This window comes from Neodiprion virginianus, chromosome 2 (genome assembly GCF_021901495.1).
Source record: "Neodiprion virginianus isolate iyNeoVirg1 chromosome 2, iyNeoVirg1.1, whole genome shotgun sequence".
Taxonomy (NCBI): domain Eukaryota; kingdom Metazoa; phylum Arthropoda; class Insecta; order Hymenoptera; family Diprionidae; genus Neodiprion; species Neodiprion virginianus.
The window spans coordinates 5,952,809-6,057,461 of record NC_060878.1 but is presented as its reverse complement, the minus strand read 5'-3'; the positions used below and the strand labels follow the sequence as shown (position 1 = coordinate 6,057,461).

The following is a 104,653-nucleotide window of genomic DNA, read 5'->3' as shown; positions in this document are numbered from 1 at the left end:
AAATTACATCTGTTACTTCAATCTGCATTTCGCCATCCGTATTCCGAACCGATACTACTTTCAATTATAAAACGTTGTTAACTTAACGAGCGAACGAAAGTACATCGGTACGTGGTTAAATCATGGCTAAAATTATTTACAACGTAATTCCAGTTTGAGTAAAAATTTAACAGTTGCTTTGTAAAGATACGGATTTGTCTGTAAAAATAAGGAAAAAAACTTGGATGAATTAGAAACAGCGACTGTTCGCTGTCACGTCATTCAGGCTTGTGGGTGTAATTTTTCAACTTTTAAAAATCCTTGCAAGGAAAGCTGAAATTGTTAACAATTACGGCTGAAAAAAGTCAACACTTGTACCGTGCAGTGACTATTTCCGTCAAGGTGCGTTAGCTCAAAATATACGTTATTGTGTATCGCAAGTTGATATTGAACGTGAAATACGTCGATAAATTATTTGTTGCTGCCGACTGTATTCACGTACGCATCAAGCATTTGTATTTCAATGTATAAAAACCCTCCGCACTCTACGCCCACTTTCGATTTCTATTTCGATACGGCGCCGTCGTCGCCGCGAACCTGACATTCCAATTTTTTAACCTAAAGCCAAAGATTTCTACACGCGGCGGTTCATTTTTTTTTTTACGCCTTCGCTGTACTGTATAAAAAATAAAGTGCCGTTGGTGAAAATAAAAAAAAAAAAAAAAAATAAATAAAAGTTTGCGGAAGCATCGAAACCTTCCATTTTTTGTAGACTTTTTTTTATTATAATAAATTTTATTTTTTCATAATTTTATCAGGACACGATCGCACATCGAGTATTTATTGCATTGTCATACCTGTTAAATACCAAGATTCTTCGATAGTGCAAATACAGAGATTTATAAACAAAAAACTTGCAATTAGATATCGATAATTTGTTTCGAATCGTTTCGAAGAAATTCAGAATCTGATAGATTCGTTCTGTTTTTGTACTCGACGATGGCTCATTTTATTTAGAAAACTATTTTCAACGAGGTTACCGAAATATATGATATTTACATTTTTTTTTTTTCTTTCCACTGCGATAAATTTTGATAAACTGTGCAATGTTGTAAAATTAAATATTATACTTACCGATGTCAATATGATATAGAAGAAAGTACTTTTCAGTAAATTTATAGAAAAATGGTCTTATGCATAAAACGTACAATCGAAGAGTGAAATCGATCAATTCTACTAGATTTCAAACAATTTTGAAGCGATTTGAAATCAAGCATCGTTACGTAAACATTTGATGATAATTTTGGTATTTAATACATATCTTTGTATAATGTTTCAAGCGAGCTTTGTAGCTTTTAAATGACAGTATCTTTATGAATACTCAATGCGCGACTACCTCGTAATTAAATTATTAAAGAGAGCGGATTTCTGGCTAATCTATCCTTCCTAATTTTGTTGACTTCCCGTTTCTGTTTTCAGATAAGAAAGGAAGTTGTTGTAACTACCCCGTAAATGAGAAGTTTCATTGATTTTGGTCTCAATCGATGCGGCTCTTACAATCTTAGAACTGATTAGATTTTGCCTTTGATTGGTTCGGTGAATTTTCAGTTATTTAAATAAGAAAATTTCAAAAATCAAGTAAGAATGATGATATCTTGAGAACGGATGAATGGATTTTAATGAAAATTTATGTCGTGAGGTTTTTGGGTCGCTAATCACGAATCTAATGTCAGATTGTAAAATCCAAAATGGCGATCCAATATCGTGGGGAAAAATCTAAAAATATTCCGATTTCGGCGGAAATTGGTAGGCGGAGGTTTTTTGGGTCATCGATAACGAATCCAAGGTCAGACTTCCAAAATTTGTAACGACGAATCCATTACAGTTGTTTAATATTAAAAAAAAATCATAATATTTTCACGTAATACGGTATCCTAGGTCTTTAAAATCGTTAATCACTGATCCGAATTTCATTCGAGGGCTGGCTCACGGCCATTCCAAAGCCGCATCATCTTTTTTTGTATCCAATAAAAAATCAACTACCCGATCACGCTGGTTCAGAGATGTAATTCGGCAGCTTCCAGCCGTCCAGACGTGAAACAACAAGGCGTCGATTAGTCGAGGAAATAAAGCAATGGACTGTCGATTTTTTGAGCAGTAAGACGGATTTAAATGCGGTTTTTTGCATTCGCTTCGTAAGAGCGCCTACAAACTTTGTGAACTAAATTGATTAATTAATTTTTTGAAAATGCATTATGGCATTAATAATATGCATTTTGCAAGTGCACTTCCAAGAGACACTAAATAAAAAATTTGCTACTCGGGGGTTTTTGGGGTCGCTGAACACGAATATCGCCACGGCAACCGTCTCCGAGGTACCTGGTGCCCAGGGTGGACAGTATCAACGTCTTCTCCTAGAGTTTTGGCGAAAATTGTGATCGAATTTGTGATTGAATTAAGAACAATATACTTTAATTGAGGTAAAAATGATAATACTCAAGATAATTCCAGAAAAAGACGTTGAAACGTTCACCCTGGGCACCACGTACCTCGGAGACGGTTGCCGTATCGATATTCGTGTTCAGTGACCCCAAAAACCCCCGAGCAACGAGTTTCGACAAATTCGATCACAATTTTCGCCAAAACTCTAGGAGAAGACGTTGATACTGTCCACCCTGGGCACCAGGTACCTCGGAGACGGTTGCCGTGGCGATATTCGTGTTCAGCGACCCCAAAAACCCCCGAGTAGCAAATTTTTTATTTATTGTCTCTTGGAAGTGCACTTGCAAAATGCATATTATTAATGCCATAATGCATTTTCAAAAAATTAATTAATCAATTTAGTTCACAAAGTTTGTAGGCGCTCTTACGAAGCGAATGGAAAAAACCGCATTAAAATCCGTCTTACTGCTCAAAAAATCGACAGTTGGGCCGTTTTTAGTGCTTTATTTCCTCGACTAGATCGTCCTACGGGACAACAATACAGCCAAGCGGTGTGAACGAGACGTCGCGTCGCACCTTCGAATGCGTAACACGAGGAAAGTTTGGCTCTCGGCGAGTAACATCATTGGAGAAGATTTGCAAACGGCGGATCGTCTGTCCGATCGTGAATTGTAAATACGGAAAGTCAATATGGCACCGTACGACGGAAGGCCACGTTCAACGTCGACCGTAACGAGTTGCACGGATCATCTGTCATTCCTTCGTTCGACGCGAAACCCGTGGGTGTGCAATAATATCGCGATTTCGTGACTCTCGCCGAGTGACGATACAACAACCTACGTTGTACAGAGTGATTTTCTAATAGCGGACATCGCACATTCACACCTCGACATCCAATCACCCACGACTCTCTGGAATTACATTAAATCGAAACAGAGGTAAGTGAGTCGATCCATTTTCAAACTTTCTTACACTGAGAAAAATTTCATTTGTTACGGTAACTGGAGGAATTCAGTAAAACTGGTATCGTTGAACAAAACTGTTTGAATATTGTTGGAATTTCTCTCAGTGTAATTGTCACAAATATTTTTATACATATAATTTATTTCACGTCGCATACAATGCAGTGCAAAAAAGTGTTTAATACAATAACAATAATAATAATAATTATTGTAATCCGAATTAAAATTCCGATTACCTTTTCGGAGATGAAATTCACCCCATAAGGGAAGAAATTATGCTGTTTATTCATTGTATCGTGCAATAAAGGTTCAATTTCTTCAATTTCGAGTCAGTGTTGAGCGATTTTATTGTGTAGACACCGTCGTGTTTTGACAACAACGCACGTATGATAACTCGATGCCTTGTACACTTACGCGTACACAAATGGCTTGGCAAATGTACTCGGCTGTGTGAAAAAGCTACGTATAATCGGACGAAGAAAGAGATGGTCATGCGCGATGTTTACGTACGGGGAAAATTTTGTGAGGGCATTTTTTTTTAAAAAAGCTTTAAAACTTCTCTCCTAGTTCTCAGGTCTGTTGTAATTCGGATCGAGTAACAGCGCGGTGAAAAAGAAAAAAGAACCGTTGAATTGTCTTTCGGAAGACTCTTGGAAGTGTCTACTTTTTTTTTTTTTATTTTTTGAAAAATACAGCGCGCGATCGAGCTTCTAAATGTTTGAAATAAAAGTATCGACTTTTTTCCGGAACCCTGTAGATTTTCAACACGCGATCTGTTACGTTGAGAATCTTGTTTTTTTTTCAAACGTCTCGAAAACCTCTAGTTTCACAGAAATCTAATTTCACGCGTGTCTGTATCATGTCAATATTAAAATCGTGACAAGGTAATGAAGAAAATTTTAATTTTTTTTTATTACTCAGAGTGCCAATAACTTCACAGACGTGCATGGAATAATTATTCACTAGGAAAAATTTCCACCCTGGAATTATAAATACAAGTGTAGATGTATGTACAGTTACGTTGTATAGCTAGATGATGGAAAAATCCAGTTTTCTTCCCCCCGGTCGAGGGGGTGGAGGAGGGTGGAAAATATTTCCACAAACGTGTCGCGTAGATGCAAATTAAGCCGTTTGTTTTTATTTATACGCACAGCCTGTTATTACTCGGCAGCGAATGCAGCCTTTCGCGTTGTGGGCGTCACGTGATATTGCATTATTGTTCAGTCCATCGTGTACGTACGGTAAATGAACATCATATTCCTGGCAACTATAAATTAAGAGACCATAAACGCGTGTCAATTGTTATTTTATACCTATCTCTCTCCCCTCGACGTAATATCCGCCGTTTCTGTAATAATCTTTCGGCGATACAAGCGTATCTACGTGACATATTTTTATCAACACTGCATAAATATATAACGCGCCTATCTCCGTCTACAAGGTATGCGAAGAAAAGTGAATAAATAAATATAATATAAACAGTACTCGAGGTGGATATTTGAATACCTATTACGCGGCATTCCAAACGCCGTTTCAACCGAGGACAAATTTTATTAATGTCTACAATAATGGTCGCAACGTTTTTGCGACTATTGTGCACATAATCGTTAAAGGCACAATTGGGTTCTTTTGTCACGTTAAAATCTCGACAATCGCAATTTCAGCAATTATATTCCTCGCCCAATTACATCACTCAATAATACGTATCATCAGCGTTTCCGTTTCCTTTCCCACATATTCTCCAAATTCAAATTTAAAAAAAAGAAAGTACTCGTATCACTCAATGTTCCGAAATTCATTCGGGTATCTCCGTTTTACCCAATTTCAAATCACACACCTCTTTTATCGTCAGATAAAAGCATCACATATTCTTCGTACAAGGGAATGATGACGCATAGTCTGCCCGAAGCCCGGATCGCCTTTGGCGAATATTTTTTTGTTGCTTCAAGAATGTCGAATGGGTACGAAATTGTTCACCAGGTCCAGGATACGCGACGATGACGTACGGCATCAGCTAGACCCAAGAGAGAAGGTCTCGTGTCCGATGATTCAAGGCCCCTTGCGGGTGTTCGCTGTTCCTTGCCGAGGAACTAACTTATTATAAGGCGAGAGACCGCGGTTCTTACAACTTTTCTATCACGGAGGTCGAATCTCGGCAATAGAGAACGTATTCACATGCCTCTGTAATATAGGTGTTATACGTTTTGCTGGTCCGCATAAATCGCACGATCAGAACTTACAAGCGATTCTGTTCAATGCTGTTGGACGTCCTGAATTGCCGAGGCACAACGATTGCGTCATCATTCGGTGGCGTCGATTCTTTTGAGTAATCGATTAATTAAACTTGGGAGAGAAGAGAGAAAAAAAAAAAAGAAACAAAATTGAAATTACAAAATTGATATCCAAAGATATCCAAAATACAGTGTTCAGGATGAAATTTTTCTACAACTTTCACGAACAATGCAAAAAAGTGTTCGATGATGTTATAAAATGAAATTGCGAAAACTGGACCATTTCAGCGATAGCGGCGAATTTTGTTTCTCATTAAACGTAAAGTAGAAATGCTAATCATTTCCTTCGTTTACGGTTCTATATTTATACCGCGTTAGGCGAGCTCTCCAAATTTCACCGGGTTATATGTACTTTTCAAAACTTGAAGTTTCAATTCGAACTGTCAATTTCTCAAATTACTATCTGTTGTGTAGAGCAATTAGCAATTAACGCGCATAGTCATCGTCGGGTGATGTTAATCATGCTAGATCCAGACTCGACTTTAGCTTGGAGAGAAACAATATTTCATTCTACTCCGATAATCGTCATATTATATAAAAAATCGTGCCTGCGTCTTTAGGATTGCATCGTTGGACTGAAAACGACTACCAACTGATTTGTTATTGCTGTTCTCTTTCGCCTCTTTGTTATTGATTCTGCACGTGTGGGTGGCTCGATACACAGAGTCGAGATAGTCTCACGTGTTGCAACTATGAAATAATTAAACCAATTAACGGCTCGTATTTGCTGACACGTGTGTATAATAAAGTAGGTGCAAATTTTCGCTGTTATATCATCGACATCGAATACGCACACACACACAAGTGGTTGAAGGTGAATTTTGATTTATTAAAAATTGTGCGGCGTTGTGAGTTTTGGAAAAAACGCGATTACTTCCAACTCGACGATGTATCGAAAAGTTAACTCGAGCCGAAGTGAAGCAGACAATTAGTAAAAGGTTACGCAACGAGATGTTCGTAGTATCTACGTCTGGATGCCGATGTTGTAACAATTGCTTTTGTAACTCGTCACGACTATCAGAAATTCTTCGCAGAGAAGCGCGATATTGATCTCTCAAATGTACACAAATGTACGCGACAATGTTAACTGACATTTTTTACAACCATTTTACGTAATTCGCTTCGTTCCTCATTTCCGATACACGGTTTACGTCTGTTTCATCATTTAGTCGGTACGGATCTAGATAAATCTTTATATTCGAGTACCGTCGAGTTTTCAGGCTGATAAATGTTTCGTGTAGAAATTACTTATCGGTATCGTTGTTGCATCGAATCGAGAGGAAATCGTTGAGGCCATTTTTTTACTGCACCGGAGAGAGAACGAACCGTACGAAATTAATGAAATTGATTAATTATCCAGTCGCAATATCCGCGTGAAGTGAATGTATAAATTATACTAGGACAAATTTCAATTCTGAACGCAGAGAGGGAAAAAATAAATAAAAAATAAAAAAATAACCAATTGCTTGTTGGGAAACATTTGTTCGATACCGATCTTGAGAGTAATGAGAATACGATAAGCTTCTCGATAAGTACTACGAAACAGGTGCCGGATGAAGTCTGCGTGTTTAGTGATTTGAGAGCCGATTTGCCGCAGGTTAAAAGTAACTCAAGTTGCCAAATCCTTTTCTCACGGGATCGTTGAACGTATTATCATACCGGCCTCTGGTGAATTATAATTATACTCCTTTCGCTTCGATCGCTGAATAAAGTTATCGATATTAACGCAAAGAATTTATCGTTAAACTGGTTTTATCGTTTGATTGTATTAGAATTATGCAGACTGTGAAACCAATTTTTGCAAAGATCCTTATAATCCTGGCGGAATGCAAAAATTTGACGTTAATTTTAATCTGGTACACCTTGAATTCGAGGTAAAAGCTAAGGTCTTGGAAGAATGGTGTTTGGAAGCACGGTGTGGAAGGTCATCGGAGAATGAAATTCAAATCATACGTTTACTCATCGTGTTGGGTTATTTCTGTCAAGAATAATCTTTCCTTCTAAGAAAGGATCCTCGGCAATTTTTAGAACAACGATTGATTGGCGAGGAAATTCTGATTTAGAGTTGCATGCTCGATGTTCCGACCGAAAGAAGAAGCTGAATTGCTTCAGAGAATCTCTCGAGGATACTGTTTCAAAACATCCGTCAACTATCGAGTCGATATCAAATTTCAGACTCGTCGAACAGCCAAGTCGCAAATCATCGTCCCACACTTCGAAACGTCCTTGAAGACTGAGGTACTGTTAAGCAATTGTTGGAATGACGTTAAAGCGACGCCTCGCAGTGATTACGCGAAACGTAGATTGTGGACGTCACCTGGGTCCCATGTGTAATGGAGCGAACCGGTAAAAAAAAATGAAAATAGTCAAGGACCGAGCGGTAACCGAAACTAAAAATTTAGTCAAAGTTACAAGAATTCTTCAACGGCTCGGAGGTTTCCGGAAGGATCTCACTTGGGTGGTCAAGTCTTCGCGACTCGCTTGACGGTGGAAAGAGTCCAACACGGTCATCGAAGGGTTATCACGTGGGTTCCAATCGAAACTGTCATGGCTAAAGAGCATTGGCCGAGGCAGGATGGAACAATGGGCGAGAAAAGGAAAGGCCAAGAGGCAATGAGGCAAATCGAGTTCCATACGCGCGTTCACTTCGCACACGCGTACGTACCTAGATCTACACTTATCCACTTGGCAAGCTTTATCGTGCTGCAGGGAACGACTGACTACCTACTTCAGGAACGTAATGGTTGAACGTTTCATTACAATCCTCGTCCAACTGTCTCTCGTCTTTGTACTACCTATACTAATACCGTGATCTGCGATACCTACGTGTTTTTGTGTTGGTACACATGTACCTCTGGATACGTGTTAATAAATACGTCACACGTGACGCGTTCGAGGAGTTCGACCTCCTCCACTTACGGAGATTACGCTGATTTATATTCCGCATAACGCGTTGCGTGTGCAACGATTTTACGTCCTGCTACAACAATCGTCGAACTCATCTGGTGTGTTGCTGTTGTGTTTTTTTTTTTTTTATATTTTTCCATGAATCAAGGTGACGCTTTTATCTGTAATTACAAGCATGATGGTATTTATTTTTACAAGTGTTACCCAAGTTTTCATCGATCGAACTCCATCGAGAACTCGCTGATGTTGCGTTATGATAATAAGTTCTTTTAGGAGTAAATGAATCGATTGGTAAATTTGTTTGAGACTAAACGTTTTACCGAGTTAAATATTCCTATCTTGGTTGATATTTCGCGGTAGCGACGACTCGAGCTTTGGATCCAAACTTCTGGAGTACGTTTCGACAATAGTATCAGGATATTCGTATCAATCATACTTGTATCGCGAACAGACAAGCCGAGTGGGTACTACATGACACTTGGCTTTGACAGTTGGGGTATTATTTTAAAGTTCCGTCAATAAATTAATACGGGTAGAATGATGATGGCCAAATTGCCGAACCACTTGTCAAAAGCGTTCAATGCCAATGTCACGTCCGCTGGAGCCCGAGATTTAGAGGTTCGTTGGATTGCCTTGTACAGGATTAGTCCTAGGACGCGATGACTCGAGAGATAAGTGAGATAGAACGAGATGATTTACTATCATGTATGTGATTAATAATCGTTTAATCCTGACCATTAATTCGGTAATTTTGAATGTGTGTAATATGCAGACCGGGCTTTAAGCTATCTGAAGGTAGTCAAGAGCATTTTTGACAGGCGTTATGTTGATACAGCCGCTTAATGCAATCGACATTAGCCAAGAGTGCGTTTTCGGATATAGCTGATCGTGTTTCGATAGCCGAGGGGCGAGGTTGAAGGTTCGAATTTGAAAAGTTTCGAAAGCGCCTGATTCCGAATTATTTCGTGGCGAAACTTTGAAGTAAAGAAATCAAACTTTGAAGAAACAACAAAGTTTCGAATGGTTGGAAAGCCGACGGCTCAAAGTAACGAAGTGAAAGATTCCGAAAATTCAAAATTCCGATAAATAAAGTTTCGACACGGTAAAATTCCGAAAATTGATATATAATTACACAGCGTATTTTACTCGATGAATCGGTGTAAGAAATCGGAAAAACCAAGAATAGGAACGACCAGAATTCCGATCGTAAAAATATGGAAAATCCAAAACCATTCAAGACTTTGATGTTTCGTCAAAGTTTGATTTCTTTACTTTCAGTTCCGCCGCCAAGAAATTCGGAAATCAGGCACTTTCGGAACTTTTCAAATTTGGAATATCAACCCTGCCCCACATAAGTGCATGGCTCGTTTAAAACTCGGTACAATTATTATCTTGCAAAATGTCTCCTGATCAATTTTTGCCTGTATACCTAGAATACAAAAAAAAAAAAATGATATACATAAGCCGAAAATGAAACTTGCCCAATCGTTCGGTCTGAATGACTGCGTTATTAGTTGACACGTTAATTAAATAACAGATTAGCTTGCATCCATTTTTATATCATGTGGTATTAAAAAATTGACTAGCGGATTGATGACGTTGCGTTATACTCTGCGTAAATATAATCGTTATCATTACCCGATTTCATAACGATCCTGTCTCGCATGCAAGCCATTCGGTTTCCTTGTTATATATTTTTTTTTCCACTCATTTAATCGTGTCGACATGCTAAAGTCAATCAAAATTTTTTCCCTTCACGATCACCGTTTTCAATCTGTATTACAGACATATTCGATCGCTCGTTCCGATAAATTACAGTTCTCACTTGTTCCTTCACTTCGTGGTGTTCGATATTTTTCAATATTACGCATTTGAGTTTTCAGAGAAGAAAGAAAGCTGCTTCAAGCGATTTTCTTTCGCACAAAGTCGTCTACCTGAAGATTGATTTGCGAAAATAATAGGTAAGTTTTATTTCGTTAATTATCGAGAAAAAAAATCAACATCGTAAAATGCGATCGAATTAGTCCGTTAATTCTTAAACATCATTTTATTTGAATTAGTTTAATAATTACCTTCCGAATGTATAGAATAATAATTAAAACTTTGGCAATTCATGTTTGTAATTTTTTACAGTCCCGCAAGCATTGACGTTTTGATTTCTCAAGAATATTTTCACGCGTGTAATATTAAGCGCATCGAACTGGTCGACATTCTTTAAATTTTACGATCGTTATAAAATAGATAAAAAATTACCCTATCCGAATAACTTGAGACGAGTTTCTGGTTTTGTGAATTAATTATCGTCACTGACGGTTCAGGAATTTAGTTCGCAATCACGAATCATATTATTCTTACCGCTGATTGCTAAATTATTGTCACCTTTATACATCCTCAGCGTCCAGACTGGCTGATAAACAATTTATAAATTGAGGGCACGCGGCAAATAGCAAGGAGCAAAATGAGCTGGAGTACTTTCCTAACCCGTTTGACCCAGTCCCGTTTCTTAAGGTACCTAATTTAAATCTCATTCGTTTTTCGTTCACGTCGCAATTCTAAGAGCTTACAAGGCCCTTTTCTATCCGCATCTCTGTCCCAGCTTCCCTGCCTTTGTTATTTATACCCATGTTGCATTGCACGCGGTATTTCCGTACTAAATATGGGTCCGACATCCCTTCACTTGTCCGCTAAACGGTTGTGCAACATTTCTCGCCAGAAGCTGCTACAACTGGTTCAAGTTTAGCTTTTATGTCGTCATCGGCAATCCAACAGAACTAACAAAAATAATCGATTTTCGATTAAAACCATTTTTTTTTCCCCCCCCCGATTAATCGAGTATAATCGATTATTTTATCTCAGAATCGTTGTTTGTTTTTTACTCCCTAATTATGTAATTAAAATATCAATCATTATCGTTGTCTTATTTACCAAGTACGATACCTATTTGATGCAATAAGTAAAAGATAAACGAATATTTTCACCTGAAATTCAAAAATATTTTCAATGTAACTATAAATTTTCAAAATACTTTTCTGCTATTAAGACTGCGTATTGAAATTTACGAAATTTTCAAAAAAAAATAAATAATGGATTAATTTTTACCGATTCAATCGAGTCGTGTTCGATTATTTTTTTGGACTCGGATTAATCGACGCATCGATTACTTTTAGCTTATTACTAGTTTCAGCCGTAGATTTTCGATCGACGTGTCAGGTGTTTTTGTTATTTATTTAATTTCTTTCTCAAGAAGAATAGATAAATTTCCATAACTACGTGTATAAGTGTGACAACTGTCTAGCCAGAAGCAAACAAGTCAAGTAGAATTTTCCACCAACAGCTCGAGTAGCAAACATCTTGTACATATTTAGCAAATATACGGTTATCCATAATCGATTCTATGACATTACATACGTAAGTTGTAACACGTAACGTATGCTTGTCAATTTTTTTTTTCTTTCATTATTAACGTACATGTTTGACGAATGATTACAATTTCAAATGTCAATATCTCTGAACTGACCAGCCACGTTCTTATCTCACAACTTGTTCCAATATCGTTTCAAGTTTTTTTTTCTTCCTCTTTTTCTCGCTTTTTATCAATTTTTGCCGGGTAACGAGGCTTGTTAGCAACGATATTGCGCCTGTATAATTATCCTCGTGTTTAATCAGCTGCTGGAATTACCAGGCGTACGACATCAAAAAACGTGACACGCAATTTCATACGAAAATTTCGAGTTCAACCTTCGAACGGACCGGAACTGATCCAGCTGAATAAAAGAATGAAACTCACGAGCTTCAATGTCACGATTCGCAACGTTGAGTCCCCTCTTTTCTCATTTCAGAGGTCGGCCGACGAACGGCTCGAGTGCAGTTTAAGAACGAGCTTTCGGAGAGCTGAATGCACTTTGGTCACGTGTGCTTCTCCACATGAATTTGTTATTAAATTTTAGCGATCGCATTCGCGCAGCGAATTTTAAACGCACGTGACGAGCTGCGTTTGCATAATATTTAAAATTTGACGAATAAAAACCGTGATTTTTATTACGCTGGGAAGCTTTTCACCTTAAGGTCGAAAGGAATTTTACTGTAATCAAATGTTTTCTTCGCGATAAAATTACTCTCAAGATCACGTCGATTGTTATCTTCAGGTACCTACTTGTGTGATAACCGTAGCCTGTATTCATTTCGGAATTCAGTTACAACAATCTGACCGCATCTTGTAGCTTATAGATTAAAGAAGTAAAAATTTCTACATATTTTCAATTACGGCAGTAACTTCGCGCCGTTTTGTGTCAAGCTCGACTTGTGAGTTAGGTCAGTTATGGTTCTGAAGATCGAGAGTGAACTAACCATTCGGTATCTTCTCGGTTGAATACGCTTCTTCAAACTTATAAAGGCCATGAATGTGTCGTGGTTTTGGTCCTTTGATTTCGACCCAGGAAATATTACTCCAAATATAACATCGGACAACGCAAATTTTGAGTCTGGGTTCTAGATGTCAAATTTTCAGTTCCTTCACGTATCTGATAATAGAAAATATAGTTTTATTAGATAAAGTTTGCATATTTATAGTAACCAGAACAATGTTTCGAATTTTAAGAAGAATTACCCGTTTTGTCAAACATTTCTTGTAAATATCAATTAAACAAACTTCAGTTTCGCATAAAAATTTTTGAATAAAGGTAATTCGAATGCTAAACAGAAGTTTGTTCAATTATTACGTAGAACAAATGTTTGATAAAATAGGTAATCTTTCTTAAAATCCGCAATATCGTTCTAGGTTTTACAAAATCAAACTTTATCCGATAAAACTATTTTTTCTTGTATTCTTCACGTGGAGTAATAAATGAAGATTATGTTTATTATTCGATGTACAGAATCAAAATTTGTTAATTTAAATATAAATTCGACAAAAAAAAAAAAAAATTCTTTCCACCTGTATAATCAATTTTCAAGAGAAAAGGAGCGTATCATGTTCACGGTTTCGTTTTCAGCGCCTTGAAATTTAGAAAGAAGTTTAAATTCCAATATCACGGCTGACGATTTTTGGCAAGAAAATAAGTAATAAAACATTCGTAGGTGTTCTTTGTTCCTCCTTCTCCAATGGCCGTCCGGCACCTTAACTCAAGAAGTGAGCCTCAATTTGCACCAATTGCAGACACGACAGACCGCAAGACCATGAATCCTTCCAATTGTAGGCCACTTTATTTATTTAGTTACGCATCGTGTCACATTTATATGTATATATACACACACATATATATATATATATATATATATATATATATTATTATTCGCGCATGCAGATACGAGGTCCTCTTTCAAGAGAAAGAGATAAAATAATATAATCGTGAAGAAATAGTCGCCGTGAATTTCCTACAATCATTCGTGACGTCGGGGCTTCGACAAGATAGGAACAAATAATATCGAACAAGGCTAAGACATAAGTTACAGCCTGCGTAAATGCAGGTTAAAAAAAGAGCCCTGTCATTTTATAGATTAGGCATTGTTTGAAGTGTGAAAAATCTGTTTTTACCAACATTCCTGTACAGATCAACATCATCATTGTCTGGAGGTTCGATCTTTCGGGTTTTATTCCATCGACAAAACGATATCTATATCAATTCTCTTTACGACAATTTCATTATCATATCTAAAGCAAAGAAGAGTCGAATAAAAAGTGAAAAATAAAACAAAAACAGTTCGATAAGCCGATAACAATAAGTAGGGGGATTTAATTAGCTTCGGATTTTACCGACATTTTTCATATCGATCGCGACGCCTTTCATTGCCTTGGAAAATCGGAAGAACGTTTTCAAATACAGGCTTATCCGTTCTTCGGAAGAAATTTATGCAGGCCTTTCCTTTCACGTTTTACTGACTTTTTATTCAAATTTCATGAGGCGTCAAGGCGTACTCGAGGTCAGCTGGCCGGGTTATTTTCCTTACCGTTTTAGTCGAATGATGTCCTGCGCAACTTCGCAGCCTGGATATTTACTACGATTTGAAAACCGAGAAATAATTTCTATTTTATCGGGTGTTTTGGTAACAGAAATTTATTTTATTTATTGAAACCCAAATCGTATAAATGATATACGATACATGCAACGATCGGAGACCAGGTACGACAAACATTGCATTCTACTAACAAAAAGACACCGAGAAATATAACTAATAAAAAAGATATAATAATAACAGTACATAAACATTAAAGTACGATTTGTTAATGTATTCACAATTGAGTGAGTAGTGATATGCCTGTTTATATAAAGTCAATCAGATATTCTTCTTCGATGAAATTATTATGCAGAATTTTTTACTTTCTTTTTATTATCGATCGAATTAGAGTTTCAGATATTTCATCTACTCTGAATAGTAAATAAATTTATGCGTGTTCTTTTTTTTTCAACAAATTCCGCTTGACGGGAAATAATAATCGATTGGAAATCAGCTCACTACCGGCACCTTGTGCCTGATATCTGTTCTGGGAGTTGAATTTATGTCGCGTAAGAATGAACGCGTATTTCACGAAGGTCTTGAATTACGAGCTTTTCCTTGTGTTATTTAGAAATTCAACCTTTTTGCAGTTCGAACAAAAAGGAATACCAAACTTCACACAGTATATTGCAGAATTTTAATGACAACTGGACGTCCTTCTTATACAAGAGTCGAACAATTGTCATCACGTGATAGGAGCATTTAAACGAGGACTTGAATTTCCTCCGCACGTTTATAACCAATCTGCATACATTTATAAATTAAATGAACATTTTGCACTGTGAACCGTGCAGCTGAGAATTTAGAAATAGGAAGTCGAAAGACGAAAATTGCTGGAAGATCGAATCAGGAACGAAAAAACATCGTTCAAAACACTCAGTTAGTGCTGTAGGATTAATCGATCGATCAGCAATTTTGGTTAATCATTTTTCCGATTAATCGATTAATCGCACGGTCCTATGCTCGGTGTTGATTGGCGATTAAATAAATCGAAGAAGACAAAAAGTAAATAAATTCAAATACAAGTATTAACGTTCGACATTGAAACCAGGAGTCTGATTACGTTTGTCGATCACTTCGCACGTTGTAGTTGTGTTTTTGCATAAGCACAAGCCGCGCAAGGTAGAGAGTCGTAAAATTTACCGGGGAATTCGCATGTTTCGCAAAACAAGTTTTCCTTGAGGAATAGTGGAAATTTTATCTGGTCCAAGTTACGTTCACCGCGTTACAACGACACGGTGGAAAGTGATGAACCAGCGCTGCATCCGTACGTATAGACGAACATTATTGCCCAAGTAAAGCCATAGTAGGAAACGTCGAGGACGTAGGTACATATATTTAATTCCTGCAGCGTTGAGGGATCGATTTTACGACGGATTTAAAGGGAAAGATTTCAGATCGGACGAAAAAACGCACGCAATTTTAATTTTGCAACTAAACAGGAATGACCCACGCGATCCTAGCAATTTTAGCATTTGGCACATCTGCGCGGCGCCAGCGTGGGACAAGATTTGACCATCGATTCGAGCCAAGAATTTCGATATTCGCTGATTGATGATCTAGGAATGCGAGGCTTCTTGGAATATACTCCCGGAAGTCGGTTTTCCGGTTCTCCTCTTAACTGGAATTACGAACTTGATCGTTTTAAATATTGTCAATATTTTGATACTCTCGCGTGAAATTTTAAGCCCGGTTTTTTTCCATCGTGTAGCCGTTCCACGTCCCACTTCAAAGATTTCCATGTCGTAGCCTCGTCACAGTTTTTTTACAACTTCAAATGATCTTTGTTACTGCGTATAAGCCCAAAAACCCTCGAGTAACAAGTTTCGGCAAGAATCATCAAATTTTCATAGTTTCTTCGATTTTACATCCGCCGTATTGGATCCGCCATCTTGGATTTACAAGTTATCAAATGCTGACTTCAGATTCGTGATCAGCGACCCTTAAAACCCCCGGGTAATAAAATTCAGGCCAATATATTGTGTTTAAAAATCTGTGACCGAAAGGGTTCGCCTTTGAGTTGTGAAATTAATTGCCGTTCATGCTAAATCCCGAATCAAGTATCTCTAAATCTCAGATGTAAATATTTCTTAAAATCGTATAAAAACATCGTAAACTCTAATTCGTTGGTATAAAAAATGACCATTTAGATACATAAGGCAATAAAATATAGCTATATTATACGAAATAGGCAAGAGTTAGTGAAAGATTGTAAATAAACAAATTGGGGAAAGAAAACATATCGTTGTTGATGAACCGTTGCGTTGCCACTGTATCTTTTTTTTTTTTTTGCAAAATTTTTTTAGCCCACGTTTAGACAGTTGGACTAACAATTGAGTGTTATATCAATTATGAGAGGAAAACAGGCACGGAGGATGATATGAATTTTTGCCTTTCTTTTTTTGGAATGAAGGGAAAAACCATATCTCAAGGTTTAGGGACAATGACCAGCAGGTTAACTTTTTCAGTCACACGTTTTTCAAGTCAATATTTTGACCTGAGTTTTGTTATTCGGGGCTTTTTGGGGTCGCTGATCACAAATCTGAAGTCAGAAGTTGAGAACTTCTAAATCCAAGATGGCGGATCCAATATGGTGGATGTAAAATCCATGAATTATAAAAATTCGATGATTCTGGTCGAAACTTGTTAATCGGGGGGGTTTTTGAGGCTATGCGAAGTAACAAAGTTCATTTGAAGTTGTAAATAAACTGTGATAAGACTGAGGCATTATGACTAGTTGATGTGTCCAGGTGCAGATGAGTACGAAGAGGAAAAGGATACGATAAAGGTGACTCGATTCCTTCAAGGTAATCGATAAGCCTCCGATTCGGAGACTAGGAACTATTTTCTTCATCTTTTGTTCGCTATCTTTAGCAGGTATTCATACATACTACATAAGACTTACATACGTTCACCGATGACTCGGGAGTTTATTAATCACGCGGTTCATTGCGAATTTCAATATTATGAAAGTGAAAATGAAAACTGTACCTGTAAGACATCGTCATTATCATCGTCTATTGTACGCGTAGCATGAAAACAAGGCACCCACAAGATTCACGCTGTACAGATGCTGGCCCTGCTTTATATAACGAGGTATATTTAAGTCCGTGAAGAAATCTCATCAAACAACGGTTCGTTTATTCTCAAGTGGCTCAAGTAGTTTAAACAAGCTATATTTCAGACCCTTATACGCACGGTTACAGTGGAAACTTGCAATTATCATTCTGGAGGTATGTAAAGGAAACGTCAATGTCGGGGCCTTTACATTTGAATACGACACTCGTGCGTAATGTATATGCGGCAACTTTACTCCCTCACTCCTCACCTCGACGATAATTGTCCACTGAAAAAAATGACCAAATGGATTATATTAAAAAAATTTCAACAGACATATGTGGTTACTAGAAAATAATTCAAATTTTACTTTGTTTAATGATTTTCAAATCTTCTTTGCGCCATAACAAATGCGACATTTCAACACATGGTGTTTGTGATTTGATGGAAGATTTTGTGACTAATTTTGCAGTCTCGTTTCTTGCTAGTTTTGTCAGTAACATTGAAATAAAAATTCTTCACTTACTGCAGAAATTTTGAGATTGATTTATACGAAATTTTTCTTCAATATTTTTTACCGGAGAACAAAGGTTTTTGATTGTTTCTACAATTTCGCACTTGTTTTTTTTTCACTAATTGCAGGTTTGATTGTGCTGTAATCGAAATTTCTTACTTTTTCAAAAATGCCCTGATCGAATTGAACTCATTTTATTTCATTACTATTGATTGAAAATAAAGGAATCCTGTCTATAGACAAACATCTTCGGATTTCTTTATTTCACGTGATTAATGTTTCGCTGATCATTTCCTCGTAAATACGATATGAGAAGATTGACATTCCAACTCTGATATGAATCTCTGTTTTTTGTTTCAAATCCGGGTTGGTTAATTATAGAATTATAAATTAGCCCAGATTACGATTCCGCATAGATTCGAGGTTTCAGGAAGGCTGACAATAAACTTAACCTATTGTGAAATGGGAAATCTGCATATTCCAACATCACTGTAAAATGATTTTGCGAGTCTATTTCAATCGTTACAATTATCTTCTTCGCACTGAAGGCAAACCACACACATGACACAAAGAGGCGGGGTTGAAATTCCGAATTTGAATAGTTCCGAAAGCGCCAAATTCCGAATGTTTTGGTAACGAAACGATTACTCGAAGTAAGGGAATCAAACTTTTACGAAACATCAAAGTTTCGAATGGTCCGAAACAATGCCCAGTGGTATAATATTTAAGGATTTGTGGGATGTACAGTCAGGCCAAAAAGGCGTTAAACGTAAACGCGATAGAACAAAGGTTTGGAAAGTGTGCCGGAAGAAGTTGACCAATTTACACCTTGCTGAAAACAATCCTACGATAACGTAGACGAAATTGTTAAAACAGTGAATTTTAATAGCAAATACCACATTATTAACAACGACAGAGAAATCACATTATTCTACAATTTTTTTAACCGAAAAATCAATATTGTTTATCTTGTTTTTCAGTTGTACAATAGCTTTGTTTTATTCGTGCAGAAATTTTCTAATATTTGTTACACGTATCTAATTTCAAAACAATTGTTGGTCTTGACGAAAAATCTGTCTTATTTTTAAGACAACTTGAAGTATTTGAAATTTAAATCTTTGAGCTATTTTTCATTTCAAACGAACGAATTACGGTATCTATAGTAGAACAAAGTTATTTCTCTGTGACTTTGTTAATAATAATTGGTGTTCACAGTTAACATTTAGTTTTTGAACATTTTGTTCGGATTATTTTTGAAATTTATTCTACCTTCATTTGCACACTTTTTTAATCGTTGACTCGTCATATTTTTTGTTCCAGCACATCTCTTACCTGACTGTAAATTCCATATACATCAATTTTTGCAATTGTCATAAAAAGAATAAATACCACCGGCAATTCTGCAAAGCTTTTTCTTTACGGCTTAATAATTAATTCCTCGTTACGAGATTTTATCGCAACATAACCTGACCTTTTATCCTTACGTAATATCAGAACAATCCACGCGGAAATATAATAAAAACGGACGATAATTTGTGTCATGAGTTTAAATCTGAATTGCGTCCAAGTGCGCGAGCATAAATACTGGAAATTCCCCGTGAACCTTACTTTTTATTACACACGGTTTTTCTTTCTCTTTTTCCCTCTCAATCCCCGAGTCAATCAGTCGAATAACCGGAGAAAGGTGCAACTCAGGATGTTACAGAAAGGAAATGAATCAAGCATGAATCAGATTTTCATTTTCTTGAAAATGCTGAAATTTATTTTGACGCAATTTGCATTAGAAGTTACATAGTCTCAGATAAATAAATATTTGTAGCCATTGCTTATGAACTTTTAGCAAATTTCAATTCGTTCTTTACTGTACTTCCAGATTTATTATTAAATAATCAGAATGAGATGAGTAATTGTTTATATAATCAAGCAAATTGAGTTCAGTTTATAAGGACGAGTGAATTTTTTCTAACAGAGGTAATATTCACTTTGTTCAATGTATTAATTTCGTCGCAAATTGTATTCAGTTTCTCGATATCTCAAGAGTATCGAGATACATGCTCGAGTTTGAAACCCGTGTCATCTGTAAAGTACCATATTTTTAGCACTTACTGAAATTTCGAGGAGAAAAAACAAAATTGCTCTTTTGCGAGAAATTGAATTCCCGAATTCAGAGCTTGGAATATTGGACAGAAAAATTTTGTATCAAAAATTGAGTCTCGGTGAAGTTGGGGAAAATAATTGACTGAACAAAACGAGCCAAGTTAGAATGAAATCGATCGAATCTCATTGTTTTTTTCTTAATTTTAAAACACCTTGAAATGAAAAATTCACATCTAAGCTATTGCTTACAATTTTAAGATCATTTTTCGCGAGATTCAAAGGAAATTCTTTCAGCTTACGAGTAGATGATTGCTATTATTATTCAATATGCGATTATTGGGTGCGGCATTAATTAGAAAAGTACTAATTCAAGCGTATGAACTACCTCAAGTAATCCTATAAATTGAAATCGAACGAATCTATTACGTTTTTAAAAATTTTGAAACGATTTGATATCTCATTCCAGTATATTTTTTATTTCAGTGTATTCAAATAGCTCATCTTCGTAGCTTACGATCACAATAATCAGACGAACAAGTATCAATTAAAGATTATCGAAAAGTACGAATCAAAATCGAACGAATCTATTACGTTTTTAAGAATTTTGAAGCGATTTTAACCGATCGAGCATCGATATTCGAGCTTTTATTTCTCATTCCAGTATATTTTTTATTTCAATGTATTCAAACAATTTCACGAAAAAAAAAAAATGATCGAAAAGTCGAAATGTTTGGCCAATCGTTGCGTCGTTTGAAACGTGTATTTTGTAATTGTTCCAGGAATCCTGTGACATTCTTTAAATTCGTGCGACCCGCCCGCTTCCGGTAGTCAGAAGCCTGGGATCCTGTATAATGGAAATGTGTCGGTGAGGTTGACAGAGGAGTGCGCAGATCGTAGCTCTACGAATTAAATGACGGGAGGCACTAACCGTCGTCGAGACGCGGCTCTGTGCAAGGCGCTATATAAATATAATAGTTGGCACGAGAGTGGAGTCCAGTCAGCCCGCGACCACCGCACCTGCCGCACCTCGTAACGAGGCCGATCTCGTCCAATTCCGAACCGAAAGGAGTTCCCCCGACGATACGAAGATATCGGGATCGCACGATCGATCCGATTTTGCCAGGCTGATTACGTGAAACCGCCGGTTGACGATCTTACGCACGTGCTAATCGATCCACGGATCAATGATAACGAGGATATTGTTGTAATATTATTGCTACGGAAACAGTGAAAGACGAAGAGAGTCGACACGGATTTCAAAAATGACGTCTCACGACAATCTCGGATTTACTTCGAGCACGGTGAGTCGATTCATCGATCGTTTCCTTTCTTTTGTTCGTCGTTTTCTTTAAGGGGAGTTGGTGGTTTCTTTTTTATTTTTTTCATTTAACAAATTTTGTATCCTGGTCGTTTTGACTCCGATTTCGAACTTAGCTTCGACTCGTAATAGATCAATGATTTTTAATTAGTTTGTTTATTCTTGTTCGAACGAATTACTGTTACGGGTGCCTCTAAATTAACAGCGACATCTTACGGCTGGCTGTATTTTTACTTTTTTATAACGACAAAGTAAGTGGATATTTAAATAGCCGCGAATCTCTGATCAAGTTTACGGTTTGAGAATAACAATGTTTTGAATTTCCGTGAAAATTAATGCAATATTTGAAAAGACGAATTTGTGAAATTGAAAGTTGTAAATTTAGGATCAAAATCGTCTCGACAACAATATTCACGTTAATTTGTATAATAAATTTTATCGCTTTGACCGTTTTTCTCTCTTTCGTTTTAATTTGTCACTCTATCTTATCTAATTTCCCGAACACCGCATTATTTTTGTAATTAGACGATTAGCTCGAAATTTATTCGAAAGTTAATAATATGACAATACCTGTGTCAACATCACGTATTGCTGAACTTCCGTTGAGTAATGTATTAGATATATATGGTATTATAATCGTTTGTAACACGACTTGGCCATGTCAAGAGAAATACCGCAATGCGCGTGTTTTCCGTGTTTATCGATTGTTCCAGGTAAATCGATTTAACGATTTAACGATGCCACTTCTTATAATTTCCTTATAAATATGTATACATTGTTTATATGTACATTATTTCTGCGTTTTTAATGCAATTTCAGTTGTTCCGCGCGTTTGTTTCTTCGATTTACCATTTATTGGCGCACATACGTATCCGGTTTACGTTCTAAACGAAAAAAGTGTCAATCCAGAGGAGAAAAACAAATAACAAACATAGTTTTAAAATTTGTGATTAGTGACGATTATTTTGAACTGAATCAATACAATTGAAGTTTAATATGAAAGAAGAATTTGAAAATTCACGAATCTGAACTGAAAAAGTTTCGTTATTCTTGATTTTGGACCAATCGCTTTACAGAAGACTTCGAGAATCTGCAATTTCTTTGCTTATCTCTTCGATTATTAAAAATGAACTAACTCGAACTTGATTAAAAGAATGGAAAAAAAAAACAAAGGAATAATCGAAATATCCACTTCAGGCAATAATTCGTACGCAGAGACAATTCTGCGATATTCTCAAAGTCGTCGGCAACTATATTTTCCTCAATCAAATTGGCCGTTTTCCGAATATTATCCTCAATCCTCTTCGTTTTTAAAATTTAATTATTCATTCGGTGAAATTGACGTAAGAAACGTGTATCGGTGCATATTTTATCTCCTTCACCGCAGTGTGCTTATTGAAATATTTTGCACGCCGGATACTTTGCTACCTGGAAAAAAGAAAACACCGTACATCGGGAAGAATAATATTCCTTGTAGAACCGGGATCGGGAATTATGACAAACAACGATTCCGCCGTACGGCGAATCCAAGTAGTGATAGATGCCCGTATGTGTCGTCCGAAATGAGGCATCGCATGCAGTCGAACGGAACGCGAAGCCCGAAGTAGTAACGCCGATTATGAACGGACGGCCGCGTCGAAACAAGATGCAGCCACTCGGCCGGCTGACCAAATACTCGCGCTTTCTACTCACCGCCGCTCGATTTAGCGCATCGCGATCGATTCGATCGTTTACTTCGGTCTTTTTCCACTGCCGCGCGGGGAAGAAGTTCCGAATTTAACAATTAGTTTCGAAAGCGTGTGATTTTGAATTTTTTGTCGGCGAAACTTGAAGTAAAGAAATCAAACTTTGAAGAAACGAGGAAGTTTCGAATGGTCGGAAAGCCGACGGCTCAATGTTCCGAAAGTGCGAGAATGCGAAAATTTGAAAATCTGAAACATCGAAATTACGAATGATCCAAGATTTTCAGTTCCGTGAATTTCTGGCTCGGTGAAATTTCACCGCTTTGATCTTTCTTTGTTTTGGATTTTTCATATTATTTTACGTTCGGAATCCTGGTCGTTCTGATTTTTGGTTTTTTTTGTTCGATTTTTTACGCCCACTCGTCGAGTAAACTAAGCTCTGTGAGCATATTTCAACTTTCATAATTTTGCTCTATCGAAACTTCAACCCTGACCCTGACTCGCCATTTTCAAGGTTTATCCTTAGAATGATTATTATTCAATAGCCATTTTTTTCGGCCTTGAACTTGAACCTTGAGCCATTCTTTGCAACAATATATCAACCTCAAAAAATTTTTTGCATACTGTTCCACGAAACTGTATTATTCATAGTTAAAAAAATTAAAAAAAAAAGATAAAGACAGTAAAATTAACGGGACTAATTTAAAATTGTTCGTTGATATGATTGTTTGAAAAACAAGTTGATATGGTACAAACAAGTGATCAGAGTGATTATCATCATTGTTTGGTAATTACGTAATACACTTTACACTTTTAGTTGTTACGACATTGGTCGGTACGACGATAAATTCGTTACAACCAACTTACATTTGTTCTTTTTTAACCCAAACAATTCCTCGACGCTAATTGTTTCTTCTTTTCTTTTGCTAATCCTAAAACGTAACCGTATGCTTAAGTACACAAGTATAGTGCAATTATGACATACATTTAAGAAATGCAGTGCAATCATCATCATCATCATAATTAAAAAATTTCACACTTAATATAGACGAGATAAATTTTACGCGGAGTTAATTATAAATGACTTGTTTTTTCTTCTCCTTTAACGACACTAATTTGTTCCGCACTTCTATCTCCAAGATAAATGTCCGGTGAATTTATCTTGCTTTTTGATTGTACCTAGTTTCTCTTATTTCCGAATGCGGATCGTAAAATTAGGTTGTTACTGTCATTTCAATTTCTTCCTTTGTTTTTTTTTTGCGACACTTGATCGAAAGTCGGTTTGTACTATGCAACCAGCCGACACGAATATTGCGTAGAGTTATAAATCTATAACTCTATTTAGGCGCATACTTTGTTCGGGATCAACCAACCGGAGCGCTTAACGACGTTATTATACCGAGGCAGGCGCGATTGTACAGTTAATTGCGGTTCTTATGCGACGGAAGTTAACGATAAGTTTCGCTAAGGCTCTCGCCTAATGACGATCCGACGCTTGACGTAACAGGTAAATTCAACTTCACATAAACTGATATTCGACGAGCGCGAGAAACCGTGCGAATATTTTTCCGCAGATATTATGGTGTTTCGGAAAACAATAATTTCACTTCCTAAAAAGTTTGTTTAATTAGGTCAAAACAAAGATTCTGTAAAAAACATGAGCGTTCTACATTAAATGTGAAAGATCGAGCTCATTTGATTTTTCACTTTCTTTTGTTAACATTTTTTTGACTTTGCGATGAAACACGTTGCCGCACTTCAATTATTATTTATTTTCTGACTTATTTCGACCGGGGATCTTATTCTCCTAAATTAAAAGTTCGTATTAAATCCTGACTATTTCATCAGATTGAATTTACAATGAAAAAGTCGACAGATACGATTTTCAAACATCAACCGGAGACTTGGTATTAAAAGCGTCGGTCTTCTTAGTCACGTAAATTGATACTAAGATTGATGCTAGCTGTGAAAAAAAATGTTTATTCACGATTCTTCATAAATTAAAAAAAAAAAAAAAATGTGTAAAATTGAAAAGTCAACTCCGGAACCATTCTTTTTACCCAAACAGACTTTTTAGGGTGTGCCACGGTGAAAAATTGCGAATTATTTTTTTTATTCCGAAACACCCTAATGGACAGTATTTGTCAACTTGATGTTTAAGTCCAGATGAAATTGATACAGATTCTTTTTTAATCGTCTTTCGTTGAGTTTTTTTTTTTTTTCCTCGTCAAACATATTTGCATAAATTCCATGGAAAAAAAATCGTTACAGCGAACAATCAGTCTGTCAAAGCGGCAAATAAGTGTTATTTATCTAAAAAAAAAAGAAAAAAAAAATAAGAAACATTACAACGTATCTATTCTTCACGCAAGTTGGAAAATTTAATCGAGACTATTATCGTCGAGTATCAATTAAACTGGCATTAAAAAAAATGAATGTCGTAGACGATTGTAAAGGCGATGTAGACTTTCCTGCCACTACGACGCATTTTCATACAACGCGACGGGTAAAATAATTGCAGGTGGATGATAAATCGGTTTGGAATGCCTGTTACGGGTAATGATGGATTCCTGCTTTCGACACGTCAGTTTTAAACGCACGCGACTGCTGAAGAAACGCACGTGCCTGTCACGTGTTACAAAGCATCAGACGATTTCGGCTCGAAAGCCTTGCGCGTTCAATATTTACGCAACGTTTAGAACGAATCCTTAAAAATCGTTGTAATACATTTCGCGAGTCTCTCGTATTCCAGGCTAAACATTAGCGAAATATTTTCGCAACTTTGATCGTTTATGCGCGCTTCATGAATAAACAATTTCTAGGCTACGGTGATCGATTCGTTATCCGATATGGCAAATGGATTTACATATGGAGAATTCCATGCGAATCCGACCGACGTTCGATCCTCGACATTTCTGATTTTGTTTAAAAACATTTCCGCAATTCTTCCAACTCTAAAGTTGGACCCTGAATTTTTTCACAGTTTTTATTCAACTGCTCAATTAGTCTTTTATTCAAAACAATTTAAGACCGAGACAATGATGGGCCAATTTTTTTCAATTTTTTTTTTTGTGTTCAATTAAAAGATTGGTTTAACGGTCTGAAAATTTCCAAAAAATGGGGATAGACTTTGTCTATTTTTTTGGCACATTCAACTTTGTTTCGTCAATTTCATAATGAAACCGGTTTAGAAACGTTGTAAGTGAAAAATAAAAGTTTTGAGAATTTTTTGGTGTAATTTTCAGACGGTTTAACCAATGCTTTAGTTAAACAAAAACATTGAAAGGTGGAAAAAAATTGGCCCATAATGGACACGGTCTGAAATTATTTCGACTACGAAATGTAGTCTGAGAATTTTAAAATAGGTTCTTTTCAAAATCAGATTAAATATTTATAAGTAATCGAGCAGTTGAATAAAAAATCTAAAAAACAAAATTGACACCACTGTTTCAGAGTTGGGAAAATTGTAGGGAAATTTTTTGAAAAAATCGAAAAATACCGAGGGTCAGAAGTTTGTTGATTTCGCCTGGAATCTCCCATATATATGTAATATATTTGTCTCTGGGTTGTGTAGGCGAATAATTTTGCAATAATTCAATGATAATATCCATTCGCGTCGTGATTTCTAATTGACGCGGGAATTGCGCGTGCATGCGACGGTCATTTTTATTACACTTAACGCTCCGTAAGAATGATGCTAAACGAATCTGCACTGATTATGTGAGAAAAAAAACTTTGAGTTAGCACGAATTAGAACGAATTATAGTCAGTCTGGTAAGCGGCGTAATAACAGTTTAGTAAACACTGATTTAATCCATCGTGTAAAAATGTGTAATGCGACGTTATGCGAACATTGATTATATATCAGTCCTCGTTTTGCGCGACGATTGCTAAACCGACGTTCTTATCCACTCGATCGGTAGTAAAAAGAAGAAGGTAAAGAAGAAAAAAAATTGATTGAATAAATAATATACGCAGGACATATTCGTAAACGTACAAATTAACTGAATAATTCATTGACCTTCTGATTTCGCAACTGAATATAAACAACGCTTCGCTTATCGCGTTATGTCATCAATTTACTAATTTTAAGTAAGTACTTGAGTTACGAACGCTGTTGAAATATCGATTGGATTTTTCATTTTGACGAGGGTAGTTCGGTCGGAATTTAATAACGGAAATGAAATCTTGCTTTTTGTCGAATAAAATCACGTTTCTTTCTATCGTATATAAGGAAATAATTTTCAATGCGATTGTCGGGTAATAAAATTTTAGTCACGCTGAGCAGGTGATCAATGAGTTGATATGATTACAAACTGTATACAATTTCTTTTTTACTTACAATTTAGCGACGATTGTTTATCTCAACGTTTGCGACAATTCAACGACGTATAAAAGGTGAAACTGTATAATCAAAGTACGCGGTACACGAATAATAACTTTAGTTACTTTCAAATAATAACAAAGTTTATACAGTTTTGTCGATTAACCAGAGCAGTGAAAAGTTTTTATTTCGTACAATTTACTGGATAATTTTCATACAACGATAAATTATTTGATCAGTCAGTTAATTGTAATAATAATACACAAAATCTATTTTATTTCTCAGAAAGCTTAGGAAAATATTTACTCAGGGGTTGGCGAAAAAAAAAGTTCGTTAAACTTGTCTGATATTTATTTCAACTTTATATTTATAATTCATTATACAGACCAGTTTTGATTGATTACGTTGGAATTTCGTACAACGACTCCAGTTGCTTGGTTCTTGTTACTTGACAACAACTTTGTTAAATCCGAACGGGTAAAATTAAAATAAGAACTAAAAAGAGAGAAAAAAAAACAAACAAAAAAGGAAACGAGAAGAGAATTTTTCCACTGTCCCTATTATTTTTGCGACTTAACACCGCAACCATTATACGTATATATATATATATACATATATATATATATATATGTATATATATGTTAAATATGTGCGTATCTTGTTAACGGTGGGCAAATACTATTATAGACGGCGAATAAAGATAATGGTAATAACTCGTGTATAATTGAACCTAAAGAGATAGCGTTTCGGTCTCTGGAAGGCAAAAAAAGAGAAAAAACAAAAAAAAAAAAAATGCGAAAGAGAGAGAGAAACTGTAAGAAGCACCTTCGTGAAAATACATATTATTTGGCGTCAGCGTTCATGGAAAACCTTCAACTTTTACATTATGCAATAACCGTTCATGCCTTAAGAATTGCCAGGCGTGAAATCACTGATGAAAAATTGTACCGGCTCTGGCTTCTTTCCAATTCTTTTGCGGTTCGCGGCGAAACAGAAAAATGTGATGTACGTATACATGTGTGTGTATATATACATATATATATGTACACGTAATGTCAACGCACTCAAAGTTGGCGAAAATTTGTATGTATATTATATATATATATATATATTACGTTGCCTGGCGAAATTTGTAAAAATGGTTAGAAATGTATTTTATTACTATTATTATAACTCTTTTTCAATTCAGTTTATTTTATCATGGATATACTTGGTTCGTAATAAAATATCCGGTCCAGGACTTAACTAATTTTTTTTGTTTTATTATATAATTTGGCAGGCTCTCGAAATGCATTCACGCTTCTTTGAAATTTGTTATTCACATTTTGGAGATATTTTTTTTCAAGCTTTGAATAACGATCAGTTTTGAAATTTTAAGAAAATTTGAAATCGATGACAATCATTGAAAGTGTTGCACTATTTTCTTCCTACTGTACTGATTTAACCGATTTCGGGAGCGTCAATTTAGCGATTTTAACGATCGATATTGACGAATCGTTGATAAATAGTATTTTGAAAAAAAAATGAAAATTTGTGAAATGAAAAATTCGTTGTTTAATCGCGTTAGCGTTTTTCTTTCTTTTTTTTTTTCTATAATAACCGTTTGAAGTTTAAAAAAATCCTAGGATTTATCGGTACCGTTAGGCTGCGGTTAGTTAAAATTTCCCCGAAGCCGGTCGAACGAGTGAAAGAAAAGAAAATTGATATTTTACCAGAAGTTGAAAATCCTCGTTATAATTAAACGTCCAACGTTTACTTTGACGATAAATAAAGGAATCCGTAAAAATGTGAAAGCGGACGCCGGGACAGAACTTAGACGAATGAAAAAGAGGATCAGGGTCAGTTCCCTGAGATGGTCAGGGTTAGGCTTATTATCCGAGTTGTTCCACTTACAGGATGTCTCCTCGGGAACTGAAGTCTGGCGCTATCAATCTAGCGTAAACTCTAGTATGTCAAGGTGTGTTTACCGGTATTCAAGAGATACAGAAGCTAGATTTAAAGAAAAACAGGAATACGCTTACAAGACGATTGATCTCGCGATGATTAACGCGCCGCGCGTTATTTCGTGTCGTATTACACGTCGTTAATACGATATCGCCTCGAACGCGAACAAATCTTGAATTCATATTCGTTATTCATACGCGTGACATAATATGTGATGTATCAGGATCGCCATTCGAATTGATAATTGATATATAACAGATATTATGTGCTATGCGCATATCAGGCCACAAATGATGACGGATACGTATATATTAATTCTACGGCCAATAATTGTAAGCTGAAAATAATCGATGCGTCGTTTGATCGAGTCCGAAATAATAATCGTACGCTACTGGATTGAGTCGGTAAAAATTAATCGATTGATCGATCGTTTTAGTACTTTTTTTTTCAAACCGTGCTTATGGGACCAAAATTTCGTAAATTCATAACGCAGTCTTGATAGCAGAAGAGTGTTTTTTAAAATTCACAATTTCATCGAATATATTTTACAATTTCAAACGAAAACATTCATTCATCTTTCGCTTATCGTATCAAATAGCTATCATACTCAGTAAGTGAGAAGACGACAATGACCGACACATCAATCGCCTAAACTGACATTGCATCGAGTCGTTGATGGGAGTTGAAAAACAGAAACCGATCGTGATGAAAAAATAATCTAGTCGTTCGATCAACCGAGGTTGAAAAATAATGGATTTAATCGACGAATCGATTATACGTCGTCATTCTTAGATTATGTCGCGTTCGATCTGTCCGCAGGTATGTAACTAATGGATCACCGAGTGAAACCAAATGCAGAGACGTTGAAACGCATTACGCTTGTCCGATCATTGTACGCACATAAATACATGCATGAATCAAGGCGAGCGAGAGTGAGCCCTGGAGGGTAGGAAATTTCCACTCTGTCTCACGACTTGACGCGTTTCGTGTCTCTCTCTTTTCTCTTCTCTCTCTCTCTCTCTGTTCTCGGTCCGCGTGTATGCGATTTTTTTTTTTTTGTTTTTTTTTTGTTTTATTCCAATTTATTTCTACTATTTTTATTTCTCCTCCTTTTTCAGCTCGGTTGCGTTTCATTCGCGTAAACTGTTCCACGCACACACACACACACAAACACAGGTACCGGTTGGCCCATTTATCCAACGGGCAATCGTTTCGTTTTACACCGCAGGTAATGCTCACAACGCTGCATCCGCTGCTGCCGATTCTCTGGAATTTGAACCGTTTGACGAGTTTTTTTTTTTTTTTTATTGTCTAACGCGAGGTGGAATATTTTTTAAATCATGCTAATTCACAAATCAGGATTCAATCCTGGAGTGGAAATTGTTTTGATCTATTTATATAGGCTCCGGTATCGCTTTACTTGGTAGGTAATTGATATTTTACATAAAAAAAAATATGAAAACCGTTGACGAATCTGAAACGAATTCCCGACACGATATTAGGGATACGAATTTTTAGCAACAAAATTTATTTTTCAACGAAGGAACGGAAGCTGTGAGATCCTGCTCGTTTAAAAAAAACATTTGATTCAACAAAAATTGATGTATAAATTTTTTTTTTTTCATAGATTTTCTTACGAAATACGAAATAAATTCAATAACGTGTTTAAAATTCACGAATTTCGGTTAAGTTTGTGCACAAATCTTTAAAAAGGAATCAAAGATTGGCAACAACTGCAAATTTTGATCGCGAAAATTATTCTATTTTATTTCGGTTACGTAATACGGTGCTAAAAAAAAAAAAAAAAAAAAAATGTGGGAAAAATTTTGTTGTGCACGTAACGTAAACTCTCTGACGTACCACGTGGTCGATTTTCAAGTTACCTGCCGCCTTCTTAACGACAGGTTAATAATTACAGTAAATAAACCACACACGTGCCTCGTGCGTAAGCGAGCCTTGGTTGGATAATGTTTTTTGTCGTGTTGTGTGTGTATATTATTTTTTTTTTTTTCATCTTCTCCTTTTACTTTAAACTGGATACAAACTGGATTCTCGACTATGGATACGATCGTAACTGCATCGAACCCGGTCGTCTCGCGCAATTTGTATTGATCGCTAATTATCAGGCCGGTTTTAATCGGTTACAGGTTGCGAGTCGCAAGTCGGCGAAATCGACGGATCTTTTTTTGTTTTTTTTGTTTTCTTTTTTATTTTGTTTAACGAACGTCAAATCAGCTATCACCGCACGTTTTCACATCGAGTTAAAGAGCAGTTCAGGTTATAAATCGTACATCGAGAGCCAGATGGAACGATACGTTTTTTGTTTTTTCCTTTTTTTTCTTTTTTTTTTTTTTATCATCCGCTAACGATAAGATAAGTTTCGATTGTTAAAGTAGCGGCAAATATTTCGTGACTAGCGTAAACTTTCGTCGGTTTTTTGTCTAGGTGAGACCGTATTAAAGATAAAGTATAAGCCTTTAATTGTTGGTAACATCATTGATTTGAAGGCTAGACGTCGTTTAGGCGATTAAACCAATAATGTGTATCAATCGAAACGTCTAACGATTATACGCGTATCCCTAGAATCAGCAATCTGGTAGCGATTTAATAATTAATTGCCTGCAGATAGTTGCGCAGAAGTTGATTGTCGCGTTTCAAACGCAATCTGGGATGATAATCGAGAAATGAAAACGTTCGAACATTCATCTGCATATTCATATGTATGTGTGTGTATATATATATATATATATATATATATATATATATATATATATATATGTGACTGACCAGATTTTACGGGGTTTCAATAAGTTGGCGTTAACAAACAATCGCCATTCGAAATTTGGTGAGAGGAGAAAACGAGAGCTTCCAAATAGGTGTAATATATTATTTATAAACGAATTGCGGTGCATCGCGTGTTTGCATGTTTAACTATTTATGACATTCCAAAATATCGATTTGGTATTTTTCGAGATTTTCGTGTATCTCGAAAACGAAGTTATTCAATTTTTAATTTTTTTTATTCTCGCAACGTGTTTGTATTCTCTGTATGTAAAATATATTACTTAATTGACTAATATATTAATTGACTTTCTAAATTAAACCCAACTCGACTTTTGAGTTATTTCACTTACAGCTTACGCTACGTATTTAAATGTATATTTATTTATTTTATTCCCCCAGAATGCCGTATACACTCGGAAAGATTCGCCGCCGGATATGAAGGTGAAGATTACGCATTCCAAAGGAAAAGAAACCCCGACGAGGTAAGTTGACTGTATAAAAAAAGTTCCGAAAATCAACACTGAGAAAAATTTCATTTGTTACGGTAACTAGAAAAATTCAGTAAATCAGGTATCGTTAAGAAAGACTGTTTGAATATTGTTGGAATTACGAAAAACGAGGTGCGCGTAAAAATTTTGCGCTATCGTCGATCCTTTTTTGGTTATTGCAACGCAAAATCAGTTTCTGAGGTTTACTCTACTTTTTTAGTTAAACAAGGCTTAACGTCAATTTATTCTTGCACAAGCGTTAAATTTTCGCAACAGTTCCACGAAAATATAGCAACAGCGATCGTAATGAGAAAGAATAGTAACGGATACTAGAAATCTAATTTTCATTTTCTACCTAGAACTATATTTTTCGATTGTGGTAAAAAAATGAAAATAATTGTGGACTGAGCGGTAAGCGGAACTAAAAATTTCTCTCAGTGTATAACGAAATTATCGATATATTTTTAACGTTGATTATAATTCAGAACTTGAGATTTGTTTTCCTCCAAGCGAATTGATGCAAATAAATTTTTTACCATTTTCCAAAAATAGCGCACAAGTCTTGCGAAAATTTTTATATTTAAAAATTTCGAGTTCGCCGGCATTTGTGTCAAGTTTTCAGCGAAATTACTGTGTGTAATTTTTTTCTCATACGTTGAATAAAACTAGCACAAGCCTTGAAGCCCGAACACTTGAGGATACTCGAATATCTTTTACGGTGTAAATTATATATATATGTATATGATATATATGTATATTGATGTGGAACCGACCACCGTTAATTACACGTTTCTCACTTTGCAAAACAGTAATGGCCGGAACGAAATCAGCAGCGGGATATACGTCGTCGAACTTCAAGACAAGAAGAAGAAACACGCGTCGGTGGGATCAGAAACCGAAGAATATGATCCCTATTGTCACAGGGAAGTTGAGCACCCAACTACGTAAGTTGTGTTTTAAAGCGAAATTATTCAATTTAAATTAAGACATGGGAAAAGGGAAGAAGAAAAAAATCAGAATCGTAACGCCGCAATGCGTCGGGGTTATTCAACTCCGGATAAAATGCATTTGTCAATTAACATCCACAAACCAATTGAAGTAAATTAATTTTCAGAATTTTTCTCGAGTACCTTTTCAAGGATATCAACGTCAGTTTTGTTTTTGAGTTTAAAAATTCCTTCTCTCTCTCTCTCTCTCTCTCCCAATGATGCGGCAGTTCGATAAATGCGGCGATTATTGAAAAATACCTTGCACGTCGGCCAATACGATTATTATTGTCGGTTGTATTGTTGTACTTTTGGAACAGCTATGCAAATACTTGTCTCAATTGCTTTTTCTGCAAAGCAGCATTTCTTTTTCTTTTCCTTATTATTATTATCATCGAACAGTTGCTCGGATACATTATCATGTATATAGTTATGTATACTATACTTGCTTGCCATGAAAGTTATATTTTCACAGTCTGCTGTGGTATTCTGTAATTATTTACGGACATTACGGTGTAGCGTGCCAAAAACACCGAGTGAATAAATTTTCTCCCCAACTTCGAGTGTGTAAAGAGCTTTTTTCTGGTTTACCTAATTTTTTTTTTTTTTTTTGTTTCTTTCGTTGCATTCTTCTTCCTTTTAATAAAATTATATTATATTATAATTTATATGTCAAGAACAATTGGTAATTCAGAATTAATAAAAATCAAGACACAATGCATAAAGCTTAATTTATTACGGTTGAAAATTTTTTTTTAATATTTGCTATATTGTTGAACTCGCTGGCTGTTCTTACAGCGTGATTAACTGATTTTTGTGAACTAAAGAATACTGGCTTAACGAATGAGATCTTAAGACATGATGTCATAGCTTTAATTAATATCTCGGCTTTGGCGATAATGAAACACGAAACTCAGGATCAAACTCATCGTGTAATTGAGGCTTGTTTTGATTTAAAATGTTACGGCGAGATTAGGATCGGGCGAAAACATTCCAATCGTTTTATTATCATCACATTTGGCTGCTGAAAATAAGTAAAAACTCGGCACGAAGCAGGACCGATTAATTTTTCATTTTACCCAGGATTTTCTAAAATATTACTAAAATGTTTTTACCATCGATTTTTGGAAATCCGATGAACGAGGAAAATAGGACGAGTCGTTTTATACCTTTTAATTTTTGAAACAATTTTTATCTTTCTCTCACTCTTACAAATCTTCAATCAAACGTTGGAGTCGATTCATCCTTAATGACAACGAAACGAATCGTTGCGCAGAAATCTATTAATAAATGTCCGTGACACAGTTCGAACTGCCATACGAGTTGAAAAAAAAAAGCGAAATTAACCGAAAACGAAAGAAGGGAAGAATGTCAAATCATTACTATTACACATTGAATTAATAACAAATTGCAGTAACAGCGAGACGCTTCTTCATCTTCTGAAGGGCAGTCTTGGTACAGGAATCCTGGCGATGCCGATGGCCTTCAAAAATGCAGGTTACGCTGTCGGACTTGTCGGAACATTGGCCATCGGTCTTCTTTGCACCTACTGCATTCATCTCCTGGTGAAATCGGAGTACGAACTTTGTAGACGCAAGAAAGTTCCTTCTCTGACTTATCCGACCACCGCCGAAAACGCCTTTCGCGAGGGACCCTCTTGCTTCAGGTGCTTCTCCAGGAGTTCCGTGTAAGCACTTTCACCCTGATATCATTACAAACTAACAATCATTCTATCGACTATAAGATACACAGGCGTTTAATAAATTTCGGATTTCACCTGAATAGTTACGAAAAAAAAAAAAAAAAGCTGAAGTGTACGGATATCGAAGTGATTTTATCAGCGCTTACATTTTCTAAAACAGGTTTTATTTTTTTGACAAAACAGTCAATTAATCGCGACGTGGCTTTCAACGTGGAAAAAGTTGAACTTTGCTTGTATTTAAGGGGAAGTCCGTACGTAACGTTTTGACCTGGATCTGACCTTTGACCTCTCGGAATTAGGCCAGCGATTTTTTGTACGATTGTTCTCATTTCGAAAGGTGCAAAGTTTTTTTTTTTTTTTTTTTTAAAGATTTTTTTGTGGACTCGATTTGAATTTTCTACAATTTTTTTGAAACGACTTCATCGATCGATACAACTTAAAAATCTGAAAAAGTTTCGAACAATCGCAATGATTTTTCGCCTGAGATTGTTTTTCTTCTTTATTTTGCCGATAGGCAAAATTGTAACCGGTCAAATGGTTCCGGAAAATTTTTAAAATCCGGTGCGAGTTACGAAAATGTTTCAGCAACCATTCATGGCAAAATGACTCCCGCTTCTAATTTTTTTAACGTTTTTTTTTTCGGGAAAAGGTTGAAAACTATAACAAGGAAGAATTTCACCACTCCGGGTCTAGACTTAAAAATTTTGTTGACACACGATTTTTCAGAATTTTTTCCGATTTGTAGGCTCAACCAAGCAATAGAATCGTTTGAAAAAAATTTAGAAAATTCAAATCTAACGCAAAAAATGTATAACAAAAACCAAGTAACTTGCAAAGTGAGAACAATCATATAAAAAATCGAGAGGTCAAGGGTCAGGCCCAGGTCGAAATTGTACATATGAAATGCTCCATAAACAGTCGTAAGAGAAAAAGTGAGAAATGTGCTTTTAGAAATTGATTTGAAAGTCGCAGTTCGAGTTCTTGTAGAACGATAAAAATTTCAAAAATTTCATCCTTCGATGCAGTCAATTTTTTTTTATACACCTACCTACGTGGAGTTAAAAAATAGTCGACGCCTCTTTGGTGGCAGATAAATGCGAAATAGGCGAGATTCGAAGCGACTATTTCGATTCGCAGAGGGTTTAAAATAAACGTCGACGTATTCTGTATACGTAACAAACGCCGCTTGGGACGTGCAAATTTTTATTACCCATAGAGACGCACGCGTGTCTTTTCATTGTGTATCATACGTATTATTACGCGAGAAAAAATGTCGTTCAATCTCCGTCATACGTAGCAAGTATATACTATGTACGAGATATCGAGGAACAAAAAATTTTCCTCTTTCATTTTTCTCTCGGAGATCCAGTGCAGGAAACGACTGTTGTCATAATATTTGCTTGACGATGTTTGCATTATGCTTAAATACTCTCGAACGACACGTCGTATGTAACTGCGTATTATATTTCGCCTCTGTAAAGTACCTTAAGTATATAACGGCTTAGCGAAGCTTTGGGAACATCGTTTATAAAATGTATCTTTTGTATATGATACATATGTGATAACGTTTCCATCCGTTTCAACGATTCGATGGAGTCAAGTTTTCGACGAATTTTTCGTCAAGATTCCATTTCTTCTTCTTCTTTTTTTTTTTTTTTTTGCCTTCCTTCTATCCCTTGGACGTCGTTATTAGAAGAGTTTACAGTTTTACGATTCGACCGAATTATACTCGAGATATTCATCTTGGCGTTGTAAAACAAAGCCACATTGCTAAGCATTGTTCTAAAAGCGTACACGGAATTTCCTCACGTCTGATACACTGTTTGGATGATAATAATGACGATTTGAAACCACGAATTGGAATAAAAATGGAAAAAAAACTAACAAAAATAAAAAAAAAAAAAAAAAAATCGTTACCCTGATTATATTTATTCTTGTTTTCTACGATAGGCACGTAATCAACGTATTTTTGTTGATATATCAGCTGGGATGCTGCTGCGTCTATGTGGTTTTCATCGCTGAGAATATTAAATCTGTGAGTATACCTAATTATGTATATTACACCTACGGTTTCCTCTCTACATCACACTTTATACGGATGCAAGTTTATTTACGCGAATAATATTAGTCAGATTCTAAAGCAGCTCTATAAATTTGGCAATACGCCAAATAATTTATTCCTTCGGGCTTTTTTATTTTTAATATCAGGAAATTTTTACACCATTACTCGTTTTCGGCTAGTCGCTCGTTCGTATTATTTATCGGTCAAGTACGCTCTATAAATTTGGCACGGCGGAAAGAAAAAAAAAAAAAAAAAACAATCACCGCAAATGGTAAATTTCTTGAATATTACTTTATTCAATAACAAGATACATGTGGCTATTAATTAGGCTACAGCCAATGCGAATATAAGTCTTTTACAGTTCAGAGTCGTACATTTTTCCACCTGAAGTTGGGGAATCCGCGCCACCTGGTGACGAAAATTTTCAACCTCGTCGTATATAATTATAACGGTCGTTTCGCATCGTATTTTTCACTCGACGTCGAATCAACGTAACAAAATGAAAGCTCGATAGCTTGCAGAAAATTTGTCCGTGTCTTTGCGTTTGTAAAATTAAACTAAAACGATCAGCTGATTACTCGATGCGACGCCATGTTGCATCTGTTCGCTAACTCAGCAGAATTCGACGGAAAAATATCGTTACGTCCAACTGTCATTGGTGTATTTATTAGTTCATCAGGATAATTGTAAGTTGTAATTGTAAATTTCAACGTGAAATATTTACAGGCTTTGGAGGGTCACGTTATGGAAATCGACACGAGGTGGTACATGCTGATGCTGCTGCTGCCGCTGATCCTGATAAACTGGGTTAGAAATCTGAAGTACTTGGTGCCATTCTCGACCGTTGCAAACGGCATAACCTTCGCCAGCTTCGGTATAATCCTCTACTACCTGTTCAGGGAACCTTTGGATTTTGAGGGTCGAGCACCGGTTGGAGACGTTCAAAACTTTCCCCTATTTTTCGGCACGGTTTTATTCGCTCTCGAAGCGATCGGTGTGGTAAGAATTATTTTTCAATCGATAACAGTAATTGGATAAAATCAGAGTTGTCAAAAATTGATACTGAAATCGCATATAAGAGAAAACAAAAACGCTCTCCAACGGTTGATAAAAAACAATTGTACTATTTTCTTTCCCTCTCTCTCTCTCTCTCTCTCTCTTTCTCTTTTTTTCTTTTTCCTTATGTTTTTTCATTCCTTTTGTTAGTTGGTTTGTCAGTAGTCTTGAGAATTCTCTGTAGCTTTCTTGTACTTGTCCAGCATTGTCATGGACGTGATAAATTAACTAATCTAATCCAACTAATCTCTCTTGCAAAAAAAAAAAAAAAAAAAAAAAATAGATTCTTCCCCTGGAGAACGAAATGAAGACGCCAAAATCGTTCGGGAGTCCCTGCGGTGTTTTAAATGTGGGAATGATCACCGTGATATTCCTCTACCTGGGGATGGGATTCTTCGGTTACATCCGATACGCAGACCTCATCAAGGGCAGCATCACCCTCAATCTTCCCGACGAAACACCCGCCAAAGTTGCCCAGGTACTTTTGGCCCTTGCCATATACGTGACGCACGCTCTTCAGTGTTACGTAGCCGTCGACATCACGTGGAGCGATTACCTGGGTCCCGTTCTTGAAAAGAATTCCCACAGGCTATTTTGGGAATACGTTATGAGGACATGCCTCGTCGTTGTCACCTGTGAGTATATTATCCTGAATTTAATTCAAGTTTTCAATCGATTTGATTCATTTTTTTTTTGTTTTTCTATGCCAGTGAATGTTCTTTTTTTTTTTTTTTTCTCTACGACCCTTGACATTTTTGCGTCTGAAATTTTAAAAACGTTCGCTCATCTTAGCGAATCCGATAATGTGCAAAAAACTCTTTAGATATTTTAGCCTCAGAGTTATATTTTGCACGTTACCGCAACCAATCCTTTAAAAGTGCAGATGACGAAATCTTTCGTCAAATACATTCAAGCTATTCGCAATGTTTTTCACAATACCCGTGTCTAAATTTCACCATTTTTTATGCTACGTGCAAAAAATTTCCTCGCAGATTCATTGACTAAAAGAAAAAAAAAAAGCACAAACAAACAAAAAATGGATTCGTTTCAAATTTTCGAATTTTCTGTCGACCCTTTTTACGTACAGAATATCTCAATTTCAAACTGAAGAGAGAAAGGTTTTCAAAACCGAGTCATCGAACTTCTTTGAACTTTAAGTCGAATCTAGCCAATGTAACAGATCGAATTAAATTCGTGTTTTTATTTTTTTTTTTTCATTTTTTTATAGTCTAGAATTGTGTTTACAGACAAGCGAAAGAAATCCGTCGATTACAGATATGTGAGGAAATTTGCAAAAAATATTTGTCGAGGAATCGTCACAACGATTTGTTTCTTTTTTTTTTCAACAAGTTTTAAGTCAGAAAGCAATTTTTTTTTTTCGTATATCTTGCCAATGTTTGTGTTTTTTTTTTGCGCAAAGCGTCAGTGTTAAATATTCCGATGATAATATGATATATAATCGTCGACCGTTTTTTTTTATGTATTCGTAATTTTTATATATTTTTTTCTCTATTCCCAATCCGCAGTTCTCTTCGCGGTTGCAATTCCGAAACTGGAGTATTTCATATCGCTGATCGGTGCCCTCTCCTTATCGGGACTTGGCCTCGCATTTCCGGCGATAATCTACACCTGCACATTCTGGAACGTAACGAATCGCACCGAGAAGATCATAATGATAGCGAAAAATTCGGCAGTCGTCGCTTTTGGTTTTCTCGGCCTGATCGCCGGGACTTACACGAGTCTTTTGCAGATTATAAATTACTTCAAGTCCATGGATGTGTCGCCTTGAGGTATAGTTACGGTGGGAAAAGAAAATTCTCTGTTAGGAATATTTGTGAGAACGAGCTTTCGTCGAGCGTCGTCGATATTTTTTCGGAGATATTCGAAAGCTCGTCCGAATCGAGAAGTTGTCACTTTTTCATTGAGAGAGAGAGAGAGAGAGAGAGAGAAAGAGAGAATGAGAAATGAGAAAATTGAGCCTCGTGAATTTCATTATCTATCTTGACTCAACAATCGGATAGAAATATTTTATACTATCGTAAATATGAAGAGCTTTGGTTTGAAATTTTTTACAGAATTTATTTATATCAAAGTGCGCGAAAATTTTTCAACTTTCGTCTCGTTTACGTCGTTTGCGGTTGTACAGAATCGAAAAAATCTTACTGTATCATGTAAATAGATAGTATGGGTTGAAATTTTACACAGTATCGGGGATATTTCGAAATATTTCATAAAACGTACGGAAATTTGAATGTTTTAAAAATTGAGTTTGGTGTTTTGCCTGAAAACTGTATAGTATTTAACAGAAATGTCTCTTCCATTAACGGGTGATTTATTCGTTACTCGAAATCCGTGAGTAAAAAAAATTAAAAAAGGTTATCGTTGTTAGATCAAAAAAAAAAATAAAAAATAATAAATTTAACTCCTGCCAAAATAAACATCGAATTTTTGTCTCGTTTTGAATTTATGAAACGTCTTCGTTCTTTGAATTCGAGCGACGCAAAGTGATAAACGAGAATAAAAAAACAAAAACAAATACATAATATAATATATGCACACACATACATATGTTTAAATATATTAAATTATATAATAACAATGATAATAAGAACAACGAATGAAACAACATCGTCATGAACTTGTAATCATTGATGCATAACGCCGATTAGTATACGATTAAAGAAAGTGGCGGTATTATACGCATATAGAAAAGTATTAATATCAATAATCAATCACGCAAGTTCCTAATTCAAAGTTATCGCTAGCGATGATGAATTTATACCATTGAGATATACGTTGCGTATAAATGGTGTCGATATACAACCTGCGACATTTTGCAAATCACACATTCTGTGCAGAATTTAGCGCTAAAAATTCCGTGAAACTATAATATTATTATTATTATTATTATTATTATTATTGTACTACATTGAATATGCACTGAAGAAAAAAAATAGTCGAACGAAAGATAATATTTATTTCAATAATACGTAGCAGACGATACAACGATTCAAAAAAATAAAAAGTTTAAAAAAAATTTTATACCAAACGAACTTTTCTTGCCGGAAGTAGATAACCATTGAAAACAATCAAATACCTGCCAAGTTGTATTTGAATAAATATTTTCTTGGTATTCGACAATTTTTTTTCTCATTTTTTCTCTTCTTTCAATGTGCGCAAAAATTTTCCTCCCACAGCGAAAGCGATAACGTATGAATATATATATATATAGTAAAGGTTGTGATTATTTACATTAACGTGTCCGATTTAGCATATATAAATGCGATATTACATACGCACACTTTGTTGCATGCATATAACATGTTCACACCTAAAAATACACGTACATATACGATACGCATCATTTATGATATATATCAAGGTAAAAGATATTTATTTTCGATACAATATTAACAGAGTTACGAATCCTACAAGGAAAAAAAAAAAAAAAAAAAAAGAAACGACGCATCGGAAGACATTAAAACTAATCATTAACACTAAAACAAATCAGACGATTAGTTCCTGTTTAGAAATTTTTTTTTTTTTCTTCCATTCTTATCCCAAGTGGTGAAAGTAAAGTAAATTGATAGACGGCCAACGGAGAAAAAAAAAAAAACATACACATACCTGATAATATCCAATAGCATTATCATTACTCATGAAAATATGCAGAGCTTAAAAATTAATCGCAGTACGTAATTTGGTTATTTTATTTTTTTTTTTTTTGTTCTTGTCAAAATTACAGCGAGATTATTCCGAACAAAATTGAAGCAATTTTGATACATCGAGGCGAAAAGTATAACGGTTCGATTATTTTTTTTTTTACCTGGAAATATGCGTAAAATTTGCGTCTACGCTATCGGCGGTATTTCGGCATGAAATTCTTGACGGTTTCGCAAGCTCACCGTCAGGTGTCAATAGAATCGTTGAGGCGGGCATATGGATCGGGGTAAAACGGAGTTAGACGCTATTCTAGGTATTCCGGTGACAGTGCGACACGCGGTGCACCGAAAATCTCGTATCACCTGTCTAACAAATTGATTTCGCGTTATGCGGGGGTGACATTTCGTAAATTTAATACACAGCTCAAGTTTCCCGGGGTGAGTGAAGCTTTTCTTTATTTAAATTTACATTTTAGTCTCGTTTTCTTCGCTCGTTTGTTTTCTTTTTTTTTTTAAATTTTGATTTTATATTTTTTTTTTTTTTTTTTTTTACTTCACTTCAACCGTACCCCGCTTAATTAAGCTTGAATTTACTATACGCTTGTAGAGATTTTGTTAACAGCTACGCGGGTTTGTTCGATAAAATTAACGAGAGTTTTCCTAAAAATAGAGAGGGTGAAGAAATATGAAAGAACGAATTTTTCGCCGTATGATAATAAATCGATAAATAAATAATTAAAGGGCGAAAATATTGTCTGTGTCGAATTCGCGGGTCGAATAGTTATGCGATGGTGCGTTACAGTCATTTTAGTAATAAATATATATACACGCATGTTTCATCTAACAAATAAATATATGTATATATACATACATCTATACTTAGAACCATATATATATATATATGTGTACAGTTTCGATTCGAATTTTCACCAGCACGGAATTCCGCGGTGGATATTTTACAAAGAATGTTGATTTGTTTTTTTTTTCCCTCTCTCTCGCACGTGGCGAGTGAATGAAAAACAATGAAAATTTTCGAAATATTTCGACGAATATTAATATCGATATTGTGCATTCGGAAAATTTGACAGTCTGAGAAAGAAATTGAAATTGGTTAAAAATTATTTTTATAATAATGACGCGACGTTTGAAGCTCCAAAAATGAACCTAGTCCCTTACCAAGCCGCAAAGACTTGTCTACAAAACAAAAACATTAAAAAAAAAAAAAATAAGAAGGAGAAACTGTTTTTACGCATTGATTGTCTTAGCGCAAATAATTCCCGGTGCAAGTAGTTTATGTACGCTCGTATTATAACAAATAAGATATAAACTCACGTCGGTTGACCGATGTGTTTGTTATTGTTATTTTTTTCAAAAATTATTATTATTATTATTATTATTATTATTATTATTATTATTATTATTAAAATATATTGTTTGTAAAGAAATTTACTGCATCGGTATCTATGTATATATAATATTGTACAGCAAAAATTCTCAACTGGGGAAATAAAAAATTTTTATAACCGGTTACAGTTACAGAATCTACGATTTATAAACACACGATGAATAAATTTAGAATAGATGCCTAGATATTGCAGGATATATACATATATACATATACATGATACAGATACAGATGTTATATCCATATTATAGTATGTATGCATAATTAATTAAGATAGGGTGTAGGAAAACTTTCCTTTGATATTCAATCGGGGAAAACAACATCCGATAAGACTTTAGATTGTTATTATTTTTATTATACGTAAATTAGAGAATGGCAGTCTGTAAATAGTTGCAAAAAACGAAAAAAAAAAACACACGCACACAAAAAAAATAAAAATAAAAACAAGTCAACAAGTCGCCATCGTGAGAAAGGTGTCGAATGATCTATGATTGCGTGATTGAATTATTAAGTAAATTAATGTAAATAGTTCGTAACGATAACTCCGGAAAATATGTGTTGAAGAAAAAAAGAGACGAAACGATATCGAGAACAAAAAAATAATTCAAATTTGTAAGAAATAGAACGTTTATCTACCGTAATCATACAAATTACTTTAATCATTTATAATACGGATACAGAGTTCGAGCTATGTTTCTAAATTTGTTCAAATTTTGCACGACTAATTTTCCTCGTTTAATAACTCACACAAATACACACATAGAACCATGTTACATAAATTGCAATAGCTCAAATTAATTTTCAATCGATTTTGTTATTTTAAAAGTACACTACATACACACGTACACATACACTTGATTTTACCACAAGCGAAAATGTAAATAAGAGCGACGGATGTCTTTGTTATAAGAATACTTCTCGTATAGTAATAACAATGAAAATAATATTAATTATGACAGCGGAAAAAAATAAGAAAGAAAAATGACAAAAAATAAAAAGAAAATTAAAATACAGATTACGTTTCATTCATTTCAATACATCTACAAATATCTAATTAGTTACGGTGTTTTTTTTTTTTTTTTCTGTTCCAACTTAAAAATATCCTAATTTTTTCAAACGGACCAAGGCAAGTGTAAAATCGCGTGCAATCCCGCAGCGTATGAACTCCGTAGTTTCGGGTCATGCACTTTTGCAGATGACGTCATTGGGGCCGATCGATGCTCCTGCACCGGCCGCGGATTTAACCGTTGATTCAATTTTAGGTCAGTCTTTTTTTTTTTTTTTTTACTTCCATAGCTCAATTTACACCCCATACATTACGATTTGTGGAAAATATTTACAGTTTCGATTCGTTGAAAGTTTTATCGAATTCGCGATAAAATAACTTTAGCACGAATTTCCGAAAATCATAACACACACAACATTGCAGATACGAAATGTTTCGTACTGGGATATTTCTGTTTGAGTATTATTTCTTACCAGGATATTTGCGTTACAGTTGCTTTTCCCGCATTATTTTTTCGCGAGTTCAACAGACACGCAGCCTTCAATTTTAACTCCGTACGATCTGCGTACGTATACAGTATAAGATAATTTGCTTAATGAGAATATCTTGGCGTAGTAATCGTCGTTGTCAGCTTACGTATGCCATTAACGAATGAAAATCTCTAGCTCCACTAACGCTTGCTCAATAATTTGCGAAACGAATTGGCAGCATGATCGGCTACGATACACGACTACTCCTGCATTCTGCAATTGCATTAACTCGTACTGACGCAGTTATGTCAGACTCATTGTCAGTTATAACCTATGGTGCAATAATCGAACTATACTTTCCGACTCTCTATATGTTTACGAATATAACGTACTCCTGGCATTCCTCCTCAATTACTTCTACAATTGTTTCGTTTATTTTCTCGTGCCTCGATAGATCGACGAAAGTTGACGGATTGAATTCAAGACCTGAGACAGCAAGCCAACGATTATCTGTTTGTTAAAAAACCTCCCTTGCTTATTATTTGGTACGAGGGACGTGACTTGTAGCAATCGGCACTACTTCCGGTAACCGAAAAAACGCTCGTCGAAATCGGCTCGTTAATTCGTTGCAAATTTCTTGCGAACGTAGAATCGATTAAAGAATTACAACGAGCCGGTGATCAATCAGCTTTATCAACCCTAAAGCGGTGACATATTTTACTTTCTTTTTTTTTTTAATTTAAGGGTCCAACATCGTCTCGTTTTCTTAGTTTTTAAACGAGGAATCACGTGGGACAAAAATCTTTTTCCACAAGTTCGAAAAAAATTGGTGAAAAAAATTAATGCGTGTCGAGTCAAAAAAAATGACGCTGCGGGTAACTTAAATTCCAATCGAGTATTTTTTCGCCCCCATCCGGAACCGTTCTAGGGTTAAATTCGGAGCAAGCTTCGTATATCGGTGAGAAGATTTCTGAAAGGAATCGACAGCGACGACGAGGAGAATTCCTCGGAAAAATTTACTTGGAAGCGTCACTGGACCACGTGATTATAAATATAATAGAACAGTTGGTCGAGGCTGCTGCAGTGCTCAGAGATGAGATAATAAAATGTCGTGATTGCGTTGCGCCCTGTGGCTGCAGACAGTCGAGAGAAATCGCTCATCGCGGTAGCATTATATTCGCAACTTGGCATACGTGAAAAGTTTTGACAAAGCACCTTGGTTTTTCACCGAGGTGTTTGGGTTAAACGCGATTCAGGGACGCCGAGGATATTTCGATAGGTACAACACTGACGAACGGTGACCAGGTAAGTCCTTAATTTCGCATCGCGCGCGAAAATGTGTGACTCGAGTCGATCGAGTTAATTAAATGTCAAGATGAAAGAAAAAACGAAACAGAAAATCAAAAGCCCGTCGTCGCCTTGTATAATATTTACTCGTTTGTCGTTAGAAGTGTGTAAATATCGTTAGCCAAATTTGAACGTGAACAAATTGTTTTTTCCATCGTTGGTATTGAACTTTTTTTTCTTTTTTTTTTCTTTCTCATCGTCGACGAGACGGGAAAAACCTGAAATAACGACGAAGAACGAAGCTACGGAAGAGAATCTAAAAATCACATATAATTGTATATGTATACGGAATAGAAACGACGATCATTTTTTTAACGTCAATGAATTCGGTCGAAAAATGTTATTCAAATACGTTTGAAATTTATATATAATATTTTCGTGCACGTATATCCGGAAGTTTCAGACGCGATTTCCGGCTTTCGATCAAGTATCGGCCCGGCAAGTTTTCCCTGCCGTCGGTTAATGCCGTAATCGAAATTGTAATTTGAACTTCCTGGTCGCAGCTGGAGATGCGGAGGGTATGCAGCTAGAGCCCAACGATACAATTGTAACCGCCGTCGAGTTATATTTAGATCGGCACTGATTTTGCACTCTGCGAAGGAACTGCATCATGAGTTACCGCTCTCGGACCAACGGGAAACGTATAATTAAAGCTTGGAAAGTGCGAATATATTTGCGCGAGAAATAAATGAATAATAGTAAATGCAAAAATTTGTAGACATTTTATTCGGTCAATTTAAATTTCGGTTTAAAATTGTGCACGTCAAAACCGAGACTATTATGCTTGGTTTTTAACTGTGGGAATTATTTTTGGAAATTTGAATACCAATCGGTACGAGATGTTTCATAACACAGGTCTGCAAAGAAATTTTTTTTTTTTTTTTTTTCAGCTGCATGGCATGTTTTTGGTAAATATTACGTTTTCGAGTGTGTCGAATCCAAAAATCACTTCCATTACCCTCCATCACGTAAAGTATTTTTGCAAAATACAATGTGTTTGCATAAAAAAAAGTATAAGAATAATAAAAAAAAAAAAAAACAAACACCATTTCATTACAATGAATTAAACAATATTTCTTATGAAATGAAACAAACAATTTCTTGGTCAAATGTACTTAATATTCCATTTCTGCTTCTCTTTTATACTTTTCCGAACACGCTTCCGCTTTCCATTTTCTGTTTCCCTGTTTACGTTTATTCTTGAGACTGGATCTAATACCTACATATTAAATGAAAGTGCGAAATCACTTTTGCATAGGATTTTTAGAATCAATAATAGGATACCAGATCTCGAGTTAAAAGGGAGTTTCACTCTAAACGAAATTACAAACACGAGTTCAATAAAAAGTCTAACGCGATGGAATTATTTGAATATTTTTCCCGGTTTAAGTGAGTAAAACTTGTGCAGTTTTTTGGTTGCAGACCTGTGCAATCTTTGGTTTTTACAAGTTTGAGCAAGCTATTGGTATTGCGGTCGTAACGATTTCGGACACTGGATCTAAATATACGAGTGAATGCCGAAATTCCTGATTTATCGCCTCGTGCACTGACCTACAAGAGGAATTGAGATGCCCGTTGTTTCTTCGTCTCGTCCCCTGCAGAACTTTTACATAATAACAAAGTTAGGATTTTCTAGATCGGACAGAACGCGAATGTTCATGTCGTTCAAATCCATTCCACATTCCTCCGAAATTATTTAGGTAAACCAAAACCAATTCAGCTGTAATTATTTTTGAAGTGTTTCTTTTTTTTTTTTTTGATGCCTTGTGACTTTAACATGCGATTAGCGTTATTGACGCGTTATCAAAGCCAAAAATCGCGACTGGGCAAAGCTGCATATGGGTCTAAATTGAAACGAAATTACCGTGTCGAAACATCGTTTCTGACGACCGAGGTATTATAATCGTAATTCGTACACACGTTATCCTTTTATGTAACTCGCACCCACGCTCGTGAATATTGGCTCGCGAGAGTTGTTACTTGTCTTCGAGTTATCTGGGTTGAGTATTTATTGAGTAATTACCTAGCACAACCCGAGGTTTAATTTTGTTTCCCAAGTGGAACGAAGCAAAACTCAGTGTCATAAACTTTGACGGTGTGTTAAGTGAAAATCGAATACGACTCAGCCATTAAATTTATTCTTATAGTGGACGAAAATAAGGGTTGGCGAACGTAGTCGCAAGGATTTACTCCGTCTTTGATCAACTCGGTAAATGGTAGCATCGAGCGTCTTGAGGGTAGCAGAAAGCAGTTTTTTCACGTACGAAACATAAGCAAGGAATACATTATTTGTGTCGTACAGATACAGTTGACTGCATTTGACCCCAATGTACCGATTAAGCCAATCAGTTAATGTGCAGAATGCGCCAAGGCTTTAATATATGCATTGCGGATTTTGATTAGGTAATTTAAATCCGCTTCAATAACCAGCGAATCCTAATTCTTCTGATTGGCAATTGATACTTGATCGGGATGAATATTTGTTTTTGCAAATACACAGAACGCACCGAGCAAAGCATGAATGGACTCGACGTCATTGCTCGCGCTTCTGGGTTACTCGCAATCTATGCAATCGGTGACATGATTAATAAGCGCGACGTGAGCGAAGATGCAGATGCATCCTCCGCAATGCTCCGGATGCATCGCATCGTCAACTCGCGTTCCTGAAGAAGATCTATTCTGATCCAAAAAAAGCTTTGGCACTTTCGGAAGTAAAACATCGAGAAAACCACACACCACAACAAATCAAACACCTTCCGACATGACAAATTTTTCACTCTATTTATCGTACGACTTGTGCACATCGATCATTGGTCGACGACCTCGTTTCTGTTCCAGAAACGTCACCATGGAAGAAAAGAATGGGGAAACTATCAACATGCAGTTGATGGCTGGGCAGAGCTCCTTCAAGTGAGTTCTGATTTCAGAGACGGTTAAAGCTAAGCGAATTTCAAAATAGACAGACTATCGTTTCACCTTGCCACTCGGTCAAAGTGTGTCGAACACGTCGATCGTTGGGATGTGCGCGCGGATTATAATATCTTAGCAGTGATTTGTAATGGGATACACTGACGGCTCTTATATGACAACGAGTGCGTTCTCGTCCCGTTAATTTAATACCATAAGGAAAACATCGGACTAGAATCCGTTCGACCAGCGCACGTTAGACGAGGTAATAATGGTCTGTAATCATTGCAGTGGGGAAAAACAAACGCCAGATGGGAATTTCCTGAAGAGTGGAGACGGAGGATCGCCAGTATCGGATTCGGATGAATCGTATGATCCGCACAAACATCGGAACAGGCCGAATCCCACCTCGTGAGTATATCGTCATCGAGTTAAAAGCACTTTCGGAGAGAAGAATTGGGTCGAATGGGTTGTACCGCACGGTTAGTAGACCTACGTGAAAGAACTTGAACTTGATCTGGTTTCAGGAACTCCGAGACGTTGATCCATCTGCTGAAGGGCAGCCTGGGGACTGGGATTCTGGCAATGCCGAATGCCTTTTACAACAGTGGTCTGGTCACCGGTGTCATAGCAACGATTCTCATCGGTATTTTATGCACCTACTGCTTGCACGTTCTCGTAAAAGCGCAGTACAAATTGTGCAAAAGAATGAAGGTCCCCATTTTGAGTTATCCGATGAGCATGAAGTACGCTTTGGAACAAGGGCCACGATGGTGTAAAATGTTCGCACCCTCCGCGCCGTGAGTATCTGTAATTTTCTATACGTGGCAGAAAATGCTTTTTTTTTGCGTTCAAATGCGAATCAACTTGCGGATGTATAAAAATGTTAATATTCCAAAATTATTTTTGAACGTTACTCAGATTTTTTATAGATGTATAAAGTTAGGTAACAACGTCTTTCAGAGGTCTCGTCGATGGGTTTCTAATAGCATATCAACTGGGAATTTGCTGCGTCTACATCGTCTTTGTCGCGGAGAATATAAAGCAGGTAGTTTCCGGAAGCCTTGAGAGAGAAATTTTACTTTTTAACTTGTCTTCAATCCTCCGTTGAACGCAGTATGCGAAAGCTAATCATTTTTCGACGATCCGTTGCCAGGTAACCGATCAGTATTGGCCTCCAATAGATGCGAAATTGCACATGCTGATTTTGCTCGTACCACTGACATTGATAAACTACATTAGGAACTTGAAAGTGCTTGCGCCATTCTCCTCCCTGGCGAATGTCATCACTTTCGTTGGTCTATCAATGATCCTGTATTACGTTTTTGACGATCTTCCGTCCGTTAGCGAAAGGGAATTGTACGGCTCGTTGAGAAACTTTTCCCTGTACTTTGGTACCACGTTATTTGCCTTGGAAGCTGTCGGAGTGGTGAGTTATTTTATAACCTCATGACCCTAACTGAAAATCAATTGTCCACCTCGAAATAGTTCATTTACATGAAAAGAAACCTTGTACCACTTCTTCTGTCACCGATAGATCATAGCTTTGGAAAACAACATGAAGACTCCCCAGAACTTTGGTGGTTACTTTGGCGTACTGAACATCGGGATGACCGTCATCGTGATCTTGTACATTCTGGTCGGAGTTTTTGGTTATATCAAATACGGGGCGGCAGCCGAAGGGAGCATTACTTTGAATCTTCCTAAAGGGGACGTGTATGTCGATGTTTCAAATGCTACTCACTATTCGCACTTGAATCACCATAATCGACCCAATGTTTATTTCTCTTTATCTGTTTCCGCCCACAGGATGGCACAGGCCATAAAAATAATGTTCGCCATCGCGATATTCATAACTTACGCCCTCCAAGGCTACGTGCCCGTTGAGATCATCTGGAACACCTACCTGGATCGTCGTATTCCTAAGAACAAACTTTTCTGGGAGTACGTCCTGAGGACAATCGTCACCATTGCCACCTGTAAGTTGACGCTTTAGGGAGTCAGGTGAACATTTTTAACTTCCTGTTTCTTCGACGATAGCTCGAGAACCAGTTACCGGATTTCAATGATTTTGATCTCAATCGACGTGGCTTCTCCAAACTTAGAACTGATTACATTTTGGCACTGATCGGTTCGGTACGTTTTCAATTATTTAAATGACAAAGTTCCAAAAAATCAAATAAAAACGATGATAGTTGGATTTCGATGAATATTCGCACTTGTCGGTTTGTTGAATAGTTGAACGCAAATCTGAAAATATTCCGATTTTGGCAGAAATTGCTAGCCGAAGGTTTTTTGGATTACCGATAACGAATGCAAGGTCAGACATCCAAAATTTGTAATGATGAATTTATTAGGCTTCAAAATCGTTAATCACAAATCTAATTTTGTAGTTCGAAACGCGAATTGGACATAATTCTTTTTTTTCTCCATGAACTTGGAACCTGCAGCGTGAAAACAGGAAGTTCAAGGGCTGACTCATGTCCGGTCTAAAACTTCTTGTTACAATGTCACTTGGACATGAAATCATTCGACTTCGAAGCAAGCGGGAAAAACGATTCCTGCATTTCTTAATACAAAATCTTAACCGCTTTTCAGTTATACTGGCGATCGCTGTGCCGCGTCTGGGTCTCTTCATCTCGCTGTTTGGAGCCTTGTGTCTTTCGGCACTAGGACTCGCCTTTCCTGCCATAATCGAGATATGCGTTATGTGGCCCGACATGGGACCCGGCATGTCGTCCTTGATCAAGAACATCTTCCTAATATTATTCGGAATTGTGGGGCTCGTGGTTGGAACCTATGTGAGCCTTGTGGACATCGTGAATTCCTTCGCAGCGCCAGTGAACAGTACAATAATAGCAAATTCGTCAGACTTACATCAATAAGGACTGCAATATGTGCTACTAGTGAAATTAACATCAGTCGCGTTGACTATCGTGACTACGTGTAGCTGCGGTCGACTCTCGATAAATGCCCGCTTTCGGGGCTGTTGGAGAGAAAAATTCTGGCGCTCAGTGGGACGATGTCAACGAAAAGCCACTCTGTAGAATAAACATGTTTCAAGTTTCATTAGCCATTGTTCGTACGGAACCGCCATGGAGAGTATCGCGGATTTAGGCGTGTAAAAAAGCGCTTCGGAGATTCTTTATTTGTGAAAATGGCGAAAATTTCGCGTTGAAAATTTTATCATTATCAGATGTTTACATCGGCGTCGCTTTTCGAAAACGCTACGAAATTATATCGATCATTAGATGTGATATTTATACATTAGAAAGAATTAGTATGGGTTGGAAATTCTATGTCCATTAGATGTGTCGATAATAAAATGTTAAAAAATTTGCGTGACTTGAAGTGCGTTCACGTTCTACTGAGGATTCGAAAGTGATAAATTTTGAGAAAAGACTTTTACACCGCTTATATTAACGCTGTAATTTAGACCAAAGTATATACACTATAAAACTCAATGACCAAAGAAACCAAAAGGTATCTGTGTTGAAAATGTTGCGCTGGCGTTTATCACGCAATATGTAACGTAAAGGAAAGTGGCTAAGATTGCGGTGCTATGGTGAAATTTGAAGAATATGAATATGCGTGACCGAAGTTTACTTTGAACTTGACTTAGAGATGAAGTACGCACTTGCTATTTTCCGTACATCGCACGACTTTCCTTTATGGCTACTATTATATCATATGCATAATTGCATGAATAATGTATATTTTTTTCACGCTGTGCCAATATAACTTTGTTGTTTTTGAGATTGTGTTAAATATTTGCGAAAATTGTTTGTGAGCCTAGATGGCTCAACACATGAAAGTATATGTATAGTATATTAAGTAAATATAATATTCTATATAAGGTGGGATAATGGAAGCAATGTTAAAATTGAAAGTAGCTGATTGGTTTTTATCTATAATGTAGGAACATGAACAGATCAGAAACGACTTTTTTAAAATCGAGGGACTTGAATAGTCGGACTGTTGTCAATGAATTTGGATATATCGAAAATTTGCAAATTTGCTGAAAAGACAGCTTATCTGATGACTGTATGCAAAGATACGCTCTCAGTGCAATCGTAGAAGCATGTAGTTATAAAAATATTGATGGCTAAAAGTGATCACGAATGAATCCATCGTGTAGAAAAAGTATTGAAAAACTAGGATATGCACTGGTTACGGCGTGATTAATTTCGTGATTAAATGTAGACTGCCACGATAATTTTTATTGTTCCGGGTTACTCCCGCTACTGTTTATATAAGAATTCAACTTGATAATTGGGTGGCACTTTATTTTTATTCATACGATCAGTTTTCTCACAAACTGAACGTAATAAAAGCGCTTGTTCTTGAGAGTTCAGCATAGCATTAGAGTAGAGGGTGGACACAAACCCAAAGTTTTTTTCTAATAGAGTATACAAGAAAGTTGACTAGTTTTAGTACGGTATAGAGATTGTTATTACCATTATACGACTAGACAATAAGAGCTTTAATTAGGTATCAAATTTCTATTGAGAATATATCATTGGTACGAGCCGATCATGTGGTGTTGGTAAACGTGTTTTTATTCCATGTGGTATGTTGACAATTGCTGAATGATGAGTGGACAGAGAAAGCTTTGAAATTTGACTTGAAGAAATATTGTTAATAATTTTGTTATTACGACATTGGCCTTCTCTACGTATGAGACGATAAATAATTCGCATCTACAATATTGGAACAATGAAATGGTCGATGATAACGAAAAGCCGCAGAATATTGCATATATGATGACTTCGCTGCGCATTTTAGAAGTTCGTCGTTTGAGATACATCACCAAGAAGGAGGTTCTTCAGTATTGGTTGAGCACAAGTGATAATGAGATTGGAATTATATTGTTACGGAATACTGTTAAATGGTTGACAAAAATGTATTGTTAAAAGAAACGTTTGTTAAGTTTGAGTTACTCAAGCTCATAAGATGTAAGTGAGACGTGCACCAGTAATAGGACTATGTCAAGCTTTAACAAAAGTGAATGGGAAAAAATATGTACAATTGTTAGTGAATCGCTGCGACGATCATTAAAGGATTGAATTACGACTACTAAGGTCTCTGTCTGACGCACAGCTGATTCATTTGTGAAATTGAAGCACCTTGATTCCGAATGACTTCTGATGAGATGAGGGCTGATTATTTGAATGATTCAGTCTTCCGTGTTGGTCTAGTCCTGTCGACTATGCACTTTTTTCTTCCTCAAGGCTCGATGACGTCGGGAATGAGTGATGCAGACCAATGCCGAGATAAGAGGGTGGTGACTCGACAGTGACGGAATGATTGAGACAAATTCCTTTGGATTTTTGGCAAAAATTTTACGATTCTGGAAAGTGCTCGAATAAATTATTTGATGCGCTATTCCGACGTAGTTTTGCGAGCGAAATCGAATGAGCACGGTCCCAATGGGCTGCGAGCATCGGATCAAAAGTTACAGCTGAAAAACCAAAGATTCATTTCTGTACTGTCTGCACTGCTCTTCTTTCCTTCGTAAATCCGCACCCGTTCGTCCTACGACCTTTTCGCAGCGTTTTCTGCAATCCTGAGGGTCCAATTACTCCAAACAGGGCCACAGGAATCGATTCTGAGACGCAAAATTTTTTGGCCAAAAAAAAAGTAAGGCTAACCCCTTTGTATTTTTGGCAAAAATTTGACGATTCTGGAAAGTGCTCGAATAAATTGTTTGATGCGCTATTCCGACGTAGTTTTGCGAGCGAAATCGAATGGGCACGGTCCCAATGGACTGCGAGCATCGGATCAAAAGTTACAGCTGAAAAACCAAAGATTCATTTCTGTACTGTCTGCACTGCTCTTCTTTCCTTCGTAAATCCGCACCCGTTCGTCCTACGACCTTTTCGCAGCGTTTTCTGCAATCCTGAGGGTCCAATTACTCCAAACAGGGCCACACGAATCGATTCTGAGACGCAAAATTTTTTGGCCAAAAAAAAAGTAAGGCTAACCCCTTTGTATTTTTGGCAAAAATTTGACGATTCTGGAAAGTGCTCGAATAAATTATTTGATGCGCTATTCCGACGTAGTTTTGCGAGCGAAATCGAATGGGCACGGTCCCAATGGACTGCGAGCATCGGATCAAAAGTTACAGCTGAAAAACCAAAGATTCATTTCTGTACTGTCTGCACTGCTCTTCTTTCCTTCGTAAATCCGCACCCGTTCGTCCTACGACCTTTTCGCAGCGTTTTCTGCAATCCTGAGGGTCCAATTACTCCAAACAGGGCCACACGAATCGATTCTGAGACGCAAAATTTTTTGGCCAAAAAAAAAGTAAGGCTAACCCCTTTGTATTTTTGGCAAAAATTTGACGATTCTGGAAAGTGCTCGAATAAATTATTTGATGCGCTATTCCGACGTAGTTTTGCGAGCGAAATCGAATGGGCACGGTCCCAATGGACTGCGAGCATCGGATCAAAAGTTACAGCTGAAAAACCAAAGATTCATTTCTGTACTTTCTGCACTGCTCTTCTTTCCTTCGTAAATCCGCTCCCGTTCGTCCTACGACCTTTTCGCAGCGTTTTCTGCAATCCTGAGGGTCCAATTACTCCAAACAGGGCCACACGAATCGATTCTGAGACGCAAAATTTTTTGGCCAAAAAAAAAGTAAGGCTAACCCCTTTGTATTTTTGGCAAAAATTTGACGATTCTGGAAAGTGCTCGAATAAATTATTTGATGCGCTATTCCGACGTAGTTTTGCGAGCGAAATCGAATGGGCACGGTCCCAATGGACTGCGAGCATCGGATCAAAAGTTACAGCTGAAAAACCAAAGATTCATTTCTGTACTTTCTGCACTGCTCTTCTTTCCTTTGTAAATCCGCTCCCGTTCGTCGTACGACCTTTTCGCAGCGTTTTCTGCAATCCTGAGGGTCCAATTACTCCAAACAGGGCCACACGAATCGATTCTGAGACGCAAAATTTTTTAGCCAAAAAAAAAGGAAGGCTAACCCCTTTGTATTTTTGGCAAAAATTTGACGATTCTGGAAAGTGCTCGAATAAATTATTTGATGCGCTATTCCGACGTAGTTTTGCGAGCGAAATCGAATGAACACGGTCCCAATGGGCTGCGAGCATCGGATCAGAAGTTACAGCTGAAAAACCAAAGATTCATTTGTGTACTTTCTGCACTGCTCTTCTTTCCTTTGTAAATCCGCTCCCGTTCGTCCTACGACCTTTTCGCAGCGTTTTCTGCAATCCTGAGGGTCCAATTACTCCAAACAGGGCCACACGAATTGATTCTGAGACGCAAAATTTTTTAGCTAAAAAAAAAGTAAGGCTAACCCCTCTGTGTCTTTGGTAAAAATTTGACGATTCTGGAAAGTGCTCGAATAAATTATTTGATGCGCTATTCCGACGTAGTTTTGCGAGCGAAATCGAATGAACACGGTCCCAATGGGCTGCGAGCATCGGATCAGAAGTTACAGCTGAAAAACCAAAGATTCATTTCTGTACTTTCTGCACTGCTCTTCTTTCCTTCGTAAATCCGCTCCCGTTCGTCCTACGACCTTTTCGCAGCGTTTTCTGCAATCCTGAGGGTCCAATTACTCCAAACAGGGCCACACGAATCGATTCTGAGACGCAAAATTTTTTGGCCAAAAAAAAAGTAAGGCTAACCCCTTTGTATTTTTGGCGAAAATTTGACGATTCTGGAAAGTGCTCGAATAAATTACCGGATGCGCTATTCCGACGTAGTTTTGCGAGCGAAATCGAATGAGCACGGTCCCAATGGGCTGCGAGCATCGGATCAGAAGTTACAGCTGAAAATCCAAAGATTCATTTCTGTACTTTCTGCACTGCTCTTCTATCCTTCGTAAAACCGCTCCCGTTCGTCCTACGACCTTTTCACTACGTTTTGTGCATTCCGGAGGGCCCAACTATTCCAAGCAGAGCCATGCGAATCGATTTTCAGACGTAAGATTTTGTCACGCAAATCAGAGGTCAGGCCCACACCTGTCAATCTGTCTTAAAATTCCGATGATTCTGAAAATCGCCGGAAATCATTCTTTCAGGCTTTATCTCGACGTAAGCGGAGTTCTATCAGGCGGCAAGCAACGCATCCAGAGTTACAGCCAAGAAACGAATGATTGTTCATGTTATTTATCCGCTGTCCGTTCTGCTCTGGAATTGATCCTTCGTTGCAGTATGTCAACTTCATATAGCGAGGGGGATCAGGAGCTATGGATCACATACCGCCAATGTTTGTCTACTTCATGCTAATCATTACTAACTAGAGATGAAGGAGAACGTAGACAATTAATGATGAATAGAACATCATTTTAATAAAAATATCATTCAATATACACATACAAGATATAATAATACATGATACATCCTCATAATCTTCTGAATTAACGACTAAATCACAATTCTTCCGGACCGTTGTATAGGAGACAACATCTAGTGGAATCACTCATTCAATATTATCGTTCACACCTATCGCGACAATACGTCGATATTTATTCATCCATCCTTGTTGTGCAATGGTAGTTAAATCATTGCAACATCATCGAACAACAATAGTAGAATAACGCGAACCAAGAAAAAATTAGTTCAAACGACGTAATATACATGATGTAACATAGTTTCACGCAAACGTGATACATGAGGCCGCGACTATATCCCCTTACTACACATAGATCCTCATATCATATGACCGTAATCAGTAAAACGAAAAGAAATATTCATATAAATGACATACTTAGCAATAATTTGTCGATTACTGTTTATTATCGTAGCGTTTCAACCTGTATTTATAACGCTTCATTCTTTTTCAATCCTCTTCAATTTGTTCTGTACATCAAAAAATAATCACATAGGTCAACAGTCACAGTATATTACGCCATTTGTAAAAGAAAAAAGTTAAACGTATCTTAGAAAGCTAGGGGGTTAATAATAAGATCGCATATTTTGTTTGATTTTCATTAGAACGGATAAATGAAAAAAAAAGAATCGAATAGCTAGGGACTTTTTTTTGGTCAACTATCCAATAAAATTTTCTGACGTTCGTGATCGCGAACCATTGTCAATGTTGATGCATATTGTAATTACATAATCATTAAAAAAAAATTCATATTTCCTACTTTCGTCGTATTTCTAAATACAATGTCATACACGGTCTGCATGGAACTATCACGTTACTAAGTATTACAGTATCAATATATACAACAAGTAATTTAAAATAAGAGAAACTAGCAGACAACTGACAGAAATATTTGTCTGTGATTTTGTGTGTTTTATTTATTTTTTTTTTCTCATCAAGGAACAAAACCGGAAAAGTTAAATCCTGCATTTTCGTCGTGAACCAAGTCAGTCGCATCGCCTCGCAATCTTTTCAATCATTGTACCAGGCACAAAACTAGCAATTCTCTTGAAACTTCAATTTCTCTAGTCCTGTTAACAGTCATTAAATGAGTAAGAGATCGACGACTAAGATCCAACTTTTGCTTATTCGTTCGTTCAACATATAGTAGTGGTAATAAAAAAAGGCACGTTTCTTAATTAATAATACACCTAGATTGTGTCATCTCCGGAGGTATCGCGATTAGCATTCCGATCGCAAATTTCCGTAACGTCTAATAACGCGAGTCAACGAAACCAGTACGAAAATAAAAGATCAGAAACTGCCGGACAAATTGCGATACGAGAGTAAAAAATCTCAGAGACCTAATCGTCCGTATCGATTGAAAATCGTGATCGCAACGGTTGATTGCCTCTTGATTGATTAATTAATTAATTCGTGAAGTGTCTTAGTTACAAACATGAACATCAACACTATACCTATACATGCCGCAAATAACTGCGGTACCTATTAATCGCGAATAATGGCGAGACGATTGTTGCGTGAATAACGCTACAGTATTATTTATAAGCTACTGACGCCTTTGAGCTCCTCTATATGCGCCTGACCAGTTTTCTCTTGATCCTGAAACCGGAAGTCACAGCAAAGGGAGAAATGGTCGCTGGGATATTGGTAGGACGGCACGCGACCTTCGCCGATGTCATCGGATGTTGGAAACTGGAGAACGGCGTTCACCACGAAGGCGTCTTTGTTGTAAAATACGTAATCGATGGTGTGACAGACTTCGCCCTCGTCTCGGACCTTCCACGTCGTGTAGGGTGGCTCTCTGTCCATCGAAGGGACATCCTTGTTGGGTGAAAAATCTGCAAGTCGATCTGCACGTTAACAAATTGGCACAAAAAAAGAAAAACGGTACAAGGTATGGCGAGTACAACTACAAGAAGTAAAAAACAAAAAACCGAGACCAAGTGGAACGCGAACAGGAAGTCCGGAATGAGAGGAGGAACTGAAGCGAATGATCTCACGCCTGTTTATACCCAGAAGTCTTTCGTGTTCAGTTGCGACTACTTGGAACTTTCACCGTGTAACGTATAATGTGTACAAGTAACCGTGCATTGATAAAGGAGAAATTTACGTGTATACATGTAATGAACAAGTTTCTGCCGGACATTGGTCTTCAATTTTACGTTTTCATCGTAACTCACGTACAAGATATTGAAAATAACTCATGTAAAAATCTCATGACATGGGAGATGAGGGTAAGCCGACAAAGTTTTCAAAGCTTTGGAAATTTGTTACAAATTTGAAAAATTTCAATCCGATCAAAGTGTCTTAATTCTGATGAATGTTAACAGATCAAAACGTGTCTAGATTCTTCAGACTCGATCATTGCTTTCTTCTGCAGTACAAACTTCTGGGCATATATTTGATATGTCGAGTGTTTCGAGTCCAAAGTCGAAAACGAGTTGGAGAGATCGTTTAGAAAAAAACTCGTCTAATTTCAGCGATGAACGAAACGCGAGTTTGAAAATCATTAGGAAAAATATAACGAGAATGAATTATCAATAGTCGGATGAATATTGCAGCATGTTTAAATCGTTCGCGGGTATTTGAGCTTTGTTTAGAAAAGTTCGATTAGAAACGTTCAGCGTCAACTTTCGCGGCAATGTTCGGGCAAACGTTTAAATTAGCATCTATTTATGAAGATTGTTCGAGAGCTGGGTACGGAAAGCCCAACTCGTAAACGAAGTAAACATTGTCTGACGACGATTGATCGCACCTGCATAAGCGCTTCCTAAATTAAGTCCCGGATATCCCAAGACTGTCCTGTAGATTGGTTCCGTCGGTTCCGCGTTGAAATCTCCACAAAGAATAACGGGCCTTCCTTCCGCGCTGGAATGGACGAAATCGAGGAGGTCCTTGCCCTGTTCGTTCCTGAGGGTCGATAAGAGGGCGCCTTTTCTGGCTTTGAGATGAGTACCGGCTACCAAAAACTCCCTGCCGGTTTCCCGGACCCTGAGAACGGCGACTACGGCGACTTGGTTACTCTGGACTCGCCAGACTTCCAGCACCCTGGTGTCGGACTTGACAAAGTCGAACTTTTCGCGTCTATAGAAAAGCGCGCATCCGTCTGGCCCGTTGTTGCCGTCGAGGTAAAGGCAGGGCGAATCCGGTTTCGGGAAGAAGGTGCCGGTGTATCCTTGGGTCTCCAGGCAGGCCTTCAGGAAGTTGAAGTGGTCCACCTCCTGAAGGCAGATTACATCCGGTGCGTACTCCAGGATCTCCTGGACGATCTGATATCGCCTGTTTCCCCATTCCAGAGCGTCCTCCGGACAACAGACGAAACTGTCGTTTGTTGTTCCCAGTGCTGTTGAACATCGAATGATTACATCTTTATTGTTAATAGGAAGTACACGTGGACTGTCACATGTGAAGCCAAGAAGTTGACGACACACAAATGCAGCTGGAAAGCCGCGATTTTTACTAACGGATCGACTTACATTGCGACAATACGTTCCACTGGAATACTCGTATCTTGTTTGGGCTCTTCAACGGCTGCACGCAAGCTGAAAGAACATTAATTAATTAATCGTCGATCGATGTAGACGGAATTGAAAATATTTGATTGGAAGAAACACGATTGCAGTGTAGTTTATTGAACGGAAAGCGTAAGTAGAAACGTACCGATAAGTCTGAATACGGAAACAAGAATGTGAAATAATCGATGATCATTTAAATTTGTAAGGTGAGATAATATCATCAATAACTGAAAGGGTTTGGAATAATTTTGGAATATGATGAATATACATTAGGATGCTTCAGGAAAAAACATAATCTACGATTTTCCACGATTTTTTTCTGGAACACCATAATGTACATACGTCATTTTTCCCCTTCGGGAAATTAAAAATACACAGACTGTACAGTTATACTAACTTTTTTTAACAGCGTTGATTTGTAGCATTTTAAAATCGTCCGCAGTATTGACGCCGACATCTTTGATCGCGCCTTTGAAATGTCGTCTCAAAAGTGGCTGAACGCCTTCGCATCGACACCGATCGAGCATTTCCGAGCGAGTCATTCTAGCCGGTAGATTAATGTCCGAGTCCTGGGCATCCTCGTTTAGAATTTTAGGCGACGACGTGAAACTCCCCATCCTGAAAATTTGTAATGGATAAAACATGTTAGGAATATAATCTCACTACCAATCGCTATGTCGTAAAATAAAATTACCCAACGGATAACTATTTCTACTTTTCTTTTTTCTTACTGGTTTTCGAACAACGTCGATCATTAAGAATAATCTTGAATTATATCGCAACGCGTTTCAGTGGGTCGTTTAGTATAAATACTGTTTTTCTAAAGGTTTTATTTCACTATTTTTTAAGACAAATCATTCAACTAAAGTTTCTCATAATTTTCACATCACATTTGTTGACATTTAAACAAACTTTGTACATTTCTTTGACGGTAAAGTAGTGCGTATTAATGTATATTGCGCGATACGAAAGATAGGAACGTATGAACAAAAATTGTAGTCAAGATATCTCAAAAAGCATCTTCTTACGTCATCTTTATTATTAAATACCTATACCTATCGCCTGAACTAGAATAATTACGATTGCTTTGGTAGTTCTTCTTTTACGAGCTAAGCAAACGTGAAAGAAATGCAAATTACGATTTTTTTTTTGTCAAACAAAAACTACCAAAGCAATCGTTGCTTCTTGAGATATCATGTCTACACTATTTTTCACCTGCGTTTCTATCGAGCCAGTATACGTTAGGTTATATTCACTATTTCGTCTCCAAAAAAATTCACGAAGTTTGTTTAAACATCAATAAATGCAATGTAAAAATTATGAGAAATTTAATTTCAATAATTCGTATTTAAAAAAAATACCCAAAAAAACGTTTAAACGAACAGACTTTGCACTCTGAACGACCCCGTCAACTTCCTTGTGTAACGATACATTATCTGACTTAATGCGTACTGCGTGTGTCATATTATGTATACCAAACTTTCTAAACACTACGGTTACTGCTGCCTTATTACTTATACACACACATATATATATATATTATATACACACACTCATCGATTATTATCGGTTAGATATCAGCAAGCCCGAAATTCGAAAGTATACTTTAAGCAAGTTTCCGACTAAGCAAGCAATAAATAAATGCAGCAGATAGTTTCCCGTATATCCTAAACACCGTGTCGCTGAGAAGTTGTAGGTAATCCGGTTTTGTCTTACTTATTGCGTAAGACCTACGGACTTTTAAATGCGGAGTTCCTCGTCTCTGCGCAACCTTCCAAAGGTTTTATGCACAGTACCGCGCGCGTATTACGGAACGGCATTTAAATTCCTGACCTGTCCTCAGGGTTCGATTTCCTGCAGATCGCCGGTACGCCTTACCGATATTCGCATTATGCCTACCTGGCGTATATTTAACCGGTTTTGCTTTCTTTGCACGCAAACATCGTCGTGGAACGACTACTTCCTTGTCGCATCGCGATCAACGTCGCGACCCAGTCACTGTATCATCGCTTCCGGCTCGTAAGACGCGATCGGTAACGATTGAAAAATAAGAAGGGAAAGATAAAAAATAAAAAAAAAAAAATAAAAAAAAAAAACCCGAAACACCAGCTTCGGAGAATGATTTATCGAATCGAAACATAACCTGTTCTGTTCAACAATTCCGCCGCTCCTTTCCATTTCAATAACATCAACAAATTCATACGATCTGCCAAGTTGAGATTCTTCGTTCATCAACGTCCTTCAATGTCGATCGCCTGCTTCTTAATATGATTGAGATTACGATGCAACAGTTATGAATAATAAACGTAAGCGGATGTGTTTGTCTTGTACGTTGCAATCGATGATTTTGTAATCGTTGATTTAAAAATGTTCCACTTGTTTTACAAATTTCTTACACACTTCAAGTCTCACAAATAATGGATTCCTGCATTCGTTAATGATTACGATTAGTCAATCGGACGTTTCAGATCAGATATTTGAACTCGTGTTTCGAAAGAAAATATCAAACTTCAGTGTTAAGGTGTATTTGAATTTTTAAAATCTCAAAAATCGTGTGAAAAAAGTATCCACGTTCTTGGCATATGCTTATCGAGTAATTACGTCACTGTTCTCGACTTGGAAGCTCGAATGCAACTCATGATTTTCCGTTTTTCACTGTTTTATAAACAGACTCGAAATGACAATGAAAGTCACGTGCAAAATGGAAGAAAAAATATTCGCGTCAACAAGCGAATCAGAAATCGCAACCTAACAATGCAAGTATAATTATTGTCAAGGAAAAAACACGGAGAAATGTTTCAACAGCCAGTCGACAAACGTATAACATGTTTATAACAGAAAGATGCTAACAACAAGTCGTAATTAAATATCTTTTCGTTACTTTAATTACGAGGGGATCGAACGTTGAAAATTTGACTGAATTGTACATTTCTAAGCTACGATAATTTTAGAAAAATTCGAGAGAATTAAATACTAAAATTCTAAAGAAAAATTTGTACATCGATTTTTCATTTAACACCGCTTCAAAATCACAAAAATAAATCTATTAGAATATTCAACGATTTCAAAGTGTTTCGAAATAGAAATATGGAATATCCATTTTATTACGTGAATAAATTTGACAACACCTCGACCTGCGACAATATTACATTGGGTGTCAAGGAGGCAAACTTGGTCTTTTCGAGGGTAAATTTGCAAGACGAGTCGTAGATGAGCCGAAGACGAATATCGCAAATAAGCGATCCGAAAGAACCGTCGCTTCCTGGTCGCACACGATTCTTGATATAACAATAGTATGTTATGCGTTTTTTCACGAAGCGCGAAATCGAGGTTAGAGTCGCGTAATGTCAGATTTGTTCGCGACAGCACATGCGCGCAGTGCGGAAAAGACCACTTTCAACTCCTGGGACTTAAAAGCGGTATTTTCAGTACTCCGCGCATGCGCATTCGCAGACTCACTCGACCGTCATAGAAACGGATACTTTGTGTACGGAGAACACGCGTGGAAAAACGCGTAAAACATGCTCGCGTTACGTAAAGTATAAATTCTCGACTCACCGCCGATCCGAGAACAGACCGAAGTGAAAAAACTAGCTTCGGATCAGACGAGCTTTAATCGAGACATGCGAGACGGGCTTTAAGCCGTGGCCGTGGCTGGCACAGGATGACCTAGAGTCACCGTGGCTCTGGCAACGCGACAAGGTCGTTGTAGTTCAATGTCATACGGAAGGAAATCTCGTTATGCAAGCCCTAGCGAGACGCATGCACTGCAGCCGATTGGCCGTGCCTATTTTAAGTCCACTTGTCGTCTTTACAGATGCTGCTTTCCAATCCAAACGCTAAAGACGACACGACGTTGAATATATATACATATATATATATATGTGGAAATTGTGTTATACACCTGATGCGTGTTTACGATAACGAGAATAGGAATAATTGCGTATAATGGGTGTGCGTATAGACACGAGAGATTTCCTGGCACCGACAGAAATCGGATCTAGGTTACTCGGAGGAAAACACCTTGCGATAAACAAAACAACGCTTACGCGGTTCAAGTTTCCATCGTCCGGCTCAAAAAGCTCTCCGATGTACGAACGAAGCTTTGGGATTAATGTCAAGTTTTCTCAACTCTCACATTATTACAAGTTAATCGTAATGAGGTTCCTGACTCGGTACGAAAAAAGAAATCTTTGCGATGAAAATTTTCATGAAAATATTCTATTTGCAGGAGCATCCCTTAGTGAGCACTATATTTTTTTTTTATAAAGCATCACCCGCTGAGACCGATTCCAGGATCTTTTTGGAGCCAAAGATCAAGAGATATCTTCTTGGGTATTGAAATTGAACGAAGGATGAATTCCGAAGTTTTACACGTGCCTCAAGTCATTTTACAGGTGTCCTAGACAATTTATTTAAATTAAAATAAGTGTAATAACTGTCAATAAAAAATTTCGTCTTACAATATATTCAACTTTAATCGTTAAACGTTCAAGAATAGCTATGAAAAATAATTTACAAAAGACTACCGGCTTTTTATATAACGTGTGTTTATTATTAAAACGCAAAGATGCGGATAAATTGTTTATAGGGGTATAAAATAAGATGTTTGTAAACATACTAATTGCGAGTAGGTATACTTGTACACATGATGACGAGACGTTGTAAAATTAGAAATTAATCATGTAAAAACTGGCAGCGTGACGTAGGATTTTCACTTTAGGAAAATTTTTCCAGTCGAATGTCAGGATTTACTTTCATTACAAAACTGTCTGAATACTTGGACAAACGCGTATTTCTACAGGTTTCAGAATACACAATACCATTCATTGACCGTTTACTGAAGTAGCTGTTTAGCAATTGAGATTAAGGTCGTGTCAATCGCGGTTCGTTTTGCTTAGCATTTTCTAGAAAATAAGGAAGTCTTCTATTGTAACGGCTTCGAGTGTGGTGTTAAAATTTCCGAAAAAATAAAACTCGGGATTCGTGTAGAATTTACCAAGAGAATTGTGCCGCCGGCAATCATTAAGCTGAACCGATGCAGCCGTACAGGAATTTGGTGAAAACCGTTAAACCTCTCGATAAGTACAAATAGCCTGGACTGAATGCTTCTAGAGAGACAAAATTACAAGTGGAAGTAAACCTGAACACGATTTAATCCTTATCATAATCCTTTACCGAGTCGTGAATTACCTGTTTCCTGAAAGGCTTTCTAATTTAACCTTTTGAAACTTTCATCTGTGATTAGTTAATCCCTTGTTTGATTGGTTCACGGTAATAAGTGCTACGACACTATTGAAACTCGGTGATTAATTTTGTTAAAATGAAAAACTAAAACTTGATACAATAATTAGGTATTTTAGAATCGAGTCTCCTCGTTATTGAATTCTCGTATATCATTAAGTGTCTAACGTTATTTTATCAGTCAAAATGACTGTTCACAGTTTCTTTCAGTTTCCAACAGATTATCGTTGAAAGATATTATTTTTCTATACGTAATACAAGTTATTCATAAGGTATTCATAAGAATCCGTTTCTCGACTGAAAACCTTTGCAGGCAATGCCCTGTGATCATTTTACCAATCAAAAAAACTAGTAATCCACCACAACCAGTTACAGATACGAGTATCAAGAGTCGATGTACTAAACAGATATCAGATACGTATGCAAAACAACCACAGCATCGAACACGTTTAAATCGCACCGATTTCGCTCTCAAGTTCACGGATTCAAACTTACAAATTGGCCAGTCGTCACGTGAGTAGCAAATAGAACATTTTCGCAGTAGTTTGGGGTAAAAAAATAGACCAAGTTCACCTGTTGCGACACGTTTTCACGATTTAAATATCTCAACGTCACGTATGCACGTACAACAGGTAAATATAAGTATACCCGCGACCTGCGATAACGCGATAAACGTGAAGTTGGCTGAGATAATTAGATAAAGATTATCTGATAAAACAGTTGAACGACACGCACACCGTGTTGTTACCTGAAACGGACGAGGACTGTCCTGAGATATCTCATGTAGAATACGTGGGCGGGCGTCTATCTGCACTCAATAAACGAGCCGAACAAACTCGGCGTTGAAATTCAGGTTCCACGGTAAATAAAACTGCACGCGTGACGCTTACGAACGTTGCGGTAAATAAACTCTTGTGAAATTAATCTCACGCACGCGAAAACCCGTCAAACACGAATATCCGACAGGTAGCAAGCCGTCCGCCGTCGGCTACCAGCTTCGGATACTTCCGAAACCTCCGTCAACGCGTTTCTGGCTCTGAGGCAACTCGCTCTGCGCAGGCGCAAACGCAACCGCAGACACAGGATGACGCTAGTGACGTCACAGCGGCACGCCGACCGCCCGAAACGTCACGAAAAACAAAAGCGGTGAGGTTTTGTAGGAAATTACCGACGTGCAGAGGTCTTATCTCGTTGGATTTTTACCGAACGAATATTTGTCAGCAAAGCAATTATATCATATCTACGTTTGCTCGTTATAAAGAACCCAATGCATGGTGATGAAAAATTTGTTGAATCTGTTTCAGACTGTTTGCGGAGAATTTTCTTGTCCGGTGACAAAAATACGATGTGGACACTCAATTGAACTAGAATTTGACATCGATCTAACACTATTTGATGATGCGTTGTGACCAATTCGGCGCGAAAATTTTTCTGTAGCATACTTCACTGGAAAGGATCAGTGTTTTATAAATTTTGAAATCGATTCTCGATAAAAAAAAAAAATTATTGCTAGAAACTGCAGGAGTCTCCGTTTCTTTGAAATATATTTCTCCTTGAACTAAATGCATCATTTTGTTTACCCTTTCGAATATTCAATAGTCAGCGGTCAAAATAATAACCTGCCGATTTGCATTTTGGCAGGAATGAAGAAATCAGATACCACCGTAGGTTGATATACTATTTTATGTAAACTTGAAGAATTCGGTAAAAGCACATTTTTCACAAAAAAAAAATATATATATATATATTTAAAGACAGAAACATAGAATTCATCTGTAATTGTAAATATTTCTTCGATGTTTTCCCCGGAAATTTTCAATCCACAAAATTCTCTACAAATTTTTTGTCACAATTTCTTTGGTATAGCATAATTTACGTTTCAATAAATCGTCGGCAAAATTAATTAAAAATTACGAAAGCTGTGAGTCGTGCAATTAATAATAAGTCGGCTTTATTTTTATCGTGCAATTGACTATCCGCGTTACGAGATTTTATTCGGCTGAATTTCTACAATAATGACATTTCGAACGACGACTAATCAAGCCTTCGCCGATAAATATACACTATACACAAGATACCCGCTGCATTAATTTTTTCCAATTAGCTCAAGGTTGATTTCAAAATATCCTACGAGTTGCAGCGTGCTGTCACCAATTGCTTAGAGATGCCTAGTGATGAATATGAGACTCAGGCGCGGATTAAGGATGCACGTTGCAAAAAAAGACCGAATGTCGGTGACGGAAAATTAAATCGACTAAGGTTAAGAAAAATATTTTCATTATAATATTTCTCTTACGCAATTAAGTTTGTATAAAATAATATTGCATGGGGAAACAAATTTTGTATTACGATGATAAATAGTGTACAAAATTCCCGAACTTTGTGCAGAAAATTCTTTGTAATCGGTTTGCAGCGAGACGTTGATATTCGTGCGATTCTTTATTCGTCAAGATTGAGAGTTTAAATACCACAATTGTTTTAAATCTAGGTACTATTTTGAAAAATTTAATTTTGAAAATCGAAAGGCAGAATATTTCGAGGGCCTGAGTCCATAGCCTTTTTAGCCTTACGGCTGATTCGGGCCTGAATTATATCTATATCACAGATACGCGAGACTTATCAATCAATCGATAATTTCTATTATCTCCGGATGTAGTAAACCAGATTGTCTGCCCACAATGACAATAGTATTAACGTATACAACATCCTCCTTGATAACAACGTTGTCAATATTAATTAAAAGAAAAAAAAAAGAAGAGAAAAATGAAAAAATAAACCACACATACGTACATGTATATTGATCGATTGATGAAACCCGACAAGTTGAGTACCATTCGAAATGCGGTACTATATATGTATATACAAAGTCATAAATTTCGAAACCGATGCGGACTTTGCAGCGATACAGTTTTGTTTGTTTTTTTTTTTTTTAAAACCTTTTTTTATCTATCTGCGGAAATATGTAACATTACGTTAATTTCGTCATTCCGCCTCTTTTCACAGAGTAAAACGATTCGAGATATGCGGATACGTCACATGGCTGATTAGCGGTAACCCCGAAAAATAAAGAGCAGACGAATATAACAGCGAACTTGTATTACTTTGAATTCCTATCGCCGTGTAATCGCAACCGGTATTTTTTTTTTTTTTTTTATTGTCATTTTTCTAATCAGCCGCCAAATTCGATGACGCGTATATCTTGGAAATTTTCAATCCAGCAATTCAGAGTTTCGATCCAATGAGTAATAACAACTGCTGATCGCATCTATTAGAAGAGTAAAATTGGTGAATCAGAGGCGTGATACAACTTTCAAATACCACGGATTTTTAACTCGAGTCGAGATAGAGCCGGTTTTATTTTCCGGTCACATTGAGGACTTCAATTATTGTCGCAATAATTGACCCGTTGATTACTCGCGGTTAAAACATACGTTAAAAACGTATTAATATTATGTATCGGTTCAATGCACTCTCTTCAAGTCAAAATATCATTCAAATGTTTTTTGATGGTTGATTTTATTTTTTTTTCTTTTTTTTTTTTTAGCGTCAAAAAATTCGGTTCAGTATTTTCAACGTATACAGAAACCGATGATTACTGTCCAGACAAACCAGATGATAATGTTTAATAGAAATTTCGAGCGATTTTCATACGAGTTTTCAAGTCAATTATCACACGATACGATTTTCAGTTACTGTTAGGATTTGTAATTCTGTAAAAACAAGAAACAAAAAAAAACTACCGCATCACAAGTAAAAGAGGATAAGATTTCGCAAAATTATTTCATGTCAAGTAGTTCCCAGAAAGCTTTGATCAATCATCGCAGTTTTTTAAGTTTTTCAGAAATTTTCAACCAAGTTTTCGTAACTTTGACAGTTAAAATCCATCATCGCCTTGAAAATTCGAAATGGTTAGGCAATAATTTATTCCAAGTCTAAAGAGGCCTAAATTTTTTTTTGCAACTATATATATATATATATTATATATATGCAGTCATATTGATTTACCAAAATTCGCACAAAAAAAAAAACGAAAAAAAAAGATGAACGCGCTGTTACATCCACACTGTACGCATAAATTACTGATTTAATTTCCTGCCTGTATAATTGAGTTACGACTTTCACACATTGGCAAATAAATTGCAAAATACACTTCCGCAGTATATTAATTTGGCAATATCCGCACGACGCGACGTCAAGTCGAGAAGATTCGCCTCATTATCATTTTAGAAGATTAAAATTTTCGCGCGCGTCGATATGCGAATAATAAACGAAGCAACATTCCAAAGGCATAAACCTAAACTTAAATTACAGTACACAAAAGTTGAGGAACAATCTTGTCTCCTCGGCATCTCTCTCTCTCTCTTTCTCTTTCTCTTTCTCTCCGTCTTACCGTTGAATAATGAAATGTTGCAAATGATACGGTTTAAGGCTATCTTCTTTTGCGGTTGACGGCGCGGGCGTAATGGCGAGTGTCTCGTCATTTCGCAGCGTTAGAAACATCATTTGCGAAGACATCGCTGCGCTGCGTCACTTGATATACGATTTTTAACTTTTTCTTTTTTTATACTACCAAGTCAATTTCGCAATCATACAGCGAAATCAGCCAGATTTTAATCCTCCTGTCTCGCTGTAACGGGAGATATCTCACTGAAGAAATACTTTGAAACTTCTTTACTCTCAAATTGTCGATTACAATTTTATACTCGAACACTCGTCAAAGTGTATCGATCCACATTCAATGTACTTATCAATTATATCAATGCACGGATGAAGATAAAAATTTTTATCCTCAACTTTACACTGGTACACAACTGTCAATTTTATCCTATAACATTAATTTACTTTTTAATCGATCGTAAACAATATTCTTTCTCAACTTTTCAACATTTTTTTTCACACCAATTGCGCTTATACGTTGTAATTATATTCAGACGAAATTATCACTCACTGGAATACACTGAGGATATTTTAATACGTTGTTGTTGTTTTTGTTATTATTATTACTATTATTATTACTATTATCTCACCGATTATTGTAATATTAATTTTTGTTTATCGATACTCATGGAATTCACCGTACGTATGAAATAAAATTAATGAAAATAAAAATCGCCACTTTCATTCGATTCGAATTACGGTAAAGAACGAAATGAGAAATCGATTTTCGAACGATTCCTTCAAACCCCGTTTACGTTAGTTTACAGACTGACTCTTTACACTCTGGGGGCCCGACTCTTATACCGATCTCGAGCTTTGACATCTTCGCTCGCCTTCCCCCTCCAATGATTCGCTCTCTCTCTCTCTCTCTTTATTTATTTATTTCTCTTTCTCCCGCTCTCTCGTTCTTCCCGTATTCCCCACCGTTTTACAGTGCACAAGTTAGCTTTCTCTGACGAGAAGTCACTCGCAACCTGTTTGTAGTTTTATTATTCATTCTTATTATTTGTATTCGTTATCCAGACACCTGTCGTTCGTCCGAATTTGAATTTTCCGTCGCGATTTTCACACCATTTCAACAGTTGTGAAAATCATTTTACCGTGGCAAATTACCACCGTCATTTACTCGTATTCGTCGAATTTTCTTCGTATTCAATGCTGCGACAAATTTTCGTCGATTTTAATTCAATCCTTGCATTTGTTGCGTTTCAATTTTTCTTCCGCAATTGCTCGAGCCTTGTTTACTCTTTTTTTACGTCCGTTTTGCACACTCTGCATATACATGTATACATTATAATTCAAAAATTAGAAATTGTTCGAACAATTTATATTTCCGGTCCATCGCCGGAATTTTCATTCGCGAATTCGTTTTCAGATGATATGGACAAAAAGAAGAAAAAAAAAAAAAAGACCCAAACGAATCGCTTGCGCGGAAAGTCGCGTAAAAGTGAATTTCTTCCCGATTAATAATTCCATTTCAAAACGGCGTCGATTCATTCACAGAGAAAGTTAAAAACCGCGACTGCGATAACGAATTCCTGATGAATTTTTTTCTTCACACGTTGCATGTGTGCAAGAAGAAATAAAAAAAAGAAAAGAAAAGTTTTCAACGTGTGCGTGTAGAAATTTATTTATTTGTTTATTTTTTTTTTTTTTTTGTCTTTTCTTCTTCACGGAAACGAAAAATGCATAATTTTACAATAGTTGATACACAACTCTCGTATTATAACCGCGCGCATGATATTGTTGTTATTATTATTATTATTATTATTATTATTATTATTATGTATTACTTCAAGGATGGAAAAATACGGTGTGAAAAAGAAGTTTTTTTTTGTTTTTATTCGGTCGGCCGAGTGTATTTCAACCATTGGCAAATTGACAGAGACAAACGTAAGATAATCAGGAATAACTTCCAGACTTCCTTGATTTTATTTTATTTATTTATTTTTTTTTACAAAGAATGAAAAAAAATCACGCGCAGATCATGAATCATTTTCATAATCTTCCAAGAGCTTCTGGATGATGTAATACACGGAAAAAAAAATTCTGTTCGGCGAGCTGTATTCTACAGCTCCAGTAACTATACGCACTCTACGGTCTATCTTGTAGTTACTGCAACTATATATTAGTCAGCTCTGATAGCTGCAAGTTGTTCAGCTCTCACAGCTGAATGGTTTTGCTCTAAGAGCTGTAAGTTGCGCTGTGCTCTGGTACGTTGACATATTTCATAGCCTTCAAATTTCATGAGTATGATTTAAATACAGTTGATAGATAATTGTTTAAATAGTCCATTCAAATATGTAAATGACACTGAATGAATAATGATAATAATGATGAAAAATAATACTAATAGCAATATAATTGTACTATTTAATAATAAGCGCTGTGAGCGGAGCCGAAAAATTCTGGTCTAGCTCTTCGAACGAAGCTGTTTAGCTGAGAGAGCTGAACAACGTACAGCTATGACAGCTGACTAACAGTCAGTTATACGAACCATGCAGTGCTCTTCCAATAACAGAACGTTAAGTTCGACGAACTGTTTACAAGTAACTATCTAATATTTAGTTCCACGAGCTGAATTTTTTTTTCCGTGTACGTTTAACGCTAAACGAGGATACTGCGGTACGGACACTCGTGACGTGTTCGATAAGAAGGAGAAAAAAAATAAATGAATGAATGAATGAATGAATGAATAAAAAAAAAAAAAAAAAAAAAAAAAAGACGGAGATAAAACGGGACGAAATTTTCTTCAACAATTGTAAGTAAATGAAATACAAGATATTACGGAACGACGAAATAAGTAAAAACGTGAATGTTTGAAATTTGGAAAATTAATTTTTCCGCACAGATTCGTATTGCGAATAAGTTGAATCGAATAATTAATTAACTTCTAATCCGTACAATGTATAAATTGCACTTCATCGTCGGTGCAACGGTCTATTGGTTAAGGTCAACGGAATTCCTACAAGTCAACCCATCATCGGTTGTTTCATATGACCGATTACACGTGGATTGATAGAGAAATCGATGCTCTTGTGTGCGTTCGGCGAACGTTTACTACGACGTAAAATTTTATTGCCAAGGCCCAAGGTGAATGTTACCGTCATGCGCAATGTCTGCGTGACATACAACGTGTGTATTTGTTGCATTGCAACGGTACAATGCATATTTTTTCTTATTAAACGCGATTTAATAAGAAAAATAGAATAGAATTTGTTCGTCCGTTCACTTCATTTTTTTTTCTTTTTTTTTTTTTTTTTTTACACCACACAGCGTGCAATCTTGATCTTTGCTTTTTACCATTTTCTCGAGATATATGCTGTGTTTAGACTCGTTATTAAATAATTGTCAAGTATACGAATTAGGGGTAAAATTATCTGACAAATTTTTTTCGTACAATTATTCTCACGTTCCGAGGTGAACGTTCAAAATCGTTCGAAAAGTGTTTCTATGCGCAAGGTAAAAAGACATTTGGACTAAATGTTTGCATTTTGACGTGAACGGATTAAGTGAAAAGTACACGTGATTCGGAAAAAAAAGACACATCGAAATCTCTACATAATTATACGGAAATTTCAAATTTCTTCGAATACGCCTAATTTGAGAGTAACGATTTCATGTATGAACTGAACGTTTTTAACTGTTTTCCTTTCTTCTATCGCAATTCGAAAATTTTACTGTTATATTTAGTTAACAATAAATTTTTTGTCATGTAAATAATACAAAAAAAAAAAAAAACGAGCAAGAAAATTATGAATGTAAAATAGGTTCGTTGTAGCGTTTCATAATTACTCCAGCACTGAATCATTCACGATGAGAAATCAATTTGGAAACATCGATGTTATTCCCAGTTATTACGGAACAGATAATACGAACAATAATTATATCTCAAAATAACCATGCCGTTACTCGTATTTTTTAATCACCAAAGTTTTTGCGCCGAAAAAGCAATGACGACGGAAATTTTTCTATTCTGCAGTAATAGCGAATGATTTTTGAAAAATTTTCTCTTCCTTTTCTCGTGACACCCTCGTGGAAAAAAACCCTAACTTGAGTGTAAATTTCCCGTAAGAAAAAAGTTAGGGGTACGAATTTACATCCAAGTTGGGTTTTTTTGTTTTTCCGTGAGGGCAAAAGTCGTTCGAGATTTGATAAAAATTTTATAACGATTCACATGCACCTGACAATTATAACGAATTACGATTTATTCGAACCTCTGCGTCAAGTTTTGAATAAATAATTTTAACCTTTGGAAATCCTGGGCATAATTCTTTCAACAATCAATTTACATCGACTTGAATTGTAGTTTCACGGGTTTTAAACGGTGTAACACCGATGTGTCTTGATTCGTATGAAAAACTCGCCGCGATGCGAACGGAACAACACTAAAATACTTTCATTAACGAGCTGTTTTCTCCATGAACGATCACGAATTTTCCAATATCGTATAATAACGATATAATCGAGGCTGCGACAGGTATGGAATACACACGTGAAATCCACAGGTCCCAAGAACAAGAAACGGACCGTTCGATTTTCGTCAGTTTGACTAAATCGGACAACACCTTCCTAGATTTTCCATTAAAAATTAGCCCCTTAATAATCGTTGGGAAAAATCCAAAGCAATCCAAGGGAACAAATGTGTTTCGGTTATTTTCCAGTTCTCTGCCGAGCATGAAGACGAGAAAACATCTCCGGCAAGCCGCGTACAACGTACCCAGATTGTTACACACATATGCATAAATGAATCCAAGATCCAAGGGATAAGCGTATAATAGGATGTGATATAAGGTAGTCATAACATTACGGTATGAAAGAATCGCCACCTTGAGCGTCAAAGACTTCTTCTTACAATGATGTACGTACGTACTTGTACGCGAGGTTACAGGTCCCCATACGCCTGTAACGCGAAATGATCGAGGAACGATAAGAGGGAAGACATTGTTCGAAAAAAAGAAACGAACGAACTGGGACGTCGTAGATTTGACGAGGCCCTTTTGTAAGGATTTTTCATTGTCGTACGAACCGACACGTGGTATAATAAATAATATCTCCTAAAAGGGATCAGCGTACGCACACACGCGTGTACACAACGTACATACGTGTACCTATTTGCGCAAAGCGTTTTTTTCAGTTACGTCGTCGATACGTTCAATCGAATCTTTGCAAAGATCTCGCGCCCGTTTTCAATACCTCACCTACCGTACAAATAATACCTACAAACACAGGCGAAGGAAATCCTGTAAATTTCCATTTTCGGTACAATGGCGTGAAAAAAAAAAAAAAAAAAAAAAAAAAACAGGCGGCCTCACAAATAATACCCTATGACGTTTTGTTTACCCCTTAAAACTTTACGCTGTACGCATCACGTGTATAATCGTACGTTTACTTTACGCGTGGTTACTTTTTTCTTTTTTTTTTTTATCTTCGTTTAAACGGAGAATCAAATACGGCCGCGCGTACAATTTTTGATGTTGATCTATTTGATTAAAAAAATAAAATAAAAATAAACGTGCCACTTGTGGCATTTTTTTAATACTACTCCGGAAGTTTTTTTTTTTTTTTTTTTTACTTCCCGCTACCATTTTCTTCTCACCTTACTACGGATGTTGTAACACGAGTCGAAAATAATTCCGCCGCAAAAATGTCTTCATCCTTATATGCGAAAGTTACAACCTACGATTCGATAATTTCGATTACACTTTTTTTTTTTTTTTTTCTCATTTGCTTCTTCTCACGATTTCTATACACAATTATAAGAGTTTGTTTTACGTTTATCCCGCTCACTTCCTAATTCCTCAACGTCACGTGACTTTTCATCGTTGCTAAACGTGGATGTTTTATATCAGATCGGTTAGCTATTGTCACATGAGAAACGCGTTTCTTACTCAGAGATTATCACTTGATAAGAACAATTACGAATCATTTATATTCGTCGTTACGTATCCTCGGGGACATAATTAAATACGATAGTTACAAAAAAGTGGGATAACGATGCAGTCGTTGAGAGAATTTTTGTATGATTAATACGGTGTGATAATGAGAATGTTGGAAATATACGCGATTAACCTTAAATAGCATTTGCAACACGTAAAAGAACCACGGGAAAATTCGTAATGTTGAAACGATTTAATAACGAAATAGAAAAACCCACGTACATCATTTCCTATAGCTTTTAGCAGCTGGAGTGATTTTGCAGTTTGAAATAAATTAATTTTTTACATAAAACGACAAAATTACTCTGATAATCAGATCAGGAGTAAAACTTTCTCGCTCATTCAGATCTCGCTACTACTTTGCATAAATCATGCTGTTCAGGTTTACTCTGTGTTATTTAATCTTGAGGTCTAACACAGTTCCGTTCATTCAAGGTTCGTGAGAATGAATTGAACTTAAAGCCTTGTGTAACTAAAAAACTAGAGTAAACCTCAGAAACTGATTTTGCGTTGCAATAACCAAAAAAGGATCGACGATAGCGCAAAATGGTTGGGCGTACCTCGTTTTTCGTAATGCCAACAATATTCAAACAGTTTTTTTTTAACGATACCGGTTTTACTGAATTTTTCTAGTTACTGTTGCAAATGAAATTTTTCTCAGTGTTCCAATTAGCAACATCAATGATTAATTATACATGGGAGAAGCCGTACCAGAGTTGATGCTAATCACGAAGTATTTTTCATGCAGGCGTCAGAGGCCAACTATATACATTATACGTAGACCTTAAATTATTATTTAACGGTAAATAATTTTTGTTTTTTAATGTGTAAAATACCGCTGTGATATCGTGATATTTCCAAACTAATCTGCAAGCGATAATCAGCTCGTTATATTAAATTATCCAATTACATTTTACGTAACTTGATGTCGATTACGGATGGCATCACATAAACGTCTAACTTAGATTTCGTATATTTGAAAAATATTTTAAAACCGTCGTAAAATAATTTACCACTCGCAGTCAGATTTTTTTTTTTTTTGGTGTTATCAAAATTGAATCAGTTGACTGGAATTTGATCAGGTATATAATATAATCATAAGTATATTATATGTAATTACATTTCGTGTCTCACCAACTAAATCTTTCATCGTTTTACAGACATGGAATCATATTTTTCTACCCGATTTCGACTTTCACGTTACAAAAATTACTTTATACGCTTTTCAACGATATTTTCAATAGATATATAATATATAATACTTGATTCAACTCTCAGTTTAATTATTTCTACGTTATATGAAAATTAATTCTGTCGACTTATGACAGAGAGAGAGAGACAAAAAATGTATACATTTACATCGATGTATTATTCAGTTAATAACTGTCGTTCTTGCTGTTGTTACAATTACTTTCTCCTAATTTTCTGCCATCACTACAAAGCTCACTGTAATATCAGTTTCTCATAGATCATCGGAGAATCTCGCGAAGTCGACTCCGTCATTTCTATGCATACCTATGACCTATATATATATGTATATAAAACACGATGCAGGCGGTGAAAGTATAATCTTCCATCTGGTGGTGTTTTTTCCTCAATTTTTTTCCTTTTTTCCCCCCTCTTTTCTCACCTTGTGATATGTCACGTATCGGTTTAACATCATGCGTATTATATCTATCTATGGCCACGTTAATTTCGCTAAATCTATTCTAAAACCGCACAGATCCACGTGTCGGGATAATATTACGTAAGATGACCCGAGTCGCTAATGGCATATATATATATACATATATATATATATAGACATATAACACATGATAACGTACCTAAATAAAACGAAAAACAAAGGAGTAAATAAAAAAGATCAGTGCGAAAAATGGAGTGCAAAAGAAATCGAAGATAAATAGATTGTTTTTTTAAGTTAAATATTGTGTAAAAATAGTGAATGAAAATAGTGCAGCATACGGAACTGCAAATTAATTAATACGCTGCTTGCGATGTCGACGTATGTAATCCGGTAGGAAGGTTGTAATCTGGTTGCTGACCTCTGTTGTAATATTTCGAATGTCTAGATGAATGTATCCTTGAATTACCGTGCCGATGTTGTAGAAGTAATATGCATACAAGCGGATATTTTATTGTATAGCCGATGAAACAATTACTGTTCAACTATGTCGTACCTTGATATTTCTTTGCACGCGTACGAATACATACAGCATACATATGTAACAAGTACAGCGACGATGCACGTAATAGAAAAATTCTAATAATGCCGGGAATGCGGCTTCAGCCAGACTCGTGCATCTCTAAATGTTTTTAAAATGTTAATTTATTCTACGTTCTATGGATAATATTTATCGGCATCGATCATACACATTTCTTTCAAATGTCGCGATACGGAAAAATATTATACCGCGGTGTAATGAAATCGGGGATTAAATCGAAGTGCTGGTAATGAATTTGATACAGCTTATTGTGAAATTTCATCCTTTTAACTCGGAACGGTTAATGCAGCGGTAATTTAAGACAAAGTAGAGTTGTTCATATGGAGTTTTCTTACATGATTCAGGTTCCATTGCCGAACTCGATTCCCGCGGCAAGTTTAACGAATTTTGTATTTATTTTATTTGATAACTATTCTTTGTTTTTACTATTACCTTTATCTATTTTAATAATTTCTTTTATTTATTTTTTAATGATTTATCTCTTTTTTTTCTCGCTACGTAGTCCTTACAGGGTTGCAATGCCCTAGGACTTGTAATAAAACCGCTTCTCTCTCTCTCTCTCATGGAATAAATTTCCGTAATTTACATACATTTTCCCTTTTTCCTTGCGGTTTGACTACCTAACTTACATGTCGCGTGATCATTGATCTGTTTCTTTGTACATTGTGGTAATTGCGCGAATCCACATCCGTGACGTAAATATATAGCGATGAAAATAACGTATGTTCATGATCTACGTACATACAACGGGTAATTGTAACTTACACTTCGCTAATATATGGTAGCATTCAATGTCGGAGCAAAATCACGAGGTTCAAGTTAACAGAGTTATTGTAACGAAATATCGAAAAAAATCACTGTTTTCTTATTTTTCCAATGATCATGAAGTAACTGGGACTGCAAAATATGAGTATATTTCGTTTTATCACGCTTTACTGTGTCTCAAACAGTCCCAATATTGTAAAATAAGGGTTTTTCCACAGCATGAATCGTTACTAACTTCAATTTGAAATGAATTCCTTACCGTGAATAATTATTTCTGTCGGAGAATTATATTTACCTCGTGATCGTCATGCATACTTGTCGTATCTAGTGACGACATTTCGTATTAAGTCGATTTTTTCCAATTATCTGTTTGCGTGCAGAGAACCAATTTAAGGCGTGCAATTTTTTAGGTTAGAAAAGTGGTTCTTACCTTGGCTGTAGTAGAAGATTGGAAAACTTCCTGTGCGCGAACGATATTGCTGATTTGCATCTGAGTAAGCTTTTCGTTGCCGACGACATGTCGAACGAGTAAATCGGATGAAAAGTAAGAGTAAAAAAAAAAGGCTTTTATTCTCTCCCGGAAGTTCACAGTCTTCGGGCCGGCTGGCCTGTTGTTCTCAAATTGTAGAATTTCTACCTGCCCTCGTCTAGAACCGGACTGGCTATCAAGTGGCACCGTTCGAGTGACAAATTTTCACCGATCGTGAATATCAAATGATATCCCTGCAAACGTTTCTAGTTTTTAACCTTAAGGTAAGTTGGGTGCAATATTTTTCAGCTACGTGTAGAGGTAAACCATTAAAAACGTTTGCCAGAGCCGCCGCCGATAAGCCGTATAGAATAATTTACCGCCATCTGGTGGCAGAAAAGTATAAGACTGCCTTACCGGTCATATGCGAAGATAAAATTCATTTTTCGCACAAATTTCACTTCGAACCAGCTTCGAGTAACGAAATGAAAATCCAAAAACTTGCACGAGATTTTTCGTATCTCTATAAAGGCGTAATTGATTACCTAAAACGATCAGTTGATAGACCAGCGCGACGCCATATTGTTTTGCAATCACGCCCACGTTTCGAATCGGAAGAAGCAAAGGAGTTGTAAATTCAAAACACGAGAAGAAAGAAAGAACGAAATAAAAAAAAACATAAGAAAAGAAAAAAAAAACAGACCGACAAGAGTTTAAACGTGCACCGTGTTGCGCAAAAGTAGGTAGGTAAGGTATATTATAGCGAGCCAACGAAACTGGGTCGTAATTCATTGCCTCCTTCATAACGTCTCTCTGTATAAGTAACATCCCATTATGTACCTCCATTATAGGTATAAGGTTATACACGTAATACGTACACAACTGGACTACAATACATAAGGAGAGTCGTGTATATAATCGCACGTGCATGACCGATAAGTTTCGCGTATAGGTCGGTGACGCAATTTCTCGTCGCATTTTTGGTACGTGCTCTATGACGTCATGGACCACACGACGGTTACGTTACGAAATCTAGGGTAAAATTTTTCGGCCCTGAATAACGATATTGTGTGCGTTCGGAAATTAGCTTCCAGTTATGACGAAAATCTTTCATCTCTTTTGCGTTACCGGGTTTCAAACTAGCTCTGTCATTGTCCTAGGGAACTTTTAACGCTGCTTTTTGACTATTTTTTCTAATAAAGGCCGTGTTCGAAAATTGACTGACAGTACTGTCAGCAATCTTTTATCTCATTTGCGCTGCCGAGTTCATGGACAGCTCTGTCTCTGTCCTAGGGAATTTTCAGTACTGGCAGTCAATTTACGAACACGGCCAAAATGTTACAACTCTTATACGAAACTTCGATCCTGTTAAAAAATTTAACGATATTATCGTGCAGACGTTTCATGTATTTATAATTATTTGACACCAGGTGTGAAGAGGGGTAAGAAAAGAAAAAAAGAAAGATTCAAACATTGAACGACAAAAAAAAAACTCGTGTGATATTTTCATCATCGTCACAAACGAGTGACAGAGAATAATATTTATACATGATTTTAAAAATACCGCAGCAGTTCGCAATGCTTTTTGTTAAGCGTATCATTGTTGGCAGAAGAACACCTCGCGAAGCTGTACCAGCATTTATAATCGTTATTATTATATGTAAACCTGTATTGTGTACAACTGTATAACTTTTGAAGAATTCGTACGGCGAAAAATTACGGTTAACTGCTATAACTGGTTGTACAATATTACAAAATTACTACTTGTTTGGTTTTGTTTTTTTTTTTTTTGTGTTAGCTTTTTTCGCGAAACAAAGAAACGAATGTCAACCTTATTTGTAACCGTAAAATAAAGTTGTAAGTAATTAACGATCAAGTTCGACCAATTGGACAAACAAATAGACAAATTTACATTCTGCGTGAAATTTTTTAATACAAACTATGACGTACTCGAATTATTCAAGTAATAAATAAATATGTATAATGAACTCGTAAGCCGTATAATTTTTCCCAGGACGGTTTCTTTCTGTCGCTGACATCAATTTTATATATTAGGTATGCTGAGTAGTGCTGCTACGGTATATTTAAAGCAAATATTGTTCGATTGTATTTGGCTTTTGCCAATATGTAATAAAGGTGCCGAACAATTAGATCAATATTTTCACCAAAGAACACCAAAATTTTAAGTACACGTGTGCTGAATGCAGAAATTTTTGAACATAATAATATGTAGGTTTGTTTATACACTGCTAGCTGTTCCAAAAAAGTGGATTCTTTGCGATAATTGCATCTTAGTTTTTTTCAAAAATTTAAATACACCTGTTGAGAAATTTTCAATTTAAATTCACTTGGCTTTCAAAACGTAGAATTATCTTCTTTTTCAAAGAAATAAAAATCTTAACGAGCACCTGGTTGAAAATGAAACAAATGATCAACATGAAATTGAGACTTACTCAACACAACAGAGTCATTTTAATAATAAATGGAAATTTATTCATTCCTTACAAACATGATCGTCAACAAATTACCAACGGTTTAGAAAATCGCGAATAATCACGAGAAGAGATCTGAAAAATACAACATTTTCAAGAAATAATTACGAGAGGAATATTTCACAAATGCGTTTATTAACAATTGATTTAAAGTCACGGGTGGTTGATTTGTTTTGTTAACTACAATTTCGTATCTCGACAGGATATCAAATTTGATACAAGACTTTCGAAATAGATTTCGATTCGAAACAAATAAAGAAAAAATAATACATTTTCAACAGGAAGTTAGAAAGAGTAACTTATTCTGAAGTCGATATTATACCTTGTGTCTTGTACGTACAAAAGAATACCGTTCGGACTTACAATTTTACTGTGAAATACCCGGATCGTATTTTGAAATATTTCATAAAGCCATCTTCGTCACTGCAGAGTTTATTTTAATTGATTTCATACCGTAATATCGTAATCACAAGACCTTGTAATATTCTCTCAAAGCGAAATAAAAATAAAAACAAACCTTGCTGAGGAAATAAGAAAACAGACCTAAACCAGTTTTTCAACATGCTTAGTAAACGGATAGATAAATATAAGTATAAATATAAATGACAACCATACTGGGTTTTTATATACTGATCAATTATTTTCAAGAATTGAGCCAACCTATTCCAATATTTCTATATAATATACAAGGTGGGCCTTGTATATACACGTTCGGATTTTATTCACGTTTCAAATCAGCCCCGTGTTTTTTTTTTTTTTTGTCCCACCCTGTATAACTCGACAAAATATTACCACGACCATTTAAAAAGTCTTTCGGTTGTACACCGGAATCACAATGCACGCAAACTTCCACTTGCTATGCAAAGCGAGGCTATTGGCCTGATGAATCAGTCAAATAGTACCAAATAAAAAAACCACAATGGTTTTTTGTAATCTACGAATCAGCGATCAAAACAACGACGGTATCGCACGAAGTATAGTTGAAAAAAAAAAAAAAAAAGAAACACTTCGATTCAAGTGTTTGTAAGTTGATTTGAATAAATTTTTTTGAATAAAATACGCTTTGCACAACTAGCATGGAAATATTTGTTGAAAAATAAGAAAACACTCGTACATCACCGTAAAAGGTAAAGTTAAATAAACAACAATCCTCCAAACGAATAAATATCTCCTCTCTGTATGCAAACGAACTTACATTTTATCCATACTTAATTGATTCTGTTTTTTTTTTCTATTTTGCTCGGAGAAAAATAACCGAAAATCAAAATATTTGAAAATAACTTTGCATACGCTGTTGAAAATTAATGACACGTGACGCAATTGCGTGAAAATGTTAAATTCTTATACGTATGGTGAAATTTTTCCCTATTAAAAATGATACAATTCATACGCCAATTAATTTTATAATTTTACTGTAAAATCAACAGATTTCACGAATATTAGATTTGTAATATCATCGTTACTGGCTAACGATAATAATCGCGATTTGTACCGATTCTCCGGTTCATTTTTCACCTCCAACAACTCGTGAATCAGCATATTTTATCACACGTTACATACTTAAAAAAACGTTACGGCAAATTATCGCAGGTTAAAAATATATCAAGTAATTATTACGTCTATAGACGCACGCACTTTTTATCGTATAACCCCAGCTGACTTTGTTTTTTCCCTTCTTTTTTTCTTGCCATTTTAAGAATGATTTATTGAACATCGTTCAACATCGATTAATACAAGCCTTTGGAAGATTCCTGATGTTATTGTATAATCTGAAATATCGATGCATAACTTTACTTTTTCTCTTGACGTGTCGATTTTACGTTTTACTTATTTATTTATTTTTTTATAATTAATTCTGATATCAGACAGTCGAAAATTCACAAAACGTACGAGATTTATATCGTTGTTAATGAATTTTTGCCAAGTTTTATACTTTGTTGTAAAGAGAGAGTGGGGGGCAAAGAAGTAGCGAAACGACGAGTATAATAAAGTTTCATTTGCATGGAAATAATAACAATATCCTGGAAAATTTTCAAACCACTGTGAATACCATTTGATTAATGTTCGAACCTTAGACCTTCATCTGCAGAAATTACATGCATAATATACAAGACTATGCGGCGCTAAATCTTATAAGGCTAATAAATCTTTTTAAAATCGCAAAATTTGGTAAAAATTTTAAAGCTTGAGTTAATTCTCCATTTGATGTAAGGGGTTAAAAGTCGCAAAATGCAACTTTAAGAAACTGTATAAATTTAATGCACGTCATTTTCCTTTGCTCTCTTGTACACAATATTCAAATACTTTCTATGGATTTGTACGGTGAGAAAATACAAGTATTCCTAATTATTGAGAATTATTGGCGCACGTCAAAATGGTGGCATGTAACAGAAATTTCAATATTTCAATATTATAAGTTATTCTCATGACGCGTCCGATTGGCAACGGATTTGTAAACAAGTTACGCTGTAGTTGAATAATAATTACATTGACCCCATAACGCTGTTGATATTCAAAAATAATATTTTCCAAAATCAAGAAGAAATCAAATACACATTATAATTTATAACTATATTTACTAGGGTGTTTCAGAAAAAAATAATTTGCGATTTTCCACCATACAGAATGTACAGGATCTTTTTTTTTTCCGACCTAATCAAAGTTTTTTTCACAACTGAAAACAAAGTCGAGAAAGAACGTAACGGAAGAAAATAAACACTCGTCACCGATCAGTGACTCAAGTCTACGTGTTTCAAGTCACGTTTAACAAATTAACGAGAGGTTAATTAATAATCAAGTCGTGGTACAGGAGCTTGATTAGTGAGAATTATCCAACGTGATTTTCCCGGATCCTGGTCTGCTGTTGTGTAAATAAATAGTTGTGGAATACCTTTAACGGTAACGACTACTGGAGAAATATAAACAATACTACAGCAAAAACCACTTCGCGTTCATTAGACAATTGTTTCCGGGAGTTGATTCACATTCCCGATCACGCCATGCGACTATTTAATAATTAATTATCCCTTGTTTCAGGCAAAGTCAATCGATTCGTCGATAATTGTTTATCGATAAAATTCCCGATGCAGATCATTCGTTTAATCGTACATATCTTCTTTTGTCACGGCGCTCTTACTTAACACTTACAATTACAATTGCTATCAGCTTTTCGGTGAAAAGATTGATTTTTCTTCTTTTTTTTTTTGGTCTTACAATAAAACACAACACAGTCAAAATATTGAAACAACCGAGAAGCATGAAAAAAAGAATGTTAAAAATAGATTCAGGAATATCGTGTCAACTTTTAACACTTTATCTCATATTCGCAAACGTTCGGAAGGTAAAATTTGAAAAACAAGTATCAGACGTCGAAAATACGACATATAAGTTGACAATCACTTATAACCCGTGTATGCTAATGAAACAGTATTTTCTTTTTTTTTTGGCAAAACCAACATCACATTCGCAACGAATTTTAAAGTTACATAATGTCAGTAGCTGCGATGTATTAGAAGGAAAACAATTTTAAAAAAAGAAATGGAAAACGTTAATTATTTTTTCCACACACGTGAAACCGTCTGTTCGAGACAGTGAAAAAAACAACAGTTCATCGTCGCGCAACAAACGAGTAATTTTCATTTTTTTTCCAAAAAAGAAATCGCCTGTCGGTATCAAATAATGTCCTCAGCTCGTGCCAGAAACCGCGCAATGTTTTGTAGATCATTTGCCGCTGTTAACGATCGGAACGAAATCATTTCGATGGGTAAATAGAAAAAGTTGGGTCAAACAACAACGAGCCGAACGGTTGTCCCACAAATTTAAGTCTATGCAAACAACAGGTTGATACACTCCGGTATCGAGGATGTTAATGAGTTTTGCAACTTATTCGGAATTAATCATGGCCGACAAAATATACCGTTTGTTGCTCTTATCCTTAACGTGTAAACGCGGTATACGTATAACTGTCCATGCTTGTTGTAAACACACGTCCTCGATTACTGAAATCTGGAAAGTGTCAGCTTTAACTTTACCGTCGCGTAATGAGTAGGTAATGTATTTAAGCAAAGTACATTCGTGAGAAAGAAAGAAAGATGACGATGACGACGGTGACGCAGGTGACGGAGAAGGCTGAGTTATCAAGGTCTGGCGTAGGTGTAATAACGAACATTCGACTCTGTAATAAGGTTCGACGATAACTTTGCAAAGCACACCTTGAAGGATGCGATTACGGGACAAGTGCTCGCTGCACGACTTCCAACGGTTACAAATCAACAAAAACCAACCACCAAACGTTCAGAACCGATTAATCAACCGATCAAGCTGTAATAACATGTATTAACAGTGCCATTTCGATGGTGTCGTGATGAAGATATTAGGTGTACTTGATGACAAACGAACCTGATTGAACAGCCGAGTAGGCACATCAATCAGTGAATATCGACGAAAGGTCGGATATTTACGTGGTACCATAAACGTGACTTTTAGACGTCGTCGTCACGATCGACGTTTTCTTCTTCCTCCTCTCTTCTCGACGTCGGGTGTTGAATTTTGACATACATCGCGGCGTCAAGTGTCACGATTGCTAAATCGACGTGTTCGAGGATCATCTTTTAAAGACCCTTTTAATTCCGATCCCAACAGCGACGCAACAACGAGGAAAATAAAAGTGCTTTTACCTGACTAAGTAAAGGAGCAGCGCCTTGGGCGGTACGTATTCTCCGGACGATCCGTATTCTCCCATCTCGATGCTTCTCGCAGCCAACCGCCTCTTGGCAGCCGGCGATGTCATGAGCGAAGCTCTGGCCAAAGTCTCGGCGAGAGCCAAAGACTCGCGAATCTTTGCCAAGTTCGGTGCCACTTGGCGTGTTTCTTCCGTGGCCATGGTCAATTTGGTTTCCATTTAACGGCCGCAGTTGTCTTTTTAACTCTCGAGGCAATATTTCGGTGAAAAGATGATACCCTGCGCGGAGCTTTGACTCGTTTCGGTGCTTTTGTTCACCACGCGTTGATCGTTTCACCGCCAACGACGTTATTAGCCACCGTAAAAGCTCAGTTCCGGTCTCTTGAGTAATTTCGTACCGATTACTGATCGCGATGCTGCTGCTGCTGCTGCTGCTGTTGGTGGTGGTGGTGGTGGTCGGTCGGAGATTCAGGATCGACTGACTATCTCGGCAGGTTCTCCGGACGGAAATAGCGCCGTGAAGATAAAGGCACGTCAGCGATTGCTCCAGGCCATCCGGTATTATGCCGGCGGTCACTCTCTTCAACTTTATACGCTCGCTCGCCTCTCCATGATCGGCAACGACCCGGCGTGTCTCGTTTTACTCGGGAGTAACGAGTCGAACCGATCGGTTATCCCCACGCCGGATTTTCGTACGCCGAAAACGCGAGTAATTAACGATGAGAATAACGATTATAATCAACAGACGAAGAATAAGAGTAAGAAGAGGAACAAGAAAAAGAGGATCGTTATTTTGCTCGCCGGAATCCGGTTGCAGATCCAACGCTCAACTGAAGGCAAGCCGAATCCTCGGGACCGTGTTTATACTCGAAATGCGGATAATCTAATTAGCGTGTAGTCCAATTTACACCGACCCGGAGGTGATAAATTATCGTCGTTTTTCGTCGTTTATTATAAATTTTCATTCACAGGTTTGCTCATCGTTTTAATCGGCGATCAAGCACCGTTATTTTTTACTAATCGACAAGCAGAGAATAATATTTTGGTACACCTTGTCTAGGCTTTTTTTCTTATTCATTCCTTGTTCAAATTATTATTCACGCCTACGGAATGGCGATTAATTAACGATCGATCATATTTACCCTCCCATTATTATCCAACTGTCTGTATATTACAACCGCATTACGGTACGAACGGGGATAATTAAATGGTAATTCTCTATTTAACGCGTTTGTTTATCCACATGTATAATAAACCGCGTGCCTCGTCGTCTCGAATATTATTGAACATCAGCTCGGTAATTGCGACTCGGCTTTATGCGCACAATCGGATCGTATTTACGATGTCGTGACGACAGACGAATCAAATCAGCGTTAACCGCGGTGTTTGGCGTGTAATTACGGTCGAAAAAAGCACCGCGCACCTCTCAATTATAACTCGAGAATTTTTCCAACAATCCTCTTTTCGCCAACGCGAAAAAACCCTTTTACCGTGCCAACGGTTGTTTCAAACATACAGATTTCAATTTTTTTACTTCAAGATGTACCTCAATTGAAACTCAAAAATCAAATAAATGTCAAGTTAACAAGGTAATTGTTAAACTTTTTTCACTCATCGCTCGACCAATCGACGACTTATCATACAATGCGTATCGTTGAAACAAGTACATGTATAAACGTGACAAAACAGCAAAACAAACCAAGCAAACAATGTCTAATTGTAAATCCGAATTATTTACACACACGCGTGCGCAATTCACATGTAAACAAAATATGGCATATATACATACAGGTTTAAATGCGACGCCACATTATTTATACCGTATGCCAAACGGTACGCAGCTAACAAGGTGTTGACTTTAAAAAAAAAGACTCTCAATGGCGGGAGTAAGATTGTTTAATTTCAAATGGCTAAACGACAATGAATTGATGTTGGGTGCTTTATTAAACGAAAAATTTGATCGCGCGATGCAATAACGAGAAAATCTACCTGTCATTGACCGATATGATCGTGGAATAAATGGTTGCATATGATAAACAATATTTTCTTGCAAGTCAAAAAATATTTAAACATTTTTCAAAACGATGCCGAAAGTGGTAGAGTTTTTCCTGGTAACCGTAAGAAATGTGATTTTTTATACAATACCAACACTGCGACTCGAGTGTCCGTGTATTTGGTATTAAATTGCAGAATATCCTCAGGCGTCGCGACGCCCTTCCGACAACTTCCGTCCGACGTACAGTTGCCTTCAAAAGTGATTAGGACTACGTTCTTTTATTGTCTTTTTTCCACCATTGTGTGTATATATGCGTGAATGCATACAACTTTTGTCGCTTTTCATTATGCTCGATTAAACAAGGTCAGTTATTATTAGTTGGTACAGGCACGTTATGCATACAATAAACCCATGCTGTACACACATGTCTGTTTGCGGATGCTGGCAAGAATATAGGGCGTTCCAGGCCATGACCTCTGCTATTTTTAACCTCGTATTAGTTTGTTAGTACATAATTCCAGGGCGTTACATACCAGACACGGTTTCTAAATGTTCGGAATATAAAAAGGTGACCTTTTCACGGTACATAATCGTTCGAATTACCGTTATTAACCCTTTGAGTCAGACGTTATTTTGTCGATTGTTTATCAACTTTTATAACAAGATAGTATTGCGTGGTCTTTCATGGTTACTGATTACGAATCTGAAATCAGATTTCAAATGTTCAAAATGGCGTAACCAATATGGCGGACAAAAATTTCAAACTCGATCTAACACAGTCAAGAAAATCTACGCAGGGATTTTCAGGGTCGCTGGTTGGATTCTGATTTCAGATCCGTAATTATCGGCCCCGAAAACCCGTGGACAGAGTTTTGTACTCCGGATTCGATTGGATTTAAAATTTTCGTCCGCCATATCGGATCCGGCATTTCGAAGTTTTTAAATCCGACTTCAGAAATTACACGCATGTAGAACATCAACGTCCATCCGTTAGAGATCGTCTAGACTGTTCGTATAAAGTGAATTACTTTTTCACCTCGCTTATGCTTGCCCTTGACTTTGGTCTGCACTTGAGAGGATGAACCAAGACGTGACAGAGGTATCTAGTACCATATTGCAGAATCCAGCCTGATGAAAGGCACGTATGGCTCATTCGTGCGTACATATACTGCGGATGAAACTCATGCGATTTCGGATTTGTCGAAATGTTACAGTGTCATTGTGGTGACAAACGATTTCGCGTCTCTTCTTTTATTCTTATCATTTATCATCGGAGCAACCGCATTGTACAAACAACAATTTTTCACTTCGTCTCAAGCAATGCAGAAACTTATCCGTTTCACGCGTGGTGAAATTTCATTCGCTACAGACGGTGAGAAATAAACAAATCGACTTATCGTCGTTTGATTCTAATCGGTAAACTCAATTGTAATCTCACTTATTCGCAGAGTTTGACGAAATAAACATTTAGCTGAGGCACAGTGTCCACGTAAGCTGTGCTAATTTTATTTCGAATAATAAATACGATCGTTTGTTTCAACTCGATTTAAAGAAGCGATATAAACATATTGATACAATCATATTCAATTATATTTTTAGACTGAAGAAAAACTGATAAACAAAACAAATGGAAGAACGAATAAGGCAATTTGCTTAGCTTACCATATAACGACGTTTATGCGTTGATACGTGCACACGAAGTCGATAAAATTACATGAAATTATCGCCACGTAAGAAGTTTTCATTATACCTTTACCGCGGAATATATCATCCGAAGTAACCTGCAGGCATGCATTCAGACACGTTCACCGGAGAAAAAAACTTTGAAAAATAACAAATCTGACCTTAGGCAACAATTTGTTTTCCCCTCCTGCGGAGTGTAGGAAAAAGTATGAATGTTAATTTAAACATTTTTATGATACTGAAAATTTCAAGTGATTCGCTAGAAAAAATGTTTAAAAATAAATAAATAACGTGAATTCGACGGACGCGCTTTGCGTTAAACTTTGACTTATAATAAAATGGGTAAGATACTTTCTGAGAATATTTTTGAACTTTTTAGATCTGTGATGGTAACACATTTAGAGACATGATTTTTACGTTTCTGGTTAGCGAGTGTGTGATAAATATTTGAAATGAAATTGACTGAACTTTGTTTAATCAGCGTGCAATTCTATACACGAAATATTGAATCCAATTTATATCCGTAATGTCTGGAAAAAAATCTCATCGTTTTTACACAGTACATTATTTCTAAGAATCCGTAATCTATTTAAAAAAAAAATCAAAAATAAAAATAAAATGAATTGAGAAAATAACTAATAACGCGACCGCAAAAATGAATGAAGAAATAAAAATGGAAATGGGTATTTGGCCGGAATTTTTCGTAACAAAATTTGAAGTAATGCAGATCGTGGTACAACGCATTTTTAAAAGGAACAAAATAATAATAGGTGAAAGAGACGTGAAGAGGAAATAATCGTACCTATGTTTTTTTTTCACGTATTGTTAGATATCGTATATATTTATAAACTCGCTGCAGGCTATTCGTTCTTCGAACCATGATCCCATGATGATCCCATGCTCACAGCCTCCGGGCAGGAGGAGTATCGCGTTATAATGGAAATTATTTGCCAACAAGCAGCTCGTTTGTGTCCAATCGCACCTGCGCAAACACGCTGATTTTTTTTATCGTTGATAATTTTGTACAATTTCATGGTGAAATGTTTGAAAAACAAAATATGTTAATTTTTAACGCGCGTTCAACGTTTCGATGGTACATCGATTGAAAATATTTCACACTCGCATTGCATCGTTGACTCGATACGTGATGCGTGACAATTTGTTTCAGGAATAAGAAAAAAAAATTGTCAAAAAATCGACACTTTTGTTCTTCCCCGCCAATTTATACACGTCGAATAAAATATGATTGAAATTAATTTTAAGACGAAGTACAAAAATTGCATAAAATATTATTTCTCTCATTTTCTCCATCCAATCAGTCTATCCAATGAAGACCCGTTAATTTTAACAGTCGACCAAATATGCTTGAAATATTATTTAATTACATGCATCGGTTTTTGACTCATGAAATTTTTTTTAAAACCTTTTTTTTTTTCAATGTATCTTCTGACAAGAGCGGGTCAAAATTACCATTATGTGTCAACTTGACGTAATTCACGTTCACGGAATATTGTACTCGGCGTAACGAGAAAATGACGCGTGATTCACCACCTCCGAGATTAAAAGTAATTTTTTGTTAAATTGAGAATCGACTGTAAATTTTACGACTACAGTGAAATCAATCAATGCTTCAAACTGTTCGTCCAAGCATGCGGGACGAGCTGATAATTAAAAAAGTCGCAAAAAGGAACCACGTATTTAATTTCTAATCTCCATCAATAGACCCATCAACATGTGCGAATAAAACTCTTACTCGCGTCATTTATTGGTGCAGTTTGTTGGTGAAGCACGTTATTTGCAAATTCAGCCGATCGTAAGACCGCGCGAAACTTTCTCAATTTCTTTATTTCCATCAAGACTGAATTTGCGGTTTCAAGTTATAAACCAATGGAGATTCGATGACTAATTCTGGTAAATTCTGCATTCGTTAAAGGATGAGCATCGTGTATGAGTCTGCAAAAAATTTCTACGGTTAAAATTCCGCGTAGGTCTGTTGCGCGATTTTCTTGTAACTCGAAAACGTGTAAAAATTGCAGAAAAAATTGTATGATACACCGACGGATATCGCGTTGAATTTTAGTTTGATTTTTTTCATACGATATTAACTGAAACCGTTTTTTACAACTACGTCACCAATTTTTGCGAAACTTCGAGTGTAACGTGATGAGCAAACGTCTCGTAATTCATACGGCTATCAATTATGCACCCGGCTCAAAGTCCCATGTTAATAGAAATCGATGCTAATTCGAGGCTAGATGTATCAGTGGCTGTAATACATCCTGCAACAGCCGTGAATATGAGACAATTTGAAAATCTTTTACAGTTAAAAGTCAATTTATTACATTCGAAAGTAATGGTGTTTCTCTTAATAATCCAGTGAGAAAAGAACAGGCTAAGAATACGAACAAAAGTTATCTACGATATTGATTATTCAATTCAAACCTCTTGAAAATGATAGGAAAAAATTAGTAAATCTGTTCGATTTCACGCTGCGATGAGTCATTTTTTATCCACAAGATTATTCTCTACAATTCAACCGTGGAAAATTCTATTCGTTTTTTTTTCTTCTTCTTCTTTCATTCATCATATCAGTATCCTGGGATATTTCATTTTTCAAAATTGCACTGCTACTGATTTTGATGAACAAATGTAAATACTGAATTGACTTTTGAGGGGAGGGGAAAAGAAATTTGTTCGGTGAATTTGCGAAAACCGGTTTTCCAAAAAAAATTAACCATCGTGTAGTGAAATCGAATAAGATTTTTCAGCGTTATTAAATAGTTTTGAATAAAAAAATCTATATCAAAGCTCTAGCTTATAACTGAAGTCTACTTTAGTTTCTTTTTTTTTTTACACTTCTAGGACAAACACCGAAGTTTACGGATGTAGCAATTTGATAAACACTCAAGGTGCGATTATTTTGGAATAAATGATCTAAAAACCTGTGGTTTTTTAACCGTACAACCTCCTTGAGAGGCGATAAAAAGGAAATTTCTTACAACCAAAGAATACTGAAGTAACTTCTAACTTTTAAGTAAGGTTAAAAAATATTATCAGGACTATAGACGAATCCCAGCGATGAAGAAACTGGCCAATGGCAAACATGTTTATTAACATTCGTTCGGGTATTGTAAACTGATTTAAAAAAAGAAATCAAATAAATTTTGTCGATTATTCGACAAAAACAGCATTGAAAAGAAGATGAAAAAAAAGAAGACAATTGATCGATGGATTTCGTTGCAAAATAAACGTAAAATGCAAATTGAGCATATAAAACGTACAAATCGTTTTTGCGGTATCATGCTACATTTGACAAATGAAACTATGAAGTATGAAAATGTATGAAGTTGAAGAGTGAGAGGAGGGGGGGGGAGAGAAAAAATGAAATGAAATATAATGAAATACACGTATCCTTACGTATACATGTATAACCTTACACACGCTTGAAATATAAAAATTACACGTGGTCGTAATAAATCATAAACATCAAATCAAGCAGTGGAATTAAACAGCTGAGAAACTGAACAAGATTCACGCCAACGGGTGAAAAAAACTACGAGTATCGAAAATCTAGCACGATATGTTTCTTTACACACTTTACGCGTATATCTCTATTATACGTACGTTACACATGCACGGTGTTATCAACACTTACATAATTGCGTTAATTATGAAATTAATTTAATCTCATTTACAGATTAATCCAAAGTCTACATTTTTCCAGCACATTATGCGTCATCTGTGTGAGAATTCACTCGTTAGTTAACTCAGAAGTTACGATCAGATGTATTTGTGAAACTTATCGTCGTAGTTTTATAATCTTGGATCCGATCGGTGTAATTTTTATGGCAAAATAATGTTTAGAAAATAAAAAAAAAAATAAAAACCGCTGCAGTGAATGAAATTTTATACAGCAGCAATAACGTGGATGTTTTCGCTTTGAATTTTTTTATGCGTACTGCGAATGAAAATTTTCTGTTCAATCCGATGACTAATAAAAGAAATGACAATAAGAAAACCAGTTGAACAAGTTCGCGACTTTTGTATCGTAAAGTTGCGACGCATGCATTTGAAAAGCAATGAACTTCGAGACAACGAGTAACTGCAAAATTCATTTAATTTACTGTAACGGATGTTCAAAAAAATATGGAAAAAATCGTACGGACCAACTTATCTCGATCAGTTCATATTCCCCCCTGTGGATGAAAAAAAATTTGAAAAAGGAAAAAAATTGCCAGCGATCTAATCAACGGAAATATCAAGTGTGGGGATGTTGTTTTAACCCAATTCGACTTTGGCTGCGCCCTCTAAACCGTTATTGTAAACTTTTGATCTATCTTTACTTTTCTCTCTATAAATATAACCGTACGACCAGTTTATCGTTATTAAAATATTGCATAGTCGAATCTTGTGTGTGGTATAAAAATATCCGATCTTCCGGTCAATTTTCAATTCATAATTAAACATAAAGACCTAGTTGGGTTTCGCTTCCATAATCTTCCCACAATACACGTGGCCGTGGTGTGATTTAAAAAATCTAGCTCAAGCCATCTGTGAACCAGTACGGTATTTATTTATTTACTTTTTGTTGTTTTTTTTTTTACGATGCACGACGATGTAGGTCGCATATAGTATATATTATTTTGTTCCCATACCCCGGTACCTCGCCATTATAGTCCGTACAACAATATCGCAGCACCGACACTCGGCATATCATTAATAATTATTATGCAGCCTCTTATATACGTTACATATTTATATTTACAATACATATAACGCGATATCCCATTGTGCAATGCGTCTGACATGACGTCTGGAGAAGCGAAGGGTGCCCTTTTTTTCATCATCGATTCTCTCGACTCGCTGCGGAATGACTGCGCATTATATTACATATATATATATATATATATATATATATGTAATCCCTGCATAAATAAAAGCAAGTTTTCACAAGGTATACGAGTGCAGTAATTTATTTCGCCAGAACATTGAAATATCTCTCAAGACGGATGGTGACGTTAAAATTTCCGTGTTTCAAATCTAATTATCTCACGTTGTTATACGGGGAGAATCTCTTGAAAGTTGAAAATCAACCGCGCATGCGCCAAATAATTCAATCTCATTGGTCGGCGAAATCTTCCCGCGGCGATATTCTTGTCTGCGATGCAGGCGGGCCAACCTACGCAAAATGTGTGCGTTTGAATTTTCAAAGAGCGTAAGCGTTAAATCCCGACCGTCCTTTGAAGAATCGACTTTCCGACCCGATAACAAATGCTTCCGAAACCTTTCCGAGTCGCCGCCTCAATTATTTGAGATTCTAACCTCGAAAATTCGTATCAACCACATCGCCGGCAGAAACAGTTTGACAGCTGAAACTCGGGTTGGCCAGCCTGCGCGAACAGCCGATAAAACTCGCTCATGCGCGGTTGATTTTCAACTTTCAGGAGATCGCCCCGGTATACAGCGAGTGTTTTTAATAATATGCGACCGCAACGAAACTATCGCCGCACGTTTGACGTAGGTGAAAAATACATAGGCCTGATGCTATTAGCACCCAAATGGAAATGAATGAATAACAAAATGCCAATGAGCTACAGATGCATCATTAAACAGCAATCGAGTCTAGTAGATCGGTAGTAAGCGTATATAGAAGGATATGCGTATTTACGCGCTTGCAACGATTTGGCCGATTATAATTACGCGTTGTTCGCATTTTCGAAGGGCACGTATATGCAGCATTTAATGCGACAGGATCCGGATTTTTTACTAGGTGTTGATTTGTAGGTATGCACGTGTATAGACGATATCCTTAGATATTACGTAACATTATCCTTCGGCTGAATTTTAATCTTCATTTATACGTATGATAATTACAAATTTGAGTCTGATCATCTGCCAAGGCATGACAGACGAACACGAACATCGGCAGCGGCAATGGCAATGGCAAAATACAAATTGTATAATAGCTGATTACAGTACATGTACGTAAGTTAAATATAAACCAAAACAATTACGAAGAATATTGGTTCAACGGTTTCAGAAGATTATTTACACGGTACAACGAGAAAAACGTTCAAATTAAGCTCCGCGCATTAATCTTGTAACATGCGATTTAATAAAAAATAGTCATATCCTTTTAGTGCTCGTAATTATGTTTGCAAAATATTTGCATCATCCGCACTCTTCTACATTGTCTTAAAGAAGTAAAATAAAAATATAAATAAAATAAAGACGAGCGCTAACAAGTTGGCAATAAAACTAGGCACGTAATGTTAGTCAATAATAGAATATTAAAGCTGTTTGGGATTTCCCCACTAAAACCGCAGACTAATTTTACAGCAATTATCAACCTTGAAGCAAGAAGCCTTCACTTCACTTTTTGGTTCAAACTATTTCCCCTGTTAACCCTGCGGTTAATAATCATAACAATAATGATTAAAAAAAAAAAAAAAAAAATACACATAAAGTGATACGAACATTATTTAAACCGCATCGTAATTATAACTCACGACTAGCTTTGAAACCGTTGAACGCGTGTAACGAAACTGTTTCGTAGCGTGTCAAAGTCAAGTCGTAAACTACCGCGTGAAAAAAAAAAAAAAAAAAAACTCTCCTTATCATTTTTGGTAAAAAAACGAGCGGTTGAGGTTTCTTTTTCAAACGAATGAGAATTAGATAAATTCCCTACGAGTTACCGAAACGACGACGTGGCTTTTTAAAACCTCCGTCCGATTCGCGCTGAGGAGAAAATCAAGCAATATTTCAGATGCGCTCACCATGTCAAAGTCCCTCAATATATATACGCTGCTCACAAAACCTTGCTCTAGATTCTTCAACCTTCCTCCGAGGTTATAAATGGATTTTGCTGCTCTCGCAGAACAACTAACGCAAGTAAGTATCGAACACTCGACGCGTTTAAACAAATATCTAAAACAGGGTCAGGTGTTAACGTTATGCAAATTATATATTCTCTCGAATGAAAATTTCTAGGGTCAAATGGGCACTTTGTCAGCTTTGGATTTCGATCGCGATTCAATATCGGATTTAAAGAAGGGCCTCTGCACTTATAACAACGGTTCGTCCGCCAGCTAGAAACAGACCATGTCGTAGTTCACGCGTCACTTTAGTCATACTGAAAGTATGTACGATCTGCAGCACGGACTCTTCGCTGGGCATCGACTCTCCTCACGTTATCAATTCTTAGATACGAAACAAATTCCTCTGGCATTCATCGACATTTTACATTATATGTAACACGACTTGTACACGCTCTTTATAAATATAACAATTATGGTGAGAGAAATAAAAAAAAAAAAAATAGGAGCAACACACCTTCAAAATTCGAAACACCAATCGATATCGGAACGTAAGTATGAATTATTCAATCTTACGATTAGTCAAGCTTACATGTGTGCTAAATGCTTGTTATTTCCTGCATAATTTCTAACTGACAATAAATTATTATGCGACTCCTTGACAATCGAAACAGATTTTTACTTCGCTAATTTCCCTAACGTTTCGTAACGCAAAAATTTCAGATAAAAATGAAAGAAGTATAATAGAAAAATTGTAATGTTAACATGTGCGGTTTATGATTGTAATGATCAAGCGATGATTGGCTAGATGTAATGATATATTTGATAAGTGATAGGAAATTTTATCGTCAACTGTAGCTTTAAAGCTACGGAAAAGTATAATGCAATGAAACGATAGCGGTGACTAAAGTTTATACATGTAAAGTACGTCTCGTTACTTGAAGTTTTTTTAATTTTGTCTCTAATCCCATGTATTTATGGTGTTTAAACTAGGTAAATTTGAAATCCTAAATTATTGAGCTGGACTTTGCTCATACATCGTTATTATGAATACAGTCAGTGACATTAAAATTCCTGTTGATGAAAGAATCTTAGCAATAAGTAAAGAAATGGTATGTAAAGAAAGTAAAATCATGTAACAAATTTTCAAGCAATTGCAAAATTATATGCTTATAATCAATTGTCAAAAATATGATCACACGGCATTGTATAATGGTGCAAAAACAAGCCGTCTAACTTTTTATTCGTTCTTCCCGGTGTAGTTACTTCTGTTAGTTAAAGGTCAATTAATGACTATAAACTATATGCTTGCTCTAGTTTTGTTTGGCGTAAAATATGAGGCTTAATAATCGCGTGTATCCGATCAATGATAGGCATATTAATCCTTTGAGTCACAATGATAAGTATTCTTACCACCAATTTTACATCCATTTTTTGTATATTTAGAGAACTTTTCAACATGATTCTTTGCGCTTTTTTTTTATATCTGTTAATATAGTAATAGGTTTTCAATACTCTAGAGTATTATTTCGGTATATTCTAAATTGTTATTGTTAGAAGCAAATTGATTGAGAAAAATCGTGAAAATTGAAGGAATAATTAATAAATCGTGAGTTTTTAGGGTCGCTGATTACGAATCTGAGATTGGATTTTCAAAATTCAAGATGGCGGATCCAATATGAAGAAAAAAAAAGAAAAAAAAAACTGCTGTCTCAGCGAGAATATCCGTTTTATCTCGTAATATGTAGATCGAGACGTCACACAGACTGTTGGGGGGTCCAGACGTGTCGAACGGAGACGGAAGCAAAGACCTTTGACCCTTCGCCTTAGCGTGTGTTATTTCTATAGTTTATCAACGAGCACGATTCCTGCGGGTGTCACTAATCGTGACTGTTTCGGTTCAAGGGTCGCCAATTGGCGCACAATTTCCAGATCGGTTAATAATTATCTCTGCAGCGATACGCAAAAGTTATACACAGGAAGGTAAGTGTAACAATTTAATATACGCTCGCACATGTCTGTAATAACGAGTATCTAATATCTTCGGACATAATTACGTATGATTTGTTGACAGTCTCGTACTTTAAAACTTGATTAAAATTCCGCGTCCATCGAAATAAGACTTTATTTAATATTTACACTCCGGTGAAGATCTTTTCCCTAAAATCATGAACGGCGAATGTTAGTCGGTTAAATTTGTTTTTTTAAATAGATAATGAAAAAACAGTGACAACGTGAGAACATTCGAATAAATTTGAACAAGCCTGCGCGCACTTCGAATTATCCCGAGGCTTCTTTTCTGACGTCCGATATTGCACGTACCCGGCTATACTTGAGCTAATAATTAGTATATTGCTCGTTTCCTACTTCTTTAATTTTAGCGATCCGATACGGGATTGCGGAGTATTCATGCGTCGCAAGTTTTTTCAATTTGGAACGTCGATTCACGTGTTAAACAGAAATACGAAGAAAATTCATACGACCGGGAATAAAAATCTAGGTAACCCCGTTGCGGAGAGACAAGTACATATTTGTAGAGCCTCGGAACTGGTTTCGAAAACATGATGGATTTAAAATCACGCCGACGAAATAAATACACGCGTGTATTGCGTGCATTATCTTATTTACAATTGATTGCCAACAAACTATAAACAATATATAATACTTTCGGACCAAGGTTTGTCGTTATTGCGTAACTAGAGCGTTGGGCCATGTTATAAAATTGATCTTAATGATTTAAATATTTGGTTATAATACACGGGTCAATGAACAAGTGAGAATTAGGAAAAAAAAAGATACATCGATGATTAGGCCAACCAGGAAAAAAAAAAAAAAAAAAGAAAAAACAACTCACATTCCGGACCAAAGGTTGTTGCCTGTTTACCGTACGAATAACGAATACCATATGCCACGTGTTAAGTAAATTATATAATGTTCCGTAATAAACTACGTTATCTCGAGGCAAAAGAACTGGAAGATTCTACACGGTAATTAATCCAAAACTTGAATGATCGATAAAGGCAGTTGAAAAAATAAAAGAAAAACTACCGGTTACCATAAACTCTGGATTACAATTTATACATACGTTATATGTATTACTAATTTACAAGAACTTAATACACGAATTATCGTCCAAAGATTATTTCCAGCGGGAGGCAATTATAATCTATCATTTTTGTTTCTTTTTCCTTTGACTAACATTACGAGCATTAATATCTATTTATAAACGTATTGTCTAAATTGGATAAAGCGATTGGGTTTATACGCATAATCTAAGATTGATTGACGAAGTGATTTCTTTTTTTTTTTTTTTTTATAACATTCTATATATATGTATATTCAAAAAGCGTCATAATATCCGCTTGTTGTTGATTGATTGATTAATTTTACACTTTTAAAGTTCCTAGTCATTTCTTCGATCGTTATACAGTCGTCGTTTTTCTTTTTTTTTTTTTTTTCTCTACCTCTTTCCGAAAACGAACGATAACTTATTCAATTTTACTATCAATCCAACTTTCATCATTTTTATACGAATTTATTCAGTTCATTACCGTATACTATATTTAATATAAACATCGTCGCGGCCGAGTAGAAAAAAACGTATTTTACAACATACGTGTATACATATAAGTATATACTTACCAAAAAGGTCAATTGTTTTCATACATGCAGATACGTATTTCTAAACCAATGATATAGTACCTAAGGAAAATATTTACGAAATATTATGAAATCTGAAACAATTGTTTTATACGGAATTTGAAAATTTGATAAACACTTTTTTTTATCTCTCGGAGTCAAAATCACGTCACTGTTTCTCAGGTCGTGGTTGATTATAGGTATACACAACAGAAGATGATATAATGCTTATCCACTCACTAATAATTCTTTGATAAGTGACGAAAAAAAAATAAATAAAAATTGCAAAAATAAAAATACGAACAACGGTATAAGTAACGTGTAAAATTGATGCACCCTTTAAATCTGAATCACTTTCATTTATTAGTGTGTATAGATATATTTCAAGTCGAAATGTTCGATGATCACAAAATAAAAGAAACAAAAATTATAAGGCTGTGAATAATTTGCAATCAGATTTCCATCCGTGAATTGATACACCGTAAATACGAATGACAAATTCTGGATCGGCTCAGGGAATCTTTTTCTCTTTTGCACCGTTCATTTTGCAACAATATCATCAATGTTGTTATTTTATTTATTTATTTTATTTTTTTTTTGATTATTCTTACACATTGATGCGGTTATTCTTCATTCGCATTACTTGTGCTGCGTATTTTCCCTTCACTTCTCCATTTTAGCACTAGATCATTTTTCTATTTTTCATATTACCACTAAATATCACATCACCCCAAACATTTGCAAATCCTACCAATATCAGTGTATATAACAGGTACCAACATACTTAGAATCTTTTTATTCTCTTGACTCTGTAATCATTAGCTTTCAGGTTCAGGTTCTGCCGTTCAAATTTTTGTTTCGACCGTTTTACACTCCGAGTAAACGGATTCGTTTATTGATCCTCGTTTTCTTGTCGTTATTCTTATAGTCTTCGATTACGTCTCTTGATTCTTTTTTCACCCTTTTTCTTCCTTCGTCTAAAGCCTCATCCTTTTGTTTTTCATTTTACATTCGTACAGTGGAAAAGATTATCGTACTTGTCTTTTAATACGCCGTAAGTTTTTCCAAATTTATCCAAAAATTATTCAATCCAAGGCAGAGTGCATCGAATTTTCAAAATTGTTTCATTAGTTTATTCGTTTCAGTTCAGACTTTTATTTCACTTGTTTCTCGACTATTCCGTGATTTCCGGACATTTGAAACAAGGTCGGATAAATATAAAACAGAACAATTGAATGAAATTGAAAATTCGTTCAGTTTAATGGCAGAATTTTGTAGTGGCTGATATTCGACGCCTCATCTTTCAAGCTTTAAAGTTTACTATGATCTCCTTTTTCTCCTTAAACACGTTTCATATGTAGGAAATTGTTGTTTGCACATTGAACAAGTATTACGTCGTAAAATTATTGAGTAGAATTACTGTAATATGTTGTGTCTGAATATTTCTGTTTTTTTTTTTTTTTACTTTTCAACTATTTTGTATCGAATTAATTTGTACATTTGTGTAAAACTCGAGCCGCAACGGAGTTCCAAAAAAACGTTAATTACAGTTTTGCAATCCGACGCCGTAAAATCTGAAGAATAAACAAGTTGCACGTTTCATTTAAAATTGTTTACAGTACACTGGCTAGAATTACTACGAATACATGCACATGGTCTTATCACACACATTAATCAATAGCGTCATTATTATTATTATCATTACTTGTAATATGCAAATCTTATTTCATCGTCATTATACGTAAATAATGTGCAAAGCAAATGCACGTCTCGTTGTGCCATTTTTGAGAATAATCGCAGTTGTCGCTGTTGTTTTTTTTTTTTTTTTTATTTTTTTTAATTTTTATCAGTTTCTTAGATAAATGAAAAACTTTTCACGACAATGAATTTCCGCAAACGAATTCGAGTATTACTGGTATTCTACTATAAATTTCAGAGATAAATTTTTTTTTTCTTATCGCATTTTTGCCGGCTTCAATTATCTTTCGTTCGTTTTCTTATCGAAACGATTATATTTTTAATAATAAGCTGCAGTTGTACAGGTGACACGAACGAACAATATATAGGAAAAAAAAATGTCTGCATATTTAGTTTATGGATGGGAAATTGATATTTTAAGAATGTGAGTCAACCGTGAATTGAACAAGTTAGTATGAAAAAAATTGCGTTACAATACCGTAAACATTATTAGGTATGATCATATGTAATTGCTATACACAGATGGCTAAAATTATAATTATATACATATATTTATATCTATGAATATTGATCGACTGAAACATTAATTAATTTCTTTTTCTCGGATTCGGACAGATTCACCATCGCCGTTATATCGGCTTAAATACTTTCAAAGATTCGGTATATATCTTGATTAATTATACTCTGGTCAACAACCAATGCAGCATGGTCGGCCTAGTGTCATTCTAAGCAAAACGTTTACGACATATCAATACGTACACAAATCGGCCAACAGTAACAATAGTATTGATAGTAAGTATTGTAACAATACAAGTGGAAAATTGAAAAATATAATTTACATGCACAGGTAACGGTGAAATTTCGATACGTCGGTCGTAAATTTTAATCCTAGAACTTCATCGACGGACTTTTCTTTTACTTTCAATCATATGTAACCTGATCGAGTAAACGAATAAACAAAAAAAAAAAATACAACAAAAAAAATTTTTAAATTCTGATATAACTAGGGTTACGAGGAATCGTATAAAGGTCCCTCGTTTGTTATTATTATGCAAATAGATACAGTCTAACGTGTATATAGGTATGTGTATAGGTATATACATTCGCATACTCAGGTAATACCTGTAAATTAGCACGTTGCATTGACTGGTGATGTGATTTAAAATTTGAGCTACCTCAAGTTATACTCTGAATATAAAATACAATTGCGGGCTGTTATAGATACATACATACATCGACAGATGCATGCCAGATAAAAATTGATAAGACTACGTAGTTTTACCGGTAGGAATTTCAGTTAAGCGCAAACAA

At 36.2% G+C, this 104,653-nt stretch overlaps 3 protein-coding genes across 10 annotated transcripts; 2 read left to right on the top strand and 1 right to left on the bottom strand.

The window, feature by feature from the left end:
- Window positions 1-3,159: 3,159 nt before the first annotated feature.
- Window positions 3,160-43,549, top strand: LOC124298303 (proton-coupled amino acid transporter-like protein CG1139). Of its 2 annotated transcripts, XM_046750139.1 has the most exons (9): window positions 3,161-3,359; window positions 21,023-21,544; window positions 32,695-32,777; window positions 33,593-33,727; window positions 35,184-35,456; window positions 37,422-37,506; window positions 38,260-38,532; window positions 38,873-39,224; window positions 40,116-43,549. In XM_046750139.1, exons 2-9 carry the CDS (start codon window positions 21,506-21,508, stop codon window positions 40,376-40,378), a joined length of 1,503 nt encoding a protein of 500 aa, XP_046606095.1. In that variant the 5' UTR covers window positions 3,161-3,359; window positions 21,023-21,505; the 3' UTR covers window positions 40,379-43,549. The 2 variants fall into 2 exon arrangements, with proteins under 2 accessions (XP_046606096.1, XP_046606095.1); XM_046750140.1 differs by lacking the exon at window positions 21,023-21,544 and having other exon boundaries at window positions 3,160-3,359.
- On the top strand, window positions 42,563-54,302 carry LOC124298304 (proton-coupled amino acid transporter-like protein CG1139). Of its 3 annotated transcripts, none has more exons than XM_046750142.1 (9): window positions 42,563-42,689; window positions 49,318-49,389; window positions 49,678-49,797; window positions 49,914-50,186; window positions 50,350-50,434; window positions 50,543-50,815; window positions 50,924-51,102; window positions 51,196-51,365; window positions 51,985-54,302. In XM_046750142.1, the coding sequence occupies exons 2-9, from the start codon at window positions 49,328-49,330 to the stop codon at window positions 52,269-52,271; spliced, it is 1,449 nt and encodes a 482-aa protein (XP_046606098.1). In that variant the 5' UTR covers window positions 42,563-42,689; window positions 49,318-49,327; the 3' UTR covers window positions 52,272-54,302. The 3 variants fall into 3 exon arrangements, with proteins under 3 accessions (XP_046606098.1, XP_046606097.1, XP_046606099.1); XM_046750141.1 differs by lacking the exon at window positions 42,563-42,689 and adding an exon at window positions 46,241-46,437; XM_046750143.1 differs by lacking the exons at window positions 42,563-42,689; window positions 49,318-49,389 and adding an exon at window positions 49,453-49,571.
- A 3,372-nt stretch (window positions 54,303-57,674) lies between these two features.
- Window positions 57,675-88,317, bottom strand: LOC124298306 (nocturnin). 5 transcript variants are annotated; one of them, XM_046750146.1, is made up of 5 exons: window positions 87,507-88,317; window positions 61,657-61,877; window positions 61,221-61,286; window positions 60,500-61,087; window positions 57,675-59,582 (listed from the first exon to the last, which is right to left on the bottom strand). In XM_046750146.1, exons 1-5 carry the CDS (start codon window positions 87,728-87,730, stop codon window positions 59,284-59,286), a joined length of 1,398 nt encoding a protein of 465 aa, XP_046606102.1. In that variant the 5' UTR covers window positions 87,731-88,317; the 3' UTR covers window positions 57,675-59,283. The 5 variants fall into 5 exon arrangements, with proteins under 5 accessions (XP_046606102.1, XP_046606104.1, XP_046606103.1 ...); XM_046750148.1 differs by lacking the exon at window positions 87,507-88,317 and adding an exon at window positions 80,300-80,655; XM_046750147.1 differs by lacking the exon at window positions 87,507-88,317 and adding an exon at window positions 70,894-71,705.
- Between the last annotated feature and the right edge of the window lie 16,336 nt (window positions 88,318-104,653).

Bases quoted from the DNA above. Each gene is read 5' to 3' on its own strand.
- LOC124298303 (XM_046750139.1), top strand. From the start codon at position 21,506: ATGACGTCTCACGACAATCTCGGATTTACTTCGAGCACG. The intron at 33,728-35,183 runs GTAAGTTGTGTT...AACAAATTGCAG, and splicing joins GAAGTTGAGCACCCAACTAC to TAACAGCGAGACGCTTCTTC. The intron at 39,225-40,115 runs GTGAGTATATTA...CCCAATCCGCAG, and splicing joins ATGCCTCGTCGTTGTCACCT to TTCTCTTCGCGGTTGCAATT.
- LOC124298304 (XM_046750142.1), top strand. From the start codon at position 49,328: ATGGAAGAAAAGAATGGGGAAACTATCAACATGCAGTTGATGGCTGGG. The intron at 49,390-49,677 runs GTGAGTTCTGAT...TAATCATTGCAG, and splicing joins GCTGGGCAGAGCTCCTTCAA to TGGGGAAAAACAAACGCCAG. The intron at 50,816-50,923 runs GTGAGTTATTTT...TGTCACCGATAG, and splicing joins CCTTGGAAGCTGTCGGAGTG to ATCATAGCTTTGGAAAACAA.
- LOC124298306 (XM_046750146.1), bottom strand. From the start codon at position 87,730: ATGGAAACCAAATTGACCATGGCCACGGAAGAAACACGCCAAGTGGCA. The intron at 61,088-61,220 runs GTAAGTCGATCC...GATGTTCAACAG, and splicing joins GTGGAACGTATTGTCGCAAT to CACTGGGAACAACAAACGAC. The intron at 59,583-60,499 runs GTGCGATCAATC...ATCGACTTGCAG, and splicing joins TTTAGGAAGCGCTTATGCAG to ATTTTTCACCCAACAAGGAT.